General features: G+C 42.2%; 1 protein-coding gene across 1 annotated transcript; it reads right to left on the bottom strand.

Annotated features, from left to right (window-relative positions):
* Positions 1 to 23,043: 23,043 nt before the first annotated feature.
* On the bottom strand, positions 23,044 to 64,231 carry LOC126336427 (trypsin-1-like). Its single transcript, XM_050000121.1, has 7 exons — positions 64,158 to 64,231; positions 59,890 to 59,988; positions 57,875 to 58,008; positions 50,383 to 50,474; positions 45,905 to 46,017; positions 40,025 to 40,224; positions 23,044 to 23,227 (listed from the first exon to the last, which is right to left on the bottom strand). The coding sequence occupies exons 1-7, from the start codon at positions 64,204 to 64,206 to the stop codon at positions 23,084 to 23,086; spliced, it is 831 nt and encodes a 276-aa protein (XP_049856078.1). The 5' UTR covers positions 64,207 to 64,231; the 3' UTR covers positions 23,044 to 23,083.
* Between the last annotated feature and the right edge of the window lie 39,402 nt (positions 64,232 to 103,633).

Genomic DNA, 103,633 nt, shown 5'->3' with positions numbered 1-103,633 from the left:
TATTCAAGAAAACGTACGAAAGTGAGCTTCGAACGCACCTCCATCCCAATACTCATCCTTAACCGGTCGTGATTTCTAGTTTATTGTTCACGGAATTCGCTTCTACCTGTGTACAAATATTTCCGACTACGAGAAACATTCCCGATATTAAATTTTTTTGGTCTCTAGTAATTGGGTTAACATGCTGTCAGCATATTTGGCTTTTTCGTTAACATTTAAAGATACCCGCAAGGGTAATGGAAATAAAAGAATTTTGTAGGCGTTACACTAAAACTAATTACATTTACAATTTGATTCAAACTTGTCTTTACAAGCACAGTAGTTTCGTAGTCAGGAAGACTGTTAAATACGACGTAACTGTTTATTTTATGCTGCTCGTATTCACAAAATTACTAAGTAAAATTTACAGAAACGTCAGTTTTCAGTTTGTAAGTTCTCGACAAAGCCGTAAAGTAGTAAGGCCGGTCAATGAAGGCCACAAAAGGCCGAATGGGGGAAATATTTTGTGTAGTCGCAAAAGTAGGACGGAGTCTTGTGAATAACACAGTGGAAATCTTGACCGGTGGTGGGTGAGTTTGGGAGTGCGGGTGCTTTTGAACGACCTTTTGTACGCTTTTCTTGAGTGGCTTGAAGATCATGGCCTCCAGTGAAAAAGTGTCCCAGTACAAAATTTAACTATTGTACATATATTTCCTACAAAAAAAATCGTGCTCATTTTTCTGTAAGAGTACTAGTTTGCGCGTGGCGAGCGAGAGGAATGAAAATTTCGTGCATAGTTTTTGAAGGCTAGATATAACTCTGCGGGCTGCATAAACGATATCGGCAAGGGCATCTGAATCACCCTCTATAGTAATTGTACAAACGTGGCATTGAAAACATACTGCTACTGCATTGCAGAGATATACGCAGAAAGTGTGTCGCATATAACAAGAGACCGGTAATGTAAACCTTCTACGCCGAACATTTTTTCATCCTGTGATAATGGTGTACAGCGTGACCTGTAAGTGTGGCTTTTTAGAGTCTGACAGTGGTAACATGTGCACGCAGTGCAGTGTACTGCAAAGGTGGAATAGGTGAAGGCTCCTATTGTAGTCACATGGACATGGCTATAATCAGAATTCTAAATATCCACAGCGTTCTGTGTTTCTTAGATTCACTTGAGATTTGATATCAAAGAGAATTTATAACTGACACGCACGTCGTTTGATGTGGACTGGCACAATATGTAGGTTAACTTTACGTTTGTACTGTTATGTATACGAAATGTTATGTTGTACTCCCCGAATTCGCATCTATTTTACATGTAGTACATGGTCTACATCAAATCTTTTAACGAACAGTTCCACGTCCATATAATGCTGCACTCCAAACGTAAATTCCTGAATTTCATTTTCAACCCCATCTCAATATTCAATACCAGTAGAGACCTTCTACTGAAGAGAGCTTTTCTTGTCTTTGTTAATCTGCTAATATGTTCCAACGTTACGGACGCCTGGATTGATATTAATTCATTGGTTGGATAATTTCGCTACTGTGTCGTTAACTAGTTGTTAGGAAAATCCGTATTCTCCTTTCTAGTACACTGTCGTTTAGGCCAATAAAGCTACAATAGTTTAACAATGTATCCGAATATTATGAATCATCTTAGCATCGTAAATCAGCAGTTACAGCAAGAGCCTCTTATTAGTTTAATTACCTATTTCATTTTACATTTGTCAGACTAGCAGAAAGAGCCCCAAGCGTACAGAATATCCATTACATCACTAGTATAATCTCCACGGTAGTTTATTGTTGCATGATAACAGTTCCAGTATTTGATTAACAATCTCGAGGAAGTGAAACACATTCAGTAGCACACTGAATAGTACATGTAATCTAATTTAATGTAGACTTACTTATGACTGGGTCCACAGACGCTGTAATTATGCTTAAGTAAATTATTTTCTTGTGTGAGGCTGTCTTTTGTTTGAAATAAACACTTTAGTTTATATCGCTAGTAATTTACTAATTTTGTCCTTTCGGAGTTGTCAAGTGACATTAAACAAAACAAGTGATATTAAACAATAACATGGCTTCTGTTTAATATCATTTGTTAACACCTTAGGAGGCAAAATTGGGGTAACAGCTGTGTTTCTGTTTAATATCACTTGTTAATACGCAAGGCGCCGAAATTAGCTAATAGCTAACGATATGAAATAAAGTCTTTTTTTGATGTTGAAACAGCCTCACGTGGAAAAATAACATCATTCACATTAAAGATAGTATTTAAATAATAATTATTTTAAATTAAAGTACTTGCTATTTAGTGTACGTTTATGTGTTTACAAAGCTAAGTAGGTTCCGTGATATACGACACAGTGTGCGGCAGAGACAAGCCTCGTTCTGAACATAATGATACAACCACCAGCTTCAGTCTACCTTCTATTACCAACCGAAACGTTAGCATTGACTATCTGATGTCTTTATTTTTCCTAAACCCAACTGATCGTTGTCTATTACATCCTGTTTTCTTTTCCATTCTTCTGTATATTATTCTTGTCAGCAACTTGGATTCATGAGCTGCTGAGCTGATTGAGCGACAATTCTCACACCTGTCGGCTCTTGCTGTCTTGTGGATGATGTTCTTCATGAAAGTTTGATGGTATATCGGCAGTCTCATATATTCTACACACCAACATGATTAGAAATTTTATTGCCGCTTTCCACAATAATTTTAGAAACTGAGATGGAATGTTATCTATCCCCTCGGCCTTAATTGATCTTAATGTCTACCAAAACGTCCTTAAACTCTGATTCTAATAATGAGTCTACATCTCTTCTAAACTGACCCCTATTACTTCTTCTGTCATATCAGACAAATCTTCGCCCTTACAGAGGCCTTCGATGTACTCTTTCCTCCTATCCGCTCTGTCCTCTGAATTTAACACTGGAATTCCCATTGCACTCTTAATTTTACGGCCCTTTCTCTTAATTTCACTGAGCTTTGTTTTGACTCTCTTATTTGCTGAGTCAGTCCTTCCGACAATCATTTCTTTTTCGAATTCTTTACATTTTTCATGTACCCATTTTGATTTTGATTCCCTGCGCTTCCTATTTATTTCATTCTGCAGCGACCTGCTTCTCTGTATTCTTGAATTTCTCTGAACATTTTTGTACTTCCTTCTTTCATCGATCAAATAAAATGTTCCTTCTGTTAGTCATGATTTTTTTTGCATTTACCTTCTTTGTACCTATGTTTTTCTTTCCAACTTCTGTGATTGGCACTTTTAGAGATGTCCATTCTTCTTCAACGGTACTGCCTACTGAGCTATTCCTTATTCCTGTATCTATAGCCATAGAGAACTTGAAATTATCTCGTTATTCCTTAGTGCTTCCGTATTCCACTTCTTTGTGTATTGATTCTTCCTGACTTATCTCTTAAACTTTAGCCAACTTTTCATCACTACTATATTGTGATCTGAGTTTACATATGCTTTTGGGTACGCCTTACAATCCCCTATCTTATGTCGGAATCTCTGCCTGACCATGATGTAATCTGACTGGAATCTTCCCGTATCTCCTGGCCTTTTGCAAGTATACCTCCTTCTCTTGTGGTGCTTCAAAACAGTATTTGCTATCATTAGGTGAAATTTATTGCTTTTGCTTTGCTCTTTGTGATTCCTGTCATCAAGCCCATATTCTTCTGTAAACCATTCATTATTCATTCCCCTACATCCTCATTCCAGACCCCCATGACTATTAGATTTTTATCTCCTTTTATGCACTGAATTACCTTTTCAGTGCCCTCATATATTTTCTATGTCCCTTCATCTTTTGACATTGGCATATACAAACGAAGTATTGTTTTTGGTTTGGTTTGCTGTCAATCCTGATGAGAACATCCCTATCATAGAACTGTTCACAGGAACTCATTCTCTAACCTACCTTCATGTTGTTGTTGTTGTTGTCTTCAGTCCTGAGACTGGTTTGATGCAGCTCTCCATGCTACTCTATCCTGTGCAAGCCTCTTCGTCTCCCGGCACCTACTGCAACCTACATCCTTGTGAATCTGCTTAGGGTATTCATCTCTTGGTCTCCTGCGATTTTTACCCTCCACGCTGCCCTCCAAACATGCTGCCTCAAAACATGTCCTACCAACCGATCCCTTCTTCCAGTCAAATTGTGCCAGAAACACCTCTTCTCCCCAACCCTGTTTAATACCTCCTTATTAGTTATGTAATCTACCCATCTAATCTTCGGCAATCTTCTGTAGCACCACATTTCGAAAGCGTCTATTCTCTTCTTGTCCAAACTACTTATCGTCCATGTTTCACTTCTATACATGGCTACTCTCCATACAAATACTTTCAGAAACGACTTCCTGACACTTAAATCTATACGCGATGTTAACAAATTTCTCTTCTTCAGAAACTCTTTCCTTGCCATTGCCAGTCTACATTTTATATCCTCTCTACTTCGACCATCATCAGTTATTCATCTCTTGGTCTCCTACGATTTTTACCCTCCACGCTGCCCTCCAAACATGCTGCCTCAAAACATGTCCTACCAACCGATCCCTTCTTCCAGTCAAGTTGTGCCACAAACTCCTCTTCTCCCCAATCCTATTCAATACCTTCTCGTTAGTTACGTGATCTATCCACCTTATCTTCAGCATTCTTCTGTAGCACCACATTTCGAAAGCTTCTATTCTCTTCTTGTCCAAACTAGTTATCGTCCATGTTTCACTTCCAACCCTACCTTCATATTAGTAACAAATTCTGCTCCCATTGTACTATTTTCTGCTGGTGTTAATATTACAGCCCTAAAGCTTCCACGATTGTTTGGTTGAGATTGAGGTGCATGAACAGATACAACTCTTTCCGAACAAGTTTGCTTATATTTTCTAATTATTATTAACTTCTATTACGTATGATAAGCTATTACTGCTTGTTGGGTGTCTTGATACCAGGTTGCTTTATTAAAATTGACCAGATTTGAACTAATTAATTATTGTTGTTGGCACAGAATGAGTTCCAAAATCACACTTAATTAAATATGCAGCGGATAGTACTCCATGAGGTTATCATGAACCAGTGAAAGCCGTACAGAGGGGTTAGGGATTTGTTCATCCCAACAACTTAACCACTAACAACTGAAGACCCACCATTATTACTCTGAATTAGATTTCTCTAACCTCTTACGTAATTCACTTCCTGCAATTATTATTGATTACTGAAAACACATGCAATAACTGGAAAAGGGGGGGGGTGGAGATTATTCTACCATCTCAACAGCAACACTTGATTCTTTAGCAACACAAAAAGTTTATTACACCATTAGCAATTCTGCATCAGGTTGAAGTACAATTTCTGTTAATTCATATAATTCTGCATTATTAGAAGTACTGACTCCCAGTTGGGCTCGCGTTTGGTCTCTTATGAATATAATAAAATTACGTCGCACTATCAGGTATCAGGAAGCTTTTATTGCATGCGACTTCGTATCAGTAACCAACACCGCATTCACACTGGCATTCCAAAAAAACACATCTGTGACAATAACTGGCACATTGTTTAATGTACTGTCGCATGTGATAGAGATAAACAGAAGGTTATATAAACTGTGCACTGGCTGGTATGTACCGAAAACTTTATTACACTCAACAGCCACTGTAGTAATAATCATCACAAAAAGAGAGTATGAGGGGCACTAGTCAGCAGAAAACTTTACTCAATGGGATTAAGGGAACCTGAACGAAATTTCTATCTGTCAAACATGTGAAAGAAGTCGTTTAAATTTGACAATGGCTACACGTTAAGACCCACGTAATACATTTTTTGTCTTAATCCTGTTAATTGCAGTTGCCAACATTATTATGTGAAAAGTGGCTGAAGGCCGTTAAGAATTTACTGTTCCGCTCTACAACATAAAATTGTGTTTCAATTCAAATTACGTAAGTTGCACCAGATCAACAAGATTTTGCTGTGATCGAAACCAGTTAAAATGAAGGAAAATTCCTCACGCAAGAATGTTTTCATAAAAACCTATAGCAGCACTAAAATTTATCGAGTTAGTTTATTACACTTTGAAGCCTCTGAGAAATGTGCAAAGAAGTCACACTCACACATGGTAGGCCGTGCGGCTCCAACATTCATTGTAAATCAATAAAAGCAGGCTCACCAAGCATCTGTTTTCCCTGGCAATTGTTTTACGTCAAGAAAATACACACCAAGTCCTGGTTACTAATCGCTATGCGCTAGTTCTGGAAAACGGCGCGAAACATGATGTCACAGATAAAGTACAAGAAAACTACACTTAATATAGCACATTTCATTAAAAAACACTTTGACTCTGTCTATACACCCATTAGCAAGTATTCAAGAATAATAAAACCGCATATCGTCATGAATTTTGGAATGTTGGACCTGCCTTAAACAATTGGAGTGAACTTACGCTCATCACCAAATCACGAAGGAATACCATAACATTCCGAAAATGAACCTATAAAAACATGTTAATTAACTTTTATTGCTTACAGCAATCACTACATATCAATACACAAAATTACGAGGATTACCACTCCTTTTAACATTTCCCTATAGGTACTGACTTTAAACAAAACAATTCCATCATTCATAATACTCAGATACGAAATATACTATGGAGTTCAGATCTGTTTCTCGAAATGCAATTGGATTTACAAATATATTGTTAATCCCTATTGCACCTCGAACTCATTTTCTGTATGGAATAAAACAAAGTTGGACAGCAGTGCCCTCTATCAGTACTTTCAGTACAATCCAGTGTTATCCAAGATGAATCAGTATTCAAGCATCCACACGCAAAAACATCCTAGTTATTTGTAGTAAGTATTATTAATATTATGACAGTCTGGAAAACGTTTAGAAACATTTTTACTGTGGGGATGAAGACTGCCAGAAGTAAAATATTTGTTCGTTGAAGTTCTTGTTTAAGACTATGGATTAGAAATTTATGGTAGTTTTTCTGTATATAGGCACTCTTCCCTTCCTTATGTCATGCCCACAACAAAGTGATGCTGATATCCATTTAGCTGCATCTGCTCTATTTCTATGACTTGCAAGTGATGTTTTGTTACTCATAATACATCTGAGAAAACCTCTTTCGATTTTTCAGTTTCCTATGGTAATGCGAAACCCTTTCATTTATTATGTGTAATGTTTGTCATAGTTTGATGAAAAAGTTCAAATGTATTTTGATTGAGGGTTCCACAAAGTTAAAGTGAACAGAGTTTTATTTCAGTGAAGTTTGCACTGATTTCGTGCACACTTGCCTTCAATAAGATGTGTGCCTAATAACGAAGTTTTCTGAATTGCATACCTATCTATAAATACAGTCTATATCCATAGCTGAATCCAACACCAAGGCTTTTCATATGTTGTAGCTAAATCAAGTAATCTGTTTTAACATCTGTGTGTCTTTTAGTAGAGTTACAAGAATGTATGTAATTACTTCTTGATTGAGTGGATACTGGAAATTAATTAATTTTTTTACATGATGTTGAATGTATTTTGAGAGACTTTCAACCACATCTGTGGTTCTAGTTTTCAACAGGTTGGTTTCTACATTGAAGCAAGCATCAGAGCGTGTTAAACTACATTGCTTATAGTGATGTACTGATTCATGTCGTCATACAACTTTTCTGTTCTGAAGAATAGCCTTTCATTCACTGTGTGGCTAGAAATGCCTATTACTCCCACCAGATTTTTTTAGTCTCCAGAGCTTTTACATGAAAGTGTTACAGAAGCATTTGGTCAATTATACAAACATCTATAGAATCACTGTCATCAATTATATAAATGCAAGTATTTAAGAAATAAATCGGAATTTAAATAAGTTACAGTAGAACCTAATGCTAATGAAATCAGTTTCTCACAGATTAAGCCATACAGTAAGCAGAACGGTTTGAAGGGAAGTGCCTGATGATGAATTTAATAGCACTCTCTGAAAGTTTTTCTAATCAAGGATACAAAGGATACATATTTTTTCATGCTCAGTGTTCCTACCAAGGACACAAAGGATTAATAGGTTTTTCATGCTTAGGGTTCCTATTCGCCAGTAAAATCAGATAAATGAAATATCAAATTTTTAATTTAATGATCATTACCTCATGAGGTTCTCCATTGTGTGAACAGTATGGGTTGTACATAAATTTTCGTGTGCACTCAGTACGTTCTGAAGGAAAACTGTAGATGAAAAGTTATTGAAATAATCAGGGAAAATAAATTATTAGATTCTGTAAGATCCGTGTTGGTTGATTTCAAATGAGAAATTCCTATATATTGTTGCATTGACATGATCATTTACAGAAATAAAAAATAAATCCCTGATGCCAAAGAGAAAAAAATATTGTGTAATTACAGTCATGAAGCGTGAAGCTGTGTATTTACAGTAAATTATTAAAACCATTTTACAACCCCGGAAAAAGTAAGGCAGTTTTTCAGTTTCTTTATAAAATGGTATAAATTTTCTTAGCATAATCGCAAGAGTATGTAGGAGAAGAAAATAGGCAAAAGCCGAGACATTGTCGGCTCTAAAATCCTTAAATGGAAATCTTTATTTTTGGAGTGCGTGTCACATAGCAGTTCCCGACATACATTCGTCGAGTATATGACGTCACCAAGGTGTGCGCAGGCCTGTAATTAACGTGGCTTTGGTGGTGGCTGCGTAGAGGTATTTGCCAATACATCTGTCATCCGATTAGTCTGACTTGACACCAGATAATAACCGTTATTGCTGCCAGAGGAAGAAGCTCTTTGAAATAATGGGGGCATCTTCTACAGCAACAAATTACCTTTTACATTTGATAGTTTTGGCCCCTTAATACACTGTATATATGCGGTAAGTTAATTTCCGTTAGTTTATATCCTTCCCGGTGTTACAATTACCATAAATGCAATTTCCTGGTTCTCTAGGGTTCTTTCAACGTTCAACGATTCCGTCTCGAGTTTAAACAAGTGACTATTGTTACACTGGCCTTCTTTTAATATTTTTCTTCCTAGTAAAGCTTTTGCTGGTGTTTTTAAGCGACAGTGTATCGAGGTCAAGCAAACTGATATATTCATTCTTCTTGACGCTTATGTTGTGATGACGAATAGTTTCCCCACATTCTTCTTATATTCATTTGTGGAAACACTTTTCATGCTAAATTCAAAAGTATTATAGTTGCATAAGTTCCACATCTTCTCCTGTTCGTTTCTTTAGCAACTGTAACGATCTTGACACTGGCCATTGGAGGATTCATGGTCCGCCCACGTTAATGTGGCTACCTTCTATTTTCCTCATAGGCGTCCAATAACCACTCACAGACGTCAGGTGGCAGCACTAGCAGTGTAGGGTATATAAAGCGTGTCGTGAGGGGGATACGGCAAGCAAAGCAGTCGTTATCATAATTCGGTAAAATCGGTTTATCTGAAGTCCAAAAGGGCATCATCATTAGCTTTCAAGCCAAGAGTGGAAGCTATCCTGAATCGACTAAGTTAGTAAGCTGCTCGTAGTGACGTCATATTTAAATATGGAGAATGGCAAAATGGCGCAATCAAAAACTGGCCCCAGGGTAACTTCACCATAGGCCATAGATTCAGGGTGAACGACGGCTGCAGAGAAGTGTATGGGCGAATAGACGTTCAACTGTTGAGCAACTTACTGCCCAGATGAACCAACAGTGTCTCCTCAACGACCTTTCACTAAGCATTGCTGAGTATGGGCCTCTGTAGCAGGTGTCTGGATCATACACCCAAGCTGACTGTTGTGCATCGGCGATGAAGGCTGGAATTTGCATGACAGTACCACAATTGAAGGTCCAGTGCGTGACAATAGCGGACCTTTGCAAATTAATCACGTTTTATGGTGCATTACATAGATGGCCGTTGGCGTGTATGGCACGAAACGTCTGAAAGCAAACAACCTGCAACCAGGATAGACCGTTTGGAATGGGAAGAGTTTTAGTGGTGTTCGATGGTTGACATCGACATTCTGGATGTCAGAATGAATCAACACAAGTATGCATCCATCCTTGGGAACTATCTCAATCCACATATGCATTTTCTTTCTCGTTGGCACGATGGCATCAACCAGCACGACAATGGAACGTGTCACGCAACTTGCAGTATATGTGCGTGACTCCAGAGGCACCGGGATGATTTTATCGTACTCCTCTGGTTGCCAAATTCACCGGATTTAAACTAAATTTTAAATCTGTGGGGTCACTCATTACGGCTGTTCGAGGTATAAATCCACAATCTCGAAATCTGGCGCAGCTGGCCATGGCGCTGGAGTCAGCGTGTCACCAGATCGCTGTCGGTACCTTCCAGAACTTCAATGACTCTCTTCGTACACGTCTCACGCTGGAAAAGGAGGTTATTCAGGCTTTTGACATATGGTCATGTTAATGTGACTGGACAGTATATAAATTCATTTATTTCATAATAAATTCAGCTACCGCCCGCGGTGGCCGAGCGGAACTAGGCACTTCAATCCGGAACCGCGCGACTGCTACGGTCGCAGGTTCGAAGCCTGCCTCGAGCATGGATGTGTGTGATGTCCTCAGGGTTAGTTAGGTTTCAGTAGTTCTAAGTTCTAGGGGACTGATGACCTCAGACGTTAAGTTCCATAGTGCTCAGATCAATTTGAACCATCTGAATTGAGCTGCAGAGATTTCGAAGTAGCCGACGTTATAATTTTTCATATCTTGACGGCTGATAGTGAATTGGCATTGAAAGACGTGGAACCCACATTGCTAGTAGCCAGCGACCTAGTTGCGATGGCCGCCCGTGCCATGTGTATTGGAAAGAGCCTCTGGTTTCCGAAGGGAGGAGATGAGGCAGCCACTGATTCAATTGGCTCCTGTGATTGCCACTTTAGATATCAGACTTGCTATATGCTGCTACCACATAGACGGTTACTTGTTTAGAGCTATCTCTCTTTCGGTTCGGTGTCTTGATAAATTACATGTGCTATTCACGTTTCCAGCTTGCGTACAGTTTCGGTTGATTTACATCTTCAGATTTTAGAAATCTTGCTGTTACAACTTGGTATGGCGCTGGCAGTTTCCTCCTAATTTGGGAGTTTATGCTTCTAAACCCATACCAAGAGAACGATTTGTAAGAGTGGCAACGCGTCTGTCTCACGTGTGCACCAGTCGTGTTGCATCATAATGAATGACAAGTTTATGGAATCATGGCAGGTGCAGTTACAAATACAACAGCAACAGCAACTACAGCAACCATATGCTGAGCTTCTGCAAGCGATGGCATCTCAAGAGCAACTGCGACAACATTGTGCCGCCGACCCCAGCCTCCACTGCATCTCTCGAACACTTTGATGTAGGTACGGAGGAATGGGACAGTTATCTAAACATTTCTTGCTCTGCTGCAAGGTTAGAAAAGTTAGTGACCCTGTGTATACGACTGTACTGTGCCTTCTTCTATAAGGTTCAAATGGTTAAAGTGACTCTAAGCACTATTAGATTTAACATCTGAGGTCATCAGTCCCCTAGACTTTGAATTACTTCAATCTAACTAACGTAAGGATATCACACGCATCCATGCCCGAGGCAGGATTCGAACATCCGACCGTAGCAGCATCGCGGTTCCGACTTGAACTGCCTAGAACCGCTCGGTCATAGCGGCCGGCCTTCTATAAGGCGCCACCAGATAATTTCCGTTGGAGGGTGTTGTTGCATGGCATAAGCAACCCAGAGTGACTTCAGTGCTGGTTTATGAACACCGCCATGTAGGCAAGGATATAGTGGCGGGGATATTGGTACCTTCGAACACAAACTTTGCTCTTGCCACTTATAGTTTCTTTCTTCGGAATTTGGGTCAGTACCTTAGTAAGCGCTTCGAAACTGCTTCCTTGAAATTTGACGAGTTGTGTTCGGCGTTGTCTGCACATTTTAATTATAAATCTAATGATATGGCAGATCGTCTTAACTTGATCAACGACGAAAGCAGATTAACGCGCGATATATGAAAAGGATAACGGAGTTACACGTTTTGTCTAGAGACTGTCAGTTTCGTTGTAGTTAGTATGGTGTATATTACGTGGATTCCACTATCCGCGGTGTAACTATGCGATTACCTCCAGATAAGTCATTTCAAGCCAATGCCTTTGAGTCGTCTCACTGGTCCTTAGCTGAAATGGCACAGTTAGCACGATCGCATGAGCCGTCTGCAGCGGCCGGGGAAGCCTTTGTCGGTGAATGTCAAATAGCGAAAATGGACTGTAGTTCTTCCCGACATAGCACGGTCCCGTTTCCTAGGGGCCGACGTACTACATAGGGAAAGGACGGCCGCGGTGGTCTCGCGGTTCTAGGGGGGCAGCCCGGAACGCTGTGACTGCTACGGTCACAGGTTCGACTCCTGCCTCGGGCATGGATGTGTGTGATGTCCTTAGGTTAGTTAGGTTTAAGTAGTTCTCAGTTCTAGGGGACTAATGACCACAGCAGTTGAGTCCCATAGTGCTCAGAGCCATTTGAACCATTTTTGAACTACATAGGGAAAACTTTAGTGCTGAAGGAAAACTACGGACATTCAAGACAGGACAAGGCGCACATGTTAAAAAATGGTATTTGCACGTTTCCAGAATGCTCGATACAATATGCAGCATGCGCATGATAGTGACCTGCTACGTCATGCATATCAAATTAGGCGCGACTTAGATTACTGAGATTTCAAGGGAGGCAATGGATGGTTGTTCCATAAAATTTGTGGTGATCTGCTGGATGTTTGCAGCTTCCTGGCACAGTATTCCGGCGCAGAGTCTTCTGGCCATTTTCAGGTGATACTGGCGAAATCTCCCTGAGCTCTGGTATTTAAGACCCCTCCGGCACATGCGTGGTGGATTCACTTGGCGTTCCGCGTGCGCTACTTGAGCGCGTTCGATTCTGCTGTGCCGCGAGCCCTCCGTGGTGAAAACGCTCCCCATCGATATCAGTTCCATTGTCTTCCGGCGGTTCCATCACAGAACTACGCCAGCTACGGAGGATACGAAGCTTTTCGACGACTGGATTCCATGCCGAATTCTACTGGTAACCGCCGTCACGATTAATAAGCGACTCTTTGTCAGACAGCCGTATTTCCCCTGATTCATTAATAATAGAACTCCAAAAGTTAGACGTATGGGCCACAAGTTTTGTTTCACTGTAATTCATGACATGACCAGTGGAAATACAGTGTTCGGCGATGGCAGACTTACAAGGCTGAAGAAGGCGAGTATGCCGCTGATGTTCTACAATGCGATCCTGCACAGTACGCGTCGTTTGCCCTATATAAGATTTCTCGCATTCACACGGAATCCTGTAAACACCTGCCTTGCGCAGCTCTAGATCGTCTTTGACAGCAACGAAATTTTTGTAGGAAGGCTAACGGTTGCTATAACCTTATATTTTCTTAGTATTCCGCCAATTTACGTTGAAATATTACCACTATATGGTAAATCGTCAGTCGTTTTAAAGGCGTCTTCCTCTTCTGTGCTCCGTCGTTTACAGGTCTGCTGCGCTCTCTCCACTTGCTGGGACGAACACCCATTCTTCAGAAATACAGCCTGCAGGTGCCCCAGTTCTGTTTGCAAACTATCGGTGCCAGAGATGACGTGGTATCGGTGAATCAAAAACACCCATAGTTTGTGCCGGATGGTGGCAAATAGCGGCTTGCAAGTAAAGGTCTGTGTGAGTGGGCTTTCTATAAACCGAATGACCAAGGGTGCCATCGCTCTTACGTCGCATCAATGCGTCTAAGAAGGGCAGGCAACCCTCCTTCTCCAGTCCATAGTAAATTAAATTATATGTTTTCGTATATGGAGTTCATATGTTGTAGGAACTCTCACAGACAATCCAAACCATGAGCCCAAACTATAAACGTATCTTGGCTGGAAGTTGCAAACATCTGGCAGTTCGCCCCAACATTTTTGTGGAACAATATGTACGCCAGCTTCGAAAAACCTACAGAATTGGAAGACGTAAGACAACGAAATTTCAAACAAAGCGTCGCGGTCGTGACTTACTAACTCAGGACCAACATTAAGTGCAGAACAAAGTCTCGTTGTTGCACTTTGATGGGGCGGTAGGGAGTGTCGAGAGTCTCACGCGAATCTGTAGATAGCTATAACAATAATTTGCGACAGACTAAATACAAGTCCTCCGGATTGTATTTCAGTCTATGCATGCTAGTCACAATGTATTTGAGGCTCCACAAACCAGAAATAATCTTTTATCATCAGAGTCTTCAATAAGTACGAAATTTAAATCAGTAACGTTCTATTCAGAATGAGAAAATATTATTCTGGCAGTCACCTACATAGGGAACAACGATCACTGTAATAAAATAAGAGAAATCAGAGCTTGCATAGATATATTTAAGTGTTCGCTTTTCCTGTACAATGTCAGAGGTCTAATGGCGGGGAAATACTATGAAAGAAATTCCGTAATCCCTCTGCCACCATTTAAGTGTGAATTGCAGAACAGTCATGTAGATGAAGTATTGCTGAAATACCTTGCATTGTGTGTAAGATACGCTGTATTTTTCGTAATCTGTAGCTGAACAGTTTTAACACAGTTCAATATATTGTCAATAACATGAAAATAGTTTATTTTTCTAGCAATTTATATCTGTTCTGCGTGTTATGTACTAAAATTCCTTTGTAAGGAACTGAAAATTCCAACTCTTCATTAACAGCTACAGCTTAAGATCTGAGTTCCACGTCTTGTTGTCTCAATCTTAACAGATATTACAACATTTGTCTTGCTGATGATGAACCAAAACGAAGAAAAGTTGAATATACACCACCCTGTTAACTGAAGTATGATTCAAATTTTATTTCCACTTCTATTCATGGCTTTCTGAAGATGTGATGTTTTCAGACGCATTCGCTCTTCATCAGACGATTCCTGGACAGCAGCTTGCGATGACAAGTACGACAGAAAACAGCTCTTTTTTTTTATTCTCGGTCGTTTGAGGCTTCCAGTTAATAATATCCGTCCTATTTCCTCGTCAAAGTATCTTGCTGTGCGAACAATACTACCCAACTAGAGATATTTGCGATAAATCTGAAACAGCGCAACACAAAAATCATGCTTACATCCTTTGTCGAAAAGGTTATATTAATGCAAACATTCTGTGGACAACTTCTTAGTTACCTTTCCGTCAAGGGTGTTGGGTCAAGAAAAAAATGATCTCGTTACATTTCATGTAACTGGTTCTAAAAACAACTGGCAAGTGATACAGTGGGAACGATTGACAGGTTATAAATCCATCATCATTTGGTTGTGCTCAAATGATGTGGAGGCACAAGACCATTTGTGGGCACTACACCGATTCAGCGATTTCTGATCTCCTGGCGTTTGAGAAATTGTTACATGTGAACTTTCATTCCTTCTTAATAGTTTCCCTGCCAACAGGGAACGCAGTATTTGCAGCCTGTACTTTGAACTAGAACTATAGGCGTATATATACGATTATAACACGTTAAAGTGGCGAATACATTCAACGTGATGCACACACTAATTGGAGCTTCGTATTACAAGCCACCAACTGGCAAACAGCTAGCGACGGCGTATTCCAATATGTTCTCGGTGAACAGGTTTTGTGTCTCTAGGACGCTTCGTTGCAGAGTTTTCCAGTCGCAGTGGCTGGTGAGTGGAGTCTTGCTAGTCTCTTCGTAACCAGTAGCATATGTTTTCAAAGGATAAGAGATATGTGAAATGGACTAGTCAAAGCAACAGTCTGTGTATCAAAGCAGCGCGGACGGCATAGAGTCCAGAGTTTGGTTGGTGGGAGATAACGTCACGGATAGCTCGTAGAAAGCGTACAGCTGTCGGTTTTACGACGTCGGAAATGTATCGGCAGCTGGCTGAAGATAAGGGAGACCACTGGATATTCCTTTTAAAAATGTTATAATTTTTGTTAGTTTTGCCATGTTTAAAATGTTTTACTTTTATAACATGGTTATTAAAGCATTTCACTATATACATCACATTTAAGACGAAAAAATAATTTTATATATGCTCAGTTCGAGAGCATGAACTTGCCCCAGATATGGGCAAGTCTACACATCTATGGGGATACGTTTAACACAGAAATGAGTATCCAAACCCATTGCTGAAATTTTCAAAATATGTTTTATTGGCATTAAACAAAGTTACAGGCTTAATTACACCGACTGACATGGTAAAATACAGATATTTTACTAGCAGTAAGCAAATTCCACCTGTTGGAATATTATCAGCCTGCATAAAAATCTGTTAATTAGAAACATGTTCATCATGTAGTTTACGCACGAAAAAATAACGTGTATCCTGTGGCACTATAGCCATGAGCTCATCTTTTACGGGGAAGGTAGTGGACTGACTCTTGATTTGTTTGTTATTGATTGTAAATGCAAAGGAAATTTTCATCCTCTTCATCAAATAGCTGCAGGTCGGAAGATAAACTGGATGGGACATTCGTTGAGAGCGCTTGATAACAGACGCTTTGGAAGGCCTAGTTTGTGAGATCACGTTTAGAGAAAGGCAATACTTGATGATGGACGACACGACGTGTAGCGGAAATCACATCGACGTCAAGAGGATGACAGAAGACAGGAGATCATGGAGAATTACCATGAGAAAACCTGCCTTTGGGCAGAACACTAATGCTGTCAGAAGTAGGCCTATCCACATTTTTCCTTGTTCTCCCTTTTAGCAATTTCTTGCCATTATCAGTCCTTGGTCTCATAGAGTTAACCTTTTCTGCTTAAGATTCATTACGTTCAAATGGCTCATTCACCCATTTGTACCGACAGAACAGCGTAAGAGTGTCCCATTGCCATATTTGCAGTAGTCTCTTTCAGGTTTTCAAATTACGCAGATGTGCATTATAAAGTAGAATAATCTTCTGTAAACAGCACTTACATTTACCTATTCCGAGTTCTAAAAGTAATGCTTCCAAGGAGCACTGATATTTGTGTAACAATATTTTACCATGCACAAAAACACAAATATGATTTTCGCGCTAAGACGTTGATTCAGCTGAAGACATGGAGTTTTTGAGAGCCAACTGTAGGTGGCCCTAATAATCTTCCATAGTCTGTAGACCTCTAGAAAGAATAGTTCCCGAGGAACGCGCCCCGCTCTCTCCTTCATGTCGTGGTTGAACGGTTCAGCAAGCCCGAGTGCACAAGTCTGCTCTCTCGGGCGCAAGTCTTGTTTGTTTGTTGACATCCTTCTCACTCCGAGTGTTGTAGTCTTGAGCCCATCGATTCCAAAATAGGACGGTGGTCGACGGATCATGAACAATTCGAGGACAACTGTTGCGGAGGAATAAATCACACACTCTGTAGGCCACGATGGTGTCGCTATCTATTCCGACATGTACTGATAGTTGTTTCCCTTTCTCACACGAGACACAAAACACGATCCTCTAACTAATAAACAATATTTAAATGTGATTTCTGGTTAAGAATCTCGTTGCTTAAGAATACACGGTACATCTGAATCATGGAAAATACAGAGAATTTTTATTAATTTATTTATAGTCTTTCTGATTACGTTGATACATACTTGTCTTCGTTTAGAATAAACAATGACCGCTATAAACGATATTTTAAACTCACTGTCGTCGCATTCGCCGCCACACCTCCATTATTTACGTTATCGAAAATCAAAACACTGGAAAATTTTTTCTTCAGCAGTAATATTTGGTATATACTCGTACTGTGTATGTTGGTGACATTTTTGGCCTCAAGAATCTGTAAATTGTCATTTTTCCTTCTGTGTATTGTCCCTTTGTTGTAGTTCTTTTTTTACATCCTAATCAACGTTTGATGTCTAAATGCTAAAGATATTTGAAGAGCCCATGGAGAAAACTGTGTACTTTTCTCAGGACAGGAGATTTAAACCTTCAAGGTTAAAAAAAATACATAAAACACTTCAGTCAAGTGTAACTAAAAATATTATATGATGAAAAGACTGTAAATCCAAAGTAAGCGCATCTTTACCACGAAATCAACTTGGTGTGTCGACTACTTTTTGGTAAGCTTTCGTCGCTCTATTGTGTTGTTTAGCACTAGAAGTTACTTTTTGTTACTCTTGGACTTTTGGTTCGTTATGTGGTAGCCTGGAATAAATATTTCTTGCTCCTTGACCAAAAAACTTTAAAGTTCTTGGAACTTTGCGTGTTTTTCATAAGGTATGGGCAGTAACTGTGGAACTATACCCATAGAATTTGTTATTTGCAGAACTATGGTTATTTACCTTTCAAAATGTTCCATATTATAAAACACTTACCATTATATGTTAGTTGAGACCATAAGAATCTGTTGTGTCCCTACAGTTGATACTCAAGCTCAACGTCTACTTGTACATCAACGGAATGTTCCAAAAATACTGGTGTTCAAGCTGCATTGTGAGTAATCCTGTATTTAAAGAGCTTTCTTCTTCATAGCCAGAGCTTCTCTGAGAAGCGTTACCTTGAAAGAATATTTCGTTTTGTCACATGCCTTTTAGAAGGTCGGTCAACCTCGTATACTTTCTTCTTGAACACCAAAGACTTTGTAGGACTTTGGATTCGCTTTTGCAGTTTTAAAATCTTACTCTCAGTCTTCTGGAAACTCTCTGATAACTTTATAATCCTCTTATTGGAAATACTATTACGACACTACCTAATTTCTTAATGATATCAACAAGATAATGACGGTGTATGAAAGCTGCGTAGTTATTATTCTATCCTGAGCACGATTCATGGAGTATTAAAATAACCCTTGCTTTTGGTTAAAGGATTTCACTCGCATAATTGTATGGAAAACTAATAACTTAATTGCTTCTTTATTCCCAAAACCTTTAGTGTAAGTATAACATAACGCATCACTGTTAGACATTTGATGAATGTTGAAACATAAAAACGATAATTCAATGCGAAGCAATGAAGACATTCTGGCAAAACAACATTCAATCACGGTATCATTTCGTTTGATTCTTAAAATCTATCGTAAAGAGCAATCTCTCAATCTCTAGGCTTTCCGTGAGTAGTTAGTGTCACAGAAATTAAGTTGATTATATAGGAAGATATCTCAGTGCACTCACCTAAAAATTAAAGTTCTTGATACGTTGTTCCCTTTCGTATAGTTTGATTTTTTTAAAACAATCAAACAATGGGCGTTTGCAGTAACTGTCTAACTCTTGACATATTGCCCTAAGGCCCTACGAACAGTACTAATAATGACGTACCTCTTCTTTTTTCTGCTGATTGATAGATGTCTTGTCTCCTTCATCTTGTGATAATTCACACATTTTAAAGGTCCTATGAGGACCAAGCTAATATCACGCTCCAAACTAATCAATATTACTATAAGGAAACAACAAAGAGTAAGAAACTCAATCTATCACGTTTGCAGCCAAACTGACCTTAAAGGTATATTGCAAACAGTTGAATCACACCTAGGACTTGCTCTATTCTTTCTCTGAGAAGAAAGGCGTAGAACATTCTTTGCATTACCACTAAAAGTAAAACCGTTTGTACCTAGGAACCTTTCCATGTTATATGAAAGTCATTTTAACTGCCTTGTAGTACCGACAGCTGGCCATTAATATTTGCCATAAACTCATTTCCTAATTAAATGGACTTACTCCATTTTTCTCATGGGGTCTTCATGTGTGTTTCTAGATGTTCATTACTGTGCAATGAATACTAACAGTTTTACATGTTAAGAAATTCAATAAAAGAAAATTCAGGGTTAAATGGGTCACTAATTAAGTATTCCATACTATTGAGAAAACCTGTTGATCAGTTCTTCAGCGATGATTCAAATCTTTGATATGACAGAGCAATGATGCTCTTTGTAGAGGATCCTATATCCTTCCTAAAGAACATTGTTCGATTACACCATCACATTTTCTTCTTTACACTTTCCCTATCAAAGAACTTGATTCGATAATCAACAACTAATTAAGAAATTATATAAATACCCCATATAACCTTACCCAAATAAGTGTTGAATTATATTGCCACTAAAATACAGGTTCTTTTAAGCAATTACATATTAATTTATGTCAAATGTCTTTATCTCCCTAGTAACATTATGCAGCCAAAAGAATTTAGTAGTTATTTTTGTTTAATTTCGTGAACACAAATGTACAGTCAACAATAAAGTAATAAACAACAGAAAGGATCCCAAGAGAATGCTTGAAGATAAAGAAAGGCAACAAGTTGATGCGTATGTTTCAGTGATGTTGTAAGACACATTTTAATGTGGCTCCAATCTTAATTCTCAATTTCCTGCAAGTTGTACTTTTTTAGAAATTAGGTACACCTATCTCATTAATATTGTAAAGCACTAGCTTAGAGCCAACTACTTTGTTGATTTAGACTGTATGGTCTGCACAGCTTGTTTTTATTCGTGTTTTCCAGTAATAGTATTTCTCTGTCACTCAGAAATTGCAACACCTTTTAAACTTTTCATTTTAATTAGGATCATAGAACCATGGTCTTTTCCGAATGCACTTCTGATCAAAAACGATTCTGATAGCTGTAGTCAAGTTCTTTGTTAATGATAGCTTTTACGTTCTTCTATTAATATTTCCCTAGAAACTTTCATCCGTCTAACACATTTACCAATTTTCATAGATACAGCAATAAGTCGTTATTTAATATAGTGACACATATTTTTCATTAACAAATTTTCATAGATTTATCTTTGAAAATGGTTTCACAATGAAATATTTACAAGAAAACTTTCGTCCCCTATTTCATCCTGTTGGAGGTCGAATTTCTAAAAACACTGAAACACCTATTTATTATTTCCAATCAAGAAGTGGAAGACATGTTTTCATAGATGTAGCTTTAAAAATTCTTTCGTAATGAAATATTTTCATAAAATATTTCGTCCCCTTAGGGGATGAATTTCGAAAAACTCTGAAAAACATATTATTTTAATTTTCAACCAAGAAGTCAAACAGCAATTTTCGTAGATGTAGCTTAAATTCTACTTTAGCAGTTTTTTCATGACAAAACTTTCAATTTCATCCCATAGGGGCTGAATTTTCAGAAATGCTGAAACATGTATTTCTTTGATTTTGAGCGGGAAACCAAACATCAATTTTCGTAGGCCAAGCTTCAAAATTGCCTTAACGATTTATACTCAGGAAACCTTTCCTCCTCTGTTTCACCCCGTAGGGGATGGAATTTCGTAAAATGATACCTAAACCTTCAGTACAATAATCTCTCTAAATTTAAAGTTTCTGTCCTTCGCGATTTGCGCTGCACAGTAATGAGTCAGTGAGTGAGTCAGTCAGCCGGGACACTGCTGAGATTGCACTGGCATTTTATCCAGCTTGCAACTGTCCACACCTATCAAGTTGACCTAAACTTTGTTGCAGGTTAGATTAAGTTGCAGACAAAATTTTTATTCAGCAAAAATATTCTAAAACTTAAAATATAAAATATAATATTTTACAGGTTAATATACTCAATTAAGTGGGTGAAGTATATCACCCGACATGGCATAAATATCTGGAAAAAATTTAGTTTCGTTCACAGGCGTATCATTGGATTAAATGGTACCTGAATTTGAAGAAGTATTTTAGGTAATTTCTAATTGTTGTTTTTCTTATAAAGAATAGGTCCAAATGTGTTCAAAATACTTGCAAATTCTTTAGAAAATATTTTGCACTAACAGTGATAAACTGCAAAATTTCAAACATATATAAACAATTATGGCATCGTATGAGTAGGCCTTGATTTTCACAAAAGATGGAGTCCGCTATACTCCATATGTACTATGCTTTGATATAACTCATCCACTCCTACCCCTGTTCCTTCGATATGCGCTTAATCAAGCTTGCTGTCAGGCAGTTTCTGCATATCTTTAAGTACAACCACTTAACTTCTCCCATCTGAATGCTTTCCGTACTCAGCAAATTCCCCTACCACCTCGTCGTATTTTGGCATCTCCGTAAATTCTATACATGCCATAAAAATTACCTCCAACCACGCCATTATTTCTCCTTATATTACAAATATCAGCCCATTACACAGACAATAAATTTGCTCTCGCAGACAGTTGATCTGTTCTCCCAACGAAACTTCCACAGCCCCCGCCCCCTACCCAAAAAAAAAAGAAAAGAAAAGCATGTTGACATCTGACATTCCAGCATCATGTAACCCACTCACACACTCTATTCTTCCTTATATCAGTTTCCCACCTCCTTTTCCATGTTTATCTTTTCTTGTCTCTACATAACCATCGTTTGCCCTCCATCCTTTTTACTCCATCACTGCTGAAACACAGCTGTCATACTCCTCAAAATACCACATAATTTTCATCTTCGGATCTTCGAAACATCTTTCCCATGTTCAAGACGTACAATTTAATATAGTAAATTCATGTTCGTCATTTTTGTTACAAGAGTAAATTCTCATAAGGTCTTTAAAGACAACAAACAGACTTTGATAACATCTTTGTGAAACTTTCGTAAAGATAAAAAAATAGCAATATCTCTCACATAAATAATTTTAAAAAAATTCCGTACGTTTACAAGTGTATATCGCCGATGAGCAGCAAATGTACATCTACCATCGGAATGAAGGCACTGAAATTACAATTAAAAACGCGCGCGTGTACACACACACACACACACATACACACACACACACAACAAAGACTTTATTGAAAACAAAATCGAAATCACGAATGGTGAAAGGCAAATGGTAAACAATACCCAGCCTTACTTCAACGTGGTATCAATCACAATAGCTTTCAATCACCCATTTTATTTTGTAATTTACCGTTTTAAATGCATTATCAGAGTGATATTTTGCCTAAGTGAACTTTTCTTGTGATGGGAGGGGGGAAAATGGGAGCTTGGACTAATGTTCTTTACTGATGCTGAAAAATTGCAGTAGGCTATCGTATTTGGCGTAAAATGTCAAAAACCTTTTGAATCCTGTTTACTGTGGCATCGACTGTGAAGATAAGCACAGTTGAAAATATTTGAGTGTTGTGAGAAGGTATAGGCAATCTTTTGCGTGATTGTCATATATTCGAAAACCGTCATCACTTTCACATTACTTTATTGCCAAAATGAAAAGCGAGATTACAGGTTGTCGTTGATGAAATCGATGAAAGCGGAGACCCTGGTGCAACCGGATGGAGCGCCCTCGTAGCCGCATATGGAGTAAGCCCACTGGGCCACGCCTATCAACACTCCGTCTTGCACCAAAGGTCCACCAGAGTCACCCTGTAAGTCAGCAGCACATCGTACCACATTAAACAACAAAATACAGAGACGCTAAAAGTTGCGCTGCGCGTAAATCTCATGTACGCTACAAGTAGTGAAATATATGGCTTCATTGATTAACGTTCTGCAGGAGGACCTAATCACACAATCATAGAAAACCGTGAAATTACTCCATCTATAATAGGTCTGTTTAACAGTTTTTTTGTTAAACATACTTTCAGAGAAATTCCATTACATGGGTTTAATCAAATTACAACTATTCTTCTTTTCGTCACACGATGAAAGTATGAGAACATCATGTAACGGATAACTACTGTTCCAAATATTACTTCTTTTTACGAGCTATATGATATATATATATATATATATATATACAAAGATTTTTATTTATACCAAAATTTGGTATAAATTTATGTCGATTAACTACTAAACAGCAAATGAAACCAGGTGCACATGAGTCAGTACTTATTATCATATCCTGATTTTGACGATATTACAAAGTTTTCCATACGTAACCTTCTTCTTTGTGGGATAAAAATAGAGGATTCTCATTTTCTTAAAGGATTGAATTCTTTCCTAAAGTATTTTGTTACAAAATTTACTTAGTGTCTATAATTTGTCTACGTGACAAATTCAAGACAAACGGTGCATACGAGTACACGCAAATCGTGAAGTTAGGCTAACATATGCCTTATTTGTGGTGAACTGATTGTGAATTCATGACACTCAGCTAATCAGATTCCATTCCTTAGTAGCTTGTGTACATGACACAGGATCAAACACAAAAAAATGAGATAAATTGACTTGAGATATTTGAGAAAAATACTCAAATAACGACACTGTCTCGTTTGAGGCTTACAAAATATACACTTTACACGTGTTAAAAATTGAACATAATCCATCGTGTGCTGTTTTCAATTACAGAAGGTACTTCACAAATGTCGGAATTCGTAAAATAGTCATGATTTTTTATTTGGCTGTGCAACTACGCTTGTGACTGAAAACAATTTTCAGTATTAATGACGGACTGGAAAGGAAAAGATTACAGAAACTCTGGTAACAGTCTAAATTACTTTTTACCAGTCGTCGTGAAACCTGATCTTCAACTGTAGGTGACACAATTTATTCGCGTATAGCAGCACTGAAAGTTGAACATGGCCCTGGGAGTAGACGGCATTCCGTGAGATCTACTGACAGCCTTGGGGGAGGCAGTCATGACAAAACCACCCCATCTGATGTGCAACGTGTATAAGACAGGTGAAATATCCTCAGACTTCAACAAGAACGTAATAAATACAATTCTGAAGAGAGCAGGTATTGACAGGTGTCAATATTACCGAACTATACCTTAATAAGTTATGGTTACACTATACTAATATTAATTATTTACAGAAGAATGGAAAACTGGAAGAAGCCGATCTCGGGGAAGATGCAGGAACAAGCGAGGCAATGCTGACACTGCGATTAAGTTAACTTAAGGCAAACCCACTTTTATAGCGTTTCTACACTTAGAGAAAACTTTTGACAATCTTGAGTAGGGTACACTTTCTACTACATGGACATAACCACAAGCGTGTTATACGATGGAAGGGGCATGGAATGGAACAACGGGTTGAGAAGGGATTCAGACAGGTTTCCAGCTTATCCCTATGTTATTCAGTCTCTACATTAAGCAGGTACTAAACCAAAGGGAGAAGAAATAAAAATTTTGAGGTTTGCCGACGACAATGTAATTCTCCCAGAGACAGGAAAGGACTTGCAAGAGCAGCTGAACAGAATGGAAAGCGCCTTGAAAGGAGGATGTAACATGAATATCAACAAACGCAAAAAAAGTACAATGGAATGTAGTCGAATGAAACCAGGTGATGCTGAAGAAATTACATTGGTAAACGAGACTCTAGATGCACTGTATGACTTTTGCTATTTGGGCATCACAATAACTGGCGATGGCCACGGTAGAGAGGATATAAAATGTGCTCTAACAATGGCAAGAAAGGAGTTTCCAAAGAAAACAAATTTGCTAATATTGAATAAAAATATAGGTATTCAGAAAACTTCTTTGACGGTATTCCTTTCGAGTGTAGGCATGTAGGGAAGCGAATCAAGGATGACCAACAGTTTAGAAAAGAAGAGAAAGGATGCTTTTGAAATGTGGTGCTATGAAAGAATACAGAAGATTAGATGGGTAGACCACGTGACTAATGAAGAGGTACTGAGTAGAATTGGTGACGCAAGAAATGTGTGGAGCATATTGACTAAAAGAAAGGCTCGGTTGATATGAAACGCTCTGAGATACCAAGAGATCACAAATATACACACATCAAAAACAGTTTTGCATCACCTCGGTTCCGAGAGTTCCGGAACCTGTTCATAAAATTGGAATAGAAATCAACATAAACATCATTTCCCCCTTTTTATTGATCATGAAAGCCACACATTGCATGGTGTACCACCATAAAGCGAGAGGTGGTGATCCAAACAGCTGTACACACCGGTACCCCTAATATCTAATAGCACCTCATCTTGCATTGATGCATGCCTGTACTCGTCGCTGCATACTATCCATAAGTTTATTAAGGCGCTGTTGGTCCAGATTGTCCCTCTCCTCATCGGCGATGCGGCCTAGATCCCTCGAAGTGGTTTGTGGGTCACGTTGTCTATAAACGGCCCTTTTCAGTCTATCCCAGGCATGTTGAATAGGGTTCATATCTGGAGAACATCCTGGCCAGTCTAGTCGAGTTACGTCATTATCCCAAACGAAGTCATTCACAAGATTTGCACTATGGGGGTGGAAATTGTCATCCATGAAAACGAATGCCTCGCCAATATGGTGCCTATTTGATTGCACTATAGGTCGGAGGATGGCATTAACGTATCGTACAGCCGTTACGGCGCCTTCCATGACCACCAGCGGCGTACGTCAGCCCCAAATAATGCCACCCCAAAACAGCAGGCAACCTCCACCTTCCTACACTGGCAGGACAGTGTGTCTAAGGCGCTCAGCCCGATCGGGTTGCCTCCAAACACATCTGGCTGAAGGCATATGCGACACTCATCGGTGAAGAGAACGTGGTGTCAATCCTCAGCGGTCCATTCGGCATTTTGTTGGGTCCATCTGTACTGCTCTGCATGGTGTCGTGGTTGCTAAGATGGACTTCGCCATGGGCGTCGGGAATGAAGTTGCGCACAGTTAGAATCGTAACACGACGTCCTGTGGCTGTACGAAAAGCATTTTTCAACATGGTGGCGTTGCTGTCAAGGTTCCTCCCGACCATAATCCGTAGGTAGCGGTCTTCCACTGCCCTTGGGCGCCTGAGCGAGGCATGTCAGCGACAGTTCCTGTCTCTCTGTATCTCCTCCATGTTTGGACAACATCGCTTTGGTTCACTCCAAGATGCGTGGATACTTCCCTTGTCGAGAGCTCTTCCTGGAACAAAGTAACAATGCGGACTGGATCGAACCACGGCATTGATCATCTAGGCATGGTTGAACTAGAGACAACACGAGCAGAATACCTCCTTCCTGGAGGAATGACTGGAACTGTTCGGTTGTTGGACTCCCTCCGGCTAAAAGGCGCTGCTCATATATGGTTGTTTATATCTTTGGGCGGGTTTAGTGACATCTCTGAACAGTCAAAGTGTCTGTCTGTGATACAATATCTACAGTCAACGTCTGCCTTCAGGAGTTCTGGGAACTGGGGTGACCCAAGTGCAAAACTTTTTTTGATGTGTGTAGTACTGAAGACAAGTGTCGTAGAGGGAGGCCATGAGATGAATACAGTAAGCAAATTCCAAAAGATGTAAGTTGTAGTAATTTTAGGAAATGATGAGGGTTGACAGCTGCAGTAAACCAGTCTTCGGATTGAAGGCCACAATGATGACATTGAATTAAATCAATAGGAAGTGCAGAGAAGTTATAGAGAAATAACGTGGCAGTAAATATAAAGAAATCAAAGAAGTCATCGCAGCAAGACCTGATTTAGCCCACAGAAAAGTCAAGACTGTCGGAGAAATCAAAAACAGGAGTTCTTCGAAAACGCAAAGAAGAGAGACGGGAAAACATCCAGCACTAGAGTCAGCGTTTGACAGAGCTATTGAGTTCATACAAGGCCGAAGGGATGGTTCTGAGCGTTTAAAATGTAGGTAACAAGTGTCAGGGAAAGGATCATGCTCTGCAGTCGTTGGTAGGGCACCGCGACTTGTACACGTCCGCCGCGGCGCTCGGGGGTGACAGCACCAAGCTACGACACATGACGATAGGCGCATAAGAGCCCGAAACCGTCCGTGTGATAATAAGAGAATCTTACAACTGCAGCAGTATTTTCAACGTCTGGTAACATTAAAGTTGTAGAATTTATGAGACTGGAGGCATATCATCTACGTTTAGGAAGAATGTCATCCACACAAAACCGAAAATACCAAGGACAAACAGAAGCGAGACCTATAGCATCAACTACTTAACATCTCATGCATCCAAGTTGCTGATAATAACGATACCCTGAAGAATGAGAAAGAATGTTAAGAAATATATAACAATCATTTTGCTTTGGGAAAGGAAATTGCCTCAGTTCTCATAAAGGAGAATAGAGATAAGAAAAATCAAGACAAACTGATAGGACTAGTCCTAGAAAAATCGAACGAAATAGGACGTATAGATTTCAGAAAGTAAGTTACGCACGTCGTCCAAAGGTAAGACCACCGGAGAAAAAGAGTGGCACATTGTCAGAAAAAATTATCTTCTCGGTTTTACTGTAGTACGGATAACAGTTATATTACAGGGTGGGAATATTATGGGGAACCAAGTCCAAAACTGAAGTTCGCAGTACAGGACAGGTCCAATTGGGCAAGAGGTTTAATCTGCACAGGAATACTGGCGGTGTACGAACGAAATGCGATATCGTGTCCAGCGGTAGCGAGCTGTTTGCCCAAGGCGCACAGGTGTGGATGACGCTGATTCGCCATACAGTCAAGATCATGTTCAGTACGATTTGCATCGTCTCGGCAAGCTGAAAGAACAACTGGAAAGGGAGATATTTCCAGACGACGAGAACGTACACACAGCAGTTCTGGAATATTTCATAACGGAGTGGCAGCGTTCCGTCGACGAGGAGTTGAAAGATTGGCAGAACGTTCCGACCGTTGTTTAGAGAGACTTGTTGATTAACATGAAAAATAATGGCATGTATCTGTGTCTTTTTGAAGCTTAGCGCAGCATTCGATAAAATTGTAGACACTACATTGCATGTAGGGTAACGACAGCTGAAATATTCCATTATTTGAATGAAGAAGACCGCAGCGGCCATTGGAATTCTTAATCGGAGAACACCAACGGTTTTGCGAAGTAAAGTGGCTAGACTTTATTTGCTTCATAAATTTCTTCTTGACTAGGATGTAATCTATCTGATACCTTTTGCCATCTGCTGAACTTTTCCATGTATATCTTCTTCTCTTGTGCATTTCAAAACACGTGTTGGTGACTATCATCTAATATTGTTCACAGATATCTAGCAGCCTTTCTCCTCTAGCCTTCATTTTTCCTAGCCTGAACTTGCTATTCCATAATCCTTTTTTTATCATCACCAATCGATGCTTTGAAATCAGCAATTATGACAAGATTGTCCGGTCCTTTAACCAGTTTCATTAAGTCATCAATTTGCTCATATACTACTTCTACATCCTCATCCTTGCTCTTTTTTGTTGGTAAGTAAACTGCAATTACACACAAATCTGTGGGTTGTGCTTTAATTTTAATCATCATTATCCTATTACTGTAGTGGTATGTGTTCAACAAGTTGTTCTTCCATTTTCCTCTCAAAATTATAGCGACGCCATTTCTTCCTGTTCGAGCACTACCACTGTGAATGATCCTAATATCCCCTGACGTAAAATCACCGTTACCGCCTAAAACGTCCAGCTGTGACTTTTCCAAATGTTCAAATGCGTGTGAAATCTTATGGGACTTAGCTGCTAAGTTCATCAGTCCCTAAGCTTACACACTACTTAACCTAAATTATCCTAAGGACAAACACACACACCCAAGCCCGAGGGAGGACTCGAACCTCCGCCGGTGACTTTTCCATCAGCATCTTAACCCCTTCTAGTTTCCCAGAAAGGTTCTGACATTCCATGTTCCAATTCTCATCTGTTCTTTTATTCCTTTACTCCTTACAGCCTTCCCCCCAGAAATCCCCCCCTCCCCACCCCCGGAGATCCGAATGGGGGAATTGAAACTCCGGAAAGTGTTGAATTGAACGTAGCCATATTTCTATTTGGGAATCCTGTATGTGATTGTTAATGCAGTGGTTTCCCGTTCCCTTCTGCATCCTCCTGCCGTTGACCAAGTTAATGGTTCCTCTGCCTTTAGGGACAATTTCTCATCCCTGGGACAATGAGCTGCCCCTTCCTTATCCGCTATTCCGCCCCTTACTGGCTGTTGGTATTTGGTGAGGTTGGTGTCCTTATACCGGGAGCCATTCGGTTAACAGCCATGTGTTAGAAAAGTGTGTGTGTGTGTGTGTGTGTGTGTGTGTGGTTTGAGGTTTTCGGGCGCTAAACAGTGTGGTCATCGGCGCCCAAACGCATAGAAACAGGAACCCATGCGGTGATGGGATGAAGACTGACAGCGAACAAGGAGAACAGCTAAAAGATACAGGCCTGACGCAGTTCAAATCCTCACATACAGAGGCAAAACAAGAGGAAAAGAAACGACCTAAAAAAGGAAAGGAAACACAAGGAAAAGAGAATAGAAATGGTAGTGAAACAAGTAGGTAATCGTGACTGGCGGACCTCTTACCTAAAACCAGGGTGAGCCAGTCACCCAGCAGCACATTAAAATCCTCTCCCTAAAATACGAGGCAACAAATTGGACAGGACACCTTAACCACAATCGTTGCGTCGTCTTGCAAAATAGAGGGCAAATCCGGTGGCAAGGAAACCACTGCCCTCTGGTCAGGGAATAAAGGACAGTCAAGTAAAATGTGGCGGACAGTAATCTGGACGCCACAAGCACTGCAGATTGGGGGGTCCTCCCGCCGGAGTAAAAAACCATGCGTTAAGGGACTGTGCCCGATGCGAAGGCGAGTGAGGAGAACCTCATCCCGCCTGCACGACTGGTAGGACGTACGCCATGGTCGCGTGGTGGCCTTTACCAGACGCAGCTTATTTTCACCGACTTCCAGCCACTCCTCTTCCCATTGACGCATAACACGAAAACGCAAAAGGGAGGTAACAGCATGGAGGGGGACGGCACATTCAACAACCTGAGGGAGGGATCATGCATCTTTGGCAGCTACATCCGCCAGTTCGTTTCCCCTAATACCCACGTGCCCCGGCACCCAGCAGAAAGAAACCCCCTCCCCTTTCGTTTCAGGTGGAGTAGGGCATCATGGATGTTCTGGACGACCGTATCCGCTGGGTACAAGTGTTGCAGGGTCTGAAGGGCACTCAGGGAGTCAGAACAGAGGAGAAACTTAAGACTCGAATCACATCTCATCTGCTCCAATCCTCGCAATATCGCAAACAATTCGGCATCAAAGATGGTAAACGCCGCAGGAAGCCGTAACTTGACGACTCGATCAGGGAAAACGACAGCACAAGCAACAGAGTGCCCCTGTTTAGAGCCATCCGTAAATACTGGTACATGGTCGCGATGCTGGTTTAAAATATCGTAAAATAAGGAGGTAAAAACAAACGCAGGACAAGTCTAAAATGACGCTGGGCCTCTGGAGCAACCAGGGAGGCAGGCGGGTAAAACCCTGGAGTTGGGGTGCCACACGCTCCACACCAAGGGACTCAAGCAAATGCTTGGCACGAATCCCAAATGGTCTCGTTGCCCTGGGACGACTGATAAAGAGACGCTCCATAGACGGTCGGGCAACAGTAGGGTACGCAGGGGAGGTAGGACAGGCAAGGAATTGACACACCCGTCGCACCATGAGGAGTTTCCGCCGAATGGCGAGCGGCGGTTCCCCTGCCTCAGCACACAGGCTGGGGATGGGACTGGTACGGAAGGCACCAGTGGCCAGCCTGATACCCTCATGGTGTACTGCGTCAAGAATCGTCAGATACGAAGGCCTCGCTGACCCATACACGGTGCATCCATACTCAAGACGCGACCGGACGAAAGCCCTATAAAACTGCAGCAGACGCGCCCGATCTGCTCCCCCGGACCGATGGCTTAGACACTTCAAAATATTCAGTGCCTTCAGGGTCCGCACCTTGAGGTCTTTAAGGTGCGGAAACCACGACAACTTGGAATCAAAAGTGAGGCCCAGCAATCTAACAGTGTCTCTAAAAGGAAGAATTATGTCCCTCAGACGTAATTGAGGGGAGGTAAAAGCACGTCGAGAACGATTAAAATGAACACACACACATTTTTCTGCAGAAAAGGTAAAACCCGTCTTCGCAGTCCATGCCTCTAATCGCTTTATCGTAAGCTGCAGCTGCAGACTAGCAGTGACAAGACTGGAGGAAGAACAGAAAACAGCAAAATCGTCCACAAACAAGAAGCACTGGACCGGACTCCGGATAGTGTTCGTGATACTGTTAATGGCGATGGCAAAGAGGGTGACACTTAAAACGCTTCCCTGAGGAACACCATTCTCCTGCACGTACAAATCAGATAGCACATTACCAACCCGATATCGAAAGAGGCGGCGGGAAAGAAGGGACCGAATGAAGATGGGGAGATGGCCGCGAAAGCCCCACTGAAGGAGTTGACTGAGGATAAAGCCGGGCCAAGTAGTGTCATACGCCTTATTAATGTCAATGAAGACCCCTACACAATGCTGGCTACGTAGGAAGGCCTGCTGGATGGCCGCCTCAAGCAGGGTCAAGTTGTCTATAGTTAAACGACATCTCCGAAAGCCACACTGAGAGTGGCTAAGGAGCTGCCTGGTCTCGAGCAACCAAACCAGGCGATGGTTTACCATGCGTTCCAACGTCTTCCCGACACAGCTCGTCAACGCATTCGGTCCTTTCCCCGTTTGAGGAAGGGAATCAAAATCGCCTCCCTCCACGAGTCAGGGAACGTGCCAGATGACCATAACATATTAAAACAATTCAGGAGAACTTCCTTGGATGGCAGTAACAAGTGCTGCAACATGCTGTATAGGATTTGATCGTCACCTGGTGCAGTATCATGAGCCACAGACAGCGCCGAATCCAGTTCCCACATTGTGAAGGGGTAGTTGTAGGGTTCCGAATTTGGAGACCGGAAGTCCAAGTGATCCTTCTCGATGGCAGTGCTCTAGCGGCAGAAATCTTGATCACAGTTAATAGTGGCAGTAGATTTCGCAAAATGCATGTCCAGTGTCTGGGCATTGTCTCTCGGATCCGTGAGTAGACAACCGTGTTGCAGCAATGCCGTGACAGGTAATTGGCTGCGTTTCCCGGAAATGCTCTTGATTGCTTCCCACACTTTCGTGGAACTTGTGGAGCGGGAGATGGAGTTCAAGAACGATTGCCATGACCGTCGTTTGCTCTCTTTAATCACTCGCCGCGCCTTGGCCCTTGCCACCCGAAAGGCCGCAAGACTGTCAGCTGAGGAACGGCACTTGAAGCGGCGCAGAGCTGCACGGCGGACTCGGATGGCTCAGCGGCACTCAGTGGTCCACCAAGGGACAAGACGCCTCTTGGGATGACTTGAGGACACTGGGATCGACAATTCAGCAGAATGGGAGATCACGGCTGTAACATGGTCGACCCATTCGTGGACACTAGCACGGTGTTCCAAAACAGCTAAATGGCTGAAAAGTGTCCAGTCAGCTCTGCAATAGTGCCACCTGGACGGCACTGGTAATGCCACAGCCTCACCCAGGAGGCGAATCCAAAGGGGGAAGTGGTCACTAGAATGGAGGTCAGCAGCTGCCTCCCACAGAGCTGAAGAGCAAAGCGAAAGGTCAATAGCTGACGACGCACCCAGAAGCAGTACAGAAATGAGTGGGGGCACCAGAGTTGAGAGTGCACAGTTCTTCGGACGCCATGAGGCTTTCCAGAACGCGACCCCTGGGGCAAGTAGTCGTAGAGCACCATAAGACATTATGAGCATTGAAGTATCCCAGAAGGAGAAATGGGCGGAGGAGTTGGCTAATAAGGTTTGTAAGAGCCTCAGAGTCTATCGCATCCTGAGGCGGTAAATAAACTGAACAGACTGTGAGCCTCCGCCCCACAAGAAGGTCAACTGCAACTGCTTGCAAGAGAGGTGCGTGGTGCATGTCAGAGACAAAATCCGCAACACCTCCCTTTGCCCTTTCCCCCATCAGATCATCTTTTCATTACACGGTATAGCCCCATAAAGAAGGAGCATCAGTGGCTCGAAAATGTGTCTCTTGCAGACATAAGCACAAGGGGCGCTCTCGTACAAGGAGTTGTAATTCGGCCACATGCGTCCTGAACCCATTCAGGTTCCACTGTAATATGGGAGCTACTGATCAGGGTAGCTGAATATTCACCCTGCCTCTGGAGGAGAGCCCGTACTGTACGGAGATTTATTCCTGGGGCGAGAATACCGCCTCCGGTCGTCATCAATGTCCATCAGCTCCTTTGGCGACCCAAGGGAGATGTCAGACAGTATGATGGAATCGTCATTGGACTGACCCTGATTAGTCTCCTCAGGTGGCAAAACCTTCACCTTCGGCGTCTTCGTCTTGGGGGGCTTAGAATGCAGAACTTTGTCAACAGTTGGAGCTTTAGTCGCCTGGACAGAAGGCGCCATATGGGGAGGGGCAGGAAGTACCCCAATGTCAGCAACCACGGCCTTGTCCGACGTTGTGGGGAGAGCTGCAGGTTGCAAAACTACCGCAACAGCACAAGTACACTGGCAAACGCAGGTGTTAGTGATGACACTTGCAACCTCTGTTTGTGTAGCAACAGTGGCCAACTGTACCGGTTTCTGCAGAGCGGAAGCGAAAGATGTTGTAAACACAGGAGGCTGCATGGCCTTAAAGAGCCTCTTGGCCTCACCATAGGGGATGCACTTAGATGTTTTTATCTCCTGTATCTTCCGTTCCTCGAGATAGATGGGGCTGACCCGGCTCCAGACAGGGTGACTCCAAGAGCAATTCATGCACTTCACAGGCGATGAACAATCGGCTCCTTCATGGGTAGGCTGACCGTATTTACCACAAGTGGCTATCCCATTACACTCCAACGTAGTATGCCCAAAGGGCTGACATTTAAAACAGCGCATTGAGTGGGGGAATATGGCCGTACTGGCAAATGTAAGAAACCCGTTTAACATGCTCTGGGAGTCTCGGGCAATTGAACGTGAGAATAAACGAGTCGGATTTGACTAGGCCCCCATCGACTCGTTTCATAATATGCTGCATGTCAACAATACCTTCGTCAGCCCACTCAGATTTCAACTCGTCCTTGGAGATATCTACCAAGTCCCTACATGTCACAACACCCTTACTATAGTTCAAAGTGGAGTGGAGCTCGGTCTCGATAACGTACTCCGAGACAGGTTGCTTTCTGAAGAGAAGTGTCTTGACGGGAACTAGATGTTTCAAATAACAGAGTCCCATTGCGCAGTCGCTTCACAGATTTCAGTGTTCCTGCAATTCCCTCAAGGCCCTTGTGGATGTAAAAGGGAGAAACTCTCTCAAAGCTACCTTCCTTCCGTTTGACAATCAAAAATACATTCTGGTTACCAGCATGTGCTCTGTTACGACAGATGAATCTCTAGTAACATCAGGCGCTGGAGGACTCGCAGCACGTAGTCGCTTTTTCGATGGGGTGTGTTTTCCTACCAGTGGCCCACCCAATCCACTGGTAGGACGAAATGTAGAGGTCGAAGGGTCCATTATGGTCCCACGAGCAGCTAGGGAACTTAAGGTCTGCTCAGACAGAGCCCTGCCTGCCGGAGTAAGCCTTATACTGTTGTGGTTGGCAGGAGAGCCAACCCGTATACCTAAAGGAGGCCGAAATGCACGCGTATTAGCTCACGCAGGCTGGCGTGAGGTCTGGAACATGACAAGGGAATTAGAATTGAGAAAAACGGACGTAGCTGGTGGAATACTTAACTTTAATACATTAATGGAGAACGTCGCTCTTTATGGTACATGATTCACAATATCAATAGTACGGATACCGGCGCCTTGCTAGGTCGTAGCAAATAACGTAGCTGAAGACTATGCTAACTATCGTGTCGGCAAATGAGAGCGTAATTTGTCAGTGAACCATCGCTAGCAAAGTCGGCTGTACAACTGGGGCGAGTGCTAGGAAGTCTCTCTTGACCTGCCGTGGGGCGGCGCTCGGTCTGCAATCATTGATAGTGGCGACACGCGGGTCCGACGTATACTAACGGACCGCGGCCGATTTAAAGGCTACCACCTAGCAAGTGTGGTGTCTGGCGGTGACACCACATATACAACTAGGGTGCGGCAGGTGCCCCAGAGGTTGCCCGCTTGTGATTGTTCCAACCCAACAGCCATGCATCTTATAGGCGCGCAGCACACCGTAAGATTGAGGTTTTTTTTTTTTTTTAATAGAGATTTACCTTCCCCGCAATCCAGGCGGTCAAGCCAAGATTACCATTCCCCGCAGCACATGCATTCCACCGCCGGGCCATGCGGTGGTCGCTGAAGCATGTCCGGGGGTTACAGTGACAGGAGACTGGCGGCGCTGACCAGTCCCCAGCTCAGGACCCCGGGGTCGCCAAGCCCGTACTCATCAAATGAATGCTGGGCCCCTGGGGAGATGTGTTAGAAAAGAAAATGAAAATAAAAGACACCCTCGGCCTCGCAACCTAATACCGTCAAGGTCGAAGTAGCAAGAACTGACCAAGACAGGCCGACAGGAAAGAAGAAAGCAGAAGTCTGACACAAGTAAGTGGAAGCAATGCCAGACTTAGCTAAGGCCTTGTGTGGTTCAGCCAGCCGCGGTGGCCGAGTTGTTCTAGGGGCTTCATTCCGGAACCGCGCTACTGCTACGATCGCAGGTTCGAATCCTGCCTCGGGCATGGATGTGTGTGATGTCCTTAGGTTAGTTAGGTTTAAGTAGTTCTAAGTTCTAGGGGACTGATGACCTCAGACGTTAAGTCCCATAGTGCTCAGAGCCATTTGAACCACTGTTATCAATCTTTGTGTCCGCCGCACTTAGGTGTACCATAAATGACCGCCTGGGAAACCGTGCATTTGGTTCGTAGTGGTGAAGAAGACAGTTGCGGGAATTTCGTTTGTAGCCCCAGTTTGTGTGGTGTCGGAGAAATTCAGCCTGCGTAAACTGTCATAATCTCGACGGTGAAGTATCTCATGTTGCACTTGTCACGTTTGAGTTTCCAACCAGTTTTTATTATTTTGCTATTTTATGATCAAGAATGATAAGGACGACAAACTAAGGAAAAGTTTTTAAATTTGCGAAGTGAATGTTAAACGCGATAGCTTGATGAGGGCAACAAGGAAAGTGGTAATGAAGATAGTAAACGCTAACGCTAATGTGGAAAATAGCTACTTAGATATCAGTTTCATGTGAACTTTTGTGAACTATGAAGAGCGTCCAGAGTGTGATTTATGTTTGAAAGTACTTTATATTGAATATCTGCTGCCTAGCAAATTAATCAGTCGTTTAGAAAGTTTTCATAAGAATGACGTGGTGAAGGCAAGAGAATATTTTTCTAGAAAACTAAGTCGAGTGAAAAACCAAAAATCGTCGTTCCCCAAGCAGGCGAAAATCTCGAGTGAAACACTTCTAGTGTTGGTTGTTTGGGGGAATAGACCAAACAGCGAGGTTATCGGTCTCATAGGATTAGGGTAGGATGGGGAAGTCGGCAGTGTCCTTTCAAAGGAACCATCCCGGCATTTGCCTGGAGCGATTTAGGGAAAGCACGGAAAACCTAAATCAGGATGGCCGGACGCGGGATTGAACCGTCGTCCTTCCGAATGCGAGTCCAGTGTGCTAACCACTGCGCCACCTCGCTCGGTACACTTCTAGTGCACTACAATGTATGTAGCTTACCGGGCAGCAGAATGTAAGAAAACCCGAACTATTGCAGAGGAGTTAGTTCTGCCGTGTGCTATTCACATAATACCCAGTAGATTGCAGAGCAGTTTTTGCCCATTCATTTGCCTGACAATGCAACTAGTCGTCGAATTTAAGATTTAGGAGAGGATATTCACGAATAATTTATGGAAGAATTAGATGAAGGGTATCTGATTTTCAGCTTGATAGCAACAGAAATGCTCATTTAATTTTTTTCATGACAGAAAATCAAATTAATTGAGTTCACTGCATTGGTGTGTGTACTGACGGTACACGATCCATCTCAGGACTTTACGTTCGTCTACCTGCAGCATAGCTCCTCATTTTATGCGTAGTAATTGCATCATCTATGGAGATCCACTTGCTTCGCATCATTTAAGTATTGATGTGAATCGAAGACTGCACACTGCCATTGATGTGGTGATCTTTATTAAAACTTCTCTTCAAAAAGGTTGATTTTTTTAAGTCAAAATTGTCACGATACAGGGGCAGAACATACATCTCTCTTATTTTATGGAAGCAGTCACTGGCTTTCCGGGGGAAATGTATTATCACTCTTTTTTTTAACTTAAGCGACGAAAATATTCTCGCCCAGAAGAACAAAATTTTATCAGTAATAAGTGTTTTCTAGACAATGACTTTCTAAATTAGATGGCATATTTATGTCACATATTTGTGAAGTTAATAAATAAGTCTGTGCGAGGAAGTAAAAACCATTTCATTCAGCTTACTGACACAGTTTCGGCCTTCCAAAAGAAGCTGCTGCTTTAGAACAGAAAAATGAGTGACGGAGGAGAAATGGAATACCTCCCATTTTTGAAGCATTTTATAAGTGGCAATGAAGTAGGTGTAAATGCAGATATTTTTCTATAAGTGAAGGATATTTAACCGAACCTCACGTTCATTTTAAAAAAAACATTTTCCTGACACTGTGGCAGGTTTCAGTGGGTTCAGAATCCCTTCAGTAATGATTTTCCTCCGGAGTTCAGTACTGTAGAAGAGAAAGAGTTGATAGCACTTTCATCAGATTCTCCACTAAAGATTTTATTTTCGTCAGTGACATTGCCTTCATTTTGGTATTCAATATGGAAAGGGTTCCCAAGCTTAAGGAATAAAGTTCTGAAGGTATTGATTTCTTTAGCAACGTCCTATCTTTGTAAGAGTGGTTTTCAGCAGTGGCTGACATTGAAACCGAATACAAATCAAGACTTTGTGAGGAGATAGAAATGAATGTAGCAGTATCTTATTTAGTGCCAAATTTTGACGGCTTGTGTAACAAAAAGCAAGCTCCGGTGCCGCAATGAGGTGAGTGGTATTTTATTCTTAACTTTTTTATTAAGTATTTCATTTTGTAGAAGGTATTCTACAGGGGGACCAACGACATAATTGGTCAAGGGAGCACGAACTCTAAAAGGTTGAAAACCAATGGTTCAAAATGTTCGATATTCTTCGTAAGATGGATATAACCAGTTAGAAAATACAGATAACTAATATTGCGTACAAGAACTAAGAGGGAAGAGCCACCAAGAAAAGTAATCGGATTAAAAAGGGCATAAGGCAGGAATATTTTCTGTGATGTACAACATGTACGATGGAATGCAGAAGCATTTTAGAATATAAATGAGTAATTAAGAAGTGGAGTTAAATTCAGTCAGAAAGAATATGAATGATTAGAATCGCTCATAACATTACTCTACTCTGTATTTGTGTAGAAAACAAATGGCACCTAGAGAATGCGTCCACTGAGCACATAACTTGAAGTGGAAACGAGTAAGGAAGACAGGCGAACTGAGAGATGAGATGCAGAAATGAAATATGCAAGAAATTCAGTATAAAAATTGGAATGGTACTACTTTTACTTTTGTAGTGAAATGACGCAAGACGGAAAAAGCAGGTGAATAAAAGAACCACACTTACACAGGCAAGGAGGGAAATCCTTGGGTAAAAACAAAAAAAAAGAGGTAACAAAGCATTAAACACAGGCCGGATCTAGAGATGTTTCTGAGGACATACGTCTGGAGTACGACATGAAACTTCCTGGCAAATTAAAAGTGTGTGCCGGACCGCTGCAGAGTGAAGATCTCACTCTGGAAACATCCTCCAGGTTGTGCCTAAGCCATGTCTGCGCAATACCCTTTCTTGCAAAGGTCCTAGTACTGCAAGGTTCGCAGGTGAGTTTCTGTAAAGTTTGGAGGGTAGGAGACGACGCACGGGCGTGAGTCGTGCTTGGGTAGCTCAGATGGTAGAGCACTTTCCCGCAAAAGGCAGAGGTCCTCAGTAAGAGTCTCGGTCTGGCACACAGTTTTAATTTGCCAAAAAGTTTCATATCAGCGCACACTCCGCTGTAAAGTTAAAATCTCGTTCTGGAGTACGACATGGTATGAGAGTGAAACATGGACATGGACTGTGGGAAAGTTGGAAAAGAAGAGAATCAAAGCGTTAGACATGTGGTGTTCCAGAAGAACACATAATTGGATCCATAAGAAGTGGGGTTATCTCGAGAATTGGCATGGGAAGTAATAAGCGGAAAATACCAAACAGAAGATTGAACAGGACGGTAGGAATATTTTGGATATCAAAAAGCAACTTGTATGCTATCAAAGGAAGTAGAGAGACAACAATTGCAGCGGAAGATAGAGATATTAAAAAATTGAGGACATTGAGTTTGTGTAGTATTATGTCTGGAGTTACACAAGAGAGGAAATTGTGGCTGGTCGCCTTAAAACAGAATATTGATGACCAAAATATGCGCGTCGCGGTTAGCCATTACACTCAACCAGATTTACTCATAAAGGAACTGGGAAAGAGAGCAACTCACGCCGCAGAGGCTGATTCCACCGGTGACGGGACCGGTGCACACCATTGTGTCCACCACGGGGTTGTCCTTTATGCCCAAGTCGTCGATCAGCTGGCGGCAAGTCTGGAAGTCGACGATGGTGACCTCGACCCACTGCAGGATATCAGGTGCCACAGTGTAATCGGTGGCGCCCCAACCGGAAGCAATCCCAGTCGAACCAGCTGGAACAGCGTGAGAACTACTAAATTATTCCGTCGAAATTGCAGTGTGTTGTGTAACGACATTTCACAGTGTAGGACTAAATTTCGATAGCTTTTCAAGGAGAAATTAAATGGAATGTTATCAGTAGAATAAGTTCATGAAAAGGGTTCGCTTCTTTCCGCTTAGGTTTAGTTTAACTTATTGCTCATTCCATGGAGGACTGTTAACGTAATTGTTTACAACAACAAAGAAAAATGGTTCAAATGGCTCTGAGCACTACTGAACTTAACTTCTGAAGTCACCAGTCCCCTAGAACGTAGGACTACTTAAACCTAACTGAGGACATCACACACATCCATGCCCGAGGCAGGCTTCGAACCTGCGACTGTAGCGGTCGCGCGGTTACAGGCTGTAGCGCCTAGAGCCGCTCGGCCACTCCGGCCGGCCAACAACAAAGGACAACGATCTACGAATGAATAGTGTGTAGCGATACTTCTCCAAGGGCTTCTATGATTATGTTTACTTTAGTCATTTTAACCCTATAGTTGCATTATTGAGATCAAGGTTATATGTAAAAGGAATACAAACACAGTTGCAGAATGATAGGAATTCGCGCACACCAGCCCCAAGAGTCTAATAAACTGTGGAATGATGTTTTGGTACACACCACTGTTCACCGTCGTTTCTAAGAAAACAGATCTCACTATTCTTCAACTTGATACAGCACTCCGTCTTCAGGCAACAAGTGGTCCCTCGGGACAATCCGACTGCCGTGTCATCCTCAGCTGAGAATGTGGATAAGACGGGCGTGTGGTCAGCACACCGCTTTCCTGGTAGTTATCATGGTTTTCTTTAGACCGGAGCCGCTACTATTCGGTCGAGTAGCTCCTCAATTGGCGTCACGAGGCTGAGTGCACCCCAAAAAATGGCAACAACACACGGCGGCCTGAATGGTTACCCATCCGAGAGCCAGCCACGCCCGACAGCGGATTAACTTCGGTAATGTGCTGGAAGCCGGTGTATCCACTGCGGTAATGCCGTTGCCCTTCAATTCGATACAAGCACAATACAATTTCAGTGCAAGGTGTTTCATGGATGCTATGTATATTTCTGGTGAGGAAATATTAATGTCTTCAGCATTCATGTATCTACTAATGTAAAACCACGGCTTTTCTTTCTTTCTTTTAGTCTTCAGTCGTCTGACTGGTTCGACGCGATCCACCACGAATAACTCTCTGATGCCATCCTCTTCATCTTAGAGAAGAATTTAAAATATACACCCTGATTTGATTTTAAGGTATATTCCAATTTCTGTCTTCCCCTACAGTGTTTACCGTCTACAGCTCCCTCTGGAATCATGGGAGCTGGAATTATTACCTGATGTCTTAGCACTTGTACTATCATCTTTTGCCTTCTCCTTGTCAGTGTTTTTCGTATATTCCTTTCGTCGCCAATTCTGCAGATAACCTCCTTATATATTACCTTATCAGTCTATCAAGTTTTCAGCATTCAGCTTTCGGTGTCCTCACGCTCCATGCTGTGTTGCAGAGGCACACGCTCAAAAACTTCTTCCTCAAATTCAGTGATATGTTTGATACCATTATCTCTTGGCCAAGAACTCTTTCTTTTCCTATGCTAGTTTGATTTTTATGTCCTCACTCATTTTCCGTCATGGCTTATTTTGCTTCCAAGAGAGCAGAACTCTCTACTTTTTGGTCTACTTCGTGATCATCAGTTTTTAAGCCTGGTTTCTCACTATTCTCATTTCTGTTACCTCTCTTTTCTTTCGTCAATTTTCGGTTTACTATTAATTCATATTCTGAACTCAATTGGATGTTCATCCCATTCAACAGATTATGTAATACTTCTTCACTTAAACTGAGGATAGTAATGTCATCAGCGAATCTTAATACTGATATCCTTTCACGCTGAATTTTAATCTCACTCGTGAACATTCTTTATCAGTGAAGAAAACAATGTCCACTTGTGCTATTCCATGGACGTCAAGAAATGACCACCCAACTTTCTTTCTTAATTTCCTTGTCAGTCTGGATCCAGGACCTCGTGTAATCTACGCCGTACTCGAATCACATGTCAATCTACGCCTAACGGGTGTTAGCGGCGTTAGCGTGCGACACATTCAAAATTCTGTCATCCACTTGATGACTTACATCCCTTTCAGACCTAAAATTTTTTCTAGAGGAAGAAAAATTTTTCTTTATACTCAAATGTTCTTAGGTGATTTTTAAATGATTTTAGATCCAAGATTTACACTTATATATGTACCCGCATTCAAAACATACTTTATACACTTAGCTTTTTAATGGACAAAACTAATTAACTTTGAAATATTCAATGTTGTAATAAATAAATTGATTATTCAATAACTAAAATACAAAATAATAATATTCAGTTACACAATGTAACATAACTAACGAAACGCTTCCGTGTATTCTGGCAGCAAGAAGCTGCTGCGTACCTCGAAATTCAGTTGTTGGTTTTTTTACAGTTTTCCCCAACGTGTAGCAGCACTTTTGCATGATGACAAGACTGAACGTTGAAAACTGTGTACATAAAGTTTCCATTGAGGAACAAATATTCTGTTGCAGCTTACACACAGAAAAACCTGATGTACACATTTGTAGCGAGAGCGTCTGAAAGGGGTAAGGAATTTAATGTGTCACGATCGCTGAAAACATGCTATATTCGCATTACCTGCTTTGGCACGAAGTTGCCACCTTCGGCAATAGTTCATTCACCACAAATCATCGTCAAGATATTTGGCAATTACAGTAAGGCATATTGAGCATCATGGATCCGAAAACACGTCGATTAACGTACATCATAACGTCACATATTTAGAAAATACCGAAATTCAGCCTCATATGGTGTACAGCCGTTAGCCCAAACAAAAAATATAATTTACTATCACAAAGCATGGAATATAACTTCATGAAATATCAATCGCACAGTCGTGACGCCTTCATACTAAGAATGAAAGGGAGAAAAAATCGATAGCGCCACCATAGTAGCGACGCTTCGTACTTGCAGAAAGCTAAAACTGTGTAAGTCAATGACGTACAAAATGTGGAAGGAAAAACCCCGCTGAATGCATGAGGATTTGCAAATAAGATAAAGCAAATCGCCTGTAATATACACTTCACTGACGATGTGTGAAGATATATCACTACACAGAACCCTCTGCACCATGAACAGAAAAGTATTTCATTTGCACCTTGGACATTGTTTCCCCAAAACGTCAGATTAAACGTTCTGTTCATAGACAGTGCCACTCTCTGTCTTTTGTGCCATCCTATTCTTCCTCTTCACCTCGAATTAGTGTAAGGCGACCTTAGTTGTTTGTTGAATATATTACAATTTCTGTCTTCCATTGCAGTTTTTACTTTATACAGCTTTCTCTAATACCATGGAACTTCTTCTCTCATGTCTTGAAGCGTGTCCTGTCATACTATTCCTTCTTCTTGTAAATGCTGTCCGCATCATCATTTCTTCGTCAGTCCTGCAAAGAATTTCACCATCTCTCACTTTATCAGTTCATCTAATATACAGCAGCATCCTAGGGACCAAACGTGAAACGCGCCAGTTTGGTTCTGTTCCGGCTTTCCCACAGCCGATGTTTCACTACCATGCAGTGCTGGGTTCCAAGCGTACATTCTAACATATTCCTTCTCCAAATTAAAGCATATGTCTGACACTAGAGAAATTGTTTTGGCCAACAGTGCCCTCTTTGCCTATGCCACTCTGCTTTTCTCTGTCATGCGTTATATTGCTTCCAAGGCGGTAGAGTTCTTTGACAGTTTACTCCGAGCTCATCAGTTGCCATGTTAAGTTTCTCGCTATTCTCATTTCTGCTACTCCACATTACTTTCGTCTATCTTCGATTTACCCTAAATACATACTCGGTACTCATAAGATGTTCATTCCATTCAACAGGTGCTGTAGTACATCTTCAGTGTCCCTGAGGATAGCAATCTTATGATTCATATCCCTTCACCTTGAATTTTAATCCCACTCTTGAACCTTTCTTTCATTTCCGTCATTGTTTCTTCGATGTAAAGATTGCACGCTAGGAACGAAAAAGTGCATCCTTGCCTCAAACCCTCTTTAACCTGAGCACTTAGTTCGTGGTCTCCCTCTCTAATTGTTCCCTCTTGTTTCTTCTAAGTATTGTGTATTACCAGTCTTTTTCTAGAGCTTACTTCTTGTTTCTCAGAATTATATAATTTCGAACATCATTTTACAATGTCGAACGCTTTTTCTATAGCGACAAATGCTATGAAGGCGTCCTGATTGTTTCTAAGTCATGCTTCCATTACCAATCGTTTCATCAGAGCTGCCTCTCTGGTCCATTTATGTTACCTAAAGTCAAACTGATTGTAATGAAACAGTTCGCAATTATTTTTCTAATTATTCCATACAGCCGGCCAGGGTGGCCGAGCGGTTGTGGGCGCTACAGTCTGGAACCGCGCGACCGCTACTGTCGCAGGTTCGAATCCTGCCTCGGGCATGGATGTGTGTGATGTCCTTATGTTGGTTAAGTTTAAGTAGTTCTAAGTTCTAGGGGACTGATGACCTTAGAAGTTAAGTCACATAGTGCTCAGAGCCATTTGAACCATTTTATTCCGTACATTCTACTAGTCAGCAACTTGAATGCACGAGCTATTAAGCTGATTGTGCAGCTGTTCTCTTACGTATCTCCCCTTGCTCTCTGGGATATTCTGCAGATGATGTTTTTCCGAAAGTCTGTAGTGAGTCTCGAGTCTCATAGATTCTACACACTAAGCTGGACAGTGGCTTCGTTCCTGCTTCTGCCCAATAACTGAAGAAATTCCGAAGGAATGTCATCTATCCATTCTGTCTTATTTCATTCTTTACCAGAGCTCACTTAAACTATACTTATGTCTTCTATACCGATCTCCATTTCTACTTCTCTCATGACATCAGACAAGTCTTCTCTCAAGCAGAGGCCTTTAATGTACTCCTTCCTATAATCTTCTCTCTCCTCTGAATTGTACTGTGTAATTCACATTGCACGCAGTTTTTCAGCCCTTGCTTTCAATTTCACTGCAGTTCGTTTTGACTTCCCTATACTTTACCGAATAAGTATTTTCAACTACCATTTCTTTTTCGTACATGTGGTGTCTGTTCTTTTGGATATGTCGGAAAACAAACACCATTTTCACCCTGCAGCCATTAGTGATCAGAAGACCGGCCCAGCACGCAGGAGATCCAGTTTCAAATACTGGTACGGCAGAAATTTTTTACTTTCCTCATAGTTGTAAATCTATGTCCACTACCAGCTCAGTGTCATTAATTTCACAGTGTCTTGATATATTATTCGATTTCCTTACCTTTTGTTTTTTGCTGCCTTATCGTCTTGGTTTACCTGCACTTCCCATTTATTCCTAACCGAACTTACTTTGCTGTATTCCGGAGCTATCTGTATATCGAGATTCATTCTGGAAGTGTTGACGATACGTCAAAATTACTTCCACTTAAAGTAGTTTCGTTAGTACAGAGTACCTGAAATGTACATTAACGATCATCCCCTGCTCCGGGACAGATGTATATTACGTACTCTTCGCAAGTTTCTGTTATCGCATAACTTAGGAGACCAAATTGTCCTATAGTTCTGGACTGCCAGGAGAATGCTTGAGAGTTGTCATGTTCGTTACTCACCTGTCGGAATGGATCCAGCGCTGGCCAGAGGAATAGTCTGCACGTAAGAGTTGAGGGAGAAAGCGGAGCTTAGAGTGAAGATAGCGATGTCATTTGGGTGTATCTGAAGACCTCTGAAGAGTAAAAGTAAACATACTTGATTTGTATGATTACGAGTAGTTCTAAAGGCACATACACTTTAATGCTTTACATGCACAAACTTGTTCTCTCTCTCCCTCTCTCTCTCTCTCTCTCTCTCTCTCTCTCTCTCCCTCTCTCTCTCTCTCTCGCTCACACACACACACACACACACACACACACACACACACATGAGAGGGGTAACATGGTGTGATTATTCATTTACTGTTTTTATCATTGACACCGCCGTTGAGCTATAATGAGGCAAAATAAAGTGTGTGGAAACCCAGACGACTTACAGACTCATTAAATTTAAATTAAAAAAGCGTCAGTGAAAGTAGCAAGAGAAAGTACCGCTCAAACGAAAATTGCGGCTCATACATCAAGCTTTTGGAGCTCCATAATCACTGAATCAGTGGAAATACGACTGCCTTAGTCCCTTATTAATCGAGACGGCAGGGTCCAATTAAATTCTACATGGAATTCCGTCATACCAAAACTTTGTGCTCAGCGTAGCCGGTGTCGTTTGCCTTTCGAAGACAGTGGACTGATATCCATGGCGCCAGCTTTCACCTAGGAGGGCGCGCGACACAACGCACAGACTTATAAACATCACAGCCACGACGCCAACTGGGCAACCCATGCATGTGCCACCGGCGTCTTGAATACGTCAGCGCTGTGTCTTTCCTATCAGTATTCACCTGAAGATGATCAGAAGACTACCCGCCGGAATATGGTGGCAGCAGGCTGCAGACATCCGGCAGTTGCATGAAATTTGTGGAACAAGTACCGACTGGATAGATCTTGGAGTAAGACACAGCTGCTGTCTGTCTCCTGTTCTTATCAATCTACACTTGGAAAATGCGATTGACCGTTGCCCACTGGTTAACAAGTAGGTAAGAATGGGAGGGAGAATAATATCCTGTTTGAGGTTTGCAGTCGGCATGGTCCTTCTAGCAACAGGTGAAAAAGAATTACAGGACATAGTGGAGATAATCAAAGCTAGAGGAAATAATTGTGGAAAGAAAATCAACATATAGAAAACAAAAGTAATGATACTAGAAGTAAATAAAAAGGTAAAGATAATTCTGAATAGAGTAGTAAGGCTTTAAATACCTCGAAGGAGGATAGTAAACGACTGGAACAGCAGCACAGGAATATAAATCAGAATAGCAGTGACGGAAGAGGCATTTTATAAGGGAAGGAGAATTTTCTGCAGCAATATGGACAAAGGTTTGAGGAAGAGGCTAATAAAATGTTTAGTGTGGAGCGCACTCCTTTGTGGTACAGCGCGGGGTGATGCAGTGGTTAGAAGACTGGACTCGTGTCCGTCCATTCTGATTTAGGTTTTCCGTGATTTCCCTAAATCGCTTCTGGAAGACGCCGGGATGGTTTCTATGGAAGATACGGCCGCCTTCCTTCCCCGCCCTTCCCTAATCAGATGGGATAGATGACCTCTCTGTTTGGTACCCTCCCCCGAATCAACAATCCAACCAACCTATGTGGTGCTGAAACGTGGATACTGAGAGAGAAGGGAGGAAGAGGTTTCATATACCGGATGGTATGACGAACGGCAGCACATACAGCAGCATTATGAAGGAAGCGATGGATCGCAGGAAATGTATACCCCAAAGTACATGCTATAATAGCAGAAAACTGATGATCATATACCATGAACTCTCTAGAATCTAACGTTACGGCTTCCTTAACAGAAAAATTTAGAAATGAAAGAAAGCTATAAGAATGAAGCAGAAGTGAAAGAAAAGCCTACCGCCACGGTACAATCTGTACCTGTCGAACCTACTGAAGACTACTGGCTACGTTGTCCTTTACAGCTATTTTTCTTTTTTTTCACCTGGCAGCTAACCCTGCGTGGCCCAACAATAGCTGGACCTTCGCATTGGCATTTGGGTTTCCGTGTCCGATCTTGTGTAATGTGAAATAGAAGCAACCATGTACTCTGAATCGGCCTTGCCGCAGTGGTAACACCGGTTCCCGTCAGACCACCGCAATTAAGCACTGCCGCATTGGGCTAGCGCATGGATGGGTGACCATCCGACTGCCGAGCGCTGTTGGCAAGCGGGACTCGCTCAGCCTTTGTGAGGCAAACTGAAGAGCCACTTGAACGAGAAATAGCGGCTCCGGTCTCGTAATCAGACATACCGCCGGGAGAGCGGTGTACTGACCACATGCCCCTCCGTATCCGCATCCAGTGACGTCTGTGGTCTGAGGATGATACGGCGGCTGGTCGGCACCATTGGGCCTTCATGGCCTGTTCGGACGGACATTTTTATTTATTCTTGATGAACACATTACATCAATATTAGGCCTACTCATAAACGTCCCGTTTCGACTCATCTACATCTCTATTTGGTGACCGAGCGAGGTGGTGCAGTGGCTAGCACACTGGACTCGCATTCGGGAGGACGACGGTTCAATCTCGCGTCCGGCCATCCTGATTCAGGTTTCCCGTGATTTCCCTTAATCGTTCTAGGCAAATTCCGGGATGGTTCCTTTGAACGGGGCACGGCCGACTTCCTTCCCCGTCCTTCCCTAATCCGATGAGACCGATGACCTCGTTGTCTGGTCTTCTCCCTGAAGCAACCCCAACCCTTCTATTTGGTGAGCATCCTTGCTTATCGATACTCCTTCTCGAGGTAGTTATGCTACTGTTCTTTTCTTACACATACGCTCCAAACCTCTTTGATTCTCATCCACTTGGTTACCAGTATTCGTGTAGTATGTTCCCTGTTGTGAAAATCATACTACAGTGGCCGCGAAATTCTATTGACATCAGTGTTAAGTAACTCCCATCCTTCGATAACTTGCCCCAACTGAGCAAAAATTACAATGAAGTACCACATGTTCTGTTTTTTTTAACGTGCTGAGGGCTCTTGCCTATCCCCTGTTTTGTGTAGGTGGACTGAGTATGGACCATTTCCAGTAATTAGGTGCAACATTCCCTTGGCTGGGTCATCCAGGCGCTGTCGCAGCCCGACTTTCACTTGGTGAAAAAACTATACTCACACCTACCAGGCCTCCTAACATACGTGAACGAATGTGTATAGTAACAGATGCTGGAACATTACAGTAAACGTGGATCTGAAATGAGTCGTCTGTGAAATAATTCCGAATCCATGGTTACGAACCACATCTGACCAGTATGGTGATAATTACTTCATTATTTTGCAACGAACCATAGGACATCAGGGCCGCCCCATATCTAAATATTCAGAATACACCACTGAACAGCCTGCGAAATACGATGTATACATGCATACTGAAGCATGTAATGAAATGGCTGATATTTGAACTCTGGTCTCCTGCTCAGTAGGTAGATACGCAAACCACTACGCGACCCTGGCTCACCGGGTTTGTACAAACGCACAGACTACCCTAGCATGCCTCACTCCACAGTCCAAATTCCCATTCATGGCTCAAGCCGGTTTGTATACCCTGTGCAAGGGTGATGTAGTGGTAAGCGTATCTGCCAAGAGGGCAGGAGACCCACGCTCGAATCCTAGCCATGGCACAAATTTTCATTCATCGCTTCAGTATATGCAAATACATAAGAGATGTTTGAGACGTGAAAGGGGTCCCTGGAACCACAGTTTCATCTGATTAAAGCACCTCAGCCTGTGTTTCAGGCAGGATCCCACGTTTCATTCGGTGCTATTCAAATACAGTTGGAGAGCCTCTGCAATGCTGTTCGAATTCAGGGGGAATACCAAATGGGCTGAGGCATGAATAAGAATTTTGATCGAGGAAGGAAGCGTGATAGGGTAGTCCGAGCAGTTGTGCAAACCTACTGTGCCAGGGTGGCCAACTGGGCAGTGCATCAGCTTAGTCCACAGATATTTGAGAAAGGTCTCAACCACCAAGAAGTTGTCGCTGGATTTAGAGTTCACCTAGTAAATAACGAAGTAAACTAAAATTAAACTGCATACTTATCAATGTAGTTAGATGGGTAACTAGTGGCAACTGGTGGTTAGTATGATTGTATAATTTACAGAAATAATTTTCACTTGCAGATTGTGGCAATTGATGTATAATTTGGTTTTTATCACGTTTTGAGAAATTTCCGTAACGGTATTTGTGGAACACGATCTCCGAATGAATGAACGAATTTTCAGCTAGAAGGGCGTTGGCAACCACCTATAAAACGATTCTGGACTACCTACTGCATGAGATCCAAATCGCGTCTGGGAAGGTAGGGATCTAGACTTAATATTATGTTAGCTGTCACGAAGTCTTCTATACCAGACTTAATTATCCGACCAACGACGAATCGACAACTTAAGACGAAAATGTAGCCCTTGGTGCGGTCTACAAAGAACATCTTACTGACTGGTCTTACTCACCCTGGGAAGTCGGGATGCGGGATCTGCTGAAGAACCTGCGACTCCTGCTCGGTGCCGTCTTCAGACGAGAAGTCCACTTCTCCAGCCACCGCCTGACGACAAAAGAGTATTGTTTCTAACTCCAGTACTCGTAGACGACATTTCAGCATTGACATAGTTGCCTCAGACCTATGAGTGGTATCCCTGCGACATCCTTACTGTAACAGAACTTCCTGTGTAATAAGATCAAATTCTGCGTACAATATTACGTATTTCCGATAATCTTGCTTGTAAGTCATCAGATTTTAAACCGAAACTTATTTCATTTTATACAACAGGAGCAATATTGTTATAGTGTTTGGTTCTCTACATGTATTCAGTACTTAACAAAAATATGGTTAATCATGTTATTCATTTGTAGGTATTTCAGGGGTAAGTTTTTTAAAGTGCACTTTTATTTTCTCTTCCGATTTGCAATCATATGTCACCGGTTCGTGGACTGAAAGTAGTTAGTACGACAGTTCGTTTAGCAAACAATGTAAGAGGCAGTTGTTATTCTCCGCCTTTCAAATAAAATAATAAATAGCTGTTGGAAATGATAAAGTTTTCAACTTACAAAAATAACTGAGCTCCACTGAACAACGGAAACCTGCTCTACAAACCTCAGTGCTCAAGGATGTCTGCGAAACCTTCAACAGTGTTGTGTTTACAAACATATTTACGAAGAAGTAAAATTTTATATTTACTACTATTCATATATTCATTTGGTCAGTCATTCACTTAGATTATTAAAAATGTAACTATTGCTAATGCCAGGCAAGACGTACAGTTTTATTCTTACGTTTGGGGTTTTACATGAAGCGAGTATGATAATAAAATATTTTGTACCCAAATGGTGTAACATCATTGACTCTCATTTTGGGAACAACGTAATATACTGAGTATCTACACTGTGATACTAGTTTTTAAAACACTGCTAAGTGCTGTTTCTTGACAGACATTTGATTGCAAGTGAAGAGTGACAAAAATGACAAATTATTAGTACTTATCACATCCTTCTCTAATGAAATGCTTTCTGGCATTCATGCTGGATATTTTCAAATGAAGTTCTTGAAGGAGACGCATTGTGACCTAAAATAATTTGACTAGAACTGGGATTATTGGAACATAAGGTCCCAATCACACTACTGCCAGAAATGCAATAGTTAGAACTATCTTTCAGTTCAACAGCGTCAAAACGCTGCAATGATAATGGCAATATGAATTGGGCTTTAGAAGCAAATCCTTAAAAGACTCTGTATGCGTAAATTTCGTATCTTCCCGTCTTAGTTAAACTGAACACAAATCAATTATTTCTCTATTCTTACACATTTGAAACCATCAAGCTCAAAAAGCCATAAATGTATAAAAGTGTCAGATTTCTTGAAAGACGTCGTTTTCCTACAATAGGCTACATTATTATTTAGGACAAATCCCTCATTTAACTTGGTTTAAGAATCATGAAAGAAGGTTGTATACGTGGAAGAACCCTGGAGATACTAAAAGGTATCAGATAGATTATATAATGGTAAGACAGAGATTTAGGAACCAGGTTTTAAGTTGTAAGACATTTCCAGGGGCAGATGTGGACTCTGACCACAATCTATTGGTTATGACCTGTACATTAAAACTGAAGAAACTGCAAAAATGTGGGAAATTAAGGAGATGGGACCTGTATAAACTGAAAGAACCAGAGGTTGTACAGAGTTTCAGGGAGAGCATAAGGGAACAATTGACAGGAATAGGGGAAAGAAATACAGTAGAAGAAGAATGGGTAGCTCTGAGGGATGTAGTAGTGAAGGCAGTAGAGGATAAAGTAGGTACAAAGACGAGGGCTGCTAGAAATCCTTGGGTAACAGAAGAAATATTGAATTTAATTGATGAAAGGAGAAAATATAAAAACGCAGTAAATGAAGCAGGCAAAAAGGAATACAAACGTCTCAAAAACGAGATCGACACAAAGTGCAAAACGGCTAAGCAGGGATGGCTAGAGGACAAATGTAAGGATGTAGAAGCTTATCTCACTAGGGGTAAGATAGATACTGCCTACAGGAAAATTAGAGAGACCTTTGGAGAGAAGAGAACCACGTGTATGAATATCAAGAGCTCAGATGGCAGCCCAGTTCTAAGCAAAGAAGGGAAGGCAGAAAGGTGGAAGGAGTATATAGAAGGTTTATACAAGGGCGAGGTACTTGAGGACAATATTATGGAAATGGAAGAGGATGTAGATGAAGACGAAATGGGAAATACGATACTGCGTGAAGAGTTTGACAGAGCACTGAAAGACCTGAGTCGAAACAAGGCCCCCGGAGTAGACAACATTCCATTAGAACTACTGACGGCCTTGGGACAACCAGTCCTGTCAAAACTCTACCAGCTGGTGAGCAAGATGTATGAGACAGGCGAAATACCCTCAGACTTCAATAACAATATAATAATTACAATCCCAAAGAAAGCAGGTGCTGACAGATGTGAAAATTACCGAACTATCAGTTTAATAAGCCACGGCTGGAAAATACTAACGCGAATTCTTTACAGACGAATGGAGAAACTGGTAGATGCAGACCTCGGGGAGGATCAGTTTGGATTCCGTCGAAATGTTGGAACACGTGAGGCAATACTGACCTTACGACTTACCTTAGAAGAAAGATTAAGAAAAGGCAAACCTACGTTTCTAGCGTTTGTAGACTTAGAGAAAGCTTTTGACAATGTTGACTGGAATACTCTTTTTCAAATTCTAAAGGTGGCAGGGGTAAAATACAGGGAGCGAAAGGCCATTTATAATTTGTACAGAAACCAGATGGCAGTCATAAGAGTCGAGGGGCATGAAAGGGAAGCAGTGGTTGGGAAAGGAGTGAGACAGGGTTGTAGTCTCTCCCCGATGTTATTCAATCTGTAAATTGAGCAAGCAGTAAAGGAAACAAAAGAAAAATTTGGAGTAGGTATTAAAATTCATGGAGACGAAGTAAAAACTTTGAGGTTCGCCGATAACATTGTAATTCTGTCAGAGACGGCAAAGGACTTGGAAGAGCAGTTGAACGGAATGGACAGTGTCTTGAAAGGAGGATATAAGATGAACATTAACAAAAGCAAAACGAGGATAATGGAATGTAGTCAAATTAAATCGGGTGATGCTGAGGGAATTAGATTAGGAAATGAGACACTTAAAGTAGTAAAGGAGTTTTTCTATTTAGGAAGTAAAATACCTGATGATGGTCGAAGTAGAGAGGATATAAAATGTTGACTGGCAATGGCAAGGAAAGCGTTTCTGAAGAAGAGAAATTTGTTAACATCGAATATAGATTTATGTATCAGGAAGTCGTTTCTGAAAGTATTTGTTTGGAGTGTAGCCATGTATGGAAGTGAAACATGGATGATAACTAGTTTGGACAAGAAGAGAATAGAAACTTTCGAAATGTGGTGCTACAGAAGAATACTGAAGATAAGGTGGATAGATCACGTAACTAATCAGGAGGTATTGAATAGGATTGGGGAGAAGAGAAGTTTGTGGCACAATTTGACTAGAAGAAGGGATCGGTTGGTAGGACATGTTTTGAGGCATCAAGGGATCACAAATTTAGCATTGGAGGGCAGCGTGGATGGTAAAAATCGTAGAGGGAGACCGAGAGATGAGTACACTAAGCAGATTCAGAAGGATGTAGGTTGCAGTAGGTACTGGGAGATGAAGCAGCTTGCACAGGATAGAGTAGCATGGAGAGCTGCATCAAACCAGTCTCAGGACTGAAGACAACAACAACAAGATTTCTGTACCCTCCTTGACGTTTATCAGTAGCCTGATTGTTGTAAGGACGACATGTTGTACAGCCATTCCAAATAAACATAAAATAATAAAATGGATACTCCAGTTGAGGCTTGGTAGTGCTCAAGAGATGGAATTAGCTTATCACTGATGCTAATCGCTAATGAAATGAACGTTTCACACAAAAAACATCCTTCTACAAGTATGTAATGTCTTTCAAAACGTTCAATGGGGCAGTGGAGCCAAACATTTGAGAGTATATTGTCGAATATAAGTCTATCTAACACCGGATGTTTTACAAAAAATAGTAAATGCTTCAGGAGAATATAGGACAGACAAATGCGAATAAAACATCCCATATAAAGTGCGCCAGCTTGTTTTGCCTACAGAGATACAGAGGCCAGAATGTAACCCACACAAGTACTCACAGAAGGTGCTAAGCAAACACAGGTTAAAAGTCGACTTTCGTAAATTTGACCTACGAATTCAAGTCACTTTCTAATTCTCTTAGCAACAATAAGTGTTGCTCTTCTGACATCATCTTGAAGTTGTTCTATACTCGCAGCGCTATTCGTAATCCGAATGTCTCTCGTTTTTACTTTCTCTTTGTAGAGTGCAACCTTCAGCCAAGTTCACAGCTAAAATATGGAAAGCTTGATGGCCAAGGAAGGTCATAATTTCTCCCAATCCGTCTTCCGGACACTTTTAGATTTAGATGATATATCACATGACGACTAGGATGCTTCTTTCGAAGAACATTACCTATTCTTGTAGCCAAACGAGCCTCTACAAAAAATTCTGGAGCTCATTTACAGTGAAGTCTGGATAACGGAGCCTTGGCTAGCATATGGATTTATCTGAACCACGCATTTCTAGTGGTGTTTCCATATTTTAGCCGAAGTGTGCGATTGTTGAATGACTTTTTTTCTAGCAATTGAATGATGTCTTCTCCTGAGTTCACACTCTATTTGACGTTTGATTGCTGGGTACTGCACCACTGTCATCCAATTTGGTGACAAAACGAGCAAACACCCTGAATTGGGTATTCTGCGGTTAAAATACGTCTACGACATTCTCTACGAAGAACACCAGGATTTCCATTAAGAACTCCGTACACAAGATACCATACCGGCATTCAGTGCATTTTTAAACGCGTGCGGCATTCATAAGTGATAAAATACAGTTGCCAACAAATCGCAGTCGCAATCGATAAATTCTGTTTCGGACCTCAAGCTCAACTACAGAACTTCAAAACAGAAATGACAGTGGATAAATAAACTCATGGCAACTGGAGTACCAACACGCGAAGTGTGCCTTACCTCTCGAGCTACCTGTATCTCTAACCAATAAGAAATACAGGGGGGGGTTTCAATATGTAATGCAACACAGTCTTTTCCTCGACCAATTTCCATTGAAAAAATTCAGAATTTGTTGTGGGTCATTGTGAAATACTCTCGCTTCAGCTTCTACAGTTTCGTCAAAGTCCGATAGACGTAGCCTTGAAAGTGGTGTCTGTTATGGACCTGCGTTCCAAGCAGAGAGCTGTCATTGAATTTATTTTGACGATAAACCAAAAGCATAGCAGCTATTCATAGGCGCTTCCAGAGACTTTATAAAGACCTGAGAATGGACACAAGCACGGTGAGTCGTTGGGCGCAGCGCGTGTCATCATCGTATCAAGGTCTTGCAAAGCTGTCCGATGCCCCGCGTGCCGGCCGGCCGCACACAGCGGTGACTCCTGCATTGTTGGGAAGTGTGAACACTCATTTGAGGTGATCCACGGATCACACTCACACACATCGGTGTTCAACTGGACCTCTTTGTTGGCAGTGCTGACACAGTCATTCACCAATTGCGGTTTTTCCGCTGTGTTCCTCGTCGCTTAATAGGAGAGCATAAAGATTAACGAAGGATCTTCTAGACGGAATTCTTTGCGCGTTACGAGGCTTACAGAGACAACTTTTGATGGAACATGGGTTCATCACTTCGAACTGGAAATACAACTGCAAGCTATGGAGTGGCACCACATCACCTCTCCTCCGAAGAAAAAGGTCGAAGCCGCACAATCAGCTATTAAAGCCATGGCGACGGTCGTCTGTGGCTCTGAAGGAGTCGGTCGATTTGATGTCCTCCATCATGGGGTGGCGATAACCTTTGAAGTGCATTGTGGTTACCCCCAGCAAACTGAATAACCGACTTCGGCGTGTTCATCGCCACAAAACTGCCAACGACTTTCACCTTCTCCAAGAGAAGGCTAAGCCTCTCACAACAGCAGCTGACAAAACTTCAGTGGTCTGTTCTTCATCAAACGCCACACAACTTGGATCTGCACGTTCCATATGTTTGGTCCAATGAGGGACGCGCTCTGTGTGAGAGCAGTATGTAGACGATGTGGAGGTTACTGATGCAGCAAGACGTTGGCTTCGACGTCGAGCAGTAGCGTGGTACCACGGGGCCATACAGGCAGTAACTTGGCGTAAGGACATCGCATGCAACGGAGATTATGTTGAAAAATAGGATACTGCAACCATAGCGGTGGAGAATAATATGGTGTATTGAAATCCTGAATGAAGCCAACCTGGTTTCAGAAAGAAAGTTTTGAACTACTTAATGTACCCTTCCCGTGTTATTCGAGTTAACCTAGCCAACTAAGACATAAAATGGCTTCTATTCCTCCAAACACTCCTTACAATGACTGATTTAACAGAGAGACTTCTACAGAGAATGTCACAGAACTGCATAAAAGTTAAATTTAATTGTTGTTTATTATAGAAGGTTAATTGATTTTACATTTGAATGCCTTGAATGTAAATGCTTATTAATGTCTGTAAAAGAAATAACTGTGAAACAATTGTTATTATCGTATTTTACCTAATGATAACCCACATAATACCATAGACACAAGGCCGTTGTTTACTGTGATCTACGTCACATGCCACGATGTAGTATTTTCCTTTACTTTAGAATACCTATACCATCAACTACTTCATTGCGTGAATACTCATAATTATTTGTTATTTTATTCATAGCTGTAACCTTCACCAACTGTAGTCTATATTTTTCAGAATAAAATTCAGTTGTCAACTGCAAATACATTTTTATTGTGTTTTACCGGTTTCGACAAATTAGTGTGTATCTTCAGAAGTTTAATATTGGTCTAGCAGATGTTAATCTCTTCTTCATAGAAGCAAAACGCCACGATCTGTGCGGAAATGTACATATTGTATGTGGTCAATGTAAATACAGATTGACAATTTTTATTGTTTTCACTGTCAACCTGTACTTACAATAATCACTTACATCATCTACGTTTCTGGACACTCCAAGGCATTACTCTCCCATAAGGAAGACTTTGACATCTGCTAAACCAGTACTAAACTTCTGAAGATGAGAAATTAATTTGTCGAAACCGGTAAAGCATAATAAAAATACATTTGCAACAGAAGACATAATTTTATTCTGAAAAATCATTAGTGTTTTCTGGAGTGGCAGTTAACGTGTTTTTTAGTCTTACAGCTGTCCACTTCTTCATAAATTCTATTCACATACTCTTTTTCATGCTTCATGAATTTTCATATTTTCACTACAAGGAAAAAATATAGTTTTGTTCTTTTTCATCGAGAGCAACAGAGAATTGAATGCTCGTGTTGTGTAGGAAATTGTTCATCTTTCGCAGTCGAGAATACTGAGTTTCTTTCAAAGTAAGATACTTACATAGTAGGTGCCGGTGTCCATGATGCAGTGAGCAGCGGTGAGCACCCTCGTGGTGGATATGATGGAGCCTCCACACATATGTGATCGGGTGAACAGTTCAGTATACTGTAGTGACACTTGGTATGGGAACTGCCCTGCAAGTCCAGTATCAAGTTACTTACCACTGCCTATATACACATCTAATTCAATCTTAGCATCCTACTGGATAAATTACAAGGTGTGATATACCGTTTTAAGAAAAAAGTAAGTGGCCCTAAATAATAAAACTAGAAAGCCAGAAATTGGTCATAATATGCCAATGTATGTGAAAATTCATTTGTGCAAGTCTAAACTTGATTAAATAAAAATTGTGGTCAGAATTCATTTTTTAAGAAAAATTGAAGGCGCTCAATATTAGACTCAGAAATATAAAAACTTGTATGATGCTTCAGTTCAACCCACAAATAATAATTACTTGACCACATTAAGCATTAGTTTTCGAGTAATGTAATGAAAACTAAATTTACAACGAAAATATCCACGTTTATAGCAGGATCAGTATCTGTAATTTTAATGCTAGAAAATTTTGTTTACAGCACATGATAAAACCAATTAAAAAATTGAACTATAGCAAATTTTAGGACCGTACTGTTAGTAACTACGAATACAAGGTATCTTAAAGATACAGTTCAGAGGTAACGATCTACTGTCAGTTCTATTCTAAAAACTATAGAAGGCAAAGTTTTATGAAAGAGAGCTGAAACTTTTTTCTGGGATTTCAACCAACTTACCTACATGCATGTAAAAATAAAGAAGTTTCTACATAAATTTGTAACTTTATTATTAAATATTGTGTGTAAGAGAAAGCGGCCTTTCAAAGACTGCTGCCGTGTGCGTAAGGCGGATGACAGCTGGTGTTCCCTTGGCCGTCCGCTGTCACGCATGTATGAATACAGCCCGAGAGGCAAGACTAGGCATCACATCGCGTAAGATTCGCGTCTGCCAAACGCCGGATTGCGCCCTGCAGCGTGTGGCGTCAGAGACAGGCTGTTTGAAAACGATTTTCTGTAGTAATGGGTAGTAAAGTCGCGAGAACTGTACACCGTCCTGGATCGCTTAGATTTTCGCTAAAGTAACAGTAAGTGTGACATCCATCGCTTTCTGGCTGACCGTAGAAATAGTTGCCAGGCTCTCGTATAAAGGCTTCTAATCAATGCTTAACTCTTATTCATTGATTTTTACCCGCCGCCCCACACACAGCTACTGTATGATGACAGCAGCTCCCACCGTTCTGGGGAAGGAACGCCGTTTCCTACCATTGCTCCACAATTTGCGCTCTCTGATGAAAATATTTCAGATATTTGCTAGTGGGTATTAATACGGGGCGTCCCCACCCACCGTCTTTGCAACGCCTTGAGCTCTGCTGGGGACGCTGTCAGTGAGTTGTCTGAATCTCTGTGGATGGATAGCAGCTCATACTTCACTAAGATCCGAAGCCAGAGAATTCAGTGACAGTGGACTCTAGGGTATGGAGCGAAGTTGACGTTTCTATGGGCGTTCCTTTGTGTTCCATCGGAACTTTCTACTTTTCGCTTTTTAGGTTTAAGAGCTTGATAATGGAATAGAAGAACTCTGAAACACGTTGTTGTAAATAAATCGAACATTTTCAATAACTGGTGCTTAACATTCTGAGCACTCGTTTCAGGAATGTTACTCTCCATACACCATTGTCTCCAAAGTGCTTATTTATGACAGGGTGCATTGTCACGGTGACAGAAGTGATCACAATCTCCAAACCCTTCTTCTACTGTACCCAGTACACAATGCTGGAAAATGTGGACACATCCTTCCGCATTTAGCATTCTATACACATCAAAGAAACTAGAACACCAAAGCCAGTATGGAGCTAGAAGCCAAAATAAGGAAAATTGGTCTGCCACAGAAGAAAGTGGACGAACCATACTTGCGGATGACACTTCCTAGCGGTGGTTTAATTCCTGGCGGTGAAGATCATCATCATCTGCTGCAGTACTCACCGCTGGTGGCTTCCTGGCCACCCACAATACGGCCAGCTGCAGAGCCCAGCCTCCTCCCATGTCCGCTGTTCACCAGGCGACGCACGGGCAGTCTCGCTCCTGTGGGGGAAACATCAACTGCTTACAACTATGCAACTATACACTGGTTTATATAAATGTAAATAGCAACCACACCAAAAAAACACACATCTTCTTACTTGAAATTTCAGTGTGTTGTTGTTACGATGGTTATTTGATTAGGGAATTGTTTCCATTATTGCTGTTGTTATAGGCATTTTCTGTAAGTTTGCAAGTCATTTCGTGCCTAATGGAGGCCGCTACTTCAATTATCACTGCCCTGAAATTTCAGAAATCGAGCAGCCGATACCACACTGAGGTGACAAAAGTCAAGGAATAGCAACATGCACATGTTCGTAAAAATGGCGAATATATCACGTACACAAGGTATACAAGGTCATTGCGTTGACGGAACCGTCATTTGTACTCAGGTGATTCATGTGAAAATGTTTCTGACTTGATTATGGCTACACGACGGATATTAACAGACTTTCAACGCAGGATGGTAGTTGTAGCTAGGCTCATGGAACATTTCATTTCGGAAATCGTTAGGGAATTCAGTATTCCGAGATCCACAGCGTCAGGAGTATGATGAGAACACCATATTTCAGTGATTATGCCTCACCGCGGACATCGCAGTGGCCCACGGCATTCGCTTAACGACCGACAGCTGGGGCGTAAAAATGTCAGTGCTAATAGGCCAGCAACGCTGCGTGAAATAAACGCAGAAAACAATGTCGGATCTATAACGAATGTATCTGCTGGGACAGTGCAGCGAAATTTGGCGTTTTTGAGCCATGGCAGAAGACAGCAGACGCGAGTGCGATTGCAGACACCACTGCATCGCCTGCACCGCCTTTCTGGACTCGTGACCATATCGTCTGGACCCTAGACGACAGGAAAACCGTGACCTGGTCATACGAGTCATAATTTTAACAGCTTAGAGCTCTTGGTAAGTTTCGTGTATAACGCGGACCCCACGACACCTTGGACCCGTGTTGTCTACAATGCACTGTACAACTGGCGGTTGCACCATAATGGTGCGGGCTGTATTTACATGGAATGCACTTGGTCCTGTGGTCCAACTGATCCGATCATTGACTTGAAATTATTATGAGCATATACTGTATTCAAACATTACGAATCACCTCGAAGGGAACGATCTATTGCTACGTAATTAGCATGGCTTCAGAAAACATCGTTCTTGTGCAACGCAGCTAGCTCTTTATTCGCACGAAGTAATGGCAGCTATCGACAGGGGATCTCAAGTTGATTGCGTATTTCTAGATTTCCGGAAAGCTTTTGACACCATTCCTCACAAGCGACTTCTAATCAAGCTGCGGGCCTACGGGGTATCGTCTCAGTTGTGGGACTGGATTCGTGATTTCCTGTCAGGAAGGTCGCAGTTCGTACTAATAGACGGCAAATCATTGAGTAAAACTGAAGTGATATCACGTGTTCCCCAGGGAAGCGTCCTGGGACCTCTGATGTTCCTGATCTATATAAATGACCTGGGTGACAATCGGAGCAGTTCTCTTAGGTTGATCGCAGATGATGCTGTAATTTACCGTCTAATAAGGTCATCCGAAGACCAGTATCAGTTGCTGTATGGTGTGGCAGGTGGCAGTTGACGCTAAATAACAAAAAGTGTGAGGTGATCCACGTGAGTTCCCAAAGAAATCCGTTGGAATTCGATTACTCGATAAATAGTATAATTCTCAAGGCTGTCAATTCAACTAAGTACCTGGGTGTTAAAATTACGAACAACTTCAGATGGAAAGACCACATAGATAATATTGTAGGGAAGGCGAGCCAAAGTTTGCGTTTCATTGGCAGGACACTTAGAAGATGCAACAAGTCCACTAAAGAGACAACTTACACTACACTCGTTCGTCCTCTGTTAGAATATTGCTGCGCGGTGTGGGATCCTTACCAGGTGGGACTGACGGAGGACATCAAGAGGATGCAAAAAAGGGCAGCTCGTTTTGTATTATCACGTAATATGGGAGAGAGTGTGGCAAATATGATACGCGAGATGGGATGGAAGACGTTAAAGCAAAGACGTTTTTCGCCGCGGCGAGATCTATTTACGAAATTTCAGTCACCAACTGTCTCTTCCGAATGCGAAAATATTTTCTTGATCCCAACATAAAATAAGAGAAATCAGAGCTCGAACAGAAAGGTTTAGGTGTTCGTTTTTTCCACGCTCTGTTCGGGAGTGGAATGGTAGAGATATAGTATGTTTGTGGTTCGATGAACCCTCTGCCAAGCACTTAAATGTGAATTTCAGAGTAATCATGTAGATGTAGATGTAGATGTTCCGTTGCTTGGGGTTCACCTGCAACCACTCATGGACTTCATGTTCCCAAAAAATGATGGAACTTTTATGGATGACAAATGTGCCATGTCAGAACATTCTCAACAATTCGTACAAATGATTTAACCACACAAATCGCCCTAAATGAATCCCATGGAACATTTTCGGGACATAATCGAGAGGGCAATTCGTCCACAAAATGCTGCACCGGCAACTTTTTCGCAGTTATGAATGGCTATAGTGCAGCCTTGCATGGCTCAATATTTCTGCGGGGGACATCCGACGACTTTTTGAGTCCATGGTCCATGCCAAGGCAAACTGCTCCACTACAGTGGGCGGATGGAGTCCCGTCACGATATTAGGAGGTATCCCATTACTTTCGTCACTTCAGTGTAGAGTCTATTTAAGTAGTCCCAAGGGGAATTAATGCGCCAAACAAATAGAAAGAAAGATTCATCTCCAGCAAGAAGCCATATGCTTGAATATTTTTGGTATCTCAACTGCAGATTTTTCAAATTTTTCAACGCTCATTTAACTTTAGGAACACTATTGAAATAATATATATATATATATATATATATATATATATATATATATATATATATATGTGTGTGTGTGTGTGTGTGTGTGTGTGTGTGTGTGTGTGTGTGTGTGTGTGCGTGTGTGTGTGTGTAAAATTGATACCAATGTAAGAAAGTGACATGATTGATTAACACTTCTCCAAAAGTAATTTAATAATGAACTTTTAGAGAAATTTATTTAGTTTAGAAACGTTACCACGGTACGAAGAAAGCAAATTTGTTCGCGTTACTGTGCACCTATTTATCGTTATTTATTGGTGAACAAGTGAACTTCAGCCTTGATGTAAGTTCTAAACCTACGAAATTTCAATCAAAATCGTCCAATTCCGCGGTATTTTACATGCTGTTTACTGCAGACGTGTTTATGTACCGACCGGAAAACGTCGTGCATGTAAGGCGACAAAGACAAAAGAAGACTCTCGAAGTAACCTTGTATACCTACCATGAATTGTTGTGTGTAAACTTGAAGGTGGAGCCCACTTGAGTTGACACGTGTTCGAACGCTATCCCAATATTCCTGTTTGTAAATAGTTGCAACATAAAGCCGGGTATGAGGCAGGAGACCATGTTGATAATTAATAATAGTATTGCATAATGGGTAGATCTGTTGCTAGTCGCTAGACAAAAAGTCATGCTTCGAAAGTAGATGACTATAATTCTCGTAATGTGACGCATTTTGGACTTAGCTGAAGATGACTACATTGCATTACGAGAAATAAAGTCGTTCTTTTTGAAACATGTCTCTTTGACTAAATGACATCCTTTATGCGGTACGTCCGTTAATTCCTGGTAATGTTTTTCGGTTCAGATGGTTCAAATGGTTCTGAGTACAATGGGACTTAACTTCTGAGGTCATCAGTCCCCTAGAACTTAGAACAAAATACACCTGACTAACCTAACGAGATCACACACATCCATTCCCGAGGCAGGATTCGAACCTGCGACCGTAGCGGTCTCGCGGTTCCAGACTGTAGAGCCTAGAACCGCTAGGCCACCCGTTTTAAGGACGTTTTTCTTTTAGTTTTCTAGGAGAAACGCCGTTTATGACTTCCGGAGGTGTGCGAGATAATGTCAGAAGTAAATTGGTCAGCTATCTTGATGAGCTTTGATTAAATTTGTCGTATCCTAGGGGCACATTCGAAAAATTATCGTTCACTAACACGTCACGACACGCAGTTCCTTATTAACGCTCATTTTTTTGTGCCGATGGAGCATGTAAGGTATAATGGATGTACATATGTGTGTTCCATCAGTTCTTAAGTTACATAGGAACAACTACGGCAAACTTGGAACAGTACACGATACACACTCACCCAGCACGCAACCGACAAGGGCAAGAACTAGCAGCGTGTGTCGTAGCATCTTCTGGCCGTGGATGTGGGCGTGGTGTATTCTGGGACTTTTATGTACTGCGCGCTACGTCCACGCTGGTATCAAGATCGTCTCAGTGATGCAATGTTGCTGCTTTATCGTGCTCAGGATATCATCGCTTAACGAATCTCAAGATTAAACTTTGCTGATTAGAATACCTTAAATTCACAGAATATTGGTTACTCAAAGTAAACAAATATACTTAGAAAGTGTGACCGGACTGAACAGACTTCTGCTGCAGCCGCTGTAGACTTGTAAGGTACAGGACAGTCTCTACAACAGAAATTGTATAATACCCACAAAACATACCTATCATGTATTCATCAAACATGTCATAATGATTATGGAATGAAATAGTGTTCAATTTTAGAGGAACAGTATATAGCATGAGGGAGTTAGCTAACCATCATTGAGACGATAATAACGTCAGCTAAGCTTAGAGAATAACTATAGGTTGAAGTCGGATAACAAAGAAACAAATATTAACCTCAAACGAGTTCTACCAGCATAGTGCTTTATCGTTCAATATCAAGAAGCAGCTATACTAAAGGGCATGTGAGGAAAGAGAAACACTTTCAGTTATATCAGAATTATGAACAGACGACTAGGGAACGAATAGAGGTTGTAGGGTGCCAGGGGAATCCTTTCTCCGAACAGTTTCCAAATATTGATAGTTAAACTTGCCTTCCAGAATTGTCGCATACTGAATATGATAAAAGTGCGATTATATTTCTTTTCTGGTGGAACAGTTTGCCTAATTCATCTCTAAATTGAACAAACACACAAGTCCTGTCAACATTTATTCAAAGGTCTGGCCGACACATAGATCTGTTGATGATGTCTCTTAGCGAATTACTCATGCTATGGATCATTCTGGAAATCTGAAAAACAGTAACACCCTTATTCACTAAAAATAGATGAGACCAAAATGCTTCAGTTTCAAATATCTATAGAGCCAAAAGCATTCCAGACTGACCACGTCTAGGGTAGACTTGTGGATGGATGGTCACCTGAGACTACAAGGTCTCCACCGTAGTCTGTTTGGATTCACAATTAAAAATCTATTTGCGATAATATCAATCAAGTGTGGTGGACACAATTCGAGGGTTTGCAGGGTTCACAGAGACTTTAACGGTGTGTATCACAGACGTATTTATTGTCACTGGTGACATACAATGTACTCCCAATTAAGAGATCACCAAACACGAAAATACGTGTACAACAGCTTGTCGGACTAATGTAGCGGACGAAATGAGAACTTATGCATAGTCATATGCATTACGAAAGGCCAGATTACATCTGTGATCTAATCTTTTCGTATACTATAGCCACACCACTGCTAGCTATCAAGGAGGCGGCGCTGATATAGATGGAATCTTTGCATAAGCAGACAACACTCCCGAAATCGGCTTAGACAACTCGAGGAGAGGTCAATGACAAAATGGTACACGAACAGGAGTAGCTCCCATAGTTTCAACTGGAAATTACCTTGTCTCTAGAGATACATCTTACTCTCACATTAGGTGAAATTTCTATCGCAGAAACCGGTCGTGTAATTGTTTGGGTTTGTGTTGGGAGGAAAATATAAATTTTTCGCCTCATCTTCCGGAAAACGTGTACTACGCCTTTTACAGGCTACGTCAAGTTCAGACTGTCCCTTACGAGATACCATTAGCAGCAGTGAACTTGTGCCTTATTACCATCTTCACTACTATTTAGGATTTTTACTATCAATGTAAGCTTGCACCCGTGGTCTAGGGGTAGCGTCTTTGATTCATAATCAAAAACGTCTTCCGGGCTGGGTTCGATCCCCGCCACTGTCTAAATTTTGATAAACAATCAGCATTGGCTGCCGAAGACTTCCGGAATAAGGAGTCAGTCTCATTCTGCCAACGGCCTTTTCAAAGAGGGCGGAGGAGCGGATAGAGGTTCAGGGCACTCTCTTGACATAGGGGTGGGAAATTGCCCCTAAAGGCGGATGAATCAGCAATGATCAACGACATGAGGATGCAGAAGGCAATGGAAACCACTGCATTAAAGACACGTAACGTGTATCCGCAGGACATGTGGACTGTAGTTGAAGAAGTGTCATGATGATCTCTCCATTGGCAAAAGATTCCGGAATTGTCCCCAATTCGGATCTCCGGGAGAGGACTGCCAAGGGGGAGGTTACCATGAGAAAAAGATTGAATAATCAACGAAAGGACAACGTTCTACGAGTCGGGCCGTGGAATGTCAGAAGCTTGAACGTGGTAGGGAAACTATAAAATCTGAAAACGGAAAGGCTCAATCTAGATATAGTAGGGGTCAGTGAAGTGAAGTGGAAGGAAGACAAGGATTTCTGGTCAGATGAGTATCGGGTAATATCAACAGCAGCCGAAAATGGTATAACAGGTGTAGGATTCGTTATGAATAGGAAGGTAGGGCAGAGGATGTGTTACTGTGAACAGTTCAGTGACCGGGTTGTTCTAATCAGAATCGACAGCAGACCAACACCGACAACGATAGTTCAGGTATACATGCCGACGTCGCAAGCTGAAGATGAACAGATAGAGAAAGTGTATGAGGATATTGAAAGGGTAATGCAGTATGTAAAGGGGGACGAAAATCTAATAGTCATGGGCGACTGGAATGCAGTTGTAGGGGAAGGAGTAGAAGAAAAGGTTTCAGAAGAATATGGGCTTGGGACAAGGAATGAAAGAGGAGAAAGACTAATTGAGTTCTGTAACAAGTTTCAGCTAGTAATAGCGAATACCCTGTTCAAGAATCACAAGAGGAGGAGGTATACTTGGAAAAGGCCGGGAGATACGGGAAGATTTCAATTAGATTACATCATGGTCAGACAGAGATTCCGAAATCAGATACTGGATTGTAAGGCGTACCCAGGAGCAGATATAGACTCAGATCACAATATAGTAGTGATGAAGAGTAGGTTGAAGTTCAAGACATTAGTCAGAAAGAATCAATACGCAAAGAAGCGGGATACGGAAGTTCTAAGGAATGACGAGATACGTTTGAAGTTCTCTAACTCTATAGATACAGCAATAAGGAATAGCGCAGTAGGCAGTACAGTTGAAGAGGAATGGACATCTCTAAAAAGGGCCATCACAGAAGTTGGGAAGGAAAACATAGGTACAAAGAAGGTAGCTGCGAAGAAACTATGAGTAACAGAAGAACTACTTCAGTTGATTGATGAAAGGAGGAAGTACAAACATGTTCCGGGTAAATCAGGAATACATAAATACAAGTCGTTGAGGAATGAAATAAATAGGAAGTGCAGGGAAGCTAAGACGAAATGGCTTCATGAAAAATGTGAAGACATCGAAAAAGATATGATTGTCGGAAGGACAGACTCAGCATACAGGAAACTCAAAACAACCTTTGGTGACATTAAAGCAACGGTGGTAACGTTAAGAGTGCAACGGGAATTCCACTGTTAAATGCAGAGGAGAGACCAGATAGGTGGAAAGAACACATTGTAAGCCTCTATGAGGGTGAAGAGTTGTCTGATGTGATATAAAAAGAAACAGGAGTCGATTTAGAGGTGATAGGGGATCCAGTATTAAAATCGGAATTTCAAAGAGCTTTGGAGGACCAACGGTCAAATAAGGCAGAAGGGATACATAACATTCCATCAGAATTTCTAAAATCATTAGGGGAAGTGGCAACAAAACGACTATTCACGTTGGTGTGTAGAATATATGAGTCTGGCGACATACCATCTGACTTTCGGAAAAGCATCATATACACAATTCCGAAGACGGATAGAGCTGACAAGTGCGAGAATTATCGCACAATCAGCTTAACAGCTCATGCATCGAAGCTGCTTACAAGAATTATATACAGAAGAATGGAAAAGAAAATTGAGAATGCGCTAGGTGACGATCAGTTTGGCTTTAGGAAAAGTAAAGGCACAAGAGAGGCAATTCTGACGTTACGGCTAATAATGGAAGCAAGGCTGAAGAAAAATCAAGACACGTTCATAGGATTTGTCGACCTGGAAAAAGCGTTCGACAATCTAAAATAGTGCAAGCTCTTCGAGATACTGTAAAAAGTAGGGGAAGCTACAGGGAGAGACCGGTCATATACAATATCTACAACAACCAAGGGGGAATAATAAGAGTGGACGATCAAGAACGAAGTGCTCGTGTTAAGAAGAGTGAAAGACAAGGTTGTAGCCTTTCGCCCCTACTCTTCAATCGGTACATCGAGGAAGCAATGATGGAAATAAAAGAAAAGGTCAGGAGTGGAATTAAAATACAAGGTGAAAGGATATCAATGATACGATTCGCTGATGACATTGCTATCCTGAGTGAAAGTGAAGAAGAATTAAATGATCTGCTGAACGGAATGAACAGTCTAATGAGTACACAATATGGTTTGAGAGTAAATCGGAGAAAGACGAAGGTAATGAGAAGTAGCAGAAATGAGAACAGTGAGAAACTTAACATCAGGATTGATAGTCACGAAGTCAATGAAGTTAAGGAATTCTGCTACCTAGGCAGTAAAATAACCAATGATGGACGGAGCAAGGAGGACATCAAAAGCAGACTCGCTATGGCAAAAAAGGCATTTCTGGCCAAGAGAAGTCTACTAATATCAAATACCGGTCTTAATTTGAGGAAGAAGTTTCTGAGGATGTACGTCTGGAGTACAGCATTCTATGGTAGTGAAACATGGACTGCGGGAAAACCGGAACAGAAGAGAATCGAAGCATTTGAGATGCGGTGCTATAGACGAATGTTGAAAATTAGGTGGACTGATAAGGTAAGGAACGAGGAGGTTCTACGCAGAATCGGAGAGGAAAGGAATATGTGGAAAACACTGATAAGGAGAAGGGACAGGATGATAGGACATCTGCTAAGACATGAGGGAATGACTTCCATGGTACTAGAGGGAGCTGTAGAGGGCAAAAACTGTAGAGGAAGACAGAGATTGGAATACGTCAAGCAAGTAATTTAGGACGTAGGTTGCAAGTGCTACTCTGAGATGAAGAGGTTGGCACAGGAAAGGAATTCGTGGTGGGCCTCATCAAACCAGTCAGTAGACTGATGACCAAAAAAAAAAAAAAAACTATCAATGTTGGAGTTCGGCAGCTGCACCATGAAAGAGCTAAGGGACAGGTAAACGAATTAGACGAGGCATCATGAAATTAATAGGAGCATTTGGAACTACATCTGTAAAAACTGTGCTCCTGGTTCTAAGAATACATCCTGTCGAAAAAACTGTCAGCTAAAGAGATGGAGGCCAGCGGTTGGGGGAAGACGAGTTCGAAATGAAGCCGACTGCTACGGAACAAATTATGAATGAAGTCCATTAGAAGTGCCACATAATTGGTACGTTGAAAACAGAACTCGCACAATAAATACACTTCCGACAGTGTTTACGAACTAATGCTAGTCATCCATGACAGAACAGCAAAACATTAATCTAAGTAGAGGCATGATCCGCGGGGTAGCCTAATGGTTTGAGGCGTCTCATCCCGATCCTCGCGGCTCACCCGGTCGAAGGTTCGAATCCTCACTCAGGCATGCCTGTGTGTGTTGTACATAGCCTAGGTTAGTTTAAGTTAGATTAAGTAATGTGTAAGCTTAGGGACAGATGACCTAAGCAGTTTGGTCCCTTAAGATCTTACAACAAAGGGCATGATCCAGTTTGTAACGGGATATGCGTTACAGCCTCTGTGTGTGCAATCGCCAAATGCAAGAATAATGTGGATGTGGACAGTTCAGGTTGCATTATAATATCGTCCGAATAGTTTTATTAGAGGCAACGATTTTGTAGATGTAGACTTTCATTTAGTATTCGGAAAACGTGATTCATGAGCCACTATAAATGACGTTGCCAAACAAATATTACGAGGGATTCAAAGCACAAAGGCTGAAAATGAATAAAGCGTCAAACACATCACATGTTACCACACCTACACTTTCATGATATTCTAGGTTGGTTCCTTGGCGTTACATAAAACTATTGTCACCTAACTATATTGAATACTCTTGTGTAAAAAGTGCATAAAACACCTATTTTTGTATTGTTGTTTGTAACTGTAATTACCGTTATATTTATTGTTTCTGTGAGTTGACTGAGTTCGTAGGTATAAGTTTCTTGTACATCATACTGTACACTTATACTTATCATCAGGAAACTAAATAAGTGAGCACACTTGGCTCCAGTTCCATTGACCCCTACAAAACAACTGGGTATCTTTAATAAAATAGAACATACCACAAAGAGACCTAGAGGCGCCCCGATCGCTGAACCGTGATTCGAGATTTGCTGAGGTCGGTAGATGAAAATAAAGTTTACATTTAAAACTAATTTCAGAATTTATGAAACTTAATTTTCTATATTAGGCCATAATTTTATGATTTTTAATTTATTTATTTCATTTTTATTTATTTCTTTACTTAACCAGGTATGATAAGAGCCATCAGGCCCTATGTTACGTCAGACAAGGATTTTACACACTTACAGTGCTATTTTTACATCCCAGTAACCTAATAAATAACAATTTTAACATAACAAATACTATTAGAAAGATATGTCTTCGAACACATTGTTGCAGGCCATGTATTGTATATGATACACAAGACTGGTGGCGACACTAATTGACAGAAGGGGAAAAATAAATTTTCTTTCGTTTTTGCCTACTAAACATGACCTAAATTTATTTTTTAGGAAATTTCGAAACTTCTTATACCCATTTTATTTGGGAAATACGGCACATTCAGGCTGAGGTACATCCACAGCACATCACATTTGGTAGCATTGAACAAACATGATCTCTCCTTTCCATAGTCATTGCTGGCATGAGTTGTTATTTGTACATTTTATCCATTAGTGGTATTGGATAAACAAATATTCCCTTTCTTTTATTCTCCTCTCCCTTTTTCCACCTCCCTCTTCATCACTTTCCTTCTGATTAATATCTAGATTGTTTATTATTGTTGATTACTATATTATTTGGCCCGGATCCAGAGGGAGCAAACCGGCAGCTATTTCAGGAACCAATATATTCATATTCTTGAAGAAAAAAAACGTTGATTCACTAAGCGTCTAGCATCTAGCGCACGTTGGTTGATAGATTATTCATATGAGTTTGAAACTCATCCCTGTTGGTTTTCGAAATTTTTGAACACATCCAATGTTGATTTCTGAGCGAATCATAAGTTGATTTTTGAATGCCTGTGTAGTGTCTCTGCCAGGGGAATTCGCCTTCGCATCTATAAATAAAAGACTTTTCCGCAGACAGAAGGGGGTCGGGCTATTACGGGCTGAGTCGAATGAACCAGAAAGGGTGAATGCCAACCGCTGTTTGTTTATGTGGTTCATTGGGTACGCAAATGATAAGCGTTATTGTTACTACTATCTAAATCCATAGATTCAGACTCCCAGAGTGGAAACAAAAGAATAACACGAAAGAAAGATTACATACTTTCTCCTCGTTGTATCCAAGAAAATGATATTTTGAGCTAAAATTTTGGTCAAATCGATGCACTTAGTAGTGCCTGTTGAACAGTAGCCGGTTAGCAGCCGCTTAAGTTTTGTTCTCGGAATAGCGTGGAAATGCTCGTACGAGCATTTAACACTGCCTAACCGGAGAATAAACGCTGTATAAATGAATTGGTGTTTCTGGCAGGGTTACTGATGTTAACCGGAGTACGAGGAAGGAGAAGAAACGGGGACATCACGCAAATTATATGGAAGAATAAGACGATTCCAAATTCACTTAAAAATTTCATAATATTGCTACTTTTCGATCTCATGCTTGAGAAACTGGAGTATATGAATAAAATGTGAAACTATTTTCCTAACATACAACTTTTTGCTTGTAGTTGGCCTAATAGGCAATTGATGTTGGTACTTAGTGGATTATATTCTGTAGTGTTATTTATGTAAATGGGTACACAAAATGATCATTTGTACCAAAATAATCTCGCTTATTTGGCGTGTGTTACAATTGCTGCTATATTAGAAAGGCCTATTTCGCTTTATCTAGCAGAAAATGACGAAATAGACGTGACCAAATCGAGAAACCACATCAGTCTTGGGTACCATTCGTATTAACAGCTTTTTCAATATGAGGCAATGTCATTTTGAGTTTTCATGTACAAAAACGTTTGACGTGCTTTGATGAAGTAATAGATTCTTTCGCAGAAATGGAAGCACGCCGCGTAAAGCTGTGGCTAGATTAGAGAGAAAAAAAAATGCTGCGACCTAATGATTGAAGAAATGTGAACTGTCTTGCTTGTCTCTTGTCTTACTGGTTTGATGTTTCCTTTACTTAATTTCATGTCACACTAGACAAAAAGTTATTACCTATTAGGCAAATTTTCTGAAGAGTTCATATTCTCCAGGTCACAAATACTCGCACCCTGTATTGATTGTGAGTTTTTTTAAAAGGGGTGGGATGTCAAACTGGCCGACTAGGAGCAGGGGAGGCACCGCTCGACATTTTAATTTCTATTGTCTGAATATAGGCTTGATGGTTTCCACTACAAAATATACACGTTTGAATTCCACAAAGCGAAATACAGTGACGTGAGGTAGAAGAATGCTCTGTGAAGAGGCGTGGCGCTGCACTTTGGCACGCTTAAAACCAAGTAACATCTTATATTTCCTGGAACATATACGTTTCATATATCAAACTCTTCAGAAAGATGTGAGTTCAAAGTGAACATATTTTTGAAAATTTTCATTTTTTTTTAAGTCCTGTCTCAAACGCTCGATTGGTAGGGGAAGGGGGATTATTAAATTTTTGGCCCGGTTGGAAAATATCGTAGATTTGAAGCTCTTGGATGATATTATTAGTACAGATTGCGACTTTTACGCGCTCTGCCTAAAAATTACAGCATTTGGGTCGCATTCCCCACTACATTTCCTATGCCATAGTACCAATTTAAGTAATTGTAATCCCTATATATTCCATTGAATAGACGATCTATAAAACGCGTGATATATGGTATAACCGAAATTTCACGGATTGTTTTAATATTTATGTGTGTGTGGAGGGGTGGGGGGGGAGGGGGGTGTCACACTTGTTATTATTTAGTGTAAACTGGCGCTTTCGCACTACACAGATACCTTGTCCAAGTCCTTTGTAATTCGTATTGGTCTTCTGATAACTTTACTCGGCAGTAAAAGGAGATCTAACAGGGATGTTCCAAATGTCTTCTAAATCATTTCTATACAGTATGTTTGTAAACTAGTTATCCAAATGTACCTTCTAATTGTGAGAAAGCTAAATAACTTACAGATCCGTTTGATACGGAACTGAATGCAGTTAACATTGAAATTTCATTTCCAAATGTACAGTGAAGGTACCCTTTGTGCCATGACAGGTGTCCCGAATGTAAACATTTTCTTGCCGAATCCTATGAAGGAAGTCTTGATGTATGGTGGCAGCTGCTCCTGTTAGCCTTCGTCGTAGCTCGTCGACGTTTCCCAGAAAATTCTGTCTTTAATTGAGTCCCGTACACAAAAATCCACCGAGGTTAATGTGGTGATGGTGGTGGCCAGGATATTATTCTTCGACGTCCACTACAGGTCGGCACATTCCGAAGGAGATATTCGAAAATTTCCAAATTACAATGTGGCTACGCGCAGTCTTTGTTGGAAAATAAATTTTGCGCCCATATCCTGTTGTAATTGAGGCATTACGTAATGTCCACACATGTCCAGGTACGACAGGCCGATTACATTTAACTCTGTTAGATTGCGTGACGAGATTTTTGCTCACCCCATTTTCGAACATAATGGCAATTCACATTACCGCAGATACGAAAGGTGGCTTCATCACTGGGCGCAATTTTACAAAAAAATTGTCTGCAGTTTGATAAACATTTATGAATAAAATTCAGCTCTTTTTTCTTTGTGACTATCTCATAAAGCTTGTAGCAGTTGCAGTTTGTAGGATTGTTATGACAGGCGTTTGCGTAATATCTCCCACACCGTAACGCGAAGTGTATTTAATCCCAAGGTGGCACGTCTCGTTGATTTAGCCAGACTACAAATGCAGACTGCCGAACTTGTTCATTTTCTATGTTAGATAATGCTGTTTGACCCTGAACCGGTGTCCTAAGTGATGCGAAGCCAGTTTCGGTGAAACGACTGTACCAACTAAAACTACCTCTTTCATTATTTTTAGTTAAACACTGACCTACAGAATTTTCCCTTACAAAGACAACTCAAACTTAACCTATTCATTTGTTACCTACAATATACAAGCCCAACGCAATCTGACTGCTATTCATTGACAACAAGACTTCCAATAATTAACACATGAAATAGCCCCGAATTTCAAGAAATCCTGATAATAATACAAATCCAAAAAATTTGAAATTGAGGAAGTATGAAACTACCTCCAACTCTAATAACTGCCTAAACTCATTTCAGTCACGAATTCCGTTAGTGGAAACTCCATTCTTTTTTCATAAGTCACTTACCTGACACAAAATCTTCATTACACGAACTACAGCAATTACAGCAAATAGCAACAACGGCCAGTTAAATAATCTCATTCTGGAAATAATAAGATTCTAACAACACTCTAACACTCTAACTACTAGGAGGCATATTGTTAGCAAAATGAAAGATTTTGTTGAAGAGCAAACAGTATATTTTGAAAATTTTAGCTTATTCATGTGACATCCAGTTCCAAAACTTATGAAGTTGTCAATAATTATCCGGCCGCAGTGACCGAGTGGTTGTAGGAGTATCAGTCTGGAACCGCACGACTGCTACGGTCGCAGGTTCGAATCCTGCCTCGGGCATGGATGTGTGTGATGTCCTTAGGTTGGTTAGGTTTGAACCATTTTCGAATAATTACACTGCTCAAACACTACCAATCAAACAAGCGTCATCATAGATTTCCTTGAGTATTTTCTTATAAACATATAATTTCATGCTGCTTTGCAATGTATGTCCCACCAACACAGAGTCTCCACTAAGAATATCATGTCCATACACTTCCCCATCAACTCGCTAACTTCTAGTCCGTCAAACCACAGAATTTCTTGCCGATGACGCAGAGCGCTGTCAGTGATATTAACACAGTCTGTTGCGCTGCTAACATACAAACAGGCTACTTACATAATTAATAACAGTTTTGTTTTAAGGTAGCGGCTTGCGATATGTAATCTTGAATTTTCTCCGAACAGCAGTAGCGGATTTTGATTCATGAAACCGTAAACAACATTGTACACGCCCTGCGCCGTTATACTAGTCTATGATGACTGTAGGAATAACTCATTAACGCATGCCACTAAGCACGGTAGATGGTAACTAATAATGTGAGGCGGAAATGAAATTTGAACGAGTACTGTATTCAGTGTTGTGTTAAACTTTTCTGTAAATTTTTTTTACTTACTATTGAAACAGTCTTGATCACAATTTATTTATTAAGGTGACCGGTTTCGACTACTACTGTGGTCGAAACCTGTCACCTTAATAAATAAATTGTGATCAAGACTGTTTCAATAGTAAATATTTGTAACACATTTAGCACTGTCACTCCCATAATGTATTCAAAAGTAATTTTCTGTAAGTTGTTTATGATCTTCGAAATTAAAGGAACATTCGCATGACTGATTTATAAAGGCTCTATAGATTAAGTACAGCAAAAGGTCTCGTAACACATCCTTGTGGGACTCCAGATTTCACTTCTGTTTCACTAGATCACTTCCCGTCAGTTACTGTCGCCTATCTGACAGGAAATTATGTTGTCTGCATCTTAAATTCGGTGAGCCCTCTTGGTCAGTGTATACAAAGTGGTCCATTGATAGTACCGGGTCAAATATCTCACGAAATAAGCTTCAAACTAAAAAACTACAAAGAGCGAAACTCGTCTAGCTTGAAGTGGCAAGCCAGATGGCGCTATGGTTGGCCCGCTACATGGCGCTGCCATAGGTCAAACGGATATCAACCGCGTTTTTTTTTTTTTCTAAATAGGAACCCCATTTTTTATTACATATTCGTGTAGTACGTAATGAAATATGAATGTTGTAGTTGGACCACTTTCTTCGCTTTGTGATAGATGGCGCTGTAGTAGTTACAAACGTGTAAGTACGTGGTATCACGTAACATTCCGCCAGTGCGGACGGTATTTGCTTCGTGATACGTTACCCATGTTAAAATGGACCGTTTACCAATTGCGGAAAAGGTCGATCTCGTGTTTATGTGTGGCTATTGTGATCAAAATGCCCAAGGGGCATGTGCTATATATGCTGCTCGGTATCCTGGACGACATCATCCAAGTGTCCGGACCGTTCGTCGGACAGTTACGTTATTTAAGGAAACAGGAAGTGTTCAGCCACATGGGAAACGTCACCCACGACCTGCAACAAATGATGATGCCCATGTAGCTGTTTTAGCTGCTGTCGCGGCTAATCCGCACATCAGTAACAGGCAAATTAACCGAGAGTCGGGAATCTCAAAAACGTCGGTGTTTAGAATGCTACATCAACATCAATTGTACCCATACCATATTTCTATGAACCAGGAATTGCACGGCGACGACTTTGAACATCGTGTACAGTTCTGCCACTGGGCACAAGCTAGAGAAGTTTCGTTCTTTGTAGGTTTTTCGTTTGACGTTTATTTCGTGGGATATTTGGCCTGGTCACGATCAGTGGACCACCCTGTATAAAGTCCAATCCTTTTGTTGTTATTCTTGGTGGTGGTGGAACGTACCTTGAGAATATCTATATATGCTAGTAGCATCTAACGATCAATACACTTCTATGGTGGGAAATGGCAACATGCCGAGCTTTTCTGTTGTGAATTTAAACTGTATCTTTACACGCAGGCTGTTGAAAGACTAGTGGAATCTCGCCATACAACCACATTACGAAAGTATTATTTTATTGCCTTATGTTACATTAATCGCAATACTGAAACAGTAAGAGCTATTGGTACGTTGCCAATCTGCAGTCTGGCAGCCGGGGTGGCCCAGCGGTTCTAGGCGCTTTGGTCGGGAACCTAGCGACCACTTTGGTCGCAGGTTCGAATCCTGCCTCGGGCATGGATGTGTGTGATGTTCTTAGGTTAGTTAGGTTTAAGTAGTTCTAAGTTATATGGGACTGATGACCTCAGAAATTAAGTCGCATAGTGTTAAGCGCGATATGAACCATTATGGTAGGGCAGGTACCTCTGATAGATATTATCTCTTGTCACAGCCTCACTAATAAAGATGTTTAGTAACTTTTGATGGCTTTGCTTCAGCCTTGAGGCTACCAACCCGATGTGCCTGACTTTCTGATCAACATCTCTGTTTACCGATGATAAGAGGGCACTCATCCTAAAGATAGCCTCTTGAATTTTTTGTTGCGAAACATTCGTCCTCGGATTATGAAACTCGCCATCTGCTTGTCATTATTCGAGAGGAGTTGACTACTTGCCGTTATCGCATTTTACCCGTTCCACCACGTCATACTCTCTCGCTATAATCAAAGCTTCATTCACAAAACACTGTCGTCAAAAAACTAAAGTCTATATTAGTGCAAATAAACAGTTCAACGTTGATCTAAAAACCTAATGGTACGTTCTAGTGAGGACCTACAGAACAAGTTTTCTTTTGTTGATTACGTTAATTTTTTGGCTCTCTACCTTTGTAGCAAAAACTAAGCAGTTTATTCTAGCATAAAATTCAGCATTCATTCAACACTATATAACCCTAGGAAAACTATTTGTTAAGCTTCCCATGGTAGGTCGTGTCCATACGTCAGCAAGATTCCATGAACAAAACGATAATTGATTCATAGATTTTGCCTTTATCATGTTGGTTGACAACTATGTTGGAGCATAAAACTTAGAGAAAGTATCTTTCGTATGAAAGTAACGTTCGTATGGCGTATCTCTGACAAGTAATTTAACCTGTAGCTCGATCAAACCTTGACCGTAGATAGAAAGAATTGCTGTAATACAGTACAGAGGCTATCTCAAAAAAATACGCAATGAGACGAACAGAAATAGCACTTTTATTGAAGGACAGTACTTACACTGATATCACTGCGATTTATGATGACTCCCTGGACATTACAAAAGGCGGAGAATGGTTTGTAATAGGGTGTATGATGACCACGGACCGCAATGTTTGGTGTTCCCATCCTGGTCATCTGGTTGATAAGGAGTTCTTTAGATAAACAGTTCTACTCTTCCACCAGTGCCATTGACAGCCGCTGGATGGTCGCTGGTGCATGTGGATATGGTTCCTAACGCATCCCACACGTGTTCCGCAGGATGTAATTGTGGGAAACGGGCAACCCTATCCATTCGCCGAATACCGTCTCGTCCTGCGAGCTGCTCCTCTTGGACTGTTCAGTGAGGTCGACCATTGTCATCCATAAAAAGGAAGTCTGGGCCCAACGTAAACCTCAAAAGATGTACATTTGACCGCAAAAAAGTGAGTCACTGCCGAATACAACCAACATAACGTAGCTGTGTTGCAGGTCCTCTAAACACCAAAACCCCGTGGGGTACAGTCGTTTGACTACACACAATGGGTACCACAAGAGACTACTAAGAGACCAAAGGTTTTTATGGCAGTCATTTTAAGCGTCAACTAATATCGTCATACAAAACACATCAGAAAACACGTTCTTAGCGACGAGACACCCCACAACACTCAGAAACTAATCTTAATTACAACAGTGACATTCCAAAAGTTCTGAGAAAACAGATTATTTTACATACATCGTACAGTAATCCTTAGTCGAAATTAAATTTTTGAGACAATATATGGAGTTAAAATGCTAAACGGAAATTGGAAAAAAGTTTTTCGCTCTCGAAAAGGTTATCCATCCAAGTGCTGAACGTCGCTCAACGGCGAGTGGCTCTGGAAACTGGATATTGGACGAACCAGTAAAAAAAACGCGATTAACGGCAACAAGCACTCTATAGAAATCTCAATATTAACACGAATCACCAGTAATATCGTAGTTCTCGTAACACATCAACAGGATTTTATTATTATTATTTTATTTTTTTTTTTGGTCATCAGTCTACTGACTGGTTTGATGCGGCCCGCCACGAATTCCTTTCCTGTGCTAACCTCTTCATCTCAGAGTAGCACTTGCAACCTACGTCCTCGATTATTTGCTTGACGTATTCCAATCTCTGTCTTCCTCTACAGTTTTTGCCCACTACAGTTCCCTCTAGTACCATGGAAGTCATTCCCTCATGTCGCCCCCAGGGGCTCAGCATTCGTTTGCTGGGTACGGGCTTGGCGACCCCGGGGTTCCTGAGCTGGGGACTGGTCAGCGCCGCCAGTCCCCTGTCACCGTAAGCTCTGGGCATGCTTCAACGACCACCGTGCGGTGCGGCGGTGGAATGTTGTGAGTCTCAGGGAGTGGGGATCTTGGCTGGGCCGCCCGGATCGCGAGGATGGAATAAACCTCAATAAACAACCCCTCAATCTCAAGGTGTGCTGCGCGCCGATGAGATGCATGGCTGTTGAGGTGGAACAGTCATTAGCGGGCAACCTCTGGGGAACCTGCCGCACCTCAGTTGTATAAGGCTTACCTAGGCACGCGGGGCTCTGTCTAGGTGGACTTCTAGTTCCCTAGCTGCTCGTGTGACCGAGATGGAACCCTCGAACTTTTCTTCTTCTCCTCCCAGAGGAGAGGGTGGGCCGCTGGTAGGTTCTAACACCCAATCTAACAAGACGGCTCGTGTAGCCAGTCCTCCTGATTCAGGTAGTCGTAACAGAACGCATGCTGCTTCGCCGAATGTGTTTCTTGTAATTAAAAGAAAAGATGGGAGTTTCGCGAAAGTTTCACCATTTTATATCCAGAAGGGCTTAGAAGCTATTGCTGGCACTCTAAAATCTGTAAAGCGCTTGCGAAATGGCACCTTGTTGGTTGAAACATCTAGCTTCCAGCAAGCCCAGAACCTTCAGAAGGCGCAATTTCTTGGGGAGTTTGCGATAGAGACTGAATTGCACAACACCTTCAACTACAGCAAGGGTGTTGTGACTTGCAGAGATCTCGCTGACATTCCCCAAGACGAACTGAAGGCTGAATGGTCCCGGGAGGAGAATTGTCGACGTGCAACACATTATGAAACGGGTGGATGGTACTCTCGAAAAGACTGACTCGTTTATCCTTACATTTAACACCACCAAATTGCCAGAGCATGTGAAGGCCGGTTTCCTTCGTCTCAGTGTACGGCCTTATTACCCCAACCCCATGCGGTGTTTTAAATGCCAACACTTTGGACACACAACTCTCGGCTACGGGGAAGCCACTTGCGGGAAATGTGGTAAAGCTGCCCATGCGGGAGTTGGCTGCTCCTCTCCTCCCAAGTGTGTCAACTGCTCTGGGGATCACCCTGTGTGGAATAGGAACTGCAGAGTTTTCCTTGAGGAACGGAAGTTCCAGGAACTTAAAAACTACAAAACGCCTCTCCTATGGTGAGTCCATGCAGCCGCCCACGTTCGCTGCTTCCTTTTCTTCCGTTCTCAAACAGCCAGTGTTGAAATCCGATGCCACTACACAAACGGAGGTTGCTACTGTCAGCACTAGCACCTGCGTTTGTCAATGTACATGTGCTGCTGCCGTTCCTGTGAAGCCTGCTGCTCCCCTTTTGACCAGGCCGTGGTAGCTGACGTCATGGAACTTCCTGCCCTTTCCCGGGTCGAGTCTTGTGCATTGCCAGCGCTGCTACACCCCCTACTGCTTCTGAGGTTTTGGCACCAATGTCGCCTCAGGCCAGAAAATTGAACCCAAAGACAGAAGTGAAGACTCGCCCGCTACAGGAGACCGACATTCTACAGTCTGCTGATGTAGATGTCATTCTCTCTGACGTCTCTCTCGACTCCTCTTCAGAGGCGATGGAGGTTGATGTCAGACTGGGGCACTCATCTCGCCCCAAAACTGAGCCTCCGTCTATTGTGGGCTTTCCTCCCCGACAGAAAATGAGAATGAAGGTACTCCCACCCTGATAGATGGCTCCCATTATACAGTGGAACATGAATGGATTCCGGTCACATGTGGAGGAACTGCACCTCCTAGCACAGCAACGCCCCCTGTGCTTGTGTTTACAGGAAACGCATTTCAAACCATCTGCTGCTCCTGTACTAAGGGGCTATACGTCATGTCGCAAAGATGACCTGACTGGAGAAAGGGCCAAAGGCGGAGTCGCTGTGTTTGTCAATAATGACCACCACTCCTCTGTTCTCCCCCTGGATACTGACCTGCAAGCAGTTGCAGTTGAAATTCATTCACCTCGGAGGCTTACCGTTTGCTCCTTTTATTTACCCCCTATGGATGCAATGACCTTAGACGCTCTCACAGATCTTATCGACCAACTCCCCCGCCCATTTCTCCTCCTGGGGGACTTCAATGCCCATAATGTCCTGTGGGGCTCCACTTCTCTTTCCGCTCGAGGTCGAATTTTGGAGAGCCACCTAACATCTCAAGTGTTGTGCATCCTCAACACAGGTACTCCGACTCATTTCTCTCCTGCTACAGGGTCATTCTCAGCCATTGACCTATCTTTCTGCTCTCCAACCCTCACCGACTCTGTTCACTGGGAGGTCATTGACGACCTTCATTCCTGTGATCACTTCCCTATCCGCATTCATCTCCTGGATGGTATATTGCTGGAGCAGCGGCCACCATCGTGGATAATTGGCAGGGCTAACTGGCCACTGTTCACTCGGTTGGCTGTCTTTGACCGCCACAATAGCATCCAAGAATGGGTGGATCACATCACGCTTGTGATCCGTCATGCTGCTGACCTGTCCATACCACAGTCTTCTGGCACTCTTAAGCGGCGCCTTGTGCCTTGTGCCGTTCAGCCAACCTGGACAGGCGTGCCGCTCTTCGCTGATTTAAATGCCGTCCTAGAGCGGTCAATCTTACCGCCTTTCGAATCGCGAGAGCCAGGGCACGCCGTGTCATTAAAGAGAGCAAGAAAAGGTCATGGCAGGCGTTCCTGGACTCCATCAACCGTTCCACTTGTTCCACAAAAGTATGGGAAGCCATCCGGCGGATTTCCGGTAAACATAGCCGTTTACCAATAGGTGCTCTCCTGAACCAGGGATGCCTCCAAACGACACCCACAGCCATTGCTCAGGCGCTGGCAGAGCATTTTGCACAAAGTACTGCCCCTGCAAATCAGGATCCAGCGTTTCGTCGCTACCGTGCGACTGTGGAAAGAGCGAACTTGGACTTTCGGTCGAACAGTTCTGAGGCGTACAACTCCCCTTTCTCCATGTGGGAACTTGAATAGGCTCTTAGTGAGACTTCTGACACTGCACCAGGTTACGACCGCTTCCGGTACTCCATGCTTCGACATCTGCCAGCGGCGTCAAAGGAAATCCTCCTCGAATGTTTTAATCTCATATGGCAGACAGGAGTGTTCCCCACCTCGTGGCGGGAGGCAATCCTCATCCCTCTCCTCAAACCGGGAAAGGACCGCACATGCCCCAGTAGTTATCGTAGTATCTCCTTGACAAGCTGTGTCGGTAAGACCCTGGAACGGATGGTTAACCGGCGTCTGGTCTGGCTATTAGAGACCAGACAGCTCCTTAGCCGCTTTCAGTGTGGATTCCGAAAAATCCGGTCCACGGTCGATAACCTGACCCTCCTAGAGACGGCTATTCAGCAGGCTTTTCTCCGTCAGCATCACTGTATTGGTGTCTTCTTTGATATCAGTAAGGCATATGATACTACTTGGAGATACTGTATTCTTGCACAACTGCATCAATGGGGCTTTCGTGGCCGCCTCCCGATTTTCATTCGGTCTTTCCTGTCTCGGCGGTTTTTTCGTACCCGCTTTGGTAACACACTGTCTGATCGCTTTGAGCAAGAAACGGTGTCCCCCAGGGCAGCGTTTTAAGCGTTACCCTCTTTGCCATAGCCATCAACAGTACAACGTCTACAGTGAGGAGTTCAGTACAGTGCTCCTTATTTGTGGACGACTTTGCTGTTTTCTATTCCTCATCCAGTGCTGCAACCGTGAGCCGTCAGTTGCAGCTAACAGTGCGGCGGTTAGAGGAGTGGGCTGCAAAGACGGGTTTTCGGTTCTCTGCCGATAAGTGTGTTTGTGTTCATTTTAATCGTTCTCGTCGTCTTTTTACTTTGCCTGCCTTGCATATGGGGGGTACTGTCCTACATTTTAGAGACACAGTGCTGTTTCTGGGACTAATTTTTGACTCCAGGATGTCATGGCTGCCACACCTACGTGACTTGAAAGCCAGAACCCTGAAGGCACTCAACATCCTCAAGTGCCTCAGCCACAGGTCTTGGGGAGGGGACAGGGCGCGTCTCCTTCAGTTTTACCGAGCTTTCGTGCGTTCACGGTTGGACTGTGGGTGCACAGTATATGGGTCAGCGAGGCCTTCTTATTTGCAAATCCATGCCGCAGTTCACCATGCTGGGATTCGACTGGCCACGGGTGCTTATCGGACCAGTCCCATACCCAGCCTCTGTGCTGAAGCTGGGGAACTCTCACTTACCATCCGGCGGCAGCTCCTGCTGGTGCGCCAGGCTTGTAAGTTTCTTGCAGCTCCCAGCTCGCCTGCTCACCATCTTGTTGCCCATCCACCTCTGGACCACCTTTTTTCCCTCCGTCCCCGGGCTACGTTGCCGTTTGGGATCCGTGTGCAACGTGTACTAGAGTCCCTCGGTGTGGAGTCTGTACCACCTCAAATCCAGGTTACTGAAGAGGCCCGGAGTGATATTAGATTTATTGCAGTACAAGAGAGATTGCACTCCTTCCACAGTTTTTAATGCAGCATTTTCTGCCATTTTATCTGAGCACCACGACTATGTAGCTGTTTTTACGAATGGGTCGAAACCAAGGGATTCTGTTGGTTGCTCAGTTGCTTTTCCAGATCGTGTCTTCAAGGTCGGCCTGCCTCAGACTTTCGCTGTCATTGATGCAGAATTGTCTGCGATCTTGCGGGCACTGGAGCACATGAGACATTCTTCCTCTCCTAAATTTCTTGTCTGTTCCGATTCACTCAGTGCCCTTCACTTATTGCAACGTTTGTATCCGGCAGACAAAACTGTCCAGACCATCCAGGATGCCCACCTCCAACTACAGCGACTGGGGAAGGTTGTAGCTTTCTGCTGGGTTCCGGGGCATGTCGGCATTGCTGGGAATGAAAGGGCAGATCTCGCAGCAAAGGAGCCGTGTGTCGCCCCACACGTATCTCAGTGTGCTATCCCCTTGCACGCACTCACCTCGCTGTTGAGCTCACGGGTTATGCGTCGGTGGGAGGATGAGTGGCTGGAAGTGACTGACAATAAGCTCCATATAGTAAAGCCCACGTCGCGGGTGTGGTGTACTTCCTTTCAGCCCCATCGACGGGACGAGGTTCTCCTTACTCGGCTTCGAATAGGCCACAGCCCTATGACGCAAGGCTACCTGCTCCGGCGAGAGAGGACCCTCCAATGTGTGGTGCTTGCGGCGTCCAGGTCACTGTGCGCCATGTTTTATTGGATTGCGTTTTATTTTCTGACCAGCGGGCCGCAGCCGACTTGCCAGCGGACCTGCCATCTCTTTTAGGCAACACTCGGACGAATGTGGCTAAAGTTTAAAGGTCTGTGACATGTCAAATGTTTTTACAAATATTTTAGGCAGAGGATTTTAATTTGGTCACTGTGTGACAAGCTAGCCCATATTTTATGTAAGTGGGCAGCCAATAACAATTTCCTGTGACATTCTTGTTGCTATGTTTCCCCTTTCCTAAGGTTTTACTTTCTTATGTAACATTTTCCTTCTTTTCCTGCTTTCTTTGAGTGTGTGCTTTAGTTTTCTTAGGTCTGTCCACATTCGTTCATTTTAATGTGTGTCAGGGCGCTGATGACCTCGATGTTGAGCGCCCATAAGCCCCAACACACCACCACCACCACCCTCTTGTCTTAGCAGATGTCCTATCATCCTGTCCCTTCTCCTTATCAGTGTTTTCCACATATTCCTTTCCTCTCCGATTCTGCGTAGAACCTCCTCGTTCCTTACCTTATCAGTCCACCTAATTTTCAACACTCGTCTATAGCACCGCATCTCAAATGCTTCGATTCTCTTCTGTTCCGGTTTTCCCACAGTCCATGTTTCACTACCATAGAATGCTGTACTCCAGGCGTACATCCTCAGAAACTTCTTCCTCAAATTAAGACCGGTATTTGATATTAGTAGACTTCTCTTGGCCAGAAATGCCTTTTTTGCCATAGCGAGTCTGCTTTTGATGTCCTCCTTGCTCTGTCCGTCATTGGTTATTTTACTGCCTAGGTAGCAGAATTCATTAACTTCATTGACTTCGTGACCATCAATCCTGATGTTAAGTTTCTCGCTGTTCTCATTTCTACTACTTCTCATTACCTTCGTCTTTCTCCGATTTACTCTCAAACCATATTGTGTACTCATTAGACTGTTCATTCCGGTCAGCAGATCATTTAACTCTTCTTCACTTTCACTCAGGATAGCAATGTCATCAGCGAATCGTATCATTGATATCCTTTCACCTTGTATTTTAATTCCACTCCTGAACCTTTCTTTTATTTCCATCATTGCTTCCTCGATGTACCGATTGAAGAGTAGGGGCGAAAGGCTACAGCCTTGCCTTACACCCTTCTTAATACGAGCACTTCGTTCTTGATCGTCCACTCTTATTATTCCCCCTTGGTTGTTGTACATATTGTATATGACCCGTCTCTCCCTATAGCTAACCCTTACTTTTTTCAGTATCTCGAACAGCTTGCACCAATTTATATTGTCGAACGCCTTTTCCAGGTCGACAAATCCTATGAACATGCCTTGATTTTTCTTTAGCCTTGCTTCCATTATTAGCCGTAACGTCAGAACTGCCTCTCTCGTGCCTTTACTTTTCCTAAAGCCAAACTGATCGTCACCTAGCGCATTCTCAATTTTCTTTTCCATTCTGCTGTATATTATTCTTGTAAGCAGCTTCGATGCATGAGCTGTTAAGCTGATTGTGCGATAATTCTCGCACTTGTCAGCTCTATCCGTCTTCGGTATTGTGTATATGATGCTTTTCCAAAAGTCAGATGGTATGTCGCCAGACTCATATATTCTACACACCAACGTGAATAGTCGTTTTGTTGCCACTTCCCCTAATGATTTTAGAAATTCTGATGGAATGTTATCTATCCCTTCTGCCTTATTTGACCGTAAGTCCTCCAAAGCTCTTTTAAATTCCGATTCTAATACTGGATCCCCTATCTCCTCTAAATCGACTCCTGTTTCTTCTTCTATCACATCAGATATATCTTCACCCTCATAGAGGCTTTCAATGTATTCTTTCCACCTATCTGGTCTCTCCTCTGCATTTAACAGTGGAATTCCCGTTACACTCTTAACGTTACCACCGTTGCTTTTAATGTCACCAAAGGTTGTTTTGACTCTCCTGTATGCTGAGTCTGTCCTTCCGACAATCATATCTTTTTCGATGTCTTCACATTTTTCCTGCAGCCATTTCGTCTTAGCTTCCCTGCACTTCCTATTTATTTCATTCCTCAGCGACTTGTATTTATGTATTCCAGATTTTCCCGGAACATGTTTGTACTTCCTCCTTTCATCAATCAACTGAAGTATTTCTTCTGTTACCCATGGTTTCTTCGCAGCTACCTTCTTTGTACCTATGTTTTCCTTCGCAACTTCTGTGATGGCCCTTATTAGAGATGTCCATTCCTCTTCAACTGTGCTGCCTACTGCGCTATTCCTTATTGCTGTATCTATGGCGTTAGAGAACTTCAAACGTATCTCGTCATTCCTTGAACTTCCGTATCCCACATCTTTGCTTATTGATTCTTTCTGACTAATGTCTTGAACTTCAACCTACTCTTCATCACTACTATATTGTGATCTGAGTCTATATCTGCTCCTGGGTACGCCTTACAATCCAGTATCTGATTTCGGAATCTCTGTCTGACCATGATGTAATCTAATTGAAATCTTCCCGTATCACCCGGCGTTTTCCAAGTATACCTCCTCCTCTCGTGATTCTTGAACAGGGTATTCGCTATTACTAGCTGAAACTTGTTACAGAACTCAATTAGTCTTTCTCGTCTTTCATTCCTTGTCCCAAGCCCATATTCTCCTGTACCTTTTCTTCTACTCCTTCCCCTACAACTGCATTCCAGTCGCCCATGACTATTAGGTTTTCGTCCCCCTTTCAATATCCTCATACACTTTCTCTATATGTTCATCGTCAGCTTGCGACGTCGGCATGTATACCTGAACTATCGTTGTCGGCGTTGGTCTGCTGTCGATTCTGATTAGAACAACCCGGTCACTGAACTGTTCACAGTAACACACCCTCTGCCCTACCTTCCTATTCATAACGAGTCCTACACCTGTTTACCATTTTCTGCTGCTGTTGATATTACCCGATACTCATCTGACCAGAAATCCTTGTTTTCCTTCCACTTCACTTCACTGACCCATACTGTATCAACAGGCACGTGCACACAAATTTTAAATGTAAATGAAATGATCAACGTCGTCGTTCTGGACCGGGATTGAAACCCAGCATTTATAGCCACTGCTAACTAAGCTAAGCTTTGTTTGTGCCTTATTGAGACCCGACCACTAGACATAAAGAGACGTGAAGTATAGACGTTTGCACCAGTATCAATTATCAATTCACAGCCTGAAAATAAATGACGAAAACGTTTGCACTGAACTGGGAATCCTGTCATAACAGATACCTTAGTGGGAATTACCCCCAACGACGTTTAATATTATGTCATTCACAAGGAACGAGGTATGCTCACTTTTAAAATTGAAATAGCATCATGTAAAGCTTGTCACAGGGATGCGAACCCAGCACCTAATCAGGTTGAGAACGAAGTACGTAAAATCAGAAGTTAAATATCAAATATTTTCACCAATAGCAAGATGTTGGACCTTAAATGGCGACAGAATTGTTTTTGCCTGACTGGGATTCGAACCCAGCATCTAGCGCCGTCGTTTTCTAGCCAGGAACAGACGATAAATAGCTATTGTTGGTTCACTAATAGCGAGATGTGCGCATGTTTAGCTAGACATCAGGCGACGAAAAGTTCTGTGCTCAATGGAATTCAAACCCTGCAAACGTGGTCATGAAGACACTTTAACTGTCAAATTCTTTTCCAATAATAGCTAGGAGTGGCATGTTTGTACTTTCAATGATGTGATGGAAAATACTCTCCTGGCTAGAAGTTTAATCCACAACATATCGTCGTTGGTGATCACAACGAACACAACGCCCAAACCCAAATCCGTTTTCGCCAGTAGGATGGAGAGGAATTTTTGAACCTGAAAATATGTAAGGAAACGTTTGATCCTCGTAACGTTGTGATCAAAAGCTCATCATGTGGCTGTGATTTGAAACGAACACGATGCAGTTGACAACGCACGAAGAGACGTTGAAAATGCAACTATTTTTCACTATAGTTCGGAGTTCACATGCTATGGCTTGAAATGAAATAATGAATATTTTGTGCTGATCAGGATTCGAAACCAGATAGGTGCCTTTCGAGGAGGCCTAGAAGAGTTTGCAATCTTGGGGAAAAGAGTGAAATCGAATTCGAATCCCAGTCCAGCACCACAATTTTCAACGTCTCAGTTTCAAATAAAATAAGAGCCTTGTGAACTTACATGGCCATTGGTTCATTAATTCTAGTTTACGACGGTTTGCTGGTGACAGAGCCTCTGCCTTCCGGGGTTTCTCCATCTGTCACAGCCCAAAACAAAAAACAAACAAAAAAATGCCGCTCTGCCGCAGTGGCAGCGAAGGGAGTTATATTTACTGCGGATATTGAACTACGGAGCTTACTGGCGTTCTGCACTTGGCGTTACTAGGGGAGAAGGAGAGTTACTTACGTGTGTTAAAAATCTACGCCTGACGTGAGATGTGAACCTACACGTTTTACACATCAATACAAGATTAATCCACCAGACCACAGAACCTCCTGCCAAGCACATAATTATGAATTGCAGAGTGTTCATTTAGATTTAGATGCAGTCGTCAAGGAACGGGTAACACGAAGGAGGGCGGGATCAGGGAACGGAAATAAGTGCATAAGTGCAAAATATAAGCGTGAAATGTTTGCAAAGTATTGCTTACTGAGATGTGTGCAACAGTTCGTTTTATCTTCTGACCGAGAGATAAGGAAGGACTGCTTTCAGAACGAAGAATGGGTTATAGGGAAGGAGCAATCAAAGAATACAGTTTCATAGTGTTGAGAGGAATGATAGAGAGTAGACAGCAGCAATTAAAAGAGAAAAAGTAGCGTCAATGGAAACCGCTAGATTTGTTTATAACGTTTTGGGGGAATGGAATAGAATCCCCGGGCGGTGTGGCCGAGTGGTTCTAGGCGCTTCGGTCTGGAACCGCGCTGTTGCTACGGTCGCAGGTTCGAATCCTGCCTCGTGCATGGATGTGTGTGATGTCCTTAGGTTAGTTAGGTTTAAGCAGTTCTAAGTTGTAGGGGACTGATGACCTCAGATGTTATGTCCCATAGTGCTCAGAGCCTTTTGGACCATTTGGAATAGAAGGGCACTTGCGGCTATAGTGTCAGAGAGAGAGATAGAGAGAGAGTATGTGTGAGAGAGAATAGAGGAGATATTAACAACGAGTTAACATAGTATGAAATCGTTTGTGTATTGTATGGAGGACGGAGGTTGTATTCATGGATGGAGAGGAAGAGAGAGATGTTTTTGAAACAACAAAAACTACTGTGACAGGGTCCATCTACGCTGATTAGTTTGTTAGTATCTAGACAGGGTGTAAATGAAATCAAAATATAATATTTAACAAACTGTATATTCAAAAGAAACCCACTTGAATTTAAAAGGCAACTCACAGGAAAACTAACCCATACTGTATCTTTTCTGTTGCCACGTGATCTTCCACTAGCTCCCAATGAGAAGAAATGACGAAGAGGAAGACATAACATAACATTATAGGGACTCTAATATTTTATTCAGACTCCTTCATTATTTTGCACTTCTATATGCGTCTTGGCATAGAATGTATAAACCTTCGGACGTAACAGCCTGAAGAAGCAACTTTCTCCCAGGCTTCCAGGACGCAGTCCCAAAAAACGTCTGCAGTAGTTGTTTGGTTTTATGGCCAGTTCTCTGTTAGTGTTCTGGCGACCTCAGCCCACATGTTTCCATGGGGTTCGTATCAGCCATCCGTGGCGAACAGTCTATGACGTTGATAGCAATCGTGGAGAGCCGCTGCTGAACAAACGCAGACTTGTGAATGGGAGAATGGTCCTCTTGCAATGTGACGTCCCCTTCTGCGTACAGCATTCGCACTCACGGAAGCATCACATTTTCCAATATGTGGGCATTCTGCGCGCTGTCCAGAGTTCCTTCTGTACTGTGAAGAATTTCCGCCCCTCTCGCAGAAATCCAACCCCAGCAGGTAACAGGTAGCCGGCCACTTCTTCTCGTGTTGGTTACATATTAGCGTCGATGGCGAGTCCCTTGCGGCCCGTAAACGATTCGTGGACCGTCGTTACCGGTGGAAAACACCTTCTCATCAGTGAAAATGACGTTGTCCCACGACACCCTCAGATGGAGCTCCAAAAGCCCTAGCCGGTATAAAACGTTGTCTTCGCTGAGCTCTTGTTTTACTGCGGATAGTCGTGCATGCAGTCCAGCGTCCCTCAGCTTTCGGCGATCGTCTCACTGGAGCCGGTGAAGTTGGTCTCACGCCGCAACTGGTCCGAGTTGGATTTTCTCTGTTCCTAGACACTAGGTCCCTGTCTTCCTGTTGTGAGTTCACTCTTTTCCTGCCTGAGCCAGGAGCCCTGTTGGTGGTGCCTCATTCAAGGCAGATCATCCACCATCTCGTTGCAGTGGTATGTGGTACGCCATATCGTCAGCCAGATTCTCTGATGGAACATCCTCCTTCTTCAATGAGAGCGACAATTCTATGCTCTCTCAGTGAGCCATTTCGGCAGACAGCCTAATGTGCATTTCTGCTTGCCGCTCTTATACTGTTGCGAGGAGAGGAGGTAAACATATTTACGTCAAGCGGAGCGGCAGAGGCAGAGGCATGCTGCGCAGACGTGCTGGCTCGTCCCAGGCTGTTGGCTCACCAACGCCACCGCCAGCTCACTCACTTTCGTCTCGCCTCGGCCAGCCTGGCTGGCCCGTAGCTCGCGAGCTGCGGCTAGTACAGACCCGGGCCGCAAGGCCACGATCACCCCTTGAAGGATCAAACGTTACACCAAACCTACCCAAGTCCGTAGTAGAAACTAACGCATTATTCCACAACATGTGCAGGCACACCTACAGTTGACGATTCATTCAAATATTTGACGAACAATACGTTAAAAAATACATTCATTTTAAACATAGCTACCACAAAATATTTCACCTAGCTAGCAATAGCATGACGCATAACTATTCTTTCTTGTAAGCTGTAGCCTTAAGAAAACGTGTATTCAACCTCGACAACTAAGCGGGATGTAAAAGTAAGCTGGCTTGTGTGGCCGAGCGGTTCTAGGCGCTACAGTCTGGAACCGCACGACCGCTGCGGTCGCAGGTTCGAATCCTGCCTCGGGCATGGGTGTGTGTGATGTCCTTAGGTTAGTCAGGTTTAAGTAGTTTTAAGTCCTATAGTGCTCAGAGCCATTTGAACCATTTAGTAGAAGTAAACAGGTTTGGCGGAAGCTTCTCCAAGTAATAGTATATAATACACGTTTTGTGCACTTATAGCATGTACTCAGTGTCTCTGAAACAATACGTGCTGCACGACGGAAATTACTTTCTGCTGAGACACTTCATTTACATCTCAATGATACACGACTACTAGAGTTCATTGCTCTTTACGGCACTCAGTCCACTTGTAAATTAACACAATGATATCGCAGATATCAGGCAACTCGTCACTAGGGATGAGAAAAGCCTTAAGGATTGCTACTAAACATGGTACTCCTAGCTGCTACTGAATAAGAATTTGATTATTAACGTGTCTTCATAACCATGTGTGCGGCGTTCGAATCTCAGCCAACATGACATTATTTCTAGTTAAATGTGCGCACATCTCGCTAACCGTGGACCAGCATTGGACATTTCTCGTTTGTTTCTGGTTGGACAACGGCGGCGATCGGCTCCGGGTTCGAATCCCGGTCAGGCAATACTACTTCTGTGGTCATTTAAAGTTCCAACCACACTACTGGTGACAAACTGTGATATTTACATTGTGATTTTACGTACTAATTCAACATTCCGATTAGGAGCTGGATTTGCATAGTTGTCACAAGCATTATATGATGGCATTTCAATTTTAAACATGTGCTTCCTTTGTTCCTTGAGAATGCAACAATATACAACGTCTTTCGATGTTAATTACCAAGAATAATCGTGTACAAGTAACTGTTGATGAGTAATGTGAAAAATGATATTACTTGTGTTTCGCTGTTAATGTTGGGATTTCCGCAGAGTGCTTGCCGCCGTTAATCACGTATTCCTTTAACTGCTTAGTGTTACATAAAGTTGATGCGAAGCCACTCCCCGTTGAACGTTGAACGATGTTCAGCATGCGCTGGGTAAACCATTTAGGCAGCAAAGAACTTGTTTCCTATTGCCATCCAACTTTATAAATCCATATACTGTCTCAAATATTTAATTGCGCCTAAGGATTACTGAACGATTTACGTGACAAAATTTGTTGTCCCAAAACATTTGAAATGTCACTTATTGGAATTATGTTTAGTTTACAATGTTTAAGGACTGTCTGATCTCTTTTGTACTATCGTAGTGTTACTTTACATCTGGACGGACTATCACGAAGACCGGTGTTCTCTAGTAGTCTCCAGCGGTACCCATTGTGTATCTTACAGCGACTGTACTGTGGAGGGTTGCAACGATGTGCAGCACAGATATGCTTTGTTGGTTGCATACATTCAGGTGCAGCTTACACGTTGGAGTTCAGATGTGACCCACTATTTTGCTGTCGAGTGTACATGGAGAAAGAGCACAGTGTTGCAATAACACTGGCCATGTTCAAAGATTTGGATGTCAGTAAGATATAATATCTGGACCAACACAACAGTCACTTTCGACAGTTCTGAACGCATCTCCATATGGCGAGTAGCGTAGACACGTAATACACCGATGAATATGAATAGCGCTAGTAGAAGTTGTATAATCACTGTGCGTAAGTTATTTCGTAGCTAGCTGTTACCTATGATCTACCATGAGTTAGTTTGTACGAAAACAGTTCTTACTGAAACGGAACCCTAGCAGAAATAAAACTCATTTTACAAATGGTTCAAATGGCTCTGACAAGAGATAATATCTATCAGAGGTACCTGCCCTGCCATAATGGTTCATATCGCGCTTAACACTATGGGACTTAACGGCTGAGCTCATCAGTCTCCTAGAACTGAGAACTACCTAAACCTAACTAACCTAAGGACATCACACACATCCATGCCCGAGGCAGGATTCGAACCTTCGACCGCTGACTGTAGCGCCTAGAACCGCTCGACTACACCGGCCAGCACTCATTTTACATTTCGTGGAGATTTATGGATAGCTATTGTTCCCATACTAATGATATGGCAACATCAGCTATCGTACTATAAGTCTTCCATATAATATTGAGTTAAGGAAATGCATTTCTGAGCCATCAGCTGTACAAATACACCTTTATTCTCAGCCGGATTCCGTTAATTATGAAATATGGAAACAGAAGAAACATAAATATGCAGTATATACGGGCAAAAGAAGCACATGCGCGAAGAACAGTCAATTAGAAAGTACTTGTTGCTAGAAATGTGTACAGTGATGAGTCACAAATACATTACCTTCAAATCAAGTCCAGTCATATGTCCTTATAATTGCTCCATAAACTCAGATGAACTAAGATTGTTTTGTCTCAGACAAATACAATACTGCATGAAATATAACCCTATGCTGTTACAACTGATTATTTCAGACTCAAAGACGTATATATTACAAACTGAGTGTGGAATTCACAATTGTCAAAGGTTATGGAAAACAGCAATCATCTGCAATTCAAGGAATACATGTCGTATGTTCTAGTCAAGGTTGGCAGACGTCAGTATAAACAAACATGGTGCCCAAAACATCAACGTCTTTTATAAGCTAGTAGTAGCATTACATCTGATCATAAATGTCACACGAAAATAACATTACTGGATGTGTTTAGACGTACATTATGGGAATATTATCTACAAAGCAGGGATTAACCATATCGCAGCTCTAACGTTTAATATATGCTTCGTAGAGATTATTCACATAATGTATGTGTAAACGCAACTATTAATCTTGCTTTCATCAGATATTTAGGATTAGATGTAATATCATTACGGGCTTCCAAAAATACATCGATGTTTCGGGCACCATATCAGTTGATAAAGATACTGATGTCTGCCAACCGTGACTAGAAAGTAAGATCTGTACTTTTTGAACTGTAGATTATTGTAGCTTTCAATGATCTTTGACAATTCTGTATTCGACATTCACAGTGTAATATATACCTCTTTGAGAATGAAATAATCAGTTGGAACTCCTAATGGTTATATTTTATGCAGCATTGTGTTTGTATATGAGAAAATAAAATTTAGTTCATCTGAGTTTATGGAGAAATATGTATGGACACATGATTGAAGGTGATTTCAAGATAATGTATTCGTGATTCATCACTGTACTGCCTTGTAAGTACTTTGTAATGCACTGTTATTCACACATGTGCTTCTTTTGACTATGCATAACACATACACTCCTGGATATTGAAATAGGAACACCGTGAATTCATTATCCCAGGAAGGGGAAACTTTATTGACACATTCCTGGGGTCAGATACATCACATGATCACACTGACAGAACAACAGGCACATAGATACAGGCAACAGAGCATGCACAATGTCGGCACTAGTACAGTGTATATCCACCTTTCACAGCAATGCAGGCTGCTATTCTCCCATGGAGACGATCGTAGAGATGCTGGATGTAGTCCTGTGGAACGGCTTGCCATGCCATTTCCACCTGGCGCCTCAGTTGGACCAGCGTTCGTGCTGGACGTGCAGACCGCGTGAGACGACGCTTCATCCAGTCCCAAACATGCTCAATGGGGGACAGATCCGGAGATCTTGCTAGCCAGGGTAGGTGACTTACACCTTCTAGAGCACGTTAGGTGGCACGGGATACATGCGGACGTGCATTGTCCTGTTGGAACAGCAAGTTCCCTCGCCGGTCTAGGAATGGTAGAACGATAGGTTCGATTACGGTTTGGATGTACCGTGCACTATTCAGTGTCCCCTCGACGATCACCAGAGGTGCACGGCCAGTGTAGGAGATCGCTCCCCACACCATGATGCCGGGTGTTGCCCTGTGTGCCTCGGTCGTATGCAGTCGTGATTGTGGCGCTCACCTGCACGGCGCCAAATGCGCATATGACCATCATTGGCACCAAGGCAGAAGCGACTCTCATCGCTGAAGACGACACGTCTCCATTCGTCCCACCATTCACGCCTGTCTCAACACCACTGGAAGCGGGCTGCACGATGTTGGGGCGTGAGCGGAAGACGGCCTAACGGTGTGCGGGACCGTAGCCCAGCTTCATGGAGACGGTTCCGAATGGTCCTCGCCGATACCCCAGGAGCAACAGTGTCCCTAATTTGCTGGGAAGTGGCGGTGCGGTCCCCTACGGCACTTCGTAGGATCCTACGGTCTTGGCGTGCATCCGTGCGTCGCTGCGGTCCGGTCCCAGGTCGACGGGCACGTGCACCTTCGCCGACCACTGGCGACAACATCGATGTACTGTGGAGACCTCACGCCCCACGTGTTGAGCAATTCGGCGGTAAATCCACCCGGCCTCCCGCATGCCCACTATACGCCCTCGCTCAAAGTCCGTCAACTGCACATACGGTTCACGTCCACGCTGTCGCGGCATGCTACCAGTGTTAAAGACTGCGATGGAGCTCCGTATGCCACGGCAAACTGGCTAACACTGACGGCGGCGGTGCACAAATGCTGCGCAGCTAGCGCCATTCGACGGCCAACACCGCGGTTCCTGGTGTGTCCGCTGTGCCGTGCGTGTGATCATTGCTTGTACAGCCCTCTCGCAGTGTCCGGAGCAAGTATGGTGGGTCTGACACACCGGTGTCAATGTGTTCTTTTTTCCATTTCCAGGAGTGTATTTATGTTTCTTCTGTTTCCGTATTATTAATGAACTGATAAAGGTAGGGAATAAAGGTGTATTTACACAGCTGATGCATTTCTTCAAATATTTTACAGCCGTAAACGCCTGCCTTGTAAAATTTCTGATATTGTCTTAAATGGAAAACGTTAACATTTCAGCATTGTAAAAAACGTATCTTATTGGTTGAAAGACTGTCCTGCTGAGAGATGAGCCCATCCTTAAATCCGGCAACATTCGAGTTCTTCATAATTTTTCATACACTGAGCAGTGAAGCTGAACTGCCTTGTAGGTGGTATTTTCTCCTTACAGGCCTACCATTTGTGTCTATTTTTTTTTTTATGTGACCTATAACTACATCACCTAACAATGCGTGTATGAATTGTTCTCTACAACAAAGACGTTTGAAAAATATTTCAGTTTTTGAAGGTAAAGGAGAAAGACATTTTATAGCTATATGTTTTGTGTTTGTATTTTGCAACAGACTATACAACCATTGCCAAAGGTTTGTTTTATGTTGATATTCACAAATGTCCTCTCAGGATTTTACATGTACGATGATTTCAAAGTACTACAATTAATAGTATTCTATCATTATATTCTGACACTTTGGAAGATATCCACAATAACAAGGGCCATTAGCAACTCACAGCCTTGCCCCTTTTATCACAAGAGTAACTTAACGATTTGTCTGTTTGGCATCGGATTGTCAATATTTACTTCTTAAACGCACCCTATCTTGACGTCCTGTTTTAGGTTCTTCCATTAAGGAGATTCGAATCTTCAGTATAGTCCTGCAAGGGCTGAGAAACAAACGTCTACCACTGCCACAAATCCCTTTATTTAACTGAAAATACTTTCCAGCCACAAATGTGTCCACATGTGAGAAAAGGCACAAGTCATATGTTGCCAAAATAATGTTTCATGTTTTCCCGTTAATTATCCCGTCATATCACCCTTTGTCACACTATTGTGCACTAAAGAGCCAAAGAAGCTGGTACACCTGCCTAATATAGTGTAAGGCGCCCGTGAGCACGCCGAAGTGTCGCAACACGACGTGGCACTGACGTCTGAAGCTGTGCTGAAGGGAACTGACACCACGAATCCTGTAGGGCTGTCCATAAATCCGAAAGAGTGCGTGGGAGTAGTGATCACTACTGAACAGCACGCTGCAAGTAATCCCAAATATCGTCAATAATGTTCATGTCTGGGACGTTTGGTGGCCAGTGGAAGACTTTAAGGTCAGCAGAGTGTTCCAGGAGCAACAGGAGCTACTCTGTAGCAATTTTGGACGTGCCGGGTGTCGCATTGTCCTGCTGGAATTGTCCAAGTCCAACGGAAATGAATGGATGCACTTTCAACGTGACATAAGTGCAAAATTTGCTCATATTCCTGCAGATTACAGTGTTGAGCCATGAAAATGTGTCAGCGTGCGAAGCACTCAACGAAACATCATTGATATGGGCTTTCGGTGCAGGAGGCGCATTCGTGTACCCTTGATGATTCCACAACACATAACTTTACACCTCGCCTGTGAACGTCAGTCCCGGCAATGAGCTGTTGATGACTGGAAGCATGTTGCCTGGTTGAACAACTGTCGTTTCAAATTGTATCGAGCGGATGGACGTGTACGGGTATCGAGATAACTTCATGAATTCATGGACCCTACATGTCAGCACGAAACTGTTCAGGCTCTTAATGGCGTGGGACGTGTGCAGTTGCAGTGATGTGGGACCCCTGATACGTCTAGATACGACTCTGGCAGGTGACACGTACGTAAACATCCTGTCTGATCACCTGAATCCATTCATGTCCATTGTGCATTCCGACACACTTGGGCAATTCCAGCAGAACAATGCGGCACCCCACAAGTCCAGAATTGCAACAGAGTAGCTCCAGGAGCACTCTCCGGACCCAGGTCGTGTTTCTGCAGTTCTGCGTGCTCGACGGGGCCCTACACGCTATTGGGCAGGTGTATCAGTTTCTTTGGCTCTTCAATATTCAGGAGTTAGTAATAGATTTGACAATGGTGCAGGAACACAGAGAGTAGCGTAATGTTGGAAAACTTGCGTCCACTTGTTGAGGTGGATGTCAAACTGCGACATGCAGTTTCAACACAACGGTGAAGGCACTGCAAAAAAAAAAAAAAAAAAAAAAAAAAAAAAAAAAAAAAAAAAGTTCTAATGGTTCTGAGCACTATGGGACTCAACATCTGAGGTCATCAGTCCCCTAGACATAGAACTACGTAAACCTAAGGACATCACACACATCCATGCCCGAGGCAGGATTCGAACCTGCGACCGTAGCAGCAGCGCGGTTCCGGACTGGAGCGCCTAGAACCGTTCGGCTACCACGGCCGGCGAAGGCACTGCCCCGGAAGACAATGTAGTGATCTGTTTCTAGTTGGCTCTGACTTCATTAGTCGATATATAAACAAACGAAAGCTGTAAATGGGAGTGAGCTGTTCTAAGCACTAAGAGTAACCTGATTAATACCGTTATGCGTACAACATATATAGCAGCTATATTCTGCAGAAAGTATGTACTTTTATGTTCGTCTGCAGTGTCGATCCCCTACTGTTCAACAGTTTACTCTATCACGAAATACTGAACATGTATGTGGATGATTATTCTTCATTTCATATAAGTGGATACAATAGCACCGTATCTCCGATACTGATTCAGAAGTCCAACCAACAAGGACTCTCAGTCTGTCTGTCATGCAGGAATTTCACGCCGCTATCCGCAGAGAGCTGCTAGAGACGGTGGTCTGTCGTACCGTAAGCTTGCCGCGTTCGCAAGTGTCTATCGCACATGTCCATCGCATTGACGACTAGAGTGAGTTCTTCTGTAGTGCCGTGTTTGGGTAATAGTAGGCAGTAGAAGTACATCTTGTTGATGATAACCACGACGTTAATGATCGCATAGCGTTAAATCCGATGCTGGTGCACCTCTCAAATTGCCCCCGGTATGTAACAAGTATAACATCTCCACCTGACAGACGGATCAGTACGGAGGCTAACCGTTGTCTTGTAGCTTTACTTAAATTCCCAACAGAAATTCTGAAACAACTTTTAAAGAGATTCATCGTCATCTGACTCGAAATGCCAATGGGCTTACTTCCGTACATATTTAGGTTCTCCTCAGATCACCGAAATTAATCAATGTAGAACGTGGGCACTAGTTGGACGAGTAACCGACTGGATACGTCATGTGCTGTTGGCTGCTTTCCTTTTGCCTCGCCAAAAAAAGGGAAGTGAGTGTTGTGACCCATAGTTCCTGCTCACCAGACGTTTCAACAATATCGTGGATTAAATTCGAAACCTCTCCACAGCATCTCATGAAGTTTAGGGCGTGTGACACAGTTATTGGTGATCTACCCATCGGATGGGGTCGCTAAGCTCAGCGTCCCTTTGTTGCTATTCGAGAGGAATACGCTACGTGCTTGCACCAGATTTCGCCGTCTTCTCTCATCATCATAATACGATACGAAAATTACATCACTGGCACCTACACATACCACATATATTTTTGCATGAAGGCAACGAACACCACTCTGTCTATACAAAAAGCAAGACCGGATTCCCAACCCCAATATAGACGCATCATCAGGTGACCTAAACACGGATTACAAAGGAAGTATTTCATAATTTTTCGTTTTACACCTGTTACAGGGAGCAGAATAGACCAGCGCATTAGGTACTTACATAACTGTGCTTATTATATTTAACGCGTTTTGAAGCCATTCGGCCGGCCGAAGTGGCCGTGCGGTTGTAGGCGCTGCAGTCTGGAACCGCGTGACCGCTACGGTCGCAGGTTCGAATCCTGCCTCGGGCATGGATGTGTGTGATGTCTTTAGGTTAGTTAGGTTTAACTAGTTCTAAGTTCTAGGGGACTAATGACCTCAGAAGTTGAGTCCCATAGTGCTCAGAGCCATCTGAACCATTTGAAGCCATTCCTCGTCCTTCACGTCAGTGATAAAATTAACACCCGTTGGAAGCGTTTGTCAAGTAGAAAAACCAGGTTGTCTATAAAACAAAATAAAACTAGTTTTCGATGCGGAGAGAGTATGACAAGTCCATCAAAGCTTGGAAAATTATATAAACACCAATGGAAACATACCATAGTATCAGCTGCAGCAGATGCGGGCTCGGCCGTAAGGAACTTTGAACTAGCTAGAGCCCTCTGCAAGCAGCCACGATGAAAACTGCATGGACAGTGGTATCCGAAAACCCAGAGAGATGGCACTAGAGGAAGTGGGTCAAGTACACCTAACGACGAGGTGTGAAAGAGGGGGAGGTGCCGTACGTGAAATAAATTACGGTTTAAATCAGCAAGTGGTATAAAATATGGAAAGTACGGTTAATCCCGTATGACTCAGACTTCTAATATTTTTAATAACTCCATTCAGTGTCAAAATGTAATATGAGTAATTAGCATAGAGTTGAAAATATGACATAAAGTAAGATATAGTGCTCCGCAGTACTGTGCTTGTGCATTACATGTAGCAAAATTGTCGTTAAACGGGACAAAGACTCCTGAGAAAGACAGTACTGGTCGTGAATAACCAGAGCCACGTGGTTTCATTTCCACACGGAGAGAAATTGTAATAAACTGAACGGATGACTGCTGATAATTTTTGTAAAGATGACCTAGTACTGAAATACTTCCGTTACGTGTTAGGCAGCCCTTATTAATAGAATATATATTGCATTTGAAGGGCGCATAAATTACATCTATAAGCTAACCCATGAATATTTTATAGAAGGAAAGCTCTTTTCAAGGGTTCGTACGTGTTTTACATCTGGAATTTCTCTGTTTAGGCGCGAAGAAGAATCCGCAAGCGTGTTCACATCCCAGAAACTATGGTACCTCTCGTCCATCACTCGAATATCTCCACGAAAACTGCTCACCCTGTTCTTCGCTATAATCTCCACAGTTGTCAGGGAAATACTCTAAGTGTGTGTCGAGCAAGTGCAGCGTCATTGACAAACGAGCACAAATAACATTTCAACACACGTTTCGCAGGGTACGTGCGGTGCGAAGGGCTTGTCTTCATCACCAATTTTAACTACAAAGTAAGCGTGATACTTTTTCCTCACAAAAAGAGAAACTTTACCAAACATTTAAATAATCGCACAGTGTGATTCTTGCACTTTCGATTCATTTGGTAACTCAGTCGCTTTCACTTACACAGCTCAGGTTATATTAGCCCTAAATGTTGCTATACTCTAGAAGCAAGGTCAGCTTAACACCTGCCTCTCTCTTCCCTACAGAGCTGTCACGCCCATCTCTGTGCACAGAGCTGACAGCTATGACTATACATCTGGCGTAATTTTCAAGGTAATAAACAAAACGTAGATAGAAGTATTCTTGTTAACTACATTTATTTGACTATCATATAATTAATGTAGCTGCATGATATCGAGATAATTCTCGTTTGTAATAATAAACTTCTATAATTGAATGGCTTATATTCCTAATAGACTACTAGCTAAATATTGAGGCAGCCAAGAAACATGACCTGACTGAGTAAAGTATGTTACATTTTTGAATTCAACTTGCACGAAATATAGAAGGTCACCTAAAAACCCTTCATCATCATCATCATTTAAGACTGATTATGCCTTTCAGCGTTCAGTCTTGAGCATAGTCCTCCTTATAAAATTCCTCCATGATCCCCTACTCAGTGCTAACATTGCTGCATCTTCTGATGTTAAGCCTATTACTTCAAAATCATTGTCAACCGAATCCAGGTACCTTCTCCTTGGTCTACCCCAACTCCTCCTACCCTCTAATGCTGAACCCATGAGTCTCTTGGGCAACCTGGCTTCTCCCATGCATGTAACACGACCCCACCATCTAAGCCTGTTCGCCATGACTGCTACATCTATAGAGTTCATTCCCAGTTTTTCTTTGATTTCCCCGTTGTGGACACCCTTCTACCATTGTTCCCATCTACTAGTACCTGCACTCATCCTAGCTACTTTCATATCCGTAACCTCAACCTTATTGATAAGGTAACCTAAATCCACCCAGCTTTTGCTCCCATACAACAAAGTTGGTCGATAGATTGAACGGTGCACAGATAACTTAGTCTTGGTACTGACTTCTTTCTTGCAGAAGAGAGTAGATCGTAGCTGAGCGCTCACTGCATTAGCTTTGCTACACTTCGCTTCCAGTTCTTTCACGATGTTGCCATCCTGTGAGAATATGCAGCCTAAGTACTTGAAACGGTCCACCTGTTCTAACTTTGTTCCTCCTATTTGGCACTCAATACGTTTATATTTCTTTCCAACTGATATTACTTTCGTTTTGGAGATGCTAATCTTCATACCGTTGTCCTTACATTTCTGATCTTGCTCTGAAATATTACTTTGCAAACTTTCAACCGAATCTGCCATCACAACTAAGTCATCCGCATATGCAAGACTACTTATTTTGTGTTCACATATCTTGATCTCACCCAGCCAGTCTATTGTTTTCAACATATGATCCATAAGTAATATGAACAATAAAGGAGACAGGTTGCAGCCTTGTCTTACCCCTGAAACTATTCTTAACCACGAACTCATTTTACCGTCAACTATAACTGCTGCCTGACTATCTATGTAATGACCTTTCATAGATTGCAAAAGTTTGCCTCCTATTCCACAATCTCGTAGAACAGACAATAACTTCCTCCTAGGAACCCGGTCATATGCCTTTTCTAGATCTATAAAGCAATGATACAATTCCCTGTTCCACTCGTACACTTCTCCATTATTTGCCGTAAGCTAAAGATCTGGTCCTGACAACCTCTAAGAGGCCTAAACCCACACTGATTTTCATCCAATTTATCCTCAACTAATATTCGCACGTTCCTTTCAACAATACCTGAAAAGATTTTACCCACAACGCTGATTAAAGAGATACCTCTGTAGTTGTTGCAATCTTTTCTATTTCCATGTTTAAAGATTGCTGTGATTACTGCTTTCGTCCAGGCTGATGGAACCTGTCCCGACTCCCACGCCTTTTCAAATATCCTGTGTAGCCATTTAAGACCTGCCATTCCACTGTATTTGAAGAGTTCTGACTTAATTTCATCCACCCCAGCCACTTTATTGCACTGCAATCTATTAACCTTCTTCTCCACTTCCTCAAATTTGATCCTATTTCCATCATCATTCCTATCCCATTGTTCATCGAAATCTGAAACGTTACTGATCGTATTTTCACCTACATTCAGCAACTCTTAAAAATATTCCCACCATCTGTCAAAGGCATCAACAGGATTCA

This window comes from Schistocerca gregaria, chromosome 2 (assembly GCF_023897955.1).
Source record: "Schistocerca gregaria isolate iqSchGreg1 chromosome 2, iqSchGreg1.2, whole genome shotgun sequence".
NCBI lineage: Eukaryota > Metazoa > Arthropoda > Insecta > Orthoptera > Acrididae > Schistocerca > Schistocerca gregaria.
Note: the sequence above shows the minus strand (reverse complement) of the source record. Positions and strands in the feature narration are given on the sequence as shown.

Bases quoted from the DNA above. Each gene is read 5' to 3' on its own strand.
- LOC126336427 (XM_050000121.1), bottom strand. From the start codon at position 64,206: ATGCTACGACACACGCTGCTAGTTCTTGCCCTTGTCGGTTGCGTGCTG. The intron at 58,009-59,889 runs GTGAGTACTGCA...CTGGACTTGCAG, and splicing joins TGGCCAGGAAGCCACCAGCG to GGCAGTTCCCATACCAAGTG. The intron at 23,228-40,024 runs GTGAGTTGCTCT...GCTGACTTACAG, and splicing joins GTGGAATCAGCCTCTGCGGC to GGTGACTCTGGTGGACCTTT.